Source organism: Oncorhynchus tshawytscha, linkage group LG05 (genome assembly GCF_018296145.1).
Source record: "Oncorhynchus tshawytscha isolate Ot180627B linkage group LG05, Otsh_v2.0, whole genome shotgun sequence".
Classification (NCBI taxonomy): domain Eukaryota; kingdom Metazoa; phylum Chordata; class Actinopteri; order Salmoniformes; family Salmonidae; genus Oncorhynchus; species Oncorhynchus tshawytscha.
Window position 1 is genome coordinate 25,184,964 of NC_056433.1, and position 144,179 is coordinate 25,329,142.

At 42.3% G+C, this 144,179-nt stretch overlaps 2 protein-coding genes across 7 annotated transcripts; one reads left to right on the forward strand and one right to left on the reverse strand.

The window, feature by feature from the left end:
- Window positions 1-3,115: 3,115 nt before the first annotated feature.
- On the reverse strand, window positions 3,116-48,611 carry LOC112250364 (protein cornichon homolog 3-like). 2 transcript variants are annotated; one of them, XM_042321742.1, is made up of 7 exons: window positions 48,045-48,611; window positions 42,955-43,023; window positions 35,333-35,380; window positions 14,094-14,206; window positions 7,626-7,769; window positions 7,024-7,052; window positions 3,116-4,619 (listed from the first exon to the last, which is right to left on the reverse strand). In XM_042321742.1, exons 1-7 carry the CDS (start codon window positions 48,120-48,122, stop codon window positions 4,600-4,602), a joined length of 501 nt encoding a protein of 166 aa, XP_042177676.1. In that variant the 5' UTR covers window positions 48,123-48,611; the 3' UTR covers window positions 3,116-4,599. The 2 variants fall into 2 exon arrangements, with proteins under 2 accessions (XP_042177676.1, XP_024276216.2); XM_024420448.2 differs by lacking the exon at window positions 7,024-7,052.
- A 2,618-nt stretch (window positions 48,612-51,229) lies between these two features.
- LOC112250365 (spermatogenesis-associated serine-rich protein 1) lies at window positions 51,230-66,054 on the forward strand. 5 transcript variants are annotated; one of them, XR_006083397.1, is made up of 7 exons: window positions 51,230-51,684; window positions 51,874-51,959; window positions 52,430-52,554; window positions 61,721-61,888; window positions 62,679-62,784; window positions 63,266-63,325; window positions 63,524-66,051. XR_006083397.1 is itself a non-coding variant. In XM_024420450.2 (6 exons), the coding sequence occupies exons 1-6, from the start codon at window positions 51,572-51,574 to the stop codon at window positions 63,639-63,641; spliced, it is 690 nt and encodes a 229-aa protein (XP_024276218.1). In that variant the 5' UTR covers window positions 51,246-51,571; the 3' UTR covers window positions 63,642-66,049. The 5 variants fall into 5 exon arrangements, 2 of the variants coding, with proteins under 2 accessions (XP_024276218.1, XP_024276217.1); XM_024420450.2 differs by lacking the exon at window positions 51,874-51,959 and having other exon boundaries at window positions 51,246-51,684; window positions 63,524-66,049; XR_006083398.1 differs by lacking the exons at window positions 51,230-51,684; window positions 51,874-51,959 and adding an exon at window positions 52,194-52,217.
- The last annotated feature ends 78,125 nt before the right edge of the window (window positions 66,055-144,179 follow it).

The following is a 144,179-nucleotide window of genomic DNA, read 5'->3' on the forward strand; positions in this document are numbered from 1 at the left end:
ATACTGTATACTGTATGTCTGGTTACTGCTGATTTACAGTGCATTCAGAAAGCATTCAGACCCCTTGACTTTTTCCACATTTTGTTACTTTACAGCCTTATTCTAAAATTGATTAAATAATTATTTTTCCTCATCAATCTACACACAATACCCCACAATGACAAGGCAAATCAGGTTTAGACATGTTTGAAAATGTATAAAACAGAAAAAAACAGAAATACCTTATTTACATAAGTATTCAGACCCTTTGCTTTGAGACTCGAAATTGAGTTCAGGTGCATCCTGTTTCCATTGATCATCCTTGAGATGTTTCTACAACTTGATTGTAGTCCACCTGTGGTAAATTCAATTGATTGGACATGATTTGGAAAGGCACACACCTGTCTATATAAGGTCCCATGTCAGAGCAAAAACCAAGCCATGAGGTCGAAGGAACTGTCCGTAGAGCTCCAAGACAGGATTGTGTTGAGGCACAGATCTGGGGAAGGGTTCCAAAAAATGTCTGCACCATTGAAGGTCCCCAAGAACACTTTGTCTTTGATCAATCTTGGCCTCAATCATTCTTAAAAGTTTGGAACCACCAAGACTCTTCCTAGAGCTGGCCGCCCGGCCAAACTGAGCAATCGGGGGAGATGGGTCTTGGTCAGGGAGGTGACCAAGAACCAGATGGTCACTCTGACCTAGCTCCAGAGTTCCTCTGTGGAGATGGGAGAATCTTCCAGAAAGACAACCATCTCTGCAGCACTCCACCAATCAGGCCTTTATGGTAGAGTGGCCAGACAGAAGCCACTCCTCAGTGAAAGGCACATGACATCCTGCTTGGAGTTTGCCAAAAGGCACCTAAAGACTTTCAGACCATGAAAAACAAGATTCTCTGGTCTGATGAAACCAAGATTGAACTCTTTGAACTGAATGCCAAGTGTCAAGTCTGGAGGAAACCTGACACCATCCCTAGGGTGAAGCATGGTGGTGTCATCATCATGCTGTGGGGATGTTTTTCAGCGGCAGGGACTGGGAGACAAGTTAGGATCGAGGCAAAGATGAACTGAGCAAAGTACAGAGAGATCCTTGATGAAAACCTTCTTCAGCACGCTCAGGACCTCAGACTGGGGTGAAGGTTTACCTTCCAACAGGACAACGACCCAAAGCACACAACGAAGACAACGCAGGAGTGGCTTCTGGACAAGTCTCGGAATGTCCTTGAGTGGCCCAGCCAGAGCCTGGACTTGAACCCGATCTAACATCTTGGGAGTGACCTGAAAATAGCTGTGCAGCAATGCTCCCCATCCAACCTGACAGAGCTTGAGAGAATCTACAGAAAATAATTGGAGAAACTCCCCAAATACATGTGTGCCAAGCTTGTAGTGTCATACCCAAGAAGACTTGAGGCTGTAATCACTGCCAAAGGTTCTTCAACAAAGTACTGAGTAAAGGTGAAAACCTGCTCCAGAGCTCTCAGGACCTCAGACTGGGGTGAAGGTTCACCTTCCAACAGGACAACGACCCGAAGCAAACAACCAACACAAAGCAAGAGACCTGAAAATAGCTGTGCAGCGACGCTCCCCATCCAACCTGACAGAGGTGTGCCAAGTTTGTAGCGTCATACCCAAGAAGACTCAAGGCTGTAATAGATGCTAAAGGTGCTTCAACAAAGTACCGAGTAAAGGGTCTGAATATTTTTGTGATATTTCAGTTTTTTTTGTTGTAATAAACCTGGAACATTTAAAAAAAATCTGTTTTTGCTTCGTCATTCATGCTTCGTCATTATGGGTTATTGTGTGTAGATTGATGAGGAAAAAAGGGTCTGTAATGAGGCTGTAATGTAACAAAATGGAAAAAGTCAAGGGTCTGAATACTTTCCGAATGCACTCTATATGCCCTTTTAATGTCACATTTTGATTTGCGTTTTGATCTACAGCTGAGGCCAAGAGTTATTTTAGCATTTCAATTATTTATCTATTTAAACTCCTTCTGAAAAATACATAGTGTTAACACTGTTTCAGACTCCCATCTACTGTGTCTGGTATCCCATGTAAACCAAAGCCAGTGGAGTGGACAGTACGAGACAGACTCTGATCTGGACCGGGGGTGAGTTATGATGGGAGATACAGCACAGGGTGTCATATGTGTTCAGATCCAGGGTTAGAGGGAGTGGAAGGAACATGCAGGAACAGGCAGGTGGCTTTAGACGTAGGGGGTATTTTCAGGTCAGACTGGCTCTGTAGGTAGAAAGCTGAGATCGGGAATCTGTCACTCACTTTTAGGGAGGAGGTGAGACGTTACAGCATAGCAAGACATGACATATTAACATCTCAGTCACCTGATTACTCTCTAAAATGAAAAGATCAAAAAGAGATGTCCTGTACAGAGCCTCTTAGCACATGCAGTACAGCACATCTACTGTACAACACAGCCGTCTGTAGTTGGGTAAGGGGCGTCTTTGGAGTGGGAGCACAGAATCAGTTAAGTGAGTTTGAGATTGAGTGCCAGAGGCGTTCAACATGAGCTGAATGCCATTTCACGGCTATAAGTGAGGAGCGTCAGATGCTGCCAAGGGGAGCAGAGAGGAAACGAGGGGGGAATGCAGGGGGAGGGAGAGGAGAGGAACGTCGAGGGTAACGGCAGTCTGAGTGCAGTTTAATTATAAGGCATGTGGTAGTGATCTGGAGAGTGCCCAGGTGTATTGTGGGAGGACAGGCTGTCACCGATCTGTTGCCGCCCTCACGTCGCATTGGCGACATGGGCACAGTTCAGAAAGCATGCATGAAAACACACGCACACACGCGCACAAATCAGAAGAACAAAGAATCCTACCTTTTCGTAACCACAGTAAGGAACTGATACAGATGCCAGACAGGAGGACAGGATACAGCAGGAGATGACAAGAGATGTGGGACTGTAGGACCCTGACAGTGTCACTGCATCAAATATTGTTATCAGGAAACAACTAGTCTCTGGTGATATATTTAGTTCTAGGTGCTGAGATTAGGAAACAACAAATGCATGTGTGCAGATATAGGTTATAGTCCTTTATCCATTTCAAAAACCTACACCATGACAGGATTTTTTTTTTTTTTTTTAAACATTAAATGTCAAAAAGAGAAAGCCTCTGATGTCACAATTTAAAATAGTCATACTTTATTTCATAAACAATTATTTAAATTCATCTTAGGTTGACACATACACAGCAAACATACAAAATGCTCTTAAATAAGAAAACAACAATATGGGCATTCCTGTCTTGTCCTTGAGTAAAGGTTAATGCAAAACTTCTGCGCAAAGATGCATGATTACGAACTATGCGACAAACCGACAGCATTGAATTCTCAATGAATTCTCTGAAAGACAATCAAATGAAACAGCATTGCCAAAAGCTCTGAAGTCCATAGCTGTTTTCAGACACCGTTTCATTATTGGCAGCATCTGCTAGCTAATGGTAATGACAGAGGGGGTAGTTAGAACATTAACAGTATCGTTCAGTTGATATATTAGTCATCTTACAGTGGAGGCTGATATGCCATTCACTTATATTTGCTGAAAAGTATTTTGGACAAAGTGTGAAGGGAAACAATTCATTTTAAATGACTATGAATAATTTAAGTGAATGAATAAGGACCACATTCGGTCCATTATGGAAACAGTGATACCTTTGCTCATTTGGGGAGTCTATAGAGTATTGAAACACAACCAAACATCGCAAATATTTGGAGAGAAAATGATATAGGCCTACACCACTGTGCAAAGAATTACTGCTTTTCTAGTTCTAAAAAACAAGCTTTAATTTCTCTACCAAATAACAACACTACAACCACAGAGAATCACACAATATTCCATTTGTATATGATTCTTCGTAGATCATATTTCCATTAGAAATGATTTTGTTAAGAATACACAAAATGCACACATCACAAAAGCCATTCACATACAGGTATGTAATGTATATAAACACACAGGCCATGTATTGTATTGCAGCAGGTAAAAATGCAACATTCGCGGACCCGGTTTCCTTGTCCCTGAACAGAAGGTTCACCATGTCTCTGTACAGGATGTGTCATCTCCCCTTCCCACCAGTGAAGAAGAAGCTACTATCGGTGAGACTCTAAGGGCAGATGGGTGAAGAAGAAGACCTGTTTGTCCCAATGACAAACACGAATGTGCTGTGCTGTGTTTCTATGTGCTGTGCCTGAGACAAACTGTGCAAACACTACTGTGTAACCTACTACGGTAGTGGTGATGCTACTGTACTTCTCCAGGACAGGACAGGCTGTAAGTACAGACATTAGCCGGGCAGTGACGGACAAAAGTAGATATGGTGGTCACTGTGACTCATAAAGGACTTTTGACCTATAGAGAACTGTAAACAGTAATGTCCCTTTACATACATTGAGGAGACAATGAGGACTGGAGCTGAAATTCTTCCCTTCCCTTCCCCCCAGACCAGACCCACCGACTGTCCTTCTGACGAAACAGAAAAGTTGTGACCCAAAGTGCTATTTTTTGCTGCAAAGTTGGTTTTTGTGCTAGCTAGTTTGAATTCCAGAAAACAGTCTCTGATATCCGGAGGATGGCTCAAATACTGAGAGTTCTGCTGTTATGAGGTTACCAAGGAGTAGACCATACTGGAAGACAAGAGAGGAGGAAAAACACAAGATAACAAATCAATGACTGAGACAACAGTACATGATTGGACCAAACCGTAAAAACAAAAAACAGTAACTATCAACAGTACCAAAAATGATCCCATTTAAAACTGATCCACTGGAATTAATAAGCATTCAAGAAAGGAGCATTCAAGTGTATGTTAAAAGTGTTTCAGAAACAACTGATTAATCCATGTGTGGTATAGTAGTGTGTTCAGTCTTTTTTATGACCCATGCCTGGGTGCCTGCCAGATTCACTGATATGTGTTTGTGTTTCTTTATTTGAAGTTGCAATTAAAAGAGCCCTTTAATGTTCTGCATATAGCCTTCTCAACTACAAAGGATAAACATTTTGCCTATTCAAAACACGAGCAAATAAATAAGCGCAAGAAATTGATGTGAGGCCGCTGCAGTTATGCTTGATTAAGCTTGTCGATAAACCAAATTTAAATATTTAATATTAATTTGGAGAACTGGGCTCGAACTAAGAGGTATGTCTATGTCTTAGCGGGGACAACACTGCTCATGAAATATACGATTTGATGGTTTAATAAAGTAAGGACAGTCCTAGAGCTTTGTTCTTTACAAACTATTAGTCATGTTAGCCTAATAACATTTTGTGAGCTGCTCAGACAAGCCTAGATATCCCAGATGCCAATACTTAACATTTGTTCTTAGCCTTAGGTAAATAAACATCTTCTAAAATAATTCAGCTTCCTAGCTAACTGTACCATAATAGCTTATTTACTGCTTTAACTAATCATGATCACTTAGCTTCTCCCAAATTGAGAAATTTGCATTCATTCTGGTATCCTCTGGCCAGTGAGACACTAATCCCTGCTGCTGTGGTGAAGCCTGAGTTCACCTGTCTGTCTGGGTTATCAATATCCATGTTTCCTAATATAATGGACGCACAATACGTATGGTGGCCTGGAGGTGTCATACGCAGGGGACCCAGAGGCAGCTTAGACAGATCATGACCTCCATCATGCCCAGGCTCCATCACCCCTCAGAGCTGTAGCTAGATTAATTAGTAGCCTGTATCTACAAATTGTAGCTCATCACATGATCACTGGGCCTATTCTACCGTACAAACATTTCCATTATTACTCAGCTGTTAGGTGAAAAAAGACTGGTTTAATCACCTGGTCACTTGATGAAGACCAAGTCTGGTCTTCAACACTGCACCAAACAGTAAGACAATAAACTGAACAACAGCTGAGGAGATGTGTGGAACAGACACTCTCTAGCTACTGGATCTCCCACTTACTGGTACTGTAAAAAAAAACTTCAAGCCCTGTACTTGGAATCTACATTCAGTTTGACACTGCATTAACATAACATTATATCATTACATCACATTACGGCATACGATGTGAATGACATCACATTTCGTCTTTAGACTGCTATTCATGGTAGACAGAGATGCTACATATGTCCTTGCTGTCAGCTTGTCATCTCTCTGTCATTGAGGTTGTTTCAATTCACCCAGTAGCTTGGCTTCCACAGGCAAATATAACATATTCCTCACTGAGGGCTTGTCATAAACATTTATATGGAGCTCTGCTTCCTTATCAGAGCCACGTAGTAATTTCCTGTTCCATTATATTTAAACGGCTTTTGGGCTAATGAACCGAAGCAAACCTGGCCATTGTAATTGGGAGGATTAGGCCTCCAGAGTCAATCTTTGATTTCCCATCAATCTGTGAGTGGGAGAGCATTATTCAGCTGATGCTCAATAGCTTCAATAGTGTGTGTGTGTGTGTGTGTGTGTGTGTGTGTGTGTGTGTGTGTGTGTGTGTGTGTGTGTGTGTGTGTGTGTGTGTGTGTGTGTACGTGCAAGGAAGGGTTAGAGATCATGCCAAAGACAAGTGGAGAAGTGGGTGAGAACAAGTTAGGAGTGGTACTTATTAGACAAAGAGGGAAGCATTCATATACAGTTACGTTACATAACATCCATTGCAGGGGTTAAACATCAGGAGAAAATGCACATCTCATCAAGGTTAAACAATGGAGGTCAGTTGTTATATTGGACTCCATATTGGACTACACCAGAGTGACCACCTCCACTCTAACAAACACCAGTAGGTCAGGGGGGACTGAAGTAATGGAGGTCAGAGGTTAGGGGTTAAAGGTTATCTCCCTGAGGAGGCCCATTCTCCAGAAAAGGCTGTGTCCATTAGTGTTACAGTATCGCTGAGTGAGGAGAAACAGAGAATGAGAGGGAGAAAGGAGGGGGGAGAGAGAGAGAGAGAGAGAGAGAGAGAGAGAGAGAGAGGGAAAGATACACAGGGTGGTATGCTGGTGTATGCAAAGGGCATGGCACTGTGGGGCAGTGAGGGGGTCAGTATCACGAGGTGACAAACCCACTGAAGAGACTCACTACTAGGGGAAGGTCCGGTCCAGTACACGCTACAGGCGAGAGGAGGAGAGTCACATTCAACACTTCTGATTGGTCAATTGAAAAAAAAACCTGTGCTTCTGGGTGAGAGGTCACGAGTACTCCAGGGACTGTGGGGTCCATTCCATTTCAACTTAGTCAATGAAATTAATGGGTTTATGAAAACGTTTTATTAAAGCGTTTTAGTTTGGGAATTGAAAATGATCCAATCACTACCTGAATTGGCTAAACCGAAATGGAATTGACCCCATCCCTGGTCAAATCAAATCAAATAAATGTTTATTGGTTGCGTACACAGATTTGCAGATGTTATCGCAGGTGCAGCGAAATACTTGTGCTTCTAGCTCCAACAGTGCAGTGATAATACCTAGCAATACAAAACAATATGCACATAACATGCTTGTAAAAGCATGTAAAAGCCTGTACTAAACATCGGAAAAATGTACAAGAGGAATAACAACTATACTCTACTTAGGCTAGATGTACTGTGTATAGTTGATAGTCACTGAGGTGGACAATGATCATTGTCTGAAATCCTAACACATTACCAAACAACACAGTGGAAAGTGCCCTTCGTCACTCACCAGTAGAGATAGTAGAAGAAAGACAGGACAAAGAAGGACATCTTGCACCAGGCCTCTTTTTGGCAGAACTTGAGTGTGTCCCCGTTCATGACCGAGGCTGGGTCGTAGAGGAGCTCCTTAGTGTCTGTGGGGCTGTGGAAGTACCTACCGAATAGGGACACGACACACGAGGGGTAGTTGACCCGTAGAGACGGAGGGACGGAGGGGAAGATGAAAGGAAGAATGGAGAGATGGAGGATGAGTAGGGGGACACATGAAACATCTGACTGTTCATGATTCGTATGATTACGTTGTACATGATTAAAGGTTGTAGGAATTGTAATGCATGGTTATGCATATATGTAGGTACAGTGGCTTGCGAAAGTATTCACCCCACTTGGCATTTTTCCTATTTTGTTACCTTACAAACTCGGAAAAAAAGGGATTTTGGGGAGGGGTTGTATCATTTGATTTATACATCATGCGTTGTATGTTGTATGTAAGAAAGATCCTAAATATTTTCTATTGTGAAACAAACAACAAATAAGACAAAAAAACTGAAAACTTGAGCGTAACTATTCACCCCCCCCAAAGTCAATACTTTGTAGAGCCACCTTTTGCAGCTGCAAGTATCTTGGGGTATGGCTCTATAAGCTTGGCACAGTAGCCACTGGGATTTTGGCCCATTCTCCAAGGCAAAACTGCTCCAGCTCCTTCAAGTTGGATGGGTTCCACTGGTGTACAGCAATCAAGTCATACCACAGATTCTCAATTGGATTGAGGTCTGGGCTTTGACTAGAACATTTCAAGACATTTAACTGTTTCCCCTTAAACCACTCAACTGTTGCTTTAGTAGTATGCTTAGGGTCATTGTCCTGCTGGAAGGTGATCCTCCGTCCCAGTCTCAAATCTCTGGAAGACTGAAACAGGTTTCCCTCAAGAATTTCCCTGTATTTAGCGCCATCCATCATTCCTTCAATCCTGACAAGTTTCCCAGTCCTTGCTGATGAAAAACATCCCCACAGCATGATGCTGGCATCACCATGCTTCACTGTGGGGATGTTGTTCACGGGGTGATGAGAGGTATTGGGTTTGTGCCAGACATAGTGTTTTCCTTGATGGCCAAAAAGCTCAATTTTAGTCTCATCTGACCAGAGTACCTTCTTCCATATGTTTGGGGAGTCTCCCACATGCCTTTGGGCAAACACCAAACATGTTTGCTTATTTATTTTCTGGCCACTCTTCTGTAAAGCCCAGCTCTGTGGAGTGTGTGGCTTAAAGTGGTCCTATGGACATATACTCCAATCTCTGCTGTGGAGCTGTGCAGTTCCTTCAGGGTTATCTTTGGTCTCTTTGTTGCCTCTCTGATTAATGCCCTCCTTGCCTGGTTCGTGAGTTTTGGTGGGCGGCCCTCCCGTGGCAGGTTTGTTGTGGTGCCATATTCTTTCCATTTAAAAAAATGGATTTAATGGTTCTCGGTGAGATGTTAAAAGTTTCTGATCCGTACTTCTCCACAACTTTGTCCCTGACCTGTTTGGAGAGCGCCTTGGTCTTCATGGTGCCACTTGCTTGGTGGTGCCCCTTGCTTAGTGGCGTTGCAGACTCTGGGGCCTTTCAGAACAGATGTATATATGCTGAGATCATGTGACAGATCATGTGACACTTAGATTGCACACAGGTGGACTTTATTTAACTAATTATGTTTCTTCTAGGTAATTGGTTGCACCAGATCTTATTTAGGGGCTTTATAGCAAAGGGGGTGAATACATACCCACCCACCACTTTTCCCTTTTTTTTAAACAAGTAATTTTTTACATTTCACTTCACCAATTTGGACTATTTTGTGTATGTCCAGTACATGAAATTCAAATAAAAATCTATTTCAATTACAGATTGTAATGCAAAAAAATAGGAAAAACACCAAGGGGGTGAATACTTTTGCAAGGCACTGTACATGTATTTAATTATGTTAATAGATACATGAACACATGGTTTATAATGATTTACCAATAGTTTGCTAATGACTAACAAACTATTCAGTAATGATTTATAAGTCGTGTGACCTAGACAGACTATTAAATAAATTGTGATAGGGCTTTTGAAATTCATATAGAACAAGATTGCTGTAAATGAGAATGTGTGAGAGAATGTCTTGCCAGACAGTTTAATGTACCTGATAAAATAAAGGTTAGTCAAAAATAAATAATACAAAATCAGAACCATTCTGCCCATTCCATTTCTACTCATGCACCTTGTAACACCTGAAAAACCCAGCTGAACCTGAATCTCAACCCACTACTACTACTCTTACTACTACCACCTGGTAAGTCACTCCACTAACACATTTGCGTCATATAGTACCTCTACTGTTAGGACAAGCACCACCTGAGACAGTAGTGCCCTATTTCACAGCACACCATAACTCATTGCTGTGGGGTGGCCTATATTTCTACAACACACTGACTGACTCTACCTGATTGTGGAGCTCCACAGCACCTGCGGTAGCGTGAGCTACAGGCACAGAGAGAGGGACCCACATGGAGGTTTGTAGAGAAAGACATCCCTCTCTGTGACAGTGAGGGGGCCATGGTGGGGGATAGGGAGCAGCTGTCTGTACCGTATGTGTGCTAAAAGATGTGTTCAGCTCAAAACACAGAGAGAGCGGGATCCCTTCTACTGTACACACACACAAAAAGAAGATTCCTCAAGGTTCTTTTGGAAGGGTGATAGTTCTATGGGGATCCATAATAACCCAAAGAAACCTTTGAGCTCTTCAATGGTTCTTTACAGTTCACAAAATGTTTATTTGCTCTTTTAAAATGTAGGGGAGGCAGCTCATTACAATATTTTGGGGTGTGGTTTGCATACAGCTCTTTTTGCGCAAAATTGAGTGAATGTGTCATTCCACTAATGTGTTGTGTTATCCTGTTACTTATTATACTATATTACTTGTCAGGCTCCTCAGAGGAGAAAAGTGAGGACCATCCTACTCAGTGAATTTAATAAAATAAAAATTGTGAAACATTAGAAAGTTATCCTTCTTAGATAGAACTATACCAAATATATTTGCATCACCAAATAAATTATTGAAACACTGTTTTGCACTAAATATCTACAGTAGTCTCAAGAGCACTCTGTAGGGTAGCACCATGGTGTACCCCGGAGGACAACTAGCTTTTGTCCTCATCTGGGTACATTGACTTCAATACAAAACCTATACAAAACCATGGTTCTCACCTCCCTTCCTTAGACTTACACAGTAATTATGATGACTTCCGGGGGACATCTTCCTTGCAGCATGAACGGACATGCTGTCCATCCAATCAAAGGATTAGAAAATCAATCTAGTACTGAAATCATAAACTACAGCTAGCTATTACTGCCGTGAATAAAATATGGTGAGTAGCTGACTCAAAAAAGTTTTTTCAAAAAGTTTTTTTTTTAAACTTTCTCTTATGCTAGCTAATTTTGCCTGGTCAACATCCTGACTCAAAAAGATATGTATGTTAGCTAGCTGGCTAAGGCTATCCAACACCTCCAATTCAAGGTAAGATTTCGGTTTTAGAAATGTATTGCCACCGGGGGCCTCGGGTGTAACTGCTAAACTGCTTGCTGTACACTACTGTGTGATTGTACACATGGGTTGGATTGTGGGTGTACTAACGCGTTAGTTCTTGTAGCTATGTTGACTATGATGTTAGCTAATATGGTGACAATGATGTAGGTTGTGTGTAGCGGTTATGGGATGAAGTTGTTTTTTTTTCACCTGGTCACAGACAGTTGTTGTGTTGTGCACCGAAGTCTACAAGTGATAATGATATATGACTATGGCCAGTGACGGTGTCTTGTGAAAGACTCATGTATGGCCTTGTGTCAATTGAGAACAGTTGACTAAATCCGTCTGTGGTTCTCTTCTCTCCTCAGGGACCTCTCCTCTGTTCCAGAGATAGCTCACTTGATTCAACTTGTCAGTGAACACAATAATACGAATTTAATGTTAACAATATAATATGGCTGACCAGAATTTTAAAAAACCTGTGTGGTTCTTCAAAATAATCTACAAAGAACCTTTAAGATTTTGAAAGGTTATTTATTGAACCCTTCTCCATAAAGGTTATATAAAGAACCATAAATAATTGTTCTATATAGCCCCAAATAGGGTTGTAAACATAGCGGAAATGTTTTTGGTGCTATATAGAAAATAAATGGTATGGTATAGAACCTTAAGAAAGGGTTCTTTATAGCAACATACAGGTTCCATTTAGAACCTTATGAGCGTGGTTTTTTATTGAACCTTCAATAGCACCAAAAAAGGGTTACGCTATGGTTACAAGCTTAATAACCCCTATCTGGTACCATTTAGAACAGTGGGGGTCAGTGCCGTTTCAGATTAGGGATGACAAAATTTTTATTTATGAGCATGGCCTTATTTCTATTACATCATATTGGATGACTGTCATTCATATTCCAATGACCCAGCTAAATGTAACAGTTATAGGTTTAGGCTACTACATGATACTCAAATTTTGCCTATACCCATCATGCCTATGAATGAAAGCTTACAACGTAGGTGCACACAGGTCGAGAGACACATTTGATGTGACAGTGACACATGGATAGACAGTGAAATCAATACCACCTTGCACATTGTTGCCTGCATCTAGCTGATAGTGGGTGTAATCATTAGTCCAACAGTTGCAAACGAGAGTTTCTATTGGATAAATTCAGGTATGTTTATCCCCGTTTTGTTCCGTTTGCGTTTTTCAACAGAATCGGAAAGATTGAATACACCCCGTTGAATTCCTTCACAGCCATGTTGTATTCCTTCTTGCATCTACGTTATGCGCTCTACTTCTTTCACTTCTTCCCTTCACTTGTGGACTTCAATGCACAACACATCAGCTGTATGTGACCAGGTGACAAAACCATTCCAAGCCAAACCGCTACACACAGCCTACATCGTTGTCACCATATTAGCTAAAGTAACGTAATAGTCAGCATAGCTAAGAGAACTAACGCGTTAGTAAACCCACTACAATTGTGCAGTAACGTTACTGTGTACTGTAAGCAGTTACACCGGTGGGCCCCGGTGGCAATAAATTAGTCAAACCAAACGCTTGCCTTGACTTGGAAGAGTTCCAGTGTTGTGTTGGATAGTCATAGCTGTTTGAGCAGGGTGTTTCAGTAGGCTAAACTAGCTAGCTGCATTTGCTAGCTAAGTACTGTAAGTGAAACTGAAAAAAAAAAATACAAAATCTCTCTGTATTTCTCTCTGTACTTCTCTCCCTTCATTTAGGAATAAATTAATTCGTACAAAACTGTTTAACAATTTTCTCTCTTTTCTCTCTCTTGAGTCAGCTACTCACCACATTTTATGCACTGCAGTGCTAGCTAGCTGTTGGTTATGCTTTCGGTACAAGATACATTCTCTGATTGGGTGGACAACATGTCAGTTCATGCTGCAAGAGCTCTGATAGGTTGGAGTACGTCCTCCGGAAGTGTTCATAATTACTGTGTAAGTCTATGGAAGTGGGTGAGAACCACGAGCCTCCTCTTTTGATGAAGCTTTGGAATTGGCCTTAAACTGAGACGTCTTTCTCAGAAATGTAGCCACTGCTTTACATCGGCATGTACAGTATGTACATTATCTCCGCTACTCAGGTAGTGGTGCTCCATTCCACTGTGTTGCTGCTGCTAAACATACATCTAAACCTCTCTACTATCCTGTGTGTCACTGAGCCCCTGCTGCATGTGGAAGTGGGGAGGAGAGGCTGGCAGAGAGGCAGAGCCAGTGGGGGCTGATGGTGAGGAGAGGAGGGGGATGCGCTGAAGACATCAGGCATCAGCTGTGCTCACTGGGAAGGAAAACAGAAATGGACAGATCTGTAGCTGCTGTGGGTCACCCTCCCCCATATCTCTGTATCACTCTCTTTATTTCTTCATCCCTCTATCTTTGTCTCTGTGCCCCTTTTTCTCCCCCCCCCTCTCCCTGTCTCCCCTCAGATGTGTAGAGAAAACAGCATCTGTAGCCACTGGGCATCTGGCAGAGTCTGCAATTAATGAAACAGTGAGTGCTGCTGCGTAACTTTAACTGGCTGAGCAAAACAATCACAGAGTTCTGCAAGTGATTCACATCAAATAACGAAACAACAACAAGCCCAAAGAAGGGAGAAAACAACACATTCATGGGAGGAAGCCTTGACAAGTAACCAATTTTCAAGGTGAGATTTCAGTGCATCATAACCAAAGTCACTAACAGCCTGTCTGTCAAATGACAAATGCTCAAGTTGTTAAATACATACATCATATAATATAATACATACATAATATAATACATGCATAATATAATACATACATAATATAATGCATACATAATAAAATACCTACATACATAAATAAGTGCTTATCTTCTGGGAACCATACTGAATTAATGACATCATACAAAATGAAAGAAAGACAAGAAAAGACTAGTCTAGCTTCGATAGTTACCTCCATGTGTTGTAGAAGAACAGAGGAATGTTGAGGCCTACTGTCAGCCACTCCTGGGCACACAGGAACATGATACAGAACAGCCCATGGATAGAATACTCTGGAAGCACCAACTGGCAGGGAGAGAAGGAGGGAGGGAAGGAGAGAGAACGGAAGAGGGGGGAGGGGGGAAGGGGGAGGGTAAGAGGGAAAGTGAAATGCTCTTGAGAGAGGTAATTTCACATCAAATCTTCTCATTCACAGATTATTCATCACCATTTGACATAACGTTAAGGCCGTGCTTGTGTCTAACACAGTTTGTCATGCAAAAACTGGCGCACTTGCATTTTCCAGCCCTAACGCCAGGTTCGGCTATTTTACCTGTCTTAAAAACATGACCTGAAGTGCTAAAAGCTGGTTTTAGCGGTAACGCAGTTGGTTATGGCATGAATTTTGACAGCGGAAACACAGCCTATGGAACAAGAGTAGCCTAATGTCCCCATGTACTTTTTGTATTGATTTGTTGTTAATAAAAATTAAATGAAAATAGAAATAAAAAGACAAAGAAATAAAACAAAAAGAGTAGCCTAATGTGACTTGAAGCCTGCATACTTCGTATTTAGAAACATACAACCAAGCATAGCCTCCCCTCATCTCAATGGCGGCTTTTTTGTTGACCCAATGCAATCTGGAAGTAATCAAAAAGACTGTCAATAAAGAGTTTGGCTCCAGAGGCTTCTTGGAAATAAATCTTAATCCCCAAAACTTTATTAAAATATCAAGTTTGAGAGGAGTGAAACAGTGAGCTAACATTCCCTTTTTATCTATGAATTGTAGGCAGGCCCACATTATTTTAGCCATGCAGGTACCGTTTTGGATGTTCATTAAATCCTCCATAGTCTGAGTTGTTTTAATATTATATGCCCACGGGGAGAAAATAATATGCCTGTAAGTGTGGCATAGCCTATTTAAAACAAGTTGTTGTTTAGTTTTATTTAAAATTTTATTAGAATTATTTATTCTCCTTTTAGGCCTTATCAATAATGAATTTAATCTTGCTTATTGACAATGTTTGGCATGTCCATGCTCAACCATAATGCAATTTACAGTAGGCCTAGCCCCTGTATCAGTGTGAATGCTATTGAAGTCATGCAATTACTTAGAACAATGTGAACTGCAAATTTAGCAAAGATAGGATAGGTCTAAACTTTGTTATTTTGTTTCTGTAAGCCATTTGATAAACTATTACGGACTAACATTGAAATTGGAATTGAATCAAAGGCCATGCATAAAAGACAGTAAATATACAACCTAAAGCAACCATATATTTCGCCATGGACCAAGCCTCGACACACCCACAACTTGTTAATTCATCAAAACCCAGCCCTTTCACGCCAACACCAGCAAGTGTGCGGATAATTGTAATAGTGAAAATATTACAAATATTTCTGACACACCCCTGAACCTATAGTGCTACCGCCTGCGTTTAGATTTACCATTGTGTTAGGTTAGTTAAAATAGAGCTCTAAATATACACTGAACAAAAATACAAATGCAATATGTAAAATGTTGGTCCCATGTTTCATGAGCTGAAATTAAAGATCCCAGAAATGTTCCATACACACAAAAAGCTTATTTCTCGCAAGTGTTGTGCATACATTTATTTACATCTCTGTTAGTGAGCATTTCTTCTTTGCCAAGATAATCCATCCACCTGACAGGTGTGGCATATCAAGAAGCTGATTAAACATGATCATTACACAGGTGCACCTTGTGCTGGGTACAATAAAAGGCCATACTGAAATGTGCAGTTTTGTCACACAACACAATGCCAAAGATCTCTCAAGTTTTGAGGGAGCATGCAATTGGCATGCTGACTGCAGGAATGTCCACCAGAGCTGTTGCCAGATAATTGAATGTTAATCTCTCTACCATAAGCCACCTCTACGCCAGCCCAGGACCTGCACATCTGGCTTCTTCACCTGTGGAATTGTCTGAGACCAGCCACCCGGATAGCTGATGAAACTGTGGGTTTGCACAACCAAACAATTTCTGCACAAACTGTCAGAAACCATCTCAGGGAAGCTCATCTGCATGCTCGTCTTCCTCACTAGGGTCTTGACCTGACTGTAGTTTGGCATCATAGCCGATTTCAGTGGGCAAATGCTCCCTTTTGTTGGCCACTGGCACTCTGGAGAAGTGTGCACTTCACAGATGAATCCTGGCTTCAACTGTACCGGGCAGATGGCAGACAGCGTGTATGGCTTTGTGTGGGCGAATGGTTTGCTGATGTCAATGTTGTGAACAGAGTGCCCCATGGTGGCGGTGGTGTTATGGTATGGGCAGGCATAAGCTATGGAAAACGAACACAATTCCATTTTATCAATGGCAATTTGAATGCACAGAGATACTGTGATGAGATCCTGAGGCCCATTGTCATGCCATTCATCTGCCGCCATCACCTCATGTTTCAGCATGATAATGCAAAGCCCCATGTTTCAAGGATCTGTACACAATTCCTGGAAGCTGAAAATGTCCCCAGTTCGTCCATGACCTGCATACTCACCAGACATGTCACTCATTGAAGAATTTTGGAATGCTCTGGATCGACGTGTACGACAGTGTGTTCCAGTTCCCGCCAATATCCAACTACTTCGCACAGTCATTGAAGATGAGTGGGACAACATTCCACAGGCCACAATAAATAGCCTGATCAAATCTTTGCGAAATAAATGTGTTGCGCTGCTTGAGGCAAATGGTGTTCACATCAGATACTGACTGGTTTTCCACACCCCTACTTTTATAGGTATCTGTGACCAACATATGCATATCTGTATTCACAGTCATATGATATCCTTATATGAACTGTAACTCAGTAAAATATGGCAATCATAGACAGCTCCAAACAATTACCCACAGGGCTTCACAATGTCATTGAGCAACTGGCTAGCCTGTAAATGTTTTAGTTTTTTTTAACCTTTATTTAACTAGGAACAAATTCTTATTTACAATGATGGCCTACCCCGGCCAACCCCTTAACCGCTGGGCCAATTGTGTGCTGCCCTATGGGACTCCCAATCACATCCGGTTGTGATACAGTCTTGAATCAAACCAGGGTATGTAGTGATGCCTCTATCCCTGAGATGCAGTGCCTTAGACTGCTGCGCCACCAGGGAGCAAATATACATGGGCAATTATCATAAACGTTACTCACTGATCTTGTGCCATGTCATGTGTTTGATAGCATTACTGTACAGAAGCTTTCCATATTGAGTGAGTGGTGTCAAACACATGGTGGCAAACTGCCATTGGTCACTTTAATGAATCCAGCTTCAGCAGCTATTAGTCATCAGAGCGGAGCTCCAAACATGGTTAGAGTCTGACAAAGAGTGAGTACCGAGATTACAGAGTAGTCATTAGCACTAGCTGGGCCACATACAGTGTCTCTCCCCCCAAAAAGTCAGCGCCATCTTTCATCTGGTGAAATGAACGCTGTGTGAAATAAAACATTTGGAGGACGCTAGGAGCCTACCCAATAAACGTTAATGCGTCAAGTCAAAAATGAAAGCCTTAGTTTAAATTGCGTCTGCTCTGAATAGTTTTTATAGAACTTTGTGGATATGATTATGGTACGAGTCAGGTGTGTTAGTCATAAGCGTATCCCATTGATTATTTTGGCACATAGTGGTGGAAGACTAAGGATATCAATACGGTAATACAACAGGATTAGTAGTTGTATTCATGTGCGTAGTCAACCTGAAATTCAATGCGATTGCCACCACAGTGCAGATAAATACAATGTCTTGAGTCCTGAATGTTCACGGTGTAAGCCCTGTTTCCAGCTCTGTGTTTGTGTAAACACACGGAAAGGGGTTTAAGGTTATTATGTTTGACTCATACAGAAGGTTTTATCCTAGGCAATACCAACAATACCAGGATTTGTGCTCCTTAGCGCCACAGATGTGCACTGTTGAAAACTCTAAAATATGTAACGATTTAAAAATAAAAAAAAGCTTTCAGAGAAGCAGAAGGAGAGAAGCACCGGCCGAGAGCTACTGTACGTAGGCTTAATGCTATTTTACTGCTGCTCTTTAATTATATAGACCACTCTTTTATTCCTTATTCTTATTTAGTTTTATAGGTATTCTTTTATTTTTTTAAACTGCATTGTTGGTCTACACCTGTTGTATTCTGTGCATGTGACAAATAAAATTTGATTTGATTTGATGTGAAGCCCTCCACACGTTCATGTATATTTAACAAGCTAAAGGTACAACTGGAGCCTTGTCTGAAACACCTGGACTTGTACATGATGTGCATTGGCTCTATTATACATTATTCACAGTGCTGCATACTCCCTAATAACATAAAAACACATTGGAGCACAGTGGAGAAGCTCCTTAACAGCAGGTGATGGAGAAACTGCTGCTCAAACAGATCTATATATAAACACGACACTTCGCCATGCTCATTAAAATACAAATAGTCACGCTAAACTTTTTATTACCCCCACTTATTCTCAGCCCCCATCCATCAAGTCCAAATCCTACCCTCGCTGTCGCTTGCTAAACTCCTGCTGAATGCAGACAAACATTATGAACAACTCCCATGCTAATGTACAGGGCTTCTGCGTAACTAAATTCAACCTACAACCTAAAATACACTGAGCACATACATCAGTAGCAGTCATCACACCAACCGTGACTAAAACAGTGACATGATGGAAGACAAAGGGTTTGGTTGCGAGGCACACGGAGCAACACAGCTACATGATACTGTAAGTCTAACGACGAGGGGAGAGTAACAGCCCTGATGCTCTGTGTTGATTTTTTAAAATTAAATTTGAACCTTTAACAAATTCTTATTTTCAATGACAGTCTAGGAACAGTGGGTTAACTGCCTGTTCAGGGGAAGAATGAGAGATTTGTACCTTGTCAGCTCGGGGGTTTGAACTTGCAACCTTCCGGTTACTAGTCCAACGCTCTAACCACTAGGCTACCCTGCCACCCCATTTGAAGGTTTAGGATTGATCCAGCTGTGTGGAGCTTGGGGCTCATCTGGGCCGGGCGAGGCTAGGATCAGCGATCTGTCTCTGGGCTCTGAGCCCTGAGCCCTGAAGGGTTCCTCCCTCTCTGTCTTCCACATCTGACCACCCCAGGGCACACATACACACACACTAGCCAGTGGCGAGGCAGGGCTCAACCTGTCGGCCAATTAGAGCGGACTCCTGTGAGGGCCCAACCCAGCCACAGTTCAAGAGGCCGGAGTGCCAAAGTGCTTTTCAAGTGTGATTTGAGGCAGCTCCCTGGGAGGGAGAGCAGAGCAACACTTGGAGGCAGGCTCTCTACAGCACACAGAGCTAATGACAGAGGGCTGCTGCTGCAGAGCGACTGCCACTACTCTACTCCACACTGGTGATCTACAGAGCTATAGCCCACTCTCCTCTACTCCACTGTGGTGATCTACAGAACTATAGCCCACTCTCCTCTACTCCACTCTGGTGATATACAGAGCTATAGCCCACTCTCCTCTACTCCACTCTGGTGATCTACAGAGCTATAACCCACTCTCCTCTACTCCACTCTGGTGATCTACAGAGCTATAGCCCACTCTCCTCTACTCCACTCTGGTGATCTACAGAGCTATAGCCCACTCTCCTCTACTCCACTCTGGTGATCTACAGAGCTATAGTGCACTCTCCTCTACTCCACTCTGATGATATACAGAGCTATAGCCCACTCTCCTCTACTCCACTCTGGTGATATACAGAGCTATAGCCCACTCTCCTCTACTCCACTCTGGTGATCTACAGAGCTATAGCCCACTCTCCTCTACTCCACTCTGGTGATATACAGAGCTATAACCCACTCTCCTCTACTCCACTCTGGTGATCTACAGAGCTATAGCCCACTCTCCTCTACTCCACTCCCTCCATTCTTCCCCTCTCTCTATCTGATCGACAGTCCTTCACTCCTCCTCTCCTGCTCGATGTCGGGTTGCTTGCAACGGCCAATTAACACCACTTAACAGTGATTATACAGCCCTCAACACTACAAAGGCTCCTTATGACATGCACTCCCCTCCATATGGAAATGGACAGTGAAGCTAAAATTTATACTCCAGCATTTTGGTTTGGAGATCAAATGTTTCATATGAGGCAACAGTACAGAAGGTTGTTTTCATACATATATGTTCTACCGTTTAGAAATGAAGGCACTTTATGTATCTAGTCGGCCCATTTTAGAAAGTCAGAAGTATTTGGAAAAATTCAGTTACAGTCTATTAAAGTAGTTTAGTATTTGTTCCCATATTCCTTAGCACTCAATGACAAAATCAAACTTGTGACTCTACAAAGTAGTATATTCTGGTGTGCCTTCTTGGTGACCAATGTGATGTTGTCCTCCCACTTGATACTGTGGGAAATGATGGTCCCCAGGAATTTGAATGATTCAGCCGTGCCAACAGCAGAGCCATCAATCTCAAGGGGGAGAGATGGTGCAGGGTGTTTCCGGAAGTCAACCTCCATATCCATGATTTTTTCTGTGTTGAGTTTCAGGTTATCGTGACTGCACTAGGCCACCAGCCGGTCGACCTCTCCACGGTACATGGACTCATCGATGAGATGAGTGGAAATTTACAGAGGCACAAAGATCATACCCTCCCAAAAATGCTAACCTCCCCTGTTATTGGTAATGGTGAGAGGTTAGCATGTTATGTTGTAGACTTTCTCACTCATCATTATTCATGATTCATTCATGATTTGTCTTAATCATGGTATAATCAGGATTCATTTAGATGGGTTCAGAAACATCACAAAAAACCTGTAAATCCATCCAATGAGTGTGTAGAGTCACAAGCTTGATGTAATCATTGCATGCTATGAATATGGGAACCAAATACAACACTTTTTGACAACTTTAATAAACTATAAGTGCATTTGTCCAAATATCTATTGACTTCTTCAAATGGGGGGACTAGATACATAAAATGCTTTCATTTATAAATGGTAAAACAGATATGTATGTGAAAATACCCTCAAATAAAAGGTGACATTCTGTACTGTCGGCTCATATGACACATTGTATTCCAAATCCAAATTGCTGGAGTAGAGCCAAATGTAAAATAATTGCTTCACTGTCCAAATACATGGAGGGGAGTGCATGTAGCCTTCAGTACACTCACAATACAATGGAACCAGAGGATCAAATGTTATAAGAAGTTAACAAGGTTTACTAATTGTCTGAAACCATAGCACCAACCCAGAAAATCCGTCTTTCTACAAGTCCCATGACAGTGCCAAGTGTTGCTGCCATCAATAGCTATGGTACAGTACGTTCATAATTATACAGTAGCAGTTTGTCCATTATAAAAAGGAACACATTCAATTACTTGAATTAACTTGAAGCAGAAAAGGGGTTTATCTGGTCGAGCAAACCCAGTGGCCTCTCCAGGCATCCATCATATGAAACGCCTGTAACATATCCACAATCATGTATGCAATATTGTTCTCCGCCTCAATCAATTGTGTTTGTGACTAATCTGGATATCACTCTCATTTTAGCAGCAGCAAATTTCCTCTGCTGATCAAAAGAGCTCCTACTCTCCAATTACTCTCTCTCTCTCGTTACAACAGCAACAATAATTAAATGTAGCAAATAATTATACATATTTTCTCTTTAAAATAGACTTGTTCCTCTGAGACCCAATAGCACATGAGTCCAAAGTACATTTAGTTTGTCAAACTTTGTGGATAGATGAAAAGTCCCCAAAGGCTGGACTGGAAGGCCTCTGTAGAATATTAGGTGACACGTGTACACAGTGTACACAGGATCTATTTCTTTACGCACTCCGCATACATTGATTTCCAACGGACTTCACCGAACGGTATAATTGCATTACAAGCATACAGAGTTGCTACTGCTTTGATAGTCATACAGTAGCTCCAAAACATTTCTACCGACAATTTCCCACTCAGCACCTCTGATATTTGACATGCTTGAAGATAGAGTTTGAGCAGGAAAACCTATTACTAATCATGTGAAACATGGTTCATGTTCTGAACACAAAAATCTGCGGACAATTCTTGTTTTTTACACATGAAAGGAACAAATGGTTTGAATTCCACTCCAATCCATTCCAGTGAAAGCCAGGGTCACTACCCCATGGTTACAGGAATAAAACAATCCACAAGTCTCCATATAAAAAGGAGCTAGAGTGACTTCAGATGACACTTGACAATAAAGTAGGCGACTGGTATCTCTGCAGTATTTTGCTACTAGACCTTTGATCCTCAGTCTCCAGGGACACATCACACCCTTGTTAATGAAGTGCAGGTATCTAGGCAGTGTGCTGCTGCAGAGTGCAGCTGCTAGCCCCCTTTGATCTAGTGTCCAGTGACATAGCAGAAATCTGCAGGGAGCTCTCCTCTGCTCCACACACCCCGTTTGGAAGAGTCATGGCATCATGAACACAGAGCTCAGACATGCCTTACTCACCCTTACAGCCTACTAAGAGAGGTAGAACAAGATACAATGACAGAGAAAGGAGGGGCAAAGTGAGGAGATAATGGGTAGACTACTGTATACTAGAGGATCGTATTGATCAAGACACAGGCTAGATGTAGAACAGTGTGTTTCAGTGTGTTTCAACTAATGATAACATGCAGTAGTTCTGCGAGGCGATCTCACACCTCCACTGGCTGCGCATCTCAACGCGTGACACACTAATGGCTCCGTCCAGCCCCCAGCCCCCGCCACGCACCCAACAGTAACTCAGCCGCATCAGGCCTCAGCAAGACACATTAGCTGATTACATCCTGCATGCAGTACTATTCAATTTTTTAAATCGTAGAAATTTGAAAATGTATTTTTCAATAAAAGAGAGCTAGAAGGGGACTTTAAACATCAAGGCATAAGAGTTTATTTATTTTTTCTGTCTCATATTTTGGTAAAGCCAGTTTAGCATTTACTTGTACAGCTTAAAAGCCACTAATGTTGGACTACCAAACTGTTTCTCATTGATTGACAGAGAGAGAGATATAGTGCCTTGGAAAAGTATTCAGCCCCCTTGGCGTTTTTCCTATTTTTTTTGCATTACATCCTGTAATTAAAATTGATTTTTATTTGGATGTCATGTAATGGACATACACAAAATAGTCCAAATTGGTGAAGTGAAATGAAAAAAATAACTTGTTTAAAAAAATTCTAAAAAATAAAAACCTGAAAAGTGGTATGTGCATATGTATTCACCCCTTTGCTATGAAGCCCCTAAATAAGATATGGTGCAACCAATTACCTTCAGAAGTGTCACATGATCTGTCACATGATCTCAGTATATATACACCTGTTCTGAAAGGCCTCAGAGTCTGCAACACCACTAAGCAAGGGGTACCACCAAGCAAGCGGCACTATGAAGACCAAGGAGCTCTCCAAACAGGTCAGGGACAAAGTTGTGGAGAGGTACAGATCAGGGTTGGGTTATAAAAAATATCAGAGACTTTGAACATCCCACGGAGAACCATTATATCCATTATTAAAAAATGGAAAGAATATGGCACCACAACAAACCTGCCACGGGAGGGCCGCCCACCAAAACTCCCAAACCAGGCAAGGAGGGCACTAATCAGAGAGGCAACAAAAAGACCAAAGATAACACTGAAGGAGCTGCAAAGCTCCACAGCTGTCACGCCCTGACCTTAGTTATCTTTGTTTTCTTTATTATTTTGGTTAGGTCAGGGTGTGACGAGGGTGGTTTGTTTAGTTTTTGTATGTCTAGGGTGGTTTTGTAGTCTAGGTGTTTATGTGTCTATGGTTGCCGAGATTAGTTCTCAATCAGAGGCAGCTGTTTATCGTTGTCTCTGATTGGGGACCATGTTTAGGTAGCCATATTCCTTGGGTATTTAGTGGGTTGTTATTCTATGTTTAGTTGCCATATAGCTTCACGGTTCGTTTTGTTGTTTTGTATAGTTTTGTTCAGTGTTCGTTCTTTCATTAAAAGAGTTATGTACGCTTTCCACGCTGCACCTTGGTCTCCTCTTTATGACGTCCGTGACAGAATAACCCACCATAAAAGGACCAAGCAGCGTGAAAAGGAGGAGCAACGTTTGATGGACAGCATGGACATGGGACGAAATACTGGACAGTAAAGGATCCTGGATGTGGGAGGAAATACTGTCAGGAGAGGATCGCCTACCATGGAGGCAGGTGGAGATAGCATGGGAGGAACAGCGACGATATGAGAGTACACGGCTAGCACGGAAGCCCGAGAGGCAGCCCCAAGAAATGTTTTGGGGTGGTCACACGAGGAGATTGCACTGAGCCAACTCCTCGTGCTTAGTGTGGGGAGCGTGTTACTGGTCAGGCACCATGTAATGCGGTGGAACGCACAGTGTCTCCAGTACGCTATTCTTGCGTTCTATTCCAGCTCCTCACATTGGCTGGGCTAAAATGGGCATCCAGCCAGGAAGGAGGGTGCCGGCTCAGCGCTCCTGGTCTCCAGTATACCTCTTTGGACCAAGATATCCTGCTCCGGCTCTGTGTACTGTGTCTCCAGTGAGTCTGCACAGCCCAGTGCGTCCTGTGCCAGCACCCTGCATTTGCAGGCCAAGAATAAACATCCATCCAGGTCGGGTTGTGTCAGCTCTACACTCCAGACCTCCAGTGCGCCTCCACAGTCCAGTACGTCCTGTTCCTCCTCCCCGCACTCGCCCTGAGGTGCGTGTCACCAGCCCAGTACCACCAGTGCCGGCACCACGCACCAGGCCTCCAGTGCGCCTCCAGGGTCCAGTACGCCCTATTCCTCCTCCCCGCACTCGTCCTGAGGTGTGTGTCCCCAGCCCGGTACCATCAGTACCGGCACCATGCACCAGGGGTCCAGTACGCCCTGTTTCGGCTCCTCGCACTGGCCCTGAGGTGCGTGTCCCCAGTCCGGTACCACCAGTGCCGGCACCACGCACCAGTTCTACAGTGCACCTCGGCAGTGCAGTACTCTCTGTTCCTCCTCCCCGCACTCACCCTGAGGTGCGTGTCCCCAGCCCGGTACTACCAGTGTAGGCACCACGCACCAGGCCTACAGTGCGCCTCGGCAGTCCAGTGTGCCCTGTTCCTGCTCCTCGCACTCGCCCTGAGGTGCATGTCCCCAGCCCGGTACCACCAGTGCCGGCACCACGCACCAGGCCTACAGTGCGCCTCGGCAGTCCCGAGAGTCCGGCGACAGTACCCAGTCCAGAGCGTCTGGCGACAGTTCACAGACCGGAACCTCCAACGACGGGCCACAGTCTGGAATCTCCAACGACGGGCCACAGTTCGGAACCTCCAACGACAGTCCCCAGCCCGGGGTCTCCAGCGACGGTCCCCAGGCCGGGGTCCCCAGCCCGGGGTCTCCACCGACGGTCCCCAGCCCGGGGTCTCCGCATGTTGTGTTAATCAAATGATACAAAGCCCCCCAAAATCAATTTTAATTCTAGGGTGTAAGGCAACAAAATAGGAAAAATGCCAAGGAGTGAATACTTTCGCAAGCCACTGCAGACATAGAGAGAGATAGACATAGAGAGAGATAGACATAGAGAGAGATAGACATAGAGAGAGATAGACATAGAGAGAGATAGACATAGAGAGAGAGAGACATAGAGAGAGAGAGACATAGAGAGAGAGAGAGTGTTTCCCCTGTGGATCCTCTCCTCTCTTCCACTTTTCCCTGGCCACAGCACATTAAAGGCAAAAGGCTGCAGGCAGTACTGGTTGTTTCTTCAGAGTGCATTACAGCACAGAGGGTGTAGATCAGGTTTGTCTGAGACAACACAAGCAGCTCACTGCTGCTGTGACACAGTGTCTGAGGAAAGGCCTCTCTGTGGCCTTGTAGTACGGTAGTAAGGCAATACAGGTACTTTGTATTGTGCAAACAAACTCAACTTGATCCACTCATCTCTCTACAGTACATCAGTGCCTGCACAGCACCATTACAACTGGACTGAATTGCAACATATTCCTCAACGTCAGCAAGACTAAGGAGCTGATCATGGACTACAGGAAACAGGGAGCAGGGGAGGACTTTTACAGCTGCACCTTTGAGAGCATCCTGAGGGATTGTATCACCCTCTGGTATAGCAACTGCACCGCCCTCGACCGGAAGGCCCTACAGAGGCTGGTACAGACGGCCCAGCGCATCAAAGGGGATGAGTACCATCCGGCAGGCGGTCCCGGTGCATCAAGGCTCAGACCAACGGACTCCTAAACAGCTTCTATCCCCTGGTCATAAGACTGTTAAATGGCTAACAACTACTGCTCTCCCTCTCTCACAGACTATTTAGCCACAATGACTCAATGCCCATCCACAGGTCTCTAAACACTCAGACATACACACCTTCACTGTCACTCTTACTCACACGCACACACTCACACACACCCTCACTCACACAGTCATTACTGAAGCCACATACTTAGACCCACAGGCACAGACTCCCTCACACCTACACTGCTACTAAAATGATTATTGACTAGATTTATTACTATCATTAAGCTGCTGTTCATTTATTATTGATTGCATTTACCATTAGTATCCATTTATTTATCCTGCTACTGGTCAATATTACTTGTTTGCATGTATATATTATAATTTCTATTACCATAAATATGTACATATTCCTGCTACCAGTCACTTTTCAGTCCTGTTTACCCAGTTATATTGTTTACTATTAATATTATTATTAATATTATTATTATTTATCCTGCTACCAGTCTCTTTATCCTAATCCCTTCCTATATGTACATATCTACTATCTACCTACCTCAACTACTCCAATATTCCCGCACACTGTACATTTGGTACTGGCACTGACCCTGCTTACACTCCTGTTATTTTTATTCTTTCATTATTATTTCCGATATATTGTGTTTTTTGTTATAATATTTTGATATTGAATAGTGCATTGTTGGGTAGGGCTTGCAAGTTAAGCATTTCACTGTACTTGTGCATGTGAAAAATCAAATGGGAAACTTTAATGAATCACTGCAGGATTTCAAACAAACAAATCTCGTTCCAGTCTTGAAGGGAATTCATTCATTATACTGTACTGATGTTGAGAGAGAGATGAACATTGATTTTATGCAGAGTTCACAATATCCACCAAAGTAAGTTAACGGGCTCAACAGTCTGAACCAATGATTTGGGGGATTTCCAGAAAGACTATCTCGCTCTGTCTAACGATAGTATGTCTTTTTTTTATAGTAACTAAATCGGGCAAATATCTTAATGTATATGCATTACTGTGAGAGTGAAAGTGTATCTCACTATCCAACCATAAAATCAAAGCAGCAACAGTTCGGACATCATACACTTGAAATAACCCACACATCAACATAACGACAAACAAACCCATAACCACAGTATAATATAGCCCCAGGTCTTCAGTGCAGTGTACCTAGCATTGTCGTACTTCCTGGTCCACATCAACAGTCCTTACAAGAGCTTCCTCAAACCACCAAGTCATCTATGGCCCACATTTGACACTGTAGCTACATCATTTGACTACATCACCAGTCGCTTGTGTCTGTACCCTGGTAACATCTACTTTCTCCACGTGAAGCACACATGTTATCTGTCAAGCCCAACCCACCCTACCTCCCTCCCCGCTTCTCTGCAAACTGACAATCCTATGCAAATGGGTTTTTGGAGAGATGAATGTGACGGAGAGGAATGAAACTCTGTACTGAAACATCAAAAGTAGCTCCTCGTTTGAAGAATAAACATGAGGCTCTACGGAAACCACCGGGGACTGTTCTGTGCTCAACCGCTCGCTGAGCACTGATTGGATGTGAGGGAGATTCACCTTGACACTCACATTGGAGAAGAAGAAAAAAAAAACAAGGCTTCTTCATCCAGGAGGTTTTCTGCAACCGGGACATTTGACCCTACTCGATTAGGGAGGAAAGGGATGAACAAGGGATGAAAAGTAGATGCAGATGGATGTGTTAAGCGCTGGGGAGGTCAAGGCTGGTATCCAAGTCTTCCTGCTGGGGACATTTTTATTTTTCGACAGCCCGAGTATCAAAGCAGAGGAGTAGAGTAGCTCTAAAGCAGCGCTCTAATCAAAATACTGGAGGCTACAGGGGCAACTCCTGCATGAGTTACCCAAATCAATGGATGACTTAGAGAAATAATAAATGCAAACGTGAATGAATCGATCCGAGATTAAATTTACAAAATGAGTTTAAATTAATTATTAGATGAATGGAAATCTACTGTTATAATGTACAATCCCTTCATTGCAAGCATACAACACCAACAACAGTCAAATAACACTATGTTCCCCACTACTCATGTACCAGTTCCATTTCCAATGCCAAACACAGTGCACTGACATTATTAATATTAATTCCAATTGCTTAGCGGAGGCTGTCAATCACCAGTTGGGTGTTATTTCCCTCTCTCCCACTGCCTGGGATCAGAGCTCCAGTTCTTTTGCATAAACTCAAAATATTCTGGAGAGAGAAGTTGGCAATTTCACGCACCTGGGCGAGGGATGGTGTTGAGGAAACACTCAGTCCTATTCCTTATCACTGTTGAGCTCACAAGGATTTGTTGTTTTTCGGTCAGGATGATGCAAAGCCACATGCAGGATTTGAGGAAGAGTTTTTTTTTATTGACTTATTTTTATATCTCCTTCTGTAGTGTAATAATGTGGGGCTGGGAACTGGGATGAGCTGTTAGAAAGACAAGAGGATAGTACAGTCAAGTATGAGAGATCTAAGAATATCAGGTAAAAATGTATCTTCAATATCCTGTGAAGACACACACATCTACTAAGACTCTCTAACGTTAATAATCCATGGTAATCCTCTCTTCCTTGGTTGTGTCATCATTTACATTCATATTTCATCATCATTTCTGTGTGCGACATACAGTATAACTGTATGTCGCTGCAGGGTAGCCTAGTGGTTAGAGCGTTGGCCTAGTAACCGGAAGGTTGCAAGATTGAATCCCCTGAGCTGACAATGTAAAAATGTGTTGCTCTGCCTCTGAACAAGGCAGTTAACCCACTGTTCCTGTTCCTGAAAATAAGAATTTGTTCTTAACTGACTTGCCTAGTAAATAAAGGTAAAAAAAAAAAAAAACTGTGCTCCATTAATAGTGCACACTGAAAGAGGATGTATGCTTTGACTTTGATTGGGAAACAGCATAACAGGAGGAGTGCAAATGACACAGTGTTCAAAACATTAAGAACACCTTCCTAATATTGAGTTGCACCCCCTTTTGCCCTCAGAACAGCCTCAATTCGTCGGGGTATGGACTCTACAAGGTGTCGAAAGCATTCCACAGGGATGCTGGCCCATGTTGACTCCAATGCTTCCCACAGTTGTGTCAAGTTGGCTGGATGTCCTTTGAGTGGTGGGCCATTTTTGATACCACAGGAAACTGTTGTGTGTGAAAAACACTGCGTTGCAGTTCTTGACACAATCCGATATTCCTGGCACCTACTACCCTGTTCAAAGGCACAAATATTTTGTCTTGCCTATTCACCCTCTGAATGGCACACATGTCTCAAGCCACGTCTCAATTGTCTCAAGGCTTAAAAATCGTTTTTTAACCTGTTTCCTCCCCCTCATCTACAGCGATTCACTTTAACAGGTGACATCAATAAGGAACCATAGCTTGCACCTGGATTCACCTAGTCAGTCTATGTCATGGAAAGAGCAGGTGTTCCTAATGTTTTGTACACTCAGTGTATAGCTTGATGAGCTAAACTGTGCCTGGTGGTAATACAGTAGGACAGAAGGTCAGAAGGTGTACACTCCTTATGGCTTCATAACCCCACACATTGGGAAACAGCATACAAGGTGTTCTGTTAACTCTCCATGAGCTGAACTGTGCCTGAGTGTAATACAGTAGGTCAGGATGACACTCCCTATCCATTGCCAAACAACATGCTCAAGTGTTGTGAGAAGTCTAGTTTGCTGAGCTAAAAACTATGCGTGGTAGTACAGCCTGGAGAGTCGGGACTGGAGGCTGTCTGTTCAGTCTGTGGTAGTGCAGCCTGAATGACTGGAGGTTGTCTGTAAATCCAGACATGGTGGCATGGCGTGGGTCCAGCCAGGCACCATGGGGGGAGAGTGGAATCCTCCATGACTCAACAGCAGACAGAAATGCTCTGATTGGCTTGGAATCACCGGAGCACAGCAGCAGCCCTCCCTCATCTCTATCGCTCTCCATCTCTTCCTATCTTTCCCCCTCTCTATCGCTCTCCATCTCTTCCTATCTTTCCCCCTCTCTATTGCTCTCCATCTCTTCCTATCTTTCCCCCTCTCTATCGCTCTCCATCTCTTCCTATCTTTCCCCCTCTCTATCGCTCTCCATCTCTTCCTATCTTTCCCCATCTCTATCGCTCTCCATCTCTTCCTATCTTTCCCCCTCTCCATCTCTTCCTATCTTTCCCCCTCTCCATCTCTTCCTATCTTTCCCCCTCTCCATCTCTTCCTATCTTTCCCCCTCTCTATCTTCCTCTCATCTACTGTACCGACATTTCATCTCCCTTCAAATGATAGGGGAGGGAGAAAATGGAACTCATATGTATTTTAGGAGCAGGAATCGAGCATGGTTGCAGCCTCCTTGCAAATGAACACGCTGGCCTAACCACCTCTGTGCTTCTGCTTCGGTACTCACAGAGGTGTGTGGGGAATGGGGTGGGAGAATGAGACAAAAAAAGAAAGAAAGATAGATGAGCAGCACTCTATGGTTGGTTCTGTTGCTGTGACAACACCGCTGTTTTACAGTCACAAACCGAACGGGGCGGGAGAAATAAAACCACCAGCTAGTGCTCCTCTGTGACTGGCTTGCAAAGTACAGCACCTGCTGCCATAAGACAAACCCCACAATCTATCCAAGATCATTTTCTATGTAATATTGTGTGGGGTGACTCATATCCACAAATGCTGAGAGAATGCACTTGTAACAGACAAGGAACAAACAATAAACATGTCTACAGTAATATACACATAGTCCATGTAGTGCTGAAGATCCTCTAGGAACGATGAAATCTAATGAATAAGCTTTATGACTCCAGGCAGAGTAGGAAATGAACTTCTGATGTGGTGTTGAACTTCTGAACTTCTGATGATGGTGCAGCTCAACACTCTCACTGGGTCAGTACTGCAACAGTCCCCAGGAGTGACAGATGAGCCTAAGGCAGTGTTGACAACAGAGATAAAGAACAAAAACGGCCTCCATTCCAGCAGCCCCAGTATGAAGGAAGTTAGAGGTAGTTTCGCGAGCCAATGCTAACTGGCGTTAGCATGACTGGAAGTGCAATGAGGGGACGCAGTGGCTCGTGGGTCTGCGTACACACATCTATACCCACATATGCAGTCAGAGCCCCCCCGCACTACATCGGATGTAGTGATCACAATATAATAGCCATATCTAGAAAAAACTACATTGTGTATAAGCGAATATACAACATACAAGAGGTTTTGCAATGATTCCGATGTCAAATATGTGAAAAATATTTGTTGGTCTGATGTATGTAATGAGGAACAGCAGCACTTGCAGCATTTATGAAATGGCTTCTTCCGGTTACTGATAGGCATGCGCCCATCAAGAACTGACTGTTAGAACTGCCAAATCCCCATGGTTAGTTGATGAATTGAAAAACTGTATGGCTGAGAAGGATGAGGCAAAGGAAGAAAGAATCGCAAATAAGTCTGACAACACAGCAGATTGGCCAACAAAATCACGTAACTAAACTAAACAAAAAGAAGAAGAAACTATACTATGGAACAAAGATAAATTATATAATGAATGATAGTAAAAAAGCTCTGGGGTACCTTAAAAGAAATTCTAGGCAAAAAAGCAAACTCAGCTCCCTCTTTCATTGAGGCAGATGGCTTGTTCTTATCAAAACCCTTTGATATTGCCAACCACTTTAATAACTTTTTTGTTGATAAGATTAGCAAACTTGTAAGCATTACATGCAAACAACAAATGCTGAGCCTTCATATTCATGCATATGGAACCAAATAATGAAAGACAAACGCTGTAGTTTTGAGTTCCGCAAAAATGGTGAGAAAGATGATTTTTTAAAATAAGGACAAGCCACCTGGTACCGACAGTCTGGGTGGTAAATTGCTGAGGTTGGAAGCAGAATACATTGTGACTCCTGTTTGCCACAGCTTCAATTTAATCCTAGAAGTTGGTGTGTGCCCTCAGGCCAGGAGGGAGACAAAGGTCATTCCGCTGCCCAAGAATAGCAAAGCACCCTTTAATGGTATAAACAGGCAACCAATCAGCCTGTTACCTGCGCTTAGCAAACTTTCGGAAAAAACAGTGTTTGACCAAATATAATGTTATTTTACAGAAAATAAATTGGCAATGGACTTTCAACATACTTATAGGGAAGAACACGCAACACGCTCAGCACTGACACAAATGACTGATGATTGGCTCTCGCTCATTTTTTAAGTGCCGGAGAGCAATCAAAATGTAAATGACGTCATAATAAATAAAAAAATGTACTGACAGATGTACACTATTGAATATCATGATAGAATATGCATAAAATGCATCTTCCAATTGCAACATCTGCCCATGCCCACACATATTGTCTCAAAATAAATATTTTTAATACCCTCAAACATTTGAAAATAGGCCATGGCATCATCACTGTTAATTATGAATGATAATTCTGCACGTTTTACCAGTGAAAATGTCCAAACTGCGTCTGCCTGCCAATCATTTGATCTCAATCAGTTTCATGGGAATGTGCATTTCGATCTTCTTTAAGTGTTTTGTGAGCCAACTAGAGCAGTTGGTGTTAAACTACAGAGCCCTCCTGTGTTTTGTTTCAGTCGGAGCACATTCAACCTAGTGGTGCACTGTTTTGAGTTTTGGTGGTGTGAGATTTGTTTGGGACTATTCAGCTAACCATCCTAAAATCTCATGAAATGAGATGGTGTTTTTGATTGATGCAACATTATACTATGCTATTATACTTGGTTATGTTATGTGGAATACTAATGAATCATTATGTGATCTTCCAAGACATTGGTTCAGCTTTGATTTAATTTTACTGAATGAGCACCATTGTGAGAAGTGCAGCACTACACAGCACTCGGCGCAACTAGCAAACTAATGGTTGCCTACCGCAAAATTTGGTGATGCAGAAACGAGAGACCAGGTATGGCCGTTTAATGAAAATCTGGGAATGTTTGGCCAATATTTGGTTTTAGGGAATTTAAAACAGCTAGGAAGGGAGCCTTTTCAAGCGGGATTGAGACTGAGTGAAGCAGCAGCAAATGATGTTGAATGAGAAACTAATGAGCATGGAGAGCCTCACAAGTTTGACGAAATGACCTCGTCTAAAGGTATGTGGACACCTGCTTGTCGAACATCTCATTCCAAAATCAGGGCAGTCGGCTTGGGCCATTATTGTTTTCTGTTTTTACCAATGACCTTCCACTGACCTTGAATAAAGCCTGTGTGTCTGACGAGTCAACAGTATACACGTCGGCTATGACAGTAAAATGAACAACTGGCACCCTTAACATAGAGCTACAGTCACTTTTAGAATGGGTAACTAGCAATAGGCTGCTGCTAAATATTGCAAAAACTAAAAGCATCGTTTTTGGGACATATCACTCGCTCAACCCTAAACCTCTGATCTATTATTGAATAATGTGGCGTTTAAGCAAGTTGAGGAGACTGAACTGCTAGGTGTAACCCTAGATAGCAAGCTGTGATGGTCAAAACATATAGACTTAATGGTTGCTAACATGGGGAAGAGGTCAGTTCAAGATAAGGTGCTGTGCTGCTTTCTTGACATCTCAATCAACTAGACAGGTCCTAGAGGCCCTAGTTTTGTCGCACCTGGACTACTGCCCAGTTGTGTGGTCATGTGCAAATAAGGACATAGGCATAGTTGTAGTTGGTCCAAAACAGGGCAGCACATATTGCAACTAGATATACATGGAGGGCAAATGTCAATGGCATTCATGTCAATCTCTCCTGGCTCAAGGTTGAGGTGAGATTGACTGCATCACTATTGGTCTTTGTGCAAGGTGTTGAAGGTACCGAACAGTCTGTTCAAGCAGTTGGCCCACAGTTCGGACACTCATCGGTACCACACAAGACATGCAACCAGAGGTCTCTTCGCAGTCCCCTGTTCCAGAACAGAGGCTGGGAAATTCACAGTAGTAAATAGAGCCATGACTACGTGGAACTCCGTGCCACCCCAGCTAACTCAAGCTAGCAATAAAACCATATATATATTTTTTAGGATAAAAGAACACCTTACGGCACGACGGGGACTGTGAAGAGACACAGACCTTTTCATATATTATGTATTGTATTTTGCATTGTATTATGTATTGTATTTTGCATTGTATTATGTATTGTATTTTGCATTGTATTATGTATTGTATTATGTGTTGTATTATGCATTGTATTATGTATTGTATTTTGCATTGTATTATGTATTGTATTTTGCATTGTATTATGTATTGTATTTTGCATTGTATTATGTATTGTATTATGTGTTGTATTATGCATTGTATTATATATGGTATATGTATATTATGTATTCTATTTGTTGTGTTTTGTTTCCTGTTTGCACCCCATTAAGAGTATCTGCTGCCCTGGCAGCGGATCCTAATAAAATACTAATATTAAATATAGCTTGCTAGCAAAACATTTTAGTGGCCCCCCTCTTTTGTTATGGGGCATAGATCAAATATTGCAGTTTTGAAGCTTATTTGCAGTAATTTTACACATTTTGGCATGGGCAGAGATTTTTTTTTGCAATGTATAACACATGTAATTCATTCTACTAATTTTGCCATGTGGCGGAGAGAAAATGTTGTAGTTTTACAGCTAATTTCCTTCAATTCTACACATTTTGCCATGGGGCGGAGAGACGTGTTTTTTATATGATATCTGAGTTAGAGTAACAAAATCAATGGGGGCCCCCTGGTCGGTAATTCAGCCATGATAACTACAGGTTTAAATAGCTAGCTAGAGTAATGTTAACTGACATGGGCTAATTGAGTGACTGTCAGTGACTGACATAACAAGAGAAAAACTGCTGATACACAACCAAATTTAGAAATTGCACCTTGTGTATTCTACTATTTTAACTCTCACAAACTAGCGGGCCACCAGTCTAGATATAGAAGACCGTGATCATTTGCTGGTGTTAAAATGTAGGCTAAATGACATATGCACATGAAGTAATAAAGGAAATGTTTTAAATAGGACAGTGTTCAGTGGCTATTTACCTTTCTCAGCAGGCAGCAAATCCTCTCAATGTTCCGGAGTCGCTCTCTCTGTTGGAGCCAAACAGGAAACAGTTACATCACCTGCATTAAATATACATATGGAAACACAACAGTTGTTCTGATGAGGTTCAGCAGTCCAAAAATAGGGGTATTTTACAGACCTTAGTGACTAGATAATGTAGTAAGTCCAACTGTCTAGTCACTAAGGCCTTTAGCATACTTGTTACAAGCTGGGGAGAATCAGGAATATTTCAGGAGCGTGTTAGGTATACAGGAGTGTTTTGGGTAGCATGATGCCGCTGGCCTGTGAAGCTGGATTTGCATTGTGTAGGCCCACAGTGAGACATGGATGATGCTGGTTCCTACCTTCCCACTTCTGCTGAGCTATAAGCAGACTCTGCATCTTCCTCTGCCTGTGTCTGTCTGTGTGTGGTGCTGGGGCTTTGTGGAGTCAACCCAGCACTGCCTAAAGCACTTGTCTACCCCCCACTTCTTGGCCAAGCGCTCCTCTCTCTGCAGAACTACAGTGCAACCAGAAACTGGCGAGGACATCAAGGGCCATATTTAGAAAAACCAATGCCAGGCGACACCATTTCTTGAATGGCGCATGTGAGCAGCATGGCATATGGCGATTACATAGAAACGTTCCCTATTTTGGGCTGTGCTTGTTCCTATGCCTGTTGTGGATGGATACCTCACCCTGAGAGTCCCAGTCTCTACATGTGTCTCTATCAGACCAAATTGACTTGGTTGATGTGCAAAATTGTCATACTTGGGATGATGTGTTATCTTGAGGAGAAATTATATATGAATGACACCCAAACAGACTTATCTTCCTCCGCAGAGTGCTGGTGAAAGGGGGGGGTTGACTGTTATTTCCCAAAAGCTACATTAATCAAGACTAAACATACATATTTGATTAGTATTTTGGAGAGAAAAAAACACTACAGAAGAACTTCCTCTGATGGGATGTATAATTCATCATGGAGTCGCCTGTACGCCTCTAAATAATGTAATCTGAGGTAACACTACTGTAGAAAGCCAGTCTAGCGTACATTGGAACTAAGACCATTGCAACGGTTCTACAGGCTCTGTGGGGAAAATGTGCAGTCTGGTGGCTAATCTCCATTTGAGCATCAGCCATTTTTTTATCTCTCATCTCAAAATCTGATACGACACATAATCTACACGTCAGTCCTCTTGGAATTGTTCTGGGTTAAGACGGTGGAAAATGTCTTCAATTGCCTCCTTTTACTGTACTGTTTTTCTATTTTAAAAGTGCCAAGTGTATTGAGATGTTTTAAATGCACTTTAAAGTTTGACTTTAAGGAAGTCCCCTTCCACGGAGAGAAATGTGCTATTATATTAAGAGTAGAGGTAGGAAAGAGGATGGGGTTGAGGAGACGTCAAATTGAGCTGCGGGTAGTCTCATATGCATACGTGAAGTCAAATCTGCAGAATACTTTGAGGTTCTCCAAGCACATTTTGCATTGCTTCCTCCTCCCCATGTCCTCTCACCACCCACTGCAGTAGTTCAGCATATGAAACCACAACATCTATGAGAAGTTACCGTAAATTAGCCCTATTTTGGGACTGCAGCACCTCACTTGGGCGAACCTGAATTTGCCTCAACACATGTTTTCCTCTCCTCTCCCATCTCGAGGAGTATGAACGAGGCCATGGTAATATATTCCAGTGGTAGCCATGGAGACGCCAGATAACTGCCGAGGTATCAACACTTCTCATTAGCAAGCAATTAGACAGGGCTCGCTTTGAAATGCTACTCAGCGAGAATTTGCTTGACAAGCAAGTGTGCTATGGTACTGTAAATAAGACGCACAAAAGTCAACTGAGGCTCAGGGTGAGAATAGTGAGGAGAGCTAGAGAGGTCAAGGAGCTGTTGAGAGAAGAAGAGGAGTGTTTGACAGTTGAGAAATCCGTCTCTGGAGTGTGTACCTTCACTGTCTAGAGTACACAGTACACACAGTGCTCTGTCGGAGGAGTGAATGAATATGGGCTAATTACTGGTTCACTTTCTGGAGATGAGCATTTCATATTTTATTTGGATCCCCATTAGCTACAGCCAAAGCTGCAGCGACTCTTCCTGGAGGTCCACACAAAACATGACACAATACAAAAACATGAATAGACAAACAATTCTTCAAGCTCTGTCAAGTTGGTTGCTGATCATTGCTAAACAGACATTTTCATGTCTTGCTATAGATTTCCAAGCCGATTTAAGTCAAAACTGTAAGTAGGCCACTCAGGAACATTCAATGTCAATATAATATCTCAATATAATACATTTTAAATGATGGCTTTAACACAACAAAATGTGGGAAAAGTCAAGGGGTGTGAATACTTTCTGAAGGCACTGACATTCCAACACACACATAGATTACCTACGCTCACACGCACACAAATCACACACATACATGCATAGACGCCAAATCCCCCCCCAACACCCCCCTCACACACACACACACACACGCACACACAGACACACACAGACACACTTTCACACTCCTCATGTACGCTGTTGAATACTCTATTTATTATCTATCCCGATTGCCCAGTCACAGTTACCCCTACCTACATGTACATAATTATCTCAACTACCTCATACCCCTGCACATTGATTCGGTTCCGGTACTCCTTGTATATAGTCTCGTTATTGTTATTTTAATGTGTTACTATTTCCTTCTTTTTATTGCACATTTTTCTTAATTTTTAACTGTTTTGTTGAGAAAGGGCCTGTAAGTAAGCATTTTATGGTAAAGTTTACGCCTGTGGAATTCGTTGCATGTGACAAATAACATGTGATTTGATTTGGAACATGTACTCATAATAACGGCCACACTGCAGTCATCCATTTTTGTTACAGCTGCTTACTGTTACAATTGCAAGTCCGGATCCTAATCTCTCAGAACCAGTTGTTCTGTAAACACTAACCAGAATCTTACAACATTAGGAACTACCCGTGTCCTTGGCTCTCCCGTTTGACGTCAATAATATTCATAAGGAGAGGAGAAATGTGACGATCCAGTAGTGGAGGCTGATGTACTGTCAGTATAGTGCAGTTGGTTCTCCAAGCTGGCTTTATATTATGACTTACCTTGCCTGAGATCTCAGGACTTGTGTCGGCTCCCAGAGCTAACACCTAGAGTTTACCCAGTGAGCCGTCATCCCAGGTTTGATATCTGGCCGATTACACGGGCCTACTGTAAAGCTTTTCTTGTAACAACAACAACAATGTTTTTAGACAGGACCCAGTATTATGCCAATCCACCCTTCACCCTTTGGAGTCACACTGACATATAACTTATAGTACTAATTTACTAGAGATCTAATTCAAACGTAACCTATAGGTTACACATGAGTAGTACGCAATTCTATGATCAGTCTTGGGAAATAAAATCAGAACATAAGTAATACTCCTCTCTCTGCGTGATAATGCAACTATGGTAACTGCTTCCCTTTCCTTGCATTAATTTATTCACCGTTTTATCAGTCTGATTTTTAATGCAAGACTTAGATTATATTATTTGCTTCAGGCTAATCCCTGGCTGATAGAACGTGAGTTCAGAGTCGGAGAAGCAACAGATGCCATCAGCATCACAAAGCAGGGCCCCATCACAAGAAGGGCCCTGAGCGCTGTGGGGAATAAAGTATTAAAGCATAATGTATTCTCATCAGGCTCTGCACTGGTGTGTCATCTGAGAGTCTCAGAAGAGATAGGCAGATAGGCACTGGCCTCCTCAAAGTAAACAACATAGGCAGTGCTGAAATACATCTGGGCTTGAATGTACGTCCCCATAGACCCAGAGGACTTATACACTACACACGAGGGCTCGCACACACACACACAGACACACACACGTCCACCTCCTTCTCGAACACAAACTCTCTAGGAATAAACCTACTTTTTTTCAGCCCACTGTTCTCTGTGTTGGCACTCCTCCCTGTGATAATAGGCCCTGTCTTTATATATGTGCCTGAAGCCCCAGAACCAGAGTCTCACAGCTGTGTGTGTATGTTTGTGTGTGAGGTTTGATTCTATATGTGTGTGTGTTTGTGTGTCTGTGGATCCCTACTATGGTTGCTCTAGGTCTAGTGTGAGCCCTGACTCCCAGAAAGCCCCCTGGGGGAAGGGCAGATGACAGTCAGCCACTAATTAGCCTGCTGCCTGGGTGTGAGGCTGATGTAGCAGACAGGGGCATCATGCACCCCAACAATCTGAGGGGGCACAAAGTATATAAGAATGGCTGGTGGTGGAGAATTGTGCATATTTCAAACACCTGAAACAGCTTGTTCCTGCAATCTATAGCCATAATCATTAGGCTTAATTCTATGTAAAAAAAAATGTATTCAAGCATACCTCTTGAGCTGTCTGTATCCTCCTGACTGGTGGTTCTTTATTAAATAAACTATATATTTTTCTCTGTATCTCTACTAAAATATGGGTAAAAGATTGAGAGGAATGGGAGTCTTATTCAGTACATTTAGTTATTGCTTGCTTTTCAAAATTCTACCAACCTTGGCAGCAGGCATGCTAACTATGATAGCTACTCTAACTTGATTGATAGCCTGGAATGGCTTCTTGGTGGCTAGTTATGAGGTTGGGAGATTGGGAATCTACAGTAGCTGGGCTAGCTAAAGCCAACTTCATAAAATTGCTAGACGGCAAGTCGTTTTAAAGAGAAACAATTATCTTTAAAACCTGTTAAGGAGGCTGCGAATTTTTGCAGCTTTTTGTTAAAAATCGCGCAACATTTCAGCGTCCTGCTACTCATGCCAGGAATATAGTATATGCATATGATAAGTGTGTGTGTATAGAAAACACTCTGAAGTCTCTAAAACTGGTTAAATCGTTTCTGTGGCTATAACAGAACGTGTTTAGGAGTCAAAATCCTTCTAAAAACTGTTCACCAAAAACACAAAAATAATATTCATCCGCCAGTCAATGTATTGTCTAAGGCTGAGGAAAATACATGGGGATCCCCTGTAAACGCCTACAGCTTCCACACGATGTCGCCAGTGCTGGCATTTTGGGGCTGCTTTATCCTTGGTTTTGTGACGTATAGGCACTTCCTTTCTTGGGGCTCACCACAGGATGTAATGAAAGTGAAAACATGGAGTATGATTTCAAGACTCGCTGCTATCGAATACAGATCGCCCCGTGATCAATTTGATAGATTATTAACGTTTATTAATACCTAAAGTTGGTTTAGATAAGTAGTTTGAAGTGATTTGTAAAGTTTATAGGCAACTTTTGTAATTTTAAAAAGTTACGTTGCGTCTTGTAAAGGGGCATTTTTCTGGATCAGACCGGTCTTCAGCAAATCACATTTTGGGTATACAATGACGGATTTAATCAGGAAAAAGACCCAATTGTGATGTTTATGTGACATATAGGAGTGCCAAGAAAGAAGCTCGTCAAAGGTAATGAATGTTTTATATTTTATTTCTGCGTTTTGGGTAGCGCCGGCTACCGCAAAATCTGTTGTTTTGTTGACGGTCTGGTATTCTGGGGGTGCATGCTATCAGATAATAGCTTCTCATGCTTTCGCCGAAAAGCATTTTACAAATCTGACTTGGTGGCTTGATTCACAACGAGTGTAGCTTTAATTCAGTACCTTGTATGTGTGTTTTAATGAAAGTTTGAGTTTTATCAAAAACTATAGGTTGCGCTCTAAAATTTCCGCTGATTTGATCCCGCCACAGGGACCTAGTCCATAACAAGTTTTAAAAACAAATCTGAGGGGGCACATGCCCCTGTGCTCCCTATGGGAATGACACCGCTGGTGGCAGAGGTGGTAAGGGTGGCAGGGGAGCAGGGTGGTGCCCAGGGCCATCAATTTCCAATCAGGACTCATGAGGTGGTCGAGGGAGGTAGGAGAGGGAGGGAGAAATGGTGTGGAAGAAGAGAGATGGAGGGAGAGAAAAAGGGAAGGTGGTATCCATGTCACAGTGGAAGGAAGGAGCATGGAGGCCATGGGGAGTGAGAGACTATGAAGTTGTGCAATGGATTTGACTAAATACATTTTTATGTCAAAGTATTTAAAGGTTGAGTAAGTCATATCAGAAGCTAGCAGTTTCACTTCTTACCAACAACAGCTGCAAATCTCAATAAAACTACACCACGTTTTGAAGTTCACTTTCATTGCTTGAATAAAAACACGATGAACTAATCTAGCAAATACGTTTTGTGGTCAGAGTGCAGTACTTATTTAGTTCCATAGCACAAATGTTTGCTAGCAAGTCTTTTAAACTGGCTTGAGCCAGAGCCTGTCTGGGCAGGTCCAAGGGGTTGCCTAGCAATGTGTGCCTCAGTGGGAGGCAACTTCTGCATAGCCTGACAAATTTTCATTTGGGAATCTGTTTTGACCAAACAGCTAGTGCGACAGCTAAAATGGCTTTGAAAAAAAATCTGCACAGTGATAAACGACACAATTTCTTTAAGTGGCAAAGACTGAACCCTCAGGCTCTTTCTTTCTCTCTCTCTCTCTCTGAGATCACAAGTATTAGCATCAAGTTAAGTATCCTGGTGCTGTTCATAATTACATGCAAAGCAAATGCTACAAAAAATAAGTGTCGCTGTACTTTGAGATAATTTTCAAAGCTACAATGACTTTGAAAAAAGTAACTCATACATTTGCATTTGATACTGCTCAGCAATCCTGTTCCTCGAATACGCTGTCTCTCCATCCACCTTTTCTCTCTAGTTATCCCAAAGGACACACAGCTGTCAACGTTCAAGTGCTGCGGCAGTACAGTCAAAGTCACCTCTAAACTGTGTTGTCCCAGGGACATCATACCTAAACTGCTCAAGTCATTCTCCTCTATTAAGGAGCCAGAGGGAATAATAACCCAGAAACCCCAGAGGGGATTCATGGAGCGGAACCTGTCCTTTATCAACCTCAGTGTCCCATCTCTTCTCTGATGAAGGGGATATAATTTATACAGAGCGTGCACCTGAAATGGCACTACATGGTACGTGGGCCCAGGTCAAAAGTATTGCACAATATTTCAGACACAGCCAGGGTGTTGTGGCCTTTAAACCTGTGATGTGAGGTGCCTGTCAGCCACTCAGTCCCAGTCCAGAGGAGGAGGAATTGAACAGCATGCAGCCATCTGGGTCCTGTTGTATTAATGCAGAGCTGCAGATGACGGAGGGAGATCTTCTGGAGCAGCAGGGTGGCACTACACCTGGCCGCGGCCCCTGGTGCTGATTCCACACCTCTTCCAAGTCCCCCCCTCCACACACACACACACACACACAGATACACACACACAAAGACACGCACGCAAGCATCAGGCACGCAGACACACACGCACGCATACACTAACACACGCACCACATATTTGCCCAAAACAATCTGCAGACGCACTCACATGCTCTAAACACGCTGGTTACACATGCATATTCCAGATACCACACTCATGACACATCATACACTAATTCACCACGAGCACATCCTACAGTCACCACACTTTACACACGCTCACATATTCCAGCCACGTTTGCCAAAATAAACTCACTCCTGGAGTCAGAGAGCATGTTTGACAGTAGTACATGAGTAACATGTAAGTGTACTAGCACAGCAGAGAAACACACATACCGCATGGAGTGGATTGCCCTGATCGATGGGGACCTTAAAGTCTGCCTGCAGTTCATCAAAGGCTGTTATCTGAGAAAGAGTGAGAGAGAGAGAGTGACAAAGTGAGGAAAAAGAACAATGTGTTTTAGTTCTCTGCTGCATCAGTGTTAATAACTCACAGTGGCTGTGTCAGTGGCTGTAGCTGTGTCAGTGGTTCTATAGGCTGTCTGGGAGCTAGCACAGCGATTACAACACTGCATGACAAACAGGATCAATCAGACAGACAGAGCTGCATTAGGAATAGGACTAGAAGCAGTGCTAGTAATTGCATAGGGGGGTATCGTCTTTTATAGAGACAGCTGACATTGCATGTCTATTCCCTGTGGCCATTCAGCGGCACAGCAGAGGCAGAGAGTGGATGTGTTTGCATGTATGTAAGTCCTTAGGGTCATGTGTGTGCGTGTGTGTATTTTATTAATTTGTTCTGTGTTACACACACACACACACACACACGCACACACGCGCACACACACACACACACACAGCCAGCCAGCCAGCCAGCCAGCCATATTTCCCTGTGGTGTGATTCTGGCGGCTGGCTGGCGGGCTCTCTGTGTTGATGCTCCCTTAATTCATCACGGGCCAATGGCAAACAACATGGATGGACTGTTTGTAAACACCTGGGGCAGTGGGGTGTGATGAGGAGATGGAATGTTCAGCAAATACACGCTATATATTCATGCTTATCATCCTCACCATATGACGTGACATCTTGTATGCACACAGCAGACATGCCATCTTTGGGTGGTTTCAATAGAAGTCTTTGAATTCAATGTTGCCTAAACTGACACAGTGACACCTCCTGCTCACCAGGTGAAAACATACACTACCGTTCAAAAGTTTGGGGTCACTTAGAAATGTCCTTGTTTTTTAAATACAATTTTAAAAAATTGTCCATTAAAATAACATGAAATTGATCAGAAAAACAGTGTAGACATGGTTAATGTTGTAAATGACTAATTGTAGCTGGAAACAGCTGATTTTTAATGGAATATCTACATAGGCGTACAGAGGCCCATTATCAGCAACCATCACTCCTGTGTATCAATGACACGTTGTGTTAACTAATCCAAGTTTATCATTTTAAAAGGCTAATTGATCATTAGAAAAACATTTTGCAATTATGTTAGCAAAGCTGAAAACTGTTGTTCTGATTAAATAAGCAATAGTCAATTAGAACATTAACAATGTCTACACCATATTTCTGATCAATTTGATGTTATTTTAAATGTGCTTTTCTTTCAAAAACAAGGAAATATCTAAGTGACCCCAAACTTTTGAATGGTTGTGTACATCCATACATGGGGATGGCTGGCCGCCCTTGGTCCACAAACTCTATGGTCGACTGGCAACTCAACTGTTATCTTTGTTTGTGAAAGACCCTGACTCTCTTTGAACACATTCCCTACCATACGTCACTGCCATTCTACTTTAGGCATTCATATAGAAATAATTACATAAAAAATAACAGTACAACCGCGATGCGGAGAACATAAATTCTGATGAAAAAGACGACAAGTTCAATGTTAATAATTGACCAGCTATGGTTAATTATTCAGGAGTATTTTAAAACGCCTGAAATGGGTTAATTTTGTCATCATTGGGTGCAGGACTTCTCTATGACTGGAAAGGCAATCATGGACTGACAGGTCTGGTCTGCTCACAGTCACAGTCATTGCAGGATGACGCCCCAAATCAACTCACTAAACTGAATACCAATAAAATGTCTGATGCGCCCAGTGCAACCGCTTGGAAGCTTCAGAAATGGTTCCTCGGTGAGTGGAGACTGCCCATTTGGGGATTGCTGCTCTTTTTGATGTGGCTGCAGGCAGCAGAGCTACATGAAGGGAATGGACTTTATACTGTGTGTTTTATTTATTTTATTACATTTCCTGAAGCTTTCGATCAATACTTTTTTTTAATGGCATTGGTTCCATATCTGGGACTGGGCGTTTCTGCTTCGTCATGGTTGACTGGCCTTAAAAACATGCTCACATCTGTATAGGCCTACAGTATATCTCCAAAGACCAGCATGGCAAGTAACATTTTTGTTTCCCCCCCTGGCTCAGAATAATAAAATTCCTATCTTCTCTTGCCAGGAAAATACAATTTCATTTATACAAGGCAATATAACATACAGTGAGAAACAATGTAACTTAATGTAATTGATGTCACATTGATGGATGAACAACCTATGAGGAATTAATGAATGTGTGGGACTACGTGCAAAACCAACCACAAAGGCTGTGTTTACACAGGCAGCCCCAAATCTGATCTTTTTTTCCACTAATTGGTCTTTTGACCAATCACATCACACATTTTTCAGAGCTCACCTGATTAGTCAAGACTAGTTCGTGAAAAAAATATCAGAATTGGGCTTCCTTTATAAGCAGCAGGACAGAAACCAAGTATACAAATGACTCCTTCATAGTTTCCTCCTTCGATTATGGTAATTTAACCGGCATCCACTAAAAACGTCAGAAAAACTAAAACAACAATAGGGGGAATTTTATGGCCACAATGAAAGTGAATGATGTTAACTTAACATATGCCCTCTTAGCCAATGGACTTTCTCTACACATCATATGGGCACAGGGGTTTACCCATAAGTCACTGGATCCAGAGGAGCAGTTCACATGGTGATAATGACACTCATAATACATTAGGGGCTTTGCTACATGGAGGGAAATCACTCAACCATTTTCTGTCGGCGAGTGTGGAGCTGAGCGGAGTGCAAGAGAACACAGTTCATTGGGTATGTTAATTAAGATTCCCCCTAATCTGTTACAAGCAGTCCCAGGAGTGATGGTGTAACCGGGATTACATTATTGATTACTGATCATTCAATCTGGACAGAAGCTAGATAGCTAACCAGCGAGGTGTGATTTTCCTTCCACAGACTGAATGACTTTTAAGGGTATTGAATGAGATTATCTTGTTATTGATCAACCTTGAACATGTGTTAAGCTAGATAGAGTCGAGGGTTTCAGCTTAGTCAATGAACTTGACGACTGAACGTCAGCTTGTCTTTGTCACTACCATAAAAAATAAATTTCACTGCTATAGATAGAACATTTCAGAGTCCCCCGAAGCCCAGAATGGGGAGTGCTGTGGACATGGAAGCTCAACAAATCATATCCGTCAGTCAACGTAGTGTCTGATAAGGTTCTCATCAGTCAGCCTCAGTGCAGTACAGTACATGCCCTGTGAGAGATGAGACCGCCTGTTAACAGGCAGTGATTCATGACAAGACATGTCCTGATATTCTAAACGTGTCAGGAGAGTAAAGAGGAGGAGACGTAGGTCATGCTACACCTGACAGGTCCACTGAAAAACAGGCAGAACTGTAATAAACCTGTCAAGTAGAGGGATGCAATATTTGGCAGGACAATTAGATGAAAGAGAATGAATAGTCCCACTGGGCACAGACATCAGTTCAACATAGTTTTGATTTACATTTGGTTGAGTTGTCAACTAACTGTGAATTCAATGTGAAATCAATATCAAATGTCACCAAGTCATTGGATTTAGGTTAAAAGCTGGGTGAAGAAAATACATTGATTACTGATTACTTTTTGCAAATCCAATGAGCTTTTCTATGTTGATTCAACATCATCAGATTTATATTTTTGGTTGAAATGACTTTGCTGTTGATTTAACCAGTTTTTGCCCAGTGGGATGGATATTTACTGTAGGATGTATGGGTACATTGCACTGTCAGAGTGTATGGGATCATGTATTACAATTACTCAGATTATGTCTGGATGACAGGCATGCTGTAATGTGAAAAAGGGCTGGTAATTAAAACCCATTTATTTGACTATGCATGTGACATTGCACCATGTAGCCTGCATAACATACTATTCTGATTTGTCTGTAGCTTATGCCTGTGTTTGTGAATTGAAATTGCCACCCTGCCATCAGAAGCATTGTGTTTCCCATAAGTCTCAGTTAGTTGGAATATGGTGCTTTACAAGACCACAGTTGGGCCAGATATATTGAATATACCGTATGTATGAGCTGTTAGTTGTTTTGGATAACCGGGTGTGTGAGTTTGTGTCTGTCTGTGTGTGTGTGTGTGTGTGAAATGACCACTTTACAGTATATTACAGTAATATAAACAGAATGAAAATATCCATGTTGATAATTCTGCTCTTGGCATAAGCTGTATGTTCTTAAGTAGCAGGTAGACTAGATAAGATCTGTCCACTTGCTTTGAACACCATATGGGCCTGACACATGTCATGCATCCAGTAATTGCCTGGGCTCAGAAGTAAACCTGAAGCTCTCCTTCATTCTCAGGTCTATTGCTATGCAAAGGTACGCCGGTCGATGGGGGCCAAGGACTGTGTGGACCGAAATCTGTCTTTATATAAAGTTCCGCAGGAGGGCGCAAGGGCTTTCAGAGTAAATAATTATATTATCCAAATATTGTAATACGTTCTTATTGGCATTTCTGTGTTGCAGGGTCTCCCGGCTAGTTTGAACAAAGACAATAACACACAGATAAAACTGTGTGCGGAGGAGAATTCGTCTCAGTCTGTCCAGCGTCTCTAACAGATTTCCTAATCGATTACAGAGGTGCATGATGACTGAGTCAAGTGAATTGTAAAACCCTTTGATGAAACCATAGCTAAAAAATCTGCAAAAATAAAATAAAACTGATATGACATTTAGTCAATTAAGTGGAAATGAGTGGTGTTTTATGCTAAACGTCTGAGATACAGGTTCGCACATGTCAATTTGGGGATGTATTGCATTTTCCTACCCATTAGAGAGCGTGGCATCAGCAAATGGGGATCTTAATAAAATTATAATTCAAGTTAAAGGTTGGGCATTGAAACAGCACCTTTGCATACATCGAATAATGTATTAATTATCTTGCGCAAAAGGCCAAGAGGTTGTGAGCAGGTATAAATACACTAGGCTATCACGCACCATTATGGAATATTGTCCATAGCCAAAATCATTCATAATCATATTAAAATGTATTTTCACATCTTAAAAAACGTATAACAGCAACAAAAACAAGTAATAAATCACCCACTTACATGCCATATCGCAAAGAAGATCAGGGAAGCACAGAGGACCAGTGACAGCATATAGCAAAAGGCAGCGAAAGTGAACATAATTGAATAACACGAAAAGAGGACTCAGATGAATCACATTAAAAAAATGAAATGATTAAAGTGCCATGGCAAACCGAGGGGATAACGACTCCATCCATCACTTTGCTTTTAATGTTTGCAACAAATTGTTGCAGAACGTCTCCAACGAAACGCGCATCCAAGGTCTCACTTTGAAGTCGAAACGTTTTGCGGCGCAATTTCTTAATTGGAAATTAGACCAGTGGCCTAGACTTGATGAAAACGACAGACATTTCAATGCAGAGATTACACAACAAGAATATAAATCATATAAATCCAAGCGATGTCTTGAAATGGATATCAAGAGATTCAAATTATGCTCAAAAACATCCCGGATAGGAAGAATGCTTTGGACAGGCAAATTACTAAAGATAATCTGGTTGGCTACAATGTGGCGGTATTAAAATAGGAGCTCCGCAACACTCCTGGCACTCGTAATAAACGGTGTCTTCAAACCACAGTTAACCTATAGCTCCACGATTCCGAAGGCGCAGTCTTGCGCCCCAACAGGTGGATTTAAAGGGCCAGTGTTCAGGCAGTAGTGTTTATCTAATTTATCTTCCCATTTCCCATTCAAAAGCATATGCTTTTTAGGATTTTGAAGTTTTAGCAAATATAAATTACTGTAATCTATTGTTTTAAAGCAAGTGAAGAGTCGACAGATTATCTCAAATAATAAGACACATCCAACATTTAGGCTACATAGATAGGGTTTAAAAATCTAAGTACAGCAAAGTAAAAAGATGCCACAGATTATTTACATTTTGAGTGTGGCTCCGAGAAATTTATTGGGATAGCAATACGAATTGCAATTTACTCTGCCAAAACCTTTGACATATGTATCTAGACTAGGGCACACCAGGGCACCATTATGGGACAGTCAAGTTTATGTCTTGACTAGGTAGTAGCCAGGCAAATGCTTAGTAAATTATCTGTTGGCGCCATCTAGTGACTATGGTTACATAGTATAGCCTACTTGTCGGAACATACAAAAAAACATGACACTGATAAATTGTTGTGACAGATAATGACACCATAATCAGAGGCGCCTCTGGCGGTTAATTTTTTTTTTTTTAATTTAGGAACTCAGTCGGGGACTCAATTTACTGTTGAGAGTTAGTAAATTAGAATACACAAGGTGCAATTTCTAAATTTGGTAGTGCATCAGTTTTCCACTTGTTATTTCAGTCACTGTTAGTCACTCAATTAACCCCATGTCACCTAACATTTGTAGCCCATGTCAGCTAACAACCATATCTCGTTTCTGACCATAATGATGACAAAAAAGCAAACGATGCTGTTTTTAAATAGTAGCCTACAAGAAAAGGTCTACATTTGTAAACAGCACTTGGTCAACAGTACTATTGGATGGCTGGCTAGACTACCTTACTTTGCAACATGTGTTTTTAGCTGACATGGGCTAATTGAGTGACTGTCAGTGACTGACATAATAAGTAGAAAACTGCTGATGCACTACCAAATTTCGAAATTTGCCTTCATAAAACCTTTACAATGCCTATATAGATCCTTCACAAATGATCTATAAGCAAATTCATACTAAAATGTGTTGTTATAACAGGTCATGCATCTGACACTTTGTCAATGTGGTATAGGCCTGAACCTTCCATGCTTTGCACAAGTAACCCTCCCATCATCTCTGGGGTTAGAGCTCTGGTACCAGACCCTAGCCAGACAGGTCTGACCTTATACATTGGTTTAGGGCCGGGTCGGGGCTGTTTTTCATCAATAACTAGGGGTACGGGCAAGGCTTGGGTTTCACTACTGTAAATTGAACACTAACATTTTGAAGCTGAGCCATTTGCACTATTTGCTTCCACGTTGTTAAATATAAGACAGGATACATTTTTTTCAAAGAAAATAATAATGTTCCTTGAACCCCCCTGGTTTAATAAGATGGGGTTTTGTAAATTATGTAATTAGATTGACGCACTGAAAACTCAACCAATCTGATTTTTAAAACAAATAGAGACTTCCCAAGTGTCCAAAATTATGTGTGTTCCTCGTGTATCCTCTGTGACTTCAAGCAAGATTTTAACCCACTTAACACCAACATTTCTCCAAGCTTTCACCATCATTGTAAAGCCCTAATTTCTCAAGATTATTCTTCATTTCATGTGATTAGTGATTCATATTAAGGTACAAAACAACAATTTATTCCCTTATTTTAAGGTAATCCCTGTTGCGTGAACTGAATGTTTTAATATAGTGAAACTATTCCTTTAAAAGAAACATTGAATAGTCAAATCATAGTGTAATGTGGGTGAGCTGGTTCTACTCTTCACACACCAACACTCGTTACCCATACTGTAGATAGACAGACTCTATTTTTCTATTTATTTAAGATGAAATCGTCAACACTGTAAAGCTTACCGAATGCTTGTAAAACTGCACATATATTGCGAAGAAGTTCTATGATGTTTTTGTTGGTTTTGGTATTCGGCACGTTTGTTTTCGGCTGTTTGAGCACACATTTTCTTCTTAAAGCAAGTCAAAGTTCGTAGCCGAAGTCTACGCCTCTTTTGTCGGTGACTGGTCAAAAACACTAGTAGTGTAGGAGTGGGAACACGAAGTGTTTGTTGTCATTCAATGAGAGATTAGTTTTCATGCAAATGTTTTCACTTGAGAAATACTGCACCAAACATCGTAGTTAGATTTAAAATTGTGACTAAGTCTTCCTTGGCAAAAACGTTGAAATGAATGACAGATTTATTGATTTATTTTAGGTTAATTCTGACTATTTTGAGGAAGTGTTTCTCACAATGTTGTTGCTACAGTGGCTCAAGAGCGACAAACAACAGCAATATTGACTGTCTTTAGGGAGTATGCAAGCACAGATGTTTGTTTCGCCTAGCGGTGTTCCGCTAGAAGCAAACCAACCCTATGTATGTGGGCACCTTCACGTTCAAACCTGTTATCTGTCGATGAGCCCTTGAGCACGGCACTTATCCAGAACGATTTACAGGAGCAATTAGGGTTACGAGCATCTGCTAAATGACTCAAATGTAAATGTAATAGTAGATATTTTATTTGACCTCTTGAGATGGGGAAACATGTTTTTATTAAGTTGAACATTTGCTCTTTATGACAGAATGTTACAATTGGGATAAATAACACGTTCTCTTCTCTCACGAAGTTACACTCCTCAAAAGGCACCTAATTGGTGGAACGACCCACCCCTCTCAGAGAAGTTTGTCATTCTCTCCTAGCAACAGCTTGGGTCGTTCTATAGGCTACAAACGTGTCATACAGGCCTATTGTTTCCAACAACCTTTTTGGGCGAGACGCATTAAACTTAATCTAGATAACATGAATGCCCGCTGCAAAACACGGTCAAAGTAAAATAGCTATCAGGATACGCTTCCTTGAAATATAAAGTAATAAACTCGTGCAAAAGGTGGTTCCCATTCAGCATGTGTTCCTTTGGCGCGTTGGACAAGCTCGGACCCCACGGCAGACACTACTCACATGGAGGAGAGATAAATTACAGACCGCACATTCGGCACATAGAGCCCAACCTAACAGAGTAAGTGATCGTCTCTAGACTATTGTATACACTGTATGAACATAAACAAAGTTGTTAAAAGGGATTCAATGTACAGGGATAAAGGGTTACGTTACAAACAACAATCTATAGTCTAGAGGTTAAAGTTTTGTAACCTACCAATCACATTATTTTGTGTGCTTTCTCTTTTTCTACACGGTTTGTTTGTAGGGTAGCTAAGATACAGAACAGGCACAGTGACCTTTGCAAGCCAAATACAAGTCCAGCGCGTTGAGAGGATCTAAGAACACCAGACTGTAGGCAATAGCATTCCTTTATAATTTCACTTCATTCATTGACATACCAAGATACGTCATTGGCAGAGTTAATGTAAGATGAACACAAAATACTAACTGAGAAAGTGTTTACTCACACCACTCCCATGTCTCTGGAACTGGCTTGACACAATGGCATTCTGACAGGGCTGTCTGTCTCATCATTAGCTATGTCACAATGTCAGAGCAGAGGAAGCTGCAGCAAGCCAGCAACCAGTAATCCTGCAGTGCTTCTAGAAGGTAGCTCAGCCTACCTCTCTCCTTATCTGCAATATATATAAATATATATCATTATGGCACCTTACCCTTAACTTAAGACAGCTAATCAAGCTATTAATTGTTAGTTGATGATTAGCTCTGTCAGGTGTGTAAGTGCTGGGCTGGAATAAAAGCCTGCACACCAAGTAGCTGTCCAGCACACGGATTGGTGACTGGGTACTGTACTTCTCCAGGTGTGACCTTGACTGGGGCTCTGGTCTGCGGTGGCTGCCTGCACCTCGCTACAGTGATGCTCCACTCCCTCACATCAAATTGATCAAGTTCCCTGAAGAGACCAGACTGCTCAGGTCCTTCCCACGTGAGTCACTGGGCTTAGATCATGTCTACAAATGATTGATTGTTTGTTTGACAATACCCCCCTCCCCATTTAATTTACCAATATATAAGAGGCCATGATTTCACAATGTACAAAACATTAAGAACTCTCTCTTTTTCCATGACATAGACTGACCAGGTGAATTGAGGTGAAAGCTAAGATCCCTTATTGATGTCACTTGTTAAATCCACTTCAATCAGTGTAAATGAAGGGGAGGAGACAGGTTAAAGAAGGATTTAGCCTTGAGACAATTGAGACATGGATTGTGTATGTGTGCCTTTCAAAGGGTGATTGGGCAAGACAAAACATGTAAGTGCCTTTGAACGTGGTATGGTAGTAGTTGCCAGGGGCACTGGTATTTCGCTGTTGGGTATTTCACGCTCATCAGTTTCCCGTGGGTATCAAGAATGGTCCACCGAACGCGATGGTAGGGGACGCCATGTGCGACTGACGTGTTTTCCGTTAGCTCCCGTGGTATTCTTAAAGTTTATGTGAATTCTGCAGCAGAACCGTATTTATTTTCAAATATTAATTTGGTGATCCCTTTCTGTAAAAACCAAGACTACTTTGCTTCCGAATGTCAGCATGTCGACCAAACATAAGGATGACTTTGAGAAAACCCGGCCTACAAGACCCGCTCTCATCACCGCCCTCTCCTGAGTCTGAGGGCCCGGGGACACACACTTTACCCGGGGGCGCGGCTTGGCCTGGCGGCACTGAAATGAACATTCTCGAGGCCATCAAACTACTACGCTCTGAGATAGTTGAAATGAAAACACAGGTGGTTGCTACGATTGAGGCCAGAATACAGGAGGTTTCTGATACTTTAAAAGCAGATTTAACCATCCTGCGGAACAAGACTGTGCCAGCAATCACAATACTCAAAACAACAACTGCGTCACACACTACAACGATTGCAGCACTGGAGACCTCCGCTACTAATGTCTCCGATATAACTACATCCCTGGAGGCTGAAGTTAAACGCCTAGCTGCGGATTTGAAAAAGGTGAAGGAGAGCTGTGTGAGTCTAGAGGGATTCTCTCGCCGCAATAATCTGAGACTTGTATTGGTCCCAGAGTCTGCGGAAATGCATCGCGCCACGGATTTCGTTTCAGGGCTGCTGAAGGATGTTCTTGCCTTAGATGAAAAGCCCCTGATTGATCGAGCCCACCGGTCGCTGCGCCCAAAGCCCCGGGATGGGGAGAGGCCCCGTGACATAATTCTTCGAGTGCACTTTTTTCATGAGAAGATGGAGATCCTCCGACGAGCCCGCAATACCACTCTGAGCTTTCAAGGACAGAGCTTTTCCATATACCAGGACTACTCCCCCACTGTTTCCAGGCAGCGCGCAGCTTTCGGACAGGCCAAACGAGTACTTCGGGACCATCCAAGTGTGAAGTATGGACTGCGATTCCCGGCCCGTTTATGGATATCTCATGAGGGTAAAGACTACACATTTGAATCTCCAGATGAGGCTATGGCTCACATTCAACGTCACATCAAGAAGTCTTGAATATGCTCACAGTTCAGCAACTGTTGCTTGCGAACTGTGGATAGTAAGTAACCCACTTGTGGTACAATTATGTTTAGATATAACAGGCTAGTCTTGTATAGTTGGTGGAACTATTCAGGCTTATTTGATGTGATCTAATGTTTTGATCATCTAGTGTGCGTGCCTTATCTCGCTCACCTATTTAGTTTGTTTACACATTGTCTCAGTGACTATAAATATTTTTGGTTATTTGTTTACTGCATCCGTTTGCATTGACCCAGTAAACAGTAAATGTCTCCCGAGGCTACACGGTTTTTGGGACCTCACTTTAATTTTAAAAGTTTTGAGCGTCATTTATGCCCAGCAAACGTTCAACGTTGCGCACACATAGTTTTTTGGTATTGGGTGTAAGCTGTCTCAGCTTCAACTAGACTACTATTATAATTACTATTATTTTTGATTGTCTTACTACGATTTCCTTACTTCAAATTAGATTTTTGGCTGAGAGCCTTTATACATTTTATTTATTCTCTCTCAATGCCTGTTATGAGATTGGGAATACAATTATATACATCTACAAGTGGTGCTTTTGTCATTCCGTTTGCACAGGGGATTCGCCTTTTTTTTATTTGAAAAAATACATACAAATCTTTCTTTCTGCTGCTTGATCCACTAACAAAACGTGACTTTAAAGAGCGGGACTGTGGGTTTAGGTTTAAGACCGCACTCTCACAGACATACTGTGCAAAGAGAACATGCTCTATTTAGGCTTGTACCTCGTTTGGGGAGGTATTGTCTGGGATGGGGGGAGGGGGTGGGGGGGCAGGTTGAATTGTTCAGTTCTAATGTTGTCATTCTGTCTTCTTAGTTTTTTTTCTGTACTTTTTCCAAACATTTACCACTGTACATTATTACTCTGAGATGTTATTCTGGGGGTTTTGGGCGCTCATTGCTTTTCCATTCTATGCTCTAATGAGAGGGTTGAATAACGGGAATGCCCAGAGGGGCCGAAATAATACGATCAAGTACATTTCTTGGAATACCAAAGGGGTTAACAACCCGGTGAAGCGTAAGAGGGTGTTGACACACTTAAAGGGTTTGAATGCAAATATTGCATTTCTACAAGAGACTCACTTGAGGACTGGTGAGCATTTTAGGATGCGTAAGGACAGGGTTGGTCAAGTGTTCCACTCAAACTTTCATAGTAAATCGAGAGGTGCTGCTATTCTGGTTGATAAAGCTACTCCCTTTGTAGCTTCTGAGGTTATTGCTGATCCTAAGGGACGATACGTCATAGTAACCGGTGAACTGTTTTCTACCCCTCTTGTTTTGGCTAGTGTTTATGCTCCCAATTGGGATGACACAAGTTTAATTTCTTCCTTTCTGTCTGCTATTCCCAATTTTAGATTCTCATTTGTTGATTTTAGGGGGATTTCAACTGTAAATGTCCCCAGTTCTTAACAAGTCCTCACAAACAAATACAGGCCCATCTAAATGTGCCCTACTTATTCAAACCTTTCTTCAGAAATATGCTATGTTTGAGGCCTGGCGTTTCCTACATCCTACAGATAGACAGTATTCCTTTTATTCTCATGTTCATCAAACATACTCCCGGATTGATTACTTCTTTTTGGACAAAAACTTCTGCCTAACCTTCGGCAGTGTACTTACGAGAGTATTGTTATCTCTGACCATTCACCATTAGTGCTTGAACTAGAGTTTCCCCAGCGACCTCCTATGTGTTATCAATGGCGTCTCAACCCCATTTTACTCTCAGATAAGGAGTTTGTCAATTTCATTTCTTCTGAAATCACCTTATTCCTAGAAACTAATTCAACACCAGGTATGTCCTGCTCTACCATATGGGAGTCTCTCAAAGCATACCTACGTGGCCAAATTATTTCTTATACAGCCAACCAAAACAGAGTTCGCTCCCAGCGACTTTGGGACCTGAGCGAGTCCATAGCCACATTGGATGAGAAGTATGCTACGGATCCTTCCTCTGATCTGCATAATGAGCGCCAACTACTCCAATCTGAATTTGATGAGCTTTCTACCAGGCAAGCTGAACAGTTACTCTTGCGAGCTCGATACAAAGTCTATGAACAAGGCGACAAGGCCAGTAAATTCCTTGCGCATCAGATCCGTAAATCTGAGGCCTCACGTTTAATCCCACAAATAAGGACCCCGTCTGGTGCCACCACAGTTATACATAAAGAGATCAATGATCAATTTAAACAATTTTACTCTGCGCTATACACCTCTGAATTCCTTCAAGACCCCTTGCTGATTGACTCCTTCTTTAATGGCTTGAATATGCCTTCAATTGATACAGACTCCCATGACTGTCTAGAAGAAGAATTTACGCTTGAGGAGATTGCAACAGCAGTGTCCGCAATGAAAAGTGGTAAATCATCGGGTCCGGACGGTTATCCAACCGAATTTTACAGGACGTTTTCCGGTCTGCTTTGCCCATTCTTGTCTCGACTATTTCCAGAGTTCCTCAATACTTCAAAGCTACCGCCTAGTCTTTATCAGGCTTCAATTTCATTACTACTAAAGAAAAACAAAGACCCCCTGGAATGTGGATCCTATCGCCCAATCTCACTTTTAAACTGTGATTACAAAATCCTAGCTAAGCTTTTAGCCATCCGTATGGAAGGCTTGCTGCACCAAGTAATACACTCTGACCAGACTGGCTTTGTGAGAAATAGGCATTTATTTTTCAATATTAGGCGCCTTATAAATATACTGTACTCCCCAGCGTCGGAGGACCCGGAGGTGGTGGTCTCGCTTGATGCCGAAAAAGCGTTTGACCGCGTTGAGTGGGATTACCTAACAGCTGCCCTTTATAGATTTGGCTTTGGCCCCAAGTTCATTGCGTGGATAAAGATTCTTTATTTTTCCCCCATGGCTTCGGTACGAACTAATAACTTGTCCTCTGACTATTTTCCCTTGCACCGCGGATCCAGACAGGGTTGCCCACTCTCCCCTTGTTGTTTGCTTTGGCAATCGAATCTCTCGCCATTGCACTACGCTCTAATGATGCCATTCAAGGCATAATCAGGGCGGGCTGGGTGCAGAAAGTCTCGCTATATGCTGACGACCTCCTTTTGTTTATCTCCAACCCCGATACCTCATTGCCACGTGCCCTATCTGTTCTTAAAAAGTTTGGATCAATCTTAGGGTACAAGCTGAATCTAGGCAAGAGTGAGCTTTTTCCGGTAAACAAGGCTGCTTTAAAGTGCTCTTTTACAAGTTCTCAGTTTAGGATTGTCCGGGATCAATTCACTTACTTGGGAGTAAAAGTGACAAGGAAATATTCAAATTTGTTTCAGGAAAACTTTGATGCTCTAGCAGACAGATTGTTTCAATCTTTAACTTTTTGGAATTCGCTACCCCTTTCTCTTATCGGAAGGATTAATGTCATTAAAATGAATGTGTTTGCCCAAATTTTTATATTTATTTCAATGTTTACCCATTTTTATTCCAAAATCTTTTTTTATTTCACTGGATCAAACATTCATGCATTTTATTTGGGATGGCAAGGTACCACAGATTGGTAGAAAACATTTACAGAAGCCTAGGTCATTGGGGGGTTTAGCTCTACCAAATTTTCAGACATACTACTGGGCTGCAAATTTCAGAGCCATTCTGTACTGGCTGCAGACTGATCCTACTGGCCCTAGACCACTCTGGGTCCAGATGGAGTCTGAATCGTGTAAACCTGCAGCACTTTCCTCTGTGCTGTGCTCGTCTCTCCCAGTGTCCCTAGGCAAAAGGTGTGCCAACCCAATTGTAAAGCAGTCTCTTACAATTTGGAATCAGTTCCGTTTAGCCTTTAGCCTCCGAGGCTTTTCTCTATCAGGCCCAATCAATCAGAACATTTTATTTCCTCCATCTTTGAATGATGGGGCTTTTGGCATTTGGCACTCACTAGGCCTTTCCTCGCTAGCCCAATTATTCTTTGATACATTTGCCTCTTTTTCTCAGCTGCAAGAAAAGTTCAATCTCCCCCAATCCCACTTTTTCCGCTATCTCCAGACTAGAAACTTTGTCAGGGCTAACACACCCGGATTTCCCAATAGGCCTGCGAATACAGCTATAGAGAGCATCTTGGAGCTGAACAAGCTTCCTAGGGGTGCAATTTCAGATGTATATGCAATCATTCATGACTTACAGAACCCTTCTTTGGTGCCTTTAAAGACTCGATGGGAAAAGGATTTGGGGGAGGAACTTGGGGAAGACGCCTGGGAATCTGTGCTGCACAGGGTGCACTCGTCCTCTTTTAGCACTAGACACAGCCTCATTCAATTCAAGGTGGTTCACCGTATCCACTGGTCGGGGGCCAAACTTGGAAGAATATTCTCTGATTTTGATCCTACCTGTGTCAGATGTAAAGTGGAACCAGCCACACTGTTGCATATGTTTTGGGGCTGTCATAAACTGTCAGGTTTCTGGGAATTCATATTTAAATGTTTCTCTGATATATATGACACTGTTATAGATCCGTCTCCCCTTACAGCCCTTTTTGGAGTACTGCCCATGGGTACCCCCTATCAAGAATCCAGTCGGACACTGTTGCTTATACAACTCTTTTAGCTAGACGGCTAATACTACAGAACTGGAAGATGGCAGCTCCCCCATCTTATAAATATTGGGTGAGGGATGTGTTATGCTCTCTGAAACTAGAAAAAAATTAATTCAGGTGGGAACCCCAAACTGTTTGAGGCTTGGGCTCCATTCCGGTCTTACTTTAAACAGTCCATCCTCTGATGGCATTCCAATTAATACTAAAATAAGTCTGTGACTTAAGGATTGGAGGAGCTTCTCTCTGTGTTTTTGCTGGGGGGGGCATTAAGGTGCATGTGCTTATTGATGTGATCCGCAGATGCCTTGTTCATCTTGCCCAGGCAGAGACTGAAGTGTGAGCTTGTTTTTCCCAGTTATTTTTACATTTTGTTCACGCCTACATGAATAATCATTTTATTTTTTTATTTTAAAGCATTGTAAACTTTTTTTTTGTCCAGTGGATGGTCGGTCTGTGGCCATGACTCTCTGTGAGTGGTTGCATTTCTCCACCCTTATCCCTTGACTGTTTACAGGAACAATTGTGAGGTGTTTGCTCTGTCCCTGTACTATAGATGGCCCTTTAACCTCTGTAGCCTTCTGCCTGGTGTGTTTAACTTGTCTAAAGTATGGTATCTTTAAAGCTATTTTTTTTTTGTTTTTTTATTTGTATTTTTTTCTAGTTGAGTATATTATTTATATTGCTTTGTCGTGTGTGTGTGTGTGTGTGTGTGTGTGTGTATGTTCAAAACTTAATAAACAGAGTGAAAAAAAAGAATGGTCCACCACCCAAAGGACATCCAGCCAACTTGACACAACTGTGGGAAGCATTGGAGTCAACATGGGCCAGCATCCATGTGGAATGCTCCCTGTGGAATTCTGTAAAGTGAGTGTGGAAGAGGTGAAAAAACTGTCTATCAACAATGACAAGCCATCAGGGTCTGACAACTTGGATGGAAAGTTACTGAGGATAATAGTGGACGATATTGCCACTCCCATTTGCCATATCTTTAATCTTGGCCTACTAGAAAGTGTGTAACCTCATTCTTGGAGGAAAGCAAAAGTTATTCCGCTACCTAAGAATAGTAAAGCCCCCCTTTACTGGTTCAAATAGCCGACCAATCAGCCTGTTACCAACACTTAGTAAACTTTTGGGAAAAAAATGTTTTTGTCCAGATACAATGCAATTTTACAGACTTTCAGCACACTTATAGGGAAAGATATTCAACAAGCACGGCACTTACACAAATGACTGATGATTGGCTGAGAGAAATTGATGATAAAACAATTGTGGGAGCTGTTTTGTTAGACTTAAGAGCGGCTTTTGGCATTATCGATCATAGTCTGCTAATAGAAAACTTGTGTTATGGCTTTACACCCCCTTCTATATTGTGGATAAAGAGTTACCTATCTAACAGAACACAGAGGGTGTTCTTTAATGGAAGCCTCTCCAATACAATCCAGGTAGAATCAGGAATTCCCCAGGGCAGCTGTCTAGGCCCCTTACTATTTTCAATCTTTACTAATGACATGCCACTGGCCTTGAGTAAAGCCAGTGTGTCATGTATGCGGATGAATCAACACTATTTACGTCAGCTACTACAGCGAGTGAAATCACTACAGGACTTAACAAAGGGCAGTTAGTTTCAGAGTGAGTGGAAAGTAATCAGTTAGTCCAAAATATTAAAACAACTAAAAGCATTGTATTTGGGACAAATCATTCACTAAACCCTAAACCTCAACTAAATACTGTAATGAAAAATGTGGAAATTGAGCAAGTTGAGATGACTAAACTGTTTGGAGTAACCCTGGATTGTAAACGGTCATGGTCAACACATGTTGATACAACAGTAGCTGAGATGGGGAGAAGTCTGTTCATAATAAAGCACTGCTCTGCATTTTTAACAACACTATCAAAAAGGCAGGTCCTACAGGCTCTAGTTTTGTCATGCCTGGACTACAGTTGTGTGGTCAGGTGCCACAAAGGGACCTTGGAAATTTACAATTGGCTCAGAACAGGGCAGCACAGCTGGGCCTTAAATGTACACAGAAAGCTAATGTTAATAATATGCAGTAAATCTCTCATGGTTCAAAATGGAGGAGTGATAGACTTCATCCTTACTTGTTTTTGTATGAAGCGTTGACATGCTGAATGCACCGAGTTGTCTGTTTAAACTACTACCACACAGCTCGGACACCCATGCATACCCCACAAGATATGAGGTGCTCCCGAGTGCTGCAGCGGTCTAAGGCACTACATCTCAGCCCTAGAAGCATCACTACAGAACCTGGTTCGATTCCAGGCTGTATCCAGCCGTGATTGTCCCATAGGGCGGCTCACAATTGGCCCGGGTTTGGCCGAGGTAGGCCGTCATTGTAAATAAGAATTTGTTCTTTACTGACTTGCCTAGTTAAATAAAAATAAAATGCCAACAAAAGTCTCTTCACAACCCCCAAGTCCAGAACAGACTATGGGAGGGGCATAGTACAACATAGAGCCATGGCTACATGGAACACTTCCACATCAGGTAACTGATGCAAGCAGTAGAATCAGATTAAAAAATATATAAAAATACACCTTCTAGAACAGCGGGGACTGTGAAGAGGCACACACAGGCACAGACGCACATGATAAGACACGCACTCTACACAGATGTACACATGGATTTTGTATTGTAGATATGTAATAGTAGAGTAGGTTCCTGAGGGAACACACTTAATGTGTTGTGTTAAGAAATGTAATATTTTAACTTGTATATAACTGCCTTAATGTTGCTGGACCCCAGGAAGAGGCAGCAGTTAATGGGAATCCTTAATAAATACAAACACCTTGTAGAGTCCATGCCCTGACAAATCGAGGCTGTTCTGAGGGCAAAAAATGTGTTCTTAATGTTTTGTACACTGTGTATAAAGTGCCAATAATCTGACAAACAGTACCTCGTCAGTAACCCCTATTGAATGTACAGTACTACATCATAAATAGAACTGTGTGACGTCATTCTTTATTCGATCACTAACGCTGATGTTTTGCATACTATTTATCAAACCTCTATTTACGTCTATTACTCTCTTTATTTATTTCTGTAGAGGCCAACATGGTGTCCCAGACTGAGTGGACGTTTTATCCCAACTTTGGTCAGCCCAGAACCTTCCATGTTGGCAAACGCTGTTTGCTGGAGGGAGGTCACCAGTATAGGACCATACGGTGTTCTTCAGAGAGAACTCTGGAGGTCACCATCGGGAGGAAAAAACAAGGTATGTATTGCAAATATTCAGTAGCAGTGAAAACGCATACGTTTTGCAGAATGTTCAAAGTATTATTTCAACAAAATTATCCGATGAAGGCTATTGTGTTAAGTAGTTTAAGTAGTTTAGGATTATCTGCGTTTATGGTTAGGCTTTCTGATGGTACATTGGAATGCATGACTTAGGCTAATAGAAGAATACATTCTAGATTGGCTATGCTCTTGTAACGGCTGTTTGAAGAAGGTGAGGACCAAAGCGCAGCGTGGTACGTGTTCATGTTTGTTTATTGACACTGAACACTAAATACAAAAATAACAAAAGGGAATAAACAAAACAGTCCTGAAAGGTGAAAAACACTAAACAGAAATCAACTACCCACAAAACCCATATGGGAAAAAGCTACCTAAGTATGGTTCTCAATCAGAGACAACGATAGACAGCTGCCTCTGATTGAGAACCACACCTGGCCAAAACAACAAAGAAAAACAAAACATAGAAACTGAACATAGAATGCCCACCCTAGTCACACCCTGGCCTAACCAAAATCGAGAATAAAAGCCTCTCTATGGCCGGGGCGTGACAGCTCTGTGTAATTTCTCCTGGACAGACTAAGTAAACATACAATTACATTTTATTTCTGGGTTAAACAAGGTTATGCTCAGTGTTAGATGTATTATAATCTCAGTTAACCCAGAACTAAAATCTTGCATTATTTGGTCAGATGCTCGATTATGTTTACGTAGTCTGTAGACAAGAGAATATATGTATCATAATGTAGCCGCTTGTTCCTCCATTCCAGCCAGGTTTACCTGCCATTCTGCACCTGGTTCTAGAGCCTATCTAACACCTGAGTACAGTCCTGACTTTCACAAGTTTGGATCAACATTACCAACAACACATTTTGGGTAAGGTTTTTGTTTTCCTTCAGTTGTGTTGATAGTATATTTGATTGAAATAGGATACAGTAGGCTACGAGGCTGTAGATATATTGTAGCTCTGTCTTGTTTTCATACATGAATTACTACAGATGGCTGAAAGATGGTGCTATTGGTCTTTATATTGCCCAGTTTCAAGGGACAAACAGCAAGTGTACAACAATTTAGCACACAGGGAGCGTCCCAATAATCTCTCCTTTCACCTGAAGTGTACACTTGTTCACTACTTCCAACCAATCTAAAGGTAGATTGCTGGAGTCATAGGGCAGTGGGAGCGTCCACCATATTTCCTTTCAAATCAGTGAAGGGGAGTGGACAAATGCACCATTTGGAAGGAAAGAGAGATAATTGAGACATAACCACAGTTTCACATTTGTGAAAAGATGGGTATCAGCATGCTCAGTGACGTGTGATGGTGGTTTCATACTCACAGTGGAATTGTCCTCTGTAGGTCACTGACCTTCAGTGCAGATACATTCGTTCCTCTTCAGCCACCTCCAAAAAAGACATGGTGAGACATATAACCAATTAAGATAACGTTTAAACTTGTGCACTTCTGGAGACCTGGGGAAGAAGAATTGTATTTAACAAGTGATATTATTTATGCAAATGTACATGATTGATGCAAGGTTTACATGAAGAGGCATTCCAGATGTATAGTATGTTTTGCCATTTATTTGTGGCTGGTGTTTGTGATGTCTTTCTGCAGTATTCCATATGTAGCGAGGAAGAGGATGGAGGACAGGGAGGCAGACATACTGGAAGTGAAGAAGCTGAGTAAATGGAGGCCTGCACCAGTCATATTCAAAACTGTGCTGGACAACTGACATGTCAAAATGTTTTTTGGATGAATGAGGAGAAATGGATAACGATTCCAAACTGTATATTATGATCATTCGGCATGATTACAGCCACGTGGTTTTGATTCTACTGTAGTTTGATAAGGAAGTTTGGTGGGAGGGGGGGATCAATGATGTAATAAAGTGTGACTAATTGTCATGACATAATTTGGAGCTTTTGCCATCACTATTCACTTTTGAACAATTGGGTTATGCAATTTGCTGAGGGGAGATAAGCAACAATAAGCCAAGCAGGGAAAAAAAGTTCCCAGGTGGCCTGACTTTGCTGAGTTCCAAAAGCAATTAGGTCAGCAACAGTTGATAACCTGACCTCTGTTTTGCCTTATAGTCTGGCAGAGGTGCTTCGCATAGATTTCCTTAATTCCCAGGGGAAGATAAGTGGTGGTCTCAATCCCTCCTTCAGCAAAACAACACTGCTGATCCCGTTCAGGATAGACAGGGACAACTAGGGCTGCCACTATTAGCTGCTTAGTCACTTCAGCATGCCTCAAGGTTAGGGAGGGGGTGTGTACAGGTTTTTAATAATGGTCCCATGTATCTCTGCATTCATGACATGTCGGATCAAGGAAACTCTGAATTTTTACAACATTGTAGAAAGATGATAGGCGGTAGGCCGTTCAGAGTTTTCCAATTGGAAAGTATCAGAATCAACCAATAGAAAGCTACACGCAAATAACTTATTTCGGAGGTTTGGAGGTTCCGACATGTGATGAATGCAGCATCTGTGTTATGGTACGTTTTCATTTGCGGAGGCTTTCCAGACCGACAAGCAAAGGGTAGAGCAGGAATCGTATAGGTCAGTGGGTTAGCCTGGGCATGTTCAGTACAAAAACGTTTTTGAATGTTTCCTTTAAGTGTACTTTTTTGAGATTACTAATGTCACTGTCCCACTACAAAAAAACAAAATTGAATTGAAATGAAATACTGTAGAATTCCATTCATTCCTATGGAGGACTGCTCCTACTGGGGAGTGCCAATACGGCCAACCAGTGCCTTCAAAGCCTCTCAATGGCCAATAAATAACATCAGCAATCCAGAGTTTATATACATCGTTGTTACCCACTTCTCTCTACGTATGTGACACTAGCCACAATAGTGGAATTTGTGTTTCGTCTGCAAAATCGAAGTCCCTCATTGAAAGTGCTGCAAACGGATACAAATAGTGGATTCATGCCATATTTGGACTAGATAATACTAAACAAGGTTGGAATGTTATTACATATTTGTTGACACGATGGGTTCACAATCCATAGCTAAGGCTGTTCAGTGCATATAAGTATGCCCCAATGCAATTATGCAGTCTAATACATCCACAATGGGATTTCAACAGTTTGTTTCTCTCTGTTGTCAAACTAATTAATTATTTTATTTCATTTAAAATTAGGCAACAACATTCCAACCTTTAGCATTATCTAGTCCAAATATGTCATGATTCCACTATTGGTAACCATTGCATCCTTTTCAACGAGGGACTTTAATTTTGAAAGCAAACCGCAAATTCCACACATTGTAGCCCTGCACGGGCATTCATTTTAAGTCCGAGCCCTAGCCATGCCGTTCAGACCCTAGCCTACCACAGGCCTGATTTGCTTCTGCCAAATGTAAGGGCCGAGCTTGGGCTCCATTAGTTGCTGCTCTCTGTCTGTCACTCACTCCTTGCACGCGTTTACATTTTTACATTTGAGTAATTTATCAGACCCTCTTATCCAGAGCGAGTTCATACATTTTCATACTGGTCCCCTGTGGGAATCAAAGCCACAACCCTGGCATTGCAAGTGCCATGCTCTACCAAGTGAGCCACACAGGACTAGCAAAACCATTGCCTCATAGCGGCTCTGATCAATTTAGTGATACCCGAGCCCTGCCTGTACCCTGGTTATTGATGAAAAAACAGGCCCTACGTGGCCCTAACCCGATGTACAGTATAATGTCGGGGCCGTCAGGCTCGGGTCAGGTAGCAGAGCTCTAAATCAAATCAAATATATTGGTCACATACACATATTTAGCAGATGTTATTGCGGGTGTAGCGAAATGCTTGTGTTCCTAGCTCCAACTGTGCAGTAGTACCTAACAATTTACATCACTACACAAATCTAAAAGTAAAAGAATGGAATTAAGAAATATATAAATATTAGGACAAGCAATGTCGGAGTGGCATTGACTAAATACAGTAGAATGGAATACAGTATATACATTTGAGATCAGTAAAGCAGAATGTGAACATAATTAAAGTGACTACTGTTTCATTATTAAAGTGTCCAGTGATTCTATGTCTATGTATATAGGGCAGCAGCCTCTAAGATGCAGGGTTGAGTAGCCGGCTGGTGATTGCTATTTAACAGTCTGATGGCCTTGAGATAGAAGCTGTTTTCAGCTCGGTCCCAGCTTTGATGTACATGTACTGACTTTGCGGGGTGAACAGGCCATGGCTCGGTTGGTTGATGTCCTTGATGATCTTTTTGGCCTTCCTGTGACATCGGGTGCTGTAGGTGTCCTGGAGGGCAGGCAGTGTGCCCCCGGTGATGCGTTGGGCAGAACGTATCACCCTCTGGAGTGCCCTGGGTTGCGGGGAGTGCAGTTGCCGTACCAGGCGGTGATACAGCCCGACACAATTCTCTCAATTGTGCATCTGTAAATGTTTTTGAGGGTCTTAGGGGCCAAGCCAAATTTCTTCACCCTCCTGTGGTTGAAGAGGCGCTGTTGCACCGCCTTCACCACACTCTGTGTGGGTGGACCAATTCAGATTGTCAGTAATATGTACGCCGAGGAAGTTAAAGCTTTCCACCTTCACCACTGCAGTCCGTCGATGTGGATAGGGGTGTGCTCCCTCTGCTCTTTCCTGAAGTCCACGATCAGCTCTTTCATTTTGTTGACGTTGAGTAAGAGGTTATTTTCCTGGCACCACTCCGCCAGGGCCGTTACCTCCTCCGTGTAGGCTATCTTGTCATTGTTATAATCAGGCCCACAACTGTTGTGTTGTCTGCAAACTTGATGATTGCGTTGGAGGCGTGCGTGGCCACACAGTCATGGGTGAACAGGGAGTACAGGAGGGGACTGAGCATGCACCCTTGTGGGGCCCCAGGGTTAAGGATCAGTGAAGTGGAGGTGTTGTTTCCTACCTTCACCACCTGGGGGCGTCAGGAAGTCCAGGATCCAGTTGCACAGGGCGGGGTTCAGACCCAAGTCCCCAAGCTTAATGCTGAGCTTGGAGGGTCCTATGGTGTTGAAATACTGTAGGTATTCCACTTGTCCAGAAGGGATAGGGCAGTGTGCCGTGCGAAGGCGAATTCATCGTCTGTGGATCTATTGGAGCAGTAGTCTAGGGTGTCGGGTAAGGTAGAGGTGATATGATCCTTAACTAGCTTCTCAAAGCACTTCATTATGACAGAAGTGAGTGCTATGGGGAGATAGTTATTTAGTTCAGTTATCTTTGCTTTCTTCTTGGGTACAGGAACAATGGTGGACATCTTGAAGCAAGTGGGGACAGCAGACTGGGATAGGGAGATACTGAATATGTCCGTAAACACTCTAGCCAGTTGATCTGCGCATGCTCTGAGGACGCGGCTAGGGATGACATATGGGTCGGCAGCCTTGCGAGGGCTAACACGCTTAAATGTCTAATTCACGTAAGCCACAGAGAACGAGAGCCCACAGTACTTGGGAGCAGGCTGCGTCGGTGGCACTGTGTTATCCTTAAAGTGGGCGAGGAAAGTGTTTAGCTTGTCTGGGAGCAAGACCTCGGTGTCCGCGACGTGGTTGGCTTTCCCTTTGTAATCCGTGATTGTCTGTAGACCCTGCCAGATACGTCTTGTGTCTGAGCCGTAGAATTGCGACTTCACTTTGTCCCTGTACTGACGTTTTGCCTGTTTGATTGCCTTAGAGGGAATAACTACACTGTTTGTATTCAACCATATTCCCAGTCACCTTGTCATGGTTAAATGTGGTGGTTTTGCACAAATGCTGCCATCTGTCCATGGTTTCTGGGTTGGGTCATTTTAAATAGTCAACTTGGTATCAACATCCCCTATACACTTCCTGATGAACTCAGTCATTGTGTCAGTGTAAGCGTCAATTTTATTCTAAGAGGCTACCCGGAACATATCCCAGCCCGCGTGATCAAAACAATGTTGAAACATGGATTCCGATTGGTCAGACCAGCGTTGAATAGACCTTATTACGGGTACTTCCTGTTTGAGTTTCTGCCTATAGGAAGGGAGGAGCAGAATGGAGTCGTAATCTGATTTGCTGAAGGGAGTGCAGGGGAGGATATTGTAGGCATTTCGAAAAGGTGAGTAGCAGTGATCCAGTGTTTTTTTAAGTGAGTACTACAGTCAATGTGTTGATAGAACTCCGGTAGAGTTTTCCTCAAATTTGCTTTGTTAAAATCCCCAGCTACAATAAATGCATCCCCAGGATATGTGGTTTCCAGTTTGCATAAAGTGTGGTGTAGTTCCTTGAGGGCCGTCGTGGCATCGGCTTGAGGGGAATATATATACGGCTGTGACTATAACCGAAGAGAATTCTCCCCCGAGGTAATACGGTCGGCATTTCATTGAGGTATTTTTTTAAATTTCACCTTTATTTAAGCAGGTAGGCTAGTTGAGAACAAGTTCTCATTTGCAACTGCGACCTGGCCAAAATTAAGCATAGCAGTGTGAACAGACAAAAACACAGTTACACATGGAGTAAACAATAAACAAGTCAATAACATAGTAGAAAAAAAATCTATATACATTATGTGCAAAAGGCATGAGGAGGTAGGCAATAAATAGGCCATAGGAGTGAATAATTATAATTTAGCAGATTAACACTGGAGTGTTAAATGATCGGATGAACATGTGCAGGTAGAGATAAAAGAGCAGAAAAGTAAATAAAATAAAAGCAGTATGGGTAAATTGGGTGGGCTATATACCGATGGACTATGTACAGCTGCAGCGATCGGTTAGCTGCTCAGATAGCAGATGTTTAAAGTTGGTGAGGGAGATAAAAGTCTCCAACTTCAGAGATTTTTGCAATTCGTTCCAGTCGCAGGCAGCAGAGAACTGGAAGGAAAGGCGGCCAAATTAGGTTTTGACTTTAGGGATGACCAGTGAGATACACCTGCTGGAGCGCGTGCTACGGGTGGGTGTTGCCATCGTGACCAGTGAACTGAGATAAGGCGGAGCTTTACCTAGCATAGACTTGTAGATGACCTGGAGCCAGTGGGTCTGGCGACGAACATGTAGCGAGGGCCAGCCGACTAGAGCATACAGGTCGCAGTGGTGGGTGGTATAAGGTGCTTTAGTAACAAAACAGATGGCACTGTGATAAACTGCATCCAGTTTGCTGAGTAGAGTATTGGAAGCTATTTTGTAGATGACATCGCAAAAGTCGAGGATCGGTAGAATAGTCAGTTTTACTAGGGTAAGTTTTGCGGCGTGAGTGAAGGAGGCTTTGTTGCGAAATAGAAAGCCGACTTGATTTTGGATTGGAGATGTTTCATATGAGTCTGGAAGGAGAGTTTACAGTCTAGCCAGACACCTAGGTACTTATAGATGTCCACATATTCTAGGTCGGAAGCATCCAGGGTGGTGATGCTAGTCGGGGGTGTGGGTGCAGGCAGCGAACAGTTGAAAATAATGCATTTGGTTTTACTAGTGTTTAAGAGCAGTTGTTGAGCGTGGTAGAATTAACCAATGAAAACGTCACTGAGGCCCTCTTCTCAGTGAGGAGTACTTGGCTTTTCAAGGCTCTGCTTATGCAGTTCTGCACGCTACACACTGTACCTAGTGTGCCTTTACACCATCGGATGTTCGAGAGGTACAGACTCCTGTTTTCCCGTGGGATTCTGTCATTTTGTCAATTTATTTTGTTTACTAAGATCTCTCGTATTAAGTGGACATAATCCGTATGTGGTTAAGAGCTTACTGAACACTGGCAAAGCTAGGTACCTATACCTTGCCACTACCTGGGCAAAACCATTGCCTCAACAAGCAGGGGTGCACACACCTGCTTGAAACCTCCTTTAGGACTTGGGGACCTCCAGCTGTTCCATGTATTTTAACTATCCCAGAGCTAGCATACATGATTGAACTTGGTTGGGGGTTCGATTCCCATGGGGGACCAGTACAAAAAAAGTATGAAAATGTACAACTGTAGGTTTCTTTGGATAAGAGCATCGACTAAAATAGCAACGGAATAAACAGGCAATTTCAGTTTCACATAGAAATAAGTTGCATTTGCAAAGTATTAAAAAAACTGGAAAATGTACAGTACCAGTCAAAAGTTTGGACAGCTACTCATTCCAGGGTTTTTCTTTATTTGTACATTTTTTTACATTGTAGAATAATAGTGATGACAACAAATAACACATGGAATCATGTAGTAAACAAATCTAAATATATTTGAGATTCTTCAAAGTAGCCACCTTTTGCCTTGATGACAGCTTTGCACACTCTTGGCATTTTCTCAACCAGCTTAATGAGTTAGTCACCTGGAATGCATTTCAATTAATAAACTGGTGTGCATTATTAAGTTCATTTGTGAAATTCCTTTCCTTCCTAATGCATTTGAGACAATCTGTTGTGTTGTAACAAGGTAGGGGTGGTATACAGAAGATAGCCCTATTTGGTAAAAGACCAAGTCCAAATTATGGCAAGAACAGCTCAAATAAGCAAACAGAAACGACAGTCCATCATTACTTTAAGACATGAAGGTCAGTCAATACGGAACATTTCAAGAACTTTGAAAGTTTCTTCAAGTGCAGTCGCAAAACCATCAAGTGCTATGATGAAACTAGCTCTCTCCGCCACAGGACACGAAGACCCAGAGTTACCTCTGCTGCAGAGGACAAGTTCATTAGAGTTACCAGACCAAATGAATTCTTCACAGAGTTCAAGTAACAGACACATCTCAACATCAACTATTCAGATGAGACTATGTGAATCAGGGCTTCATGTTCGAATTGCTGCAAAGAAACCACTACTAAAGTACACGAATAAGAAACGAGCAATAGGCATTTGACCGGTGGAAATCTGTCCTTTGGTCTGATGAGTCCAAATTTGAGATTTTGGTTCCAACCGCCGTGTCTTTGTGAGACGCAGAGTAGGTGAACGGATGATCTACACATGTTTGGTTCCCACTGTGAAGCATGGAGGAGAAGGTGTGATGGTGTGGGGGTGCTTTGCTGGTGACACTGTCAGAGATTTAGTTAGAAATCAAGGCACACTTAACCAGCATGGCTACCACAGCATTCTGCTGCGATACGCCATCCCATCTAGTTTGCATTTAGTGGGACTATCATTTGTTTATCAACAGGACACCTCAATGCTGTGTAAGGGCTATTTGATCAAAAAGGAGAGTGATGGAGTGCTGCATCAGATGACCTGGCCTCCACAATCACCGGACCTCAACCCAATTGAGATGGTTTGGGATGAGTTGAACAGAATGCCAAGAGTATGCAAAGCTGTCATCAAGGCAAAGGGTGGCTACTTTGAAGACTCTTAAATATATTATATTTGTTTATCACTTTTTTGGTTACTACAATGTAAAAAATTGTAAAAATACAAAATTACACAAGTATTATCAGATTTAACTGTTTTGTACAGATAATTATCAGACTCAAGTTACACTTAAATACAGCACATTTAGTTGACATTTTTTCACAAATGTAGTGCACTGGGCCTAATATACAACCCATATTTATGTTTAGTTATTTTCCCTTTTGTACTTGAACTATTTGCACATCATTACAACACTGTATACAGACATATGACATTTGAAATGTCTTTATTCTTTTGGAGCTTTTGTTAACGTTTAATTTTTGTTCATTTATTTATCTATTTCACTTGCTTTGGCAATGTAAACATATGTTTCCTATGCCAATAAAGCCCCTTGAATTGAATTGAATATAGATGTCTTCAGCGCAGGCAAAGTATTTTTCTTCTGCAGCACCCCTACCCCCAAACTACTTCCTGTGGCTATGCATGGTACTCAGAGATGGCCAAAAGGCCAATGCAGCAGTAGGTCTACATTGTCTACATTGTCAACTAAGTAAAATACATAGGCCTAAAGCCGACAAATAAAAACAATCGAAAATATGCGGATGAAAATGCAGGTTCTTTCAATCATGTATTTAAGGAAAGTTAATGTAACCAAATTACGGGGATTAACAGTACATTTACTAGGCCTACTGGTTACGTATGTAACAAGGAACTGATAAATTAAACAATCAAAGGGCAAACAATTCACACAATTATACAATGAATGTGCAAGAATTGATGGGAGACAGCAGAGCACATTCTGGAGAGCTGAGTGCATGCATTATGAAGAGAGACGCTCATATTCTCCACATTCCCCTCCCTTCTTCATGTCTCAGTATTTTAAATTATACTCGAGACACATTATCTTCACACATTTAAGATGGTTTTCACAGACAACCGCAACTCAATAATCAGCTAGGCCAATTGCCACGTGCGCTGCCCAAATTGTTGGCTTCTCAAATATGCATAGGCCTACGCACTTGTGATTAGAAACAATCAACAGCTACTGTATTTACATTATTTTATATATATTATATTATTTTAAATAACCTAATGATCCTCTGTGGCTAAGCCAAGCTCTCTGGTAAAATATTTTGAATGATTTAAATTTAGACAGGAGTAATTATATAATTTTGTCAAAACATCAATTTACTTTAGCAGGAAGCAAGCATCCAAACTGTGCACCCGCCAATGTTCCTTTAATTTGCAAGTGGCTGAAATTAGAGATTTGTATATAATGACAAGATGCTCATGTCTCCACCCTAACAATGCGAGTCATTGTCCCAAAGGCGGGAATGCAGGCGACAAGCTTAGGTCTGCATATTATGCCCATAGAAACACATTGGGCTTATTCAGGACAGATTTTGGTGAGAGTGAGCCCTCGCGCATTGCCACGTCCTCTCTGCTGAAACTAGCAAGCGACCATGTTTTTGATGCCATCTCGCCAGAAAAAGTATGACATGCCATACTTTTAGGCTCGCTCGGATGCTTTATTTGAGATTGATGTGTCTTTATGTCGGCGCGCGTCTCGGTCGGTCAACAAAATTATTAATATTTCAATATTTTTTTGGGGGACTGGCAAGGAGGTAAGGTAGGGCCCGCCCATAACGCTAGCCCTGCTACCTACAGTTATTTTTTTTAGAAAACCAAAAATGCCCATAAGACGAAGACAGTAGGGCACGTTGACCTTTTCACAAACGACAACACCTCTGGAAATCGGTTTGCCAGACAGTTTCTTTTAGAGAATTTGCTAATAAGTACCCTACACAACTACTGTATATAAAAGAAGGCAAGAAAGTCATGTAACAACAACGTAGGCCTAATTCCCAAGGTTTCTCTCTAGAGTTTGTTGTTGTATTGATTTGGATTTAATCACAGAAAGAAAGGCTGCCATTCATGGCTCCTAAAAACAGATCCATCTTTGACTGTTTTCAATGGGCTGAATGCAAAAGCCTCCCATTTCGGGTAACTGACTGAAACTCTGGGTTGTCAGCACATCATTTGTAATGTGGATACAAATGGCTGCTTTACAACTGCATTGTTATGTAAACTGCAGGTCATTTTCTGATATTTGTTCTGTCTTGGTAGTGTAGATATGACAAGGTAGATACAATTTGTATTTGTGGTAATGACTTTGGGTTGAACAATGGCCCTGGGCATGTTGGATAAATTGCCATTTGAATACCCCTGCAGCATACACACTAACCCTTTATGCATTTATTATTTAGGTAGTTATGCAACATAATGGCTAATAGGTCAAGGGGTATGAATACTTTCTGAAGGCACGGTACAAGGAGTACCAGTACAGAGTCAATGTGCAGGTGTATGAGGAAATTGAGGAAATACAGTATGTACATGTAGGTAAGGGTAAAAGTAACTAGGCAATCAGGATAGATAATAAACAGAGTAGCAGCAGCATGTGAAAACTGTGAAAGAGTGAGCAAGAATGTGAAGAGCGTGAAAGTCTGTCTGTGTGAGTGTGTACATGTTAGCTTATTTAGCTAAGCTTGACTGTTTTTCTTTATTTACTGTATCTGACATATAAACTTACATGCAGATGCCTCCCTATGCAGTAGACTGTATCATTACTGTTATGATTATTTGTTACTTTCTTTGCACTGACTCTCTTGTACTTGCTCTATACATACTCACTAGACTCTACCCACACACGCACACATACTAAACTGACACTCCAACACACAATCACACGCTCACACACACAACATGCATATTGACGACGCACACACACACACACACACTCACATATAGACACACTCTTCACACTCTTTCACAGTCTTCACAAGCGACTGTTACTCTGTTTATTATCTATCCTGATTGCCTAGTCACTTTTACCCTTATCTACGAGTACATACGGTATTACCGCATTTACCTCAACTACCTCTTACACCTGCACATTGACTCAGTACTGGTACTACTTGTACAGTACCTTCAGAAAGTATTCATACCCCTTGACTTATTCCACATTTTGTTGTGTTACAGCTGAAATTAAAAATGTATTAAATATATTATTTGTGTCACCCATCTACACACAATGACTGAATGAAAATTGTTTGCTAATTTATTGAAAGTGAAATACAGAAATATCTCATTTACATAAGTATTCACACCCCTGAATCAATGTGTTGGAATCCCCTTTGCCAGCGATTACAGCTGTGAGTCTTTCCTTCTCTAGGTTCTTTGCATACCTGGATTGTACAATATTTACACATTATTCGTTAAAAAAATCTTCAAGCTCCGTCAAGTTGTTTGGTTGATCATTGCTAAACAGCCATTTTCAAGTTGTGCCATAGATTTTCAAGATGATTTAAGTCAAAACTGTAACTAGGCCACCCAGAAACATTCAATGTTGTCTTGGTCTTGGCCTTTTGTTTCAGGGTATTGTCCTGCTAAAAGGTGAATTTGTCTTCCAGTGTCTTTTGGAAAGCAGACTGAACCAGGTCTCCCTCTAGGATTTTGCCTGCGCTTAGCTCTATTCCATTTATTTTTATCCTAAACAAACTCACTAGTCCTTGCCAATGACAGACATACAGCCATCACCATGCTTGAAAATATGAAGAGTGGCACTCAGTGATGTGTTGCGTTGGATTTTCCCCAAACATAACGCTTTGCTTTCAGGACATAAAGTCAATTTCATTGCCACATTTTTTGCAGTTTTACTTTAGTGCCTTATTCCAAACAGGATGCATCTTTTCACTCTGTCATTTAGGTTTGTATTGTAAAGTAACTACAATGTTTTTGACAATCTAAATTGTCTCATCACAGCCAATGAACTCTTCAACTGCTTTAATGTAACCATTGGTCTAATGATGAAATCTCTGAGCAGTTTCCTTCTCCGGCAACTGAGTTACAGTAGGAAGGACGCCTGTATTTTTGAAGGGACTGGGTGTATTGATACCATATTCACACCATGCTCAAAAAGATATTTAATGTCTACTTTTTTAAAATGTTTACCCATCTACCAATAGGTGCTCTTCATTGCGAGGCATTGGAAAACCTCCCTGGTTTTTGTGGTTGGATCTGTGTTTGAAATTCACTGCTTGATTGAGGGACCTTACAGCTAATTGTATGTGCTGGGTACAGAGATGAGGTAGTCATACAACATTTTGGTTAAACACTATTGTTGCACATAGAGTAAGTCCATGCAATTTATTATGTGATTTGTTTACTCCTGAAGTTATTTAGTCTTGCCATGACAGAGGGGTTGAATAGTTATTGAATCAAGACATTTCAGATGTTCATTTTTTTTGGTAATTTGTAAAATAAAATCTAAAAACATAATTTCATTTTGAAATGATGGGGTCTGTGTGTAGGCCAGTAACACATCTTAATTTAATCCATTTTAAATTCAGGCTGTAAAAAAACTAAATGTGTAATAAGTCCAGGGGTGTGTACTTTCTGAAGGTACTGTATATACTTTTTGCAAATATCTTAATTACTTTTTAACTCTACATTGTTCGGAACGGTCTCGTAAGTAAGCGTTTCATGGTAAAGTCTACACCTGTTGTATTTGGTGCATGTGACCATTAACATTTGAAATGTAAACTTACAGTACATGTAAAAACATACACCTGCCATATCTTCCCTGTGTGTGCCTCCAGTGTATTAGGGACTGTCCGGTCCTCCCTCGTTCCAGGAGAGTAGAGGAGAGTCACTTACGGTTCTATCGACTCTCCCCAGCTTGTATTTTGTCATTGTCATGTACCTGCAGCCTTGCTTGACCACCCACAGCTCACAGAGCATGCCTGTTGTCCCTGATGAGGGGGAGATTAGAAGCACTGGCTGACAGACTCTCCCTGCTGCGCAATAGGCTGAGCATCTGTTTACAACATTAACCACTGTTTTTCTAACTCGTGGTTCCCCCATGCTTAATAGTACCTTATCTGGGTGGAACAGACCCTGCTCTTGACCGCTGACCTTTCACACTGACTCAAAATGCATGGAAATCTGCAGTTGTTTTGGGTGAACTGAACACAAGAATATTTCTTGTGTTGCTTTTTTATTTTATAATTGGAGAACAATTAACTTTCTGAGAACAATAGCAATATTGTCATGTTTCGTTTAAAAAGAGCTTTACTCAGTAAATCAGGGTTTGAAAGATTCTGGAAATTTAAATTCTAAAGCTTTTGTTTCCTACTGTATGATATTCTGGCTAATGGCAAATTGTTAAGGTTTTCTTCTTCCTCCTCCTCTGAAGAGGAGGTGTAGCAGGGATCGGACCAAAATGCAGCGTGATTATTTCGATACATCTTTAATAAAGATGATAACAAACCATACAAAAACAATAAACGTAACGTGAAAACCTAAACAGCCTTATCTGGTGCAAACAAACACAGAGACAGGAACAATCACCCACGAAACACTCAAAGAATATGGCTGCCCAAATATGGGTCCCAATCAGAGGCAACGATAAACACCTGCCTCTGATTGAGAACCACTCTAGGCAACCATAGACTTACCTAGACAACTCTACTATACCACAATCCAATAACCTAAAAAAAAACAAGACAAAACACACCACATAAATAACCCATGTAACACCCTGGCCTGACTAAATAATAAAGAAAACACAAAATACTAAGACCAGGGCGTGACACAAATATTGTAATATGGGCGTATAATGCGAAGGCCTAGCAACCCAAAAGTTGCGAGTTCAAATCTCATCACAAACAGCTTTAGCATTTTAGCAAAATTAGCAACTCTTGAACTAACCTTAACCCTTTTAGCTAACTCTTCCCCTAACCCTAACCCTCTTAGCTAACCCTACACCTTCCCTAACTCTAAACTTAACCCTTTAACCTAACTCCTAAACTAGTTAGTTAGCTTAACGGTATCTGTCATTGCAGCTTTTGAGTCAACATGTTGAAATGTATGTGGATTACTGTGAGGCCAATAACTCTAAATAACCTCATCATGGGCTAACCAAATGTTCTATAGCAATAGCAAGCTAACAAAGTTTTCTTCTTCTTACGTTTGCGCTCTCTCCCTCGGAGAATGAACAAGCGCGCCAAAATAAAATTGTTTTGGATTAATCAAAAATGACTTTGGGAAACCACTTTGACCCCGCCTCCTAAAGTGCCACTGTACACAGAAATGCTGTTTTTCGGCAGCACTAAAAAGGCAGGACAGGACAGGGCTCATGTTTGGAGTATCCATTGCAGTGTGTAATGCAGTGTAGCCTAGCTTGTTTTACACCATCCCAGCAGGGCAAAGACTCGGGGCTGAAGCCCCAAAAGCCTGGGTCTGGTGACGTCAATGATCACAACATTGAAGTGTAAGAGGCCTCGAATGTTTTAAATGGATTGTATCTTTATGTTTCAGTAATAATGAAATCAGACCTTCTTGTTGAGTATCTGATAGTCAACCATTTATACAGGAGTGGTTCAAACATTATTATAACTGTCCTCTGAGTACATCAAACAAGGTTTGGTATACCTCAACTGGTATGCCATCCAGCCCTGGAGTTTTTCCAGACTTAAAAGCTTTAATTGCATCAAGAAGTTCCTCTGTCATTTATTCTTCACTTTAGTCTTTCTGTAGGTCTGATGAATCATGGGAGACTCTGTCATTTGTATCAAGGTTCAATAAATATATTTGGTAGCATTTCTAAAAGTATGGATTTCTGCATAAATTGCTAACACAATTTTATCTGATCTTCATTTAGGTCACAACAATAGACAAACACAGTCTGCTTAAACTAATAACACACAAACAATTCTACCTTTTCATGTCTCTGAACACACCGTGTAAACATTCACAGTGCAGGGAGGGAACTATGTGAACCCTTGGATTTAATAACTGGTTGACCCTCCTTTGGCAGCAATAACCTCAAACAAAGTTTTCTGTAGTTGCGGATCAGACCTGCACAATGGTCAGGAGGAATTTTGGACCATTCTTTCTTACAAAACTGTTTCAGTACAGCAATATTCTTGGGATGTCTGGTGTGAAATGTTCTCTTGAGGTCATGCCACATCATCTCAATCGGGTTGAGGTCAGGACTCACACCAGAAGGTGTATTTTCTTCTATTGAAGCCATCCTGTTGTTGATTTACTTTGTTTTGGGCCGTTGCCCTGTTGCATCACCCAACTTCTGTTGAGCTTCATTTGGCAGACAGATAGCTTTACATTCTCCTACAAAATGTCTTGATAAACTTGGGAATTCATTTTACCGTCGATGATAGCAAGTGGTCCAGGCCCTGAGGCAGCAAAGCAGCCCCAAACCATGATGCTCCCTCCACCATACTTTACAGTTGGGATGAGGTTTTGATGTTGGTGTGCTGTGCCTTGTCTTCTCCACACATAATGTTGTGTGTTCCTTCCAAACAACTCAACTGTAGTTTCATCTGTCCACAGAATATTTTGCCAGTACCGGTGTGGAACATCCAGGTGCACTTTTGCAAACTTCAGACATGCAGCAATGTTTTCTTTGGACAGCAGTGGTTTCTTCCGTGGTGTCCTCCCATGAACACTATTCTTGTTTAGTGTTTTACATATCGTAGACTCATCAACAGAGATGTTAGCATGTTCCAGAGATTTTTGTAAGTTTTCAGCTGACACTCACTTGTTCTTAACCTCATTGAGCATTCTGAGCTGTGCTCTTGCAGTCGTCATCTTTGCAGATGGCCACTCCTAGGGAGAGTAGCAATAGTGTTGAACTTTCTCCATTCATAGACAATTTGTCTTACCGTGGACTGATGAATATCAAGGCTTTTAGAGATACTTTTGTAACCCTTTCCAGCTTTATGCAAGTCAACTATTCTTAATCTTAGGTCTTCTGAGATCTCTTTTGTTCGAGGCATGGTTCACATCAGGCAATGCTTCTTGTGAAGAGCAAACCCAAACTTTGTCAGTGTTTTTTTATAGGGCAAGGCAGCTCTAACCAACATTGCCAATTCCATCTCATTGATTGGACTCCAGGTTAGCTGACTCCTGACTCCAATTAGCTTTTGGATAAGTCATTAGCCTAGGGGTTCACATACTTTTTCCAACCTACTGTTAGTCTCTATTTCCTTTGTTAATATTAATTATTTTGACCTGTATTGCATGTTGCCTGTGTAGTCTCTGTATGGAGGTGTATCCTACAACTGAAGAAACACCGGGTATTCTTTGATAGGGAAAGAGCCTGTTGAAATGTAAAGCAGCGGCCTTGTTCATGATGGAACATTTAACACCCCTGACATTCATTAAGAAGAATGCCATGCTCAGTCAAGAATTACAAAGCTTTGAGGATTACCTTTAAAACATTTGTGTCACTGCTGCAATGACAAATCCTTGGCACGCAATAGGCTGGAGAAAAGCAGATCACCAAAGGTATCTTTCCATTGACCTCTCATGGCAAGAAATGGCAAGTGGGCAATTGGCTGATATACTGTAGGACACAGCTTTGTTCTTAACAGAAGATAAAATGTACAGCTCCCCTTTCAAATGGTGGGTGATTGTGATACATTAATGGAATGCACTACAACCCACATTTAGTGTACAGTACATCTTATTTTATTAGGCAAGTCGGCCTACCCCAGCCAAACCCTTCCCTAACCCAGACGACACTGGGCCAATTGTGCACCGCCCTATGGGACTCCCAATCACAGCCGTTTACGATACAGGGATTGAACCATGGTCTGTAGGGACACCTCTAGCACTGAGATGCAATGCCTTAGACCACTGCGCCACTCAGGAGTCCAAGTGAAGTTGTTGTTTTTTGCTCTCATTAACATTCCTTGAGATACAGAATGTCCCTTATAGTATGCACATTTTAGCAAGGCCTGATTTCTACTGACACAGTGATGTGACTGGTACAGTACAATTCCAGTTCTCAGGCTTGGTTTTACTTTTATTGCACTGGTACGCTTGGCCTCAGGGCATATTGACTAACACATTATCACAAATTGATCAGAGAAACACCCTACACAGCACTCTGTATGGATTTGTTTCAGACTGCATGGGGGACGGCTGTACCCTCACATTATTCATTGGACTGCCTTTTTCTTCAACTGGCCTTTAGTCTTGCGGTATACACCCCATCACAGACAAATAGAAGGGGACCTTTCTGTACCGTATGTATCCACTGACACTGACATACAGGGCTCATGTACAAGTTTAAGTGCAGAGAGTTATACATCTTCTTCAGGATTGGTGTCCCATCCACGGGACGGTTGAGCTAACGTAGGCTAATGCGATTAGCATGGGGTTGTAAGTAACAAGAACATTTCCCAGGACATAGACACATCTGATATTGGCAAAAAGCTTAAATTCTTGTTAATCTAACTACACTGTCCAATTTACAGTAGCTATTACAGTGAAAGAATACCATACTATTGTTTGAGGAGAGTGCACAATTTTGAACAAGTTATTAATAAACAAATCAGGCACATTTGGGCAGTCTTGATATAACATTTTGAACAGAAATACAATGGTTCATTGGATCAGTCTAACACTTTGCACATACTCTGCTGCCATCTAGTGGCCAAAATCAAATTTTCACCTGGGCTGGAATAATAGATTATGGCCTTTCTCTTACATTTCAACGATGATGGTACACAAAAAAAAATACAAAAGAACGGTTGTTTTTTTCTTCGTAGTATCTTTTACCAGATCTAATTAGTTATTCTCCTACATTCCTTTTACATTTCCACAAACTTCAAAGTGTTTCCTTTCAAATGGTACCAAGAATATGCATATCCTTGCTTCAGGGCCTGAGCTACAGGCAGTTAGATTTGGGTATGTCATTTTAGGCGAAAATTGAACAAAAGGGGCGGATCCTTAAGAGGCATGCTTTTACCAGATGACTTCTTGACCGTATCCATTATGTCCCCTCTCAGCCCTCAACTCCAATTTTGTTTGCAATCCATTTTACGGCTCGTGTCAATATGCCACAAAGATAAACTAGGCCTTAAAGTTCCAACACAGCCATTTCTCAATATCAAATAATTTATGGGTAACAATTAGGTACCTTAGTATGATTGTTTTCAATTAAAATGGTCAAAAATAAACAAAAATGGCTTCTTAGCAATTTCTCAAGCAAAATGTTTGCTAGGACTGTCTTGGAGTGATCTGAGTGGGAAGGGGAAAACTAGCTGTTATTGGCTGAGAGGTTTTGAACTCTCTTTCTTATTGGTCTATTAGCTAAATACTTTTAATCCCAACTAATTTTCATCCCACCAAAACAGGCTGAAATTTCAGGCGGTGTTTTCAAACAGCTCTTACACTAAAAGGGCATTATCGTAATTTTCCCAAATTCAAAGTATAATTCCAATTTCATAGCGTAGAAATGCATATAAAACACAGGAAAATCACATTTTTGAGTTAATTTTTTATTTTTACAGGGACAGTACACATCATTCAACGTTTCAGTAAAAGTGAGGTTTTTTAGCCAACCAGCTAATTTTTAACCACAGTCCCTGGGCAGGTTATTAAGAACAATTACAATAACAATACAGACAAATAATGAGCAGTGAGCACATGCAGAGCAACTTAGAACAAGCAACACGTAGCAGGCAGACAGAGCAATACCACAAAAAGCAACAAAACAAAATGCATAAAAGCAACAGTGTTTCCACACCTCACAAGCTACAGACAACATTAAAAGCAGCAATACACAGCTAGGGATTATGTTCACAAGTCTGATTGGCCTTTAGCAATGTCTTTATGTTTTTTGTGAAAGTGTGATAGGTCATGCAGTTATGTGTTTCTGATGGCAGTTTGTTCCAGACATGGTAATCTCTCACAGAGAAAGCAGATTGACTAAAGGTGCTTTTTCTTAAGGGAACTATACAGTCACCTCTCATGGCAGACCTTGTGGATCTGCTGCCATGGGTTTGGGTTTTCTGTTTAACAAAAAGTAATTGGTGGGGGAGCCAGGCCATTTAGGATCTTGAATACAAGATTTTCCCAACTCAGGAGCTCATGCTTTCTGAGGATGTAACAGTGATGATGGCTATTGGGCTTTCTATCAAGCACTTAGAGAGCCTGTTTGTAGACACACTGCATGGGATTTAATGTTGTACAGCAAGCTTGGGCCCAACTAGTCAAGCAGTATGTTATGTGGGAGAGTATCATAGATTTGAATGACAGTTTTGCTACCTCTGTAGTCAAACAATTGCGTATGAATCGGAAATTTGCTAGGTTGAATTTGGCTATTTGAGTTACCATTTTCACATACTTTTTAAAAGAGAGGTTGGAAGTATGATGCCAAGGTACTTCAAATCAGATACCACCTGGAGCTTCTCCCCTGACACGTACTGTAGACATCTGGCTCAGTAGCATCAGCTGCCCTCTTTGTGAAGAACATGTAGACTGTTTTTTTTTCACATTGAGATGTAAACATGAGTCACTTAGACACTTTGTAACCTGGGCCATTACAGTAGTGAGTTCTTGTGCATCTTGTTGTTTACTCTTTTCATGCACATATATCACTGTATCATCTGCGTACATTTGAACTTCAGACCCAGTACAGACAGAAGGCAGATCATTAATGTACAGGCTGAACAGGAGGGGGTCCAGTACTGACCTTTGGGGCACGCCCACATCATAGCTGAGAGTGGGCAACAGCTCATTGCTCTCTTTGACACACTGGGTTCTGCCTTCAAGGTATGATTTCTTCCATCTCAAAGCATCGGGGGAAAAGTTGAACTTGGACAGTTTTGTGATGAGAACGGCATGGTTAACAGTATTAAAAGTGTTACAATGATGCTTGTACAAACGTGAACTCAGTCGCCGAGAAACACAGCAAGCAGAGCTAAAGGTAAATTCAGCTCTTTACTTAAAGTCTTGACAAAAACAAGGCAACAGCGCAAGAGTGCACTAAAACAAAACATAATACCTAAGCACAGATACAAGCAACAGAGGAACCTAAATAGCAAGGCAACCAGGTGAACAGCGATGGTCATCAAAACCAGGTGAAACCAATAAGTAATAATTAGGGCAACCTGGAAACTAGAACACAATGCAAGGGTGCCCTCCAGGGAACAACAATAAAATAAATGGAACCTGTGACAAAAAGCTTTCATTAGGTCTAGAAATACAGCCCCAACAATGCCCAGTTTGTCAATCTTGGACTTCACATTTTCTAGAAGAAAGCAGTTGGCCGTTTCTGTGGAGTGTTTTGCTCTGAAACTAAACTGCATGGAGTGTAATGTAAAGGGGCTGTTGTTAAGGTGGGCAATCAGTTGCTCTGCTACACACTTTTCAGCAACCCTCGAAACCCCAGGTAGTATACTGATGGGCCTGTAGTTACTCACGTCAGCAGGGTCACCTGATTTAAAGATGGCCGTTATTATGGCCGACTTCCAGAATGTTGGAAAGGCCCCCTGACTAATAGATGTGTTGGTGACCTTAGTAATGTGGCCAATGAGTGACTCTTTGTAGTTTTTAAGAAAGGTAGAGTCCAGCCCAAACACATCTTTGGCTTTAGAGTTCTTTAGTGAGCTAATTACCTTTTTTACCTCTGACTCAGAAACCTCGCTTATGATGAAGTCAGGTTGAGTGTCATTCACTAGCACTGAGCCCAAGAAACCTGTGGAGGGGTTCTGTGTCAGTATCTTGACAGAGTTAACAAAGTAGGAATTGAATGCTGTTCCTATTTCGACTGTATCCTCTGTTAGACTGTCATTGACAATGATTTCTAGTATTTTTGCAGTGTTACTATGGTCTTTCCCTGTTAACTTTTTTAGATTCTCCAAGATCAATTTAGAATTTCCCTTTGCTTCAGCAATTATGTTGATAAAAAAGTTATCCTTGGCCTGTCTGATTTCTTTCATCACATTATGTCTCACCATGGTAAACCTACGTCTGTCATGCTCTAATTTGGACTTCAGGGCTGTTTTTAGAGCATGATCTCGTTCTTTCATCAGTTTCCAGATTTCTCAATTTAGCTAAGGAAGAGTATTCTTTTGGCCAGGTTTGGATTTGATTTTCTTTAGGAAGCCATTTATTGTAGTCTGGATTGTGGATAGAAACACCTGACTGTCAGCTACCCTCTCCGTATAGGACAAAAGATCATTCCAGTTAATTCCCTCAATTGCGTTTTCTTAATAATTTAATTCTTAGGTATTCTGAGCAGAACAGGCTTTCTAACAGTAGAGAGGTTAAACCTGTTCTTTGGAAAGATTTCTGGCTTTAACTGTCAGATTATGATCAGACAGCCCAGTAACCATATTGAATGATTTAGTCACTCTCTCTGGTTTATTACTGAACACCAGATCAATCTGTGTTTTAGAGCAACAAGTCACCCTGGTTGTGTAAGGTCAAAGGTATTAGTGATCCATTTGATGGTTTTTCTACAAGACTTGTCTTCATAATTAATGTTAAAATCTCCCATTAAGATGACCTCTTTCCCAAAATCACATTCCCTAAGCATGTTATTAAACTGATCAAAAAACACACTTTTGGTGGAAGGTGGTTTATACATTCCAATAAGAGTAAAATACATTTGGGGGACAGTGTCGCTGAACTGGGCCTTTAAGTATTTTGATGTAATTTTCTTGGGCAACCTCCAAGTATTTGTATAGGGTTCTTGAGCAAAGAGAGTCTCCATACACAACCATCCTTTTAAGATGCTTCTTTACTCACGACTGTGTTCTCAAGCAATATCCAAGGGCAGTTTTGTACACAGCCAGGGAGGCATGGTTTAAAGATTAGATCTATTCTGCACACTCACCATCCATGGTAATCTCTTGCCATTTTCCATTTCAGAGGAGAGTCTGCCCTGTGGTGAGGCCTCATCTCTAGGTGTTATCTACATGACCCAACACACTCTGATGTATTTTGTATGGACGAGATTGATGCATTCCAGACATTTACCCACAGGTACTGGAATTGTTACTGTTTATTATCTGTCACTTTATACCTAGTTACACGGTAATAGTACCTTGTGTTTATAGCCAAGTTATCTTTACTCATTGTGTATTTATTATTACTTTTATTATTACGTGTTATTACTTTTCTATTACTTCTCTATTTTCTTTCTCTCTCCATTGTTGGGAAGGGCCCGTAAGTAAGCATTTCACTGTTACTCCACACCTGTTGTCTACGAAGCATGTGATGAATACCATTTTGATTGATAGTGAGATATCACCCCAATACGACATGATATATGATTCAATAGGTTATCATTCTCTGAGCTTCTTCAAGTCTTGTGAATACGCAATACTGAGCATTTTACGCATAGGTAACTACGCATAGGAACCAGAGCAGATTATGTACAGGAAGTTTTACTGCAAAACGAGTCAATGTGTGGGCACCATTTTATATGTGCTATAGCACACAACATATTTCAGTCTAGCCAGTTGGGTGATAGAGAGTTACTGTAAAACCTCAGCGACCTTGGGACGTGAACGTCCCTGACAAGTTGCTGATTAGTCATCCCTGTTGCACCAAGTTGTGCTTTGTCCCTCCATCCACACAAAAACGGATTAGATTTTTACAGTCTATAAGGAATGAATAAACCACCGTACAAACCTGTGTGAAAATGTACTGTAGCCTACTGGTAATGTACAGTACGTTATTGGCACTGTGTTATAGAGACAAACACCTAGAGGACAGTGTTTCATTGCTTTCCTCTTTCCTCTCCATCTGCCTTTATGGAATGTTATCTTATCATGCCTCCAGTCCAATATAAATTATAGGCTTTTTGAAACTTGAATAAATGTAATTATTTTACACAAAAAATTGACCACTTTACAGGGCCTCCCGGGTGGCGCAGTGGTCCCGGGTGGCACGACCGGGAGGTCCGTGGGGCGACGCACAATTGGCCTAGCGTCATCTGGGTTAGAGAGGGTTTGGCCGGTAGGGATATCCTTGTCTCATCGAGCACCAGCGACACCTGTGGCGGGCCGGGCGCAGTGCACCCTAACCAAGGTTGCCAGGTGCACAGTGTTTCCTCTGACACATTGGTGCGGCTGGCTTCTGGGTTGGATGCGTGCTGTGTTAAGAAGCAGTGCGGCTTGGTAGGGTTGTGTATCGGAGGACGCATGACTTTCAACCTTCGTCTCTCCTGAGCCCGTACGGGAGTTGTAGCGATGAGACAAGATAGTAGCTACTAACAATTGGATACCACGAAATTGGGGAGAAAAAGGGGTAAAAATTCAACAACAACAAAAACATTTTCAAAGTAATATACAGCGCATGAGTTCTTGCTGCAACGGACATAGTGTTTCTTCTGAACGACATACAGTACAGATGATTCTCAATGTTCCTCAGTAAAGGTTCAACTTCCTCTCTTTTTCTCCGTGATGTTGATTGTGAATAGCCACCGTGTGTCAATCTAGGGAACTCTATCAGGCTTAACTGATGAAGAGATGAAAGAGATAGAGAGAGCTGCCCGTCATGCTGCACTGACTCAATGTGCAAAATACTGCAAAGTCAAAGCGGTCTGACTGAGAGTGATTCTGCACACTGAGGACTGAGTAACAATGCCTGCCTGCATGCCTTTCTAAATTTGCCAGGGAGCATCAGCCTATTTGTGTAGGACACGGTGTGCTGGATCAGCGCTTTGTTCTAACCCAGTCTATTCTCTGTGCCTAGCATCTCCTCTTTTCTCCTCTCCTCTCCTCTCTTATTCTCTCTTCCACTGTCTATCTCTTTTATCATTTCAGTAAGAGTTTTGCCTGCCATTCAATCAGAAGGGCCCTGCTTTTTAATTGAACTTTAGTAGGCAGTGAAGTCAGCATCCTTTAAATCAGCCTGGAAAATATCTCCAGGAAGGATGTGATTGTTAGCCAGCCAGACAAACTAAACTGGTGTCCACATAGCAATGTCCCTAGAGTTCACCTTGATGTAAATGCACAGCTAATCAATACTGTACATTATACACACAACAATAGGATCCAAAAGATTGCCGCTTTAGATGCAGGCCAGGGATTGAGTTTATTAAGGGTCCCATTGTTGCCAGTTCCTCAACCCCGTTCTCATTACAGAGTGTGCTCTGTGGCGCAATTGGATTGATTTTTTGGGGCCTTGGCTTTCTTCACTGCCACAGAGGTTGTTATAGGCTGGTTTTAAAAGACATTGAGTTACCTTTTTTTTATATTCTATTTCACTCTTAAACTGGACTCAAAGGAGTGTTTCATTTTAGAGACTGTGAAGCCTTATTAGTGAAGTAGAATTGAGGTTGTCAGTGTTCAGACCTCTATTTCTGAATACACACTCTTAGGCCATATCTTGAACAGAACACAATGTGAAAATGTTTCAAATAATTTGTGAGATCATATTGACAAGATCAACATGCCCTGCGGTGGCTCCCAGATCCCTCCCTCTTTTCTCCAGGACCCACATTGAGCTGGGTCATCAATTCTGACCTTCATGTGTTACTCACTGAATGCTCTGGGTACCTCTGGGCCACTCAATAAACACTGCAGTTAAATCCACTGCCGTTACACCCTGCCAGGTGTGTGGCGAGTCTGTGGGCACTGACGGGGACACAATCAGACTGCTATGGGGACGTGGTCAGATACACAGAACCTGGTGGGTTATTGTAGGGGCATGAGTTCCTTTGATCAGATTACACAGTCAGGATCAGGAAGAAATTAGGGCCCCTAGCTATGTCATCAAGGTTAACCCCAATCATGGGTACCAGACACTAATGCCGTGCAGGTATCTTCCTCTACACCTCTAACTGTAGTTTTGCCACACAACAAATATCATGATATCTGCTCAGATTTAGGGTTGCAAAATTCTGGTAACTTTGCCCAAATTCCAGAATTCCCAGTTGAAACCCTACTCAGGTTTGAATCAATGTGCTTGAATCGGAGGTGTTTCTCCTGGACGATTAACTATTAACCTCTATGATGTCATAAGTGATGCCAACACTGTCCAGATGGCCAGCCCTCACTGGTGGCTAATCGTTATGGGTCATTATCAAACCTCAGCTCTCCTGTACAAGTTCAAATAGAAAAAGGCACTTTATGAAATGACTACCAACCAAACCTTCCCCTGAAAAATGACTCAGTGACACAGTTTCTGTGATTCTAATTCCCTAAATAATTCTGCCTTGTTGGAAAAGCGAGATAATGAAAGAGTACCCAACTGTTGAGTGTCTTTTATCACAGTGTTGTTGTGGCATTATACAAACCAGATCCCTCTCTTCCACTCCCTTTTTTCACTGACCTCATTATCAGGCAACCATCTAACGCTATGAAACATGTGTTAATCCAAAAAATAGACTTCTTTCTAACCAGGTTATACAGAAACATCCAGGGATGCTAGATAGCAGCAGAACCAGGAAATGAGAGCTGGATTTAAATGAAGAGAGCCATGCACATTTCTAATGCTTTGTTGAAACATACATTAGAACACCTACCCACTCAAGGGTGTTTCTTTATTTTGACTATTTTCTACATTGTAGAATACTAGTAAAGACATCAAAACTATGAAAATACACATATGGAGTCATGTAGTAACCAAAAGCGTTAAAACAAATCAAAATATATTTTATTCTTCAAATTCTATTCTTCAGATTCTTCAAATAGCCACTATTTGCCTTGATGACAGCTTTGCACACTCTTGGCATTCTCTCAACCATATTTACCTGGAATGCTTTTCCAACAATCTTGATGGAGTTTCCACATATCCTGAGTACTTGTTGGCTACTTTTCCTTCACTCTGTGGTCCGACTCATCCCAAACCATCTCAATTTGTTTGAGGTCGGGTGATTGTGGAGGCCAGGTCATCTGATGCAGCCCTTCATCACTCTCCTTCTTTGTAAAATAGCCGTTACACAGCCTGGAAATGTGTTGGGTCATTGTCCTGTTGAAAAACAAATGATAGTCCCACTTAGCACAAACCAGATGGGATGGCTAATCGTTGCACAATGCTGTGGTAGCCATGCTGGTTGAGTGTGCCTTTAATTCTAAATAAATCACAGTCAGTGTCACCAGCAAAGCACCCCCACACTATCACACCTCCTCCTCCATGCTTTACAGTGGGAAATACACATACGGAGATCATCCATTCACCCACACCGCATCTCACAAAGACACGGCGATTGGAAATAAAAATGTCAAATTTGGATTCCAGACCAAAGGACACATTTCCACTGGTCTAATGTTCATTGCTCTTGTTTCTTGGCCCCAGCAAGTCTCTTATTATTATTGGTGTCCTTTAGTAGTGGTTTCTTTGCAGCAATTCGACCATGAAGGCCTGATTCACACAGTCTCATTTGAAAGGTTGATGTTCAAGTAACAGACACTCCTCAACTCTTTGAAGCATTTATTTGAGCTGCTATTTCTGAGGCTGGTAACTCTTGTGAACTTATCCTCTGCAGCGGAGGTAACTCTGGGTCTCCCATTCTTGTGGCGGTCCTCATGAGAGACAGTTTCATCATAGCGCTTGATAGTTTTTGCGACTGCACTTGAAGAAACTTTCAGTTCTTGACATTTTCAGCATTGACTGACCTTCATGTCGTACAGTAATGATGGACTGTAATTTTTCTTTGCTTATTTGAGTTGTTCTTGCCTTAATATGGACTTGGTCTTTTACCAAATAGGGCTATCTTCTGTATACCCCCTCCCCCTATCTTGTCACAACACAACTGATTGGCTCAAACACATTAGGAAGGAAAGAAATTCCACAAATTAACTTTTAAGAAGGCACACCTGTTAATTGAAATCCATTCCAGGTGACTACCTCATGAAGCTGGTTGAGAGAATGCCAAGAGTGTGCAAAGCTGTTATCAAGGCAAAGGGTGGCTATTTGAAGAATCTCAAATATGTTTTATATTTTGATTTAACACTTTTTTGCTTACTAGATGAATCCATATGTGTTATTTCATAGTTTTGATGTCTTCACTATTATTCTACAATGTAGAACATAGTAAAAATAAAGAAAAACCCTTGAATGAGTAGGTGTGTCCAAACTTTTGACCGGTAGCTTCAAACAAAACAAGCATAAACAGACTCTTTCTTTCAACTCTATATCTTATAGCATAAACATCATCATGTACTGTACAGTAGCTATGTGCAGAGAGATGGGTACAATTACAATACGAAATGAATCCCTGAATCTTAGCTTACCTCAGTTTCTTCACTACTGTATATCTCAGCTGTCACCTGTTCAACTGAGAGGAAAGGCATAGATTTTGAGGAGGTGTAAACAGGTCGTGACACAGGGCGCCCAGGGACCCAACTTCGTCAACGTAGCATGACACCCATGCCTCGTTGAACACTGGCCACTCTGCCATACTGCACACTGCACACCTTTCATTTATGATTCACAACACATCCACCCCTAAACCCACCACAGTTTACCATCTATTCAACTCTACACAATGTTATTCTCACCACCATCAACATTGAATCTCACTTTTTTCCTCTCTTTGGTTCATTCACACTGCTAGGCAGGCAGGCCCCTCCAGCCATGCAGGCAGCAGATGGATCCATGGTGATGTGATGTATATGACTAGATGTGACTGGAGGAGAATGGGCTGAGATGGAGGAATGGAGGAATACTATTACCACCAGGGAATTACTCATTCCTGATAGCAACACTGGCTGTCTGCTGCAGTCTGCATAGACTTTCACTGGGCCGTGAGAGACTCTCCTATCCGGAAAGCCAATCCATACATGCTAAGTGTAATTTATTATGTATGACATGCTTGGCTGACAAATGGATGCAGACGAGTAATTTTTAGTAACTCTGTCCTCTCCTTATGGAACATTCTGGTGAAACGTCTAGGCAGTTAGGAGACAGAGAAAATGAGAGCAACAGCTCTGGTAGGACAGACAAGTTAGAAAGAAAGAGGTCAAGTATTTGGAATAGATTGTATTGGCAATATTAATTAATGGAAGTTGCAAATACACAGTACCATTAGGAAAATAGAGCAGAAACCAATAGGCCCTCTGGTGTTGTCACTGGTGGGTAGAATTTGGGCTGCACTGTATATCCGTACTTAAAGTTTACCCATATCATTCTGCTCCCTCATTAGTGCTCCTAATTAAAACATCTTTGAGACTTAACCTTTTTGTAGGTTCCTGCTCTCTGGCAGCAGCAGAAACATTTCCTCAGATTTAATGTGTAATTCCTTTCTGGGGACCCATGGCAACAAAATCGACATCATGTTTATCATTAAACAACAAAAAACTGACAAAGTTGTGTCTTCATGATGGACCTTACAAATGGCTATGCAGCAAATGTTAATGAAGTTTTGATAGAAAGAAATAGTGCTTCAAGGTACCCAAACCACTTCGCATCTCACTGCTCGCTCCTGTAAATACCCCCCACCTTATACAGTGCCTTGCGAAAGTATTCGGCCCCCTTGAACTTTGCGACCTTTTGCCACATTTCAGGCTTCAAACATAAAGATATAAAAATGTATTTTTTTGTGAAGAATCAACAACAATTGGGACACAATCATGAAGTGGAACGACATTTATTGGATATTTCAAACTTTTTTAACAAATCAAAAACTGAAAAATTGGGCGTGCAAAATTATTCAGCCTCCTTAAGTTAATACTTTGTAGCGCCACCTTTTGCTGCGATTACAGCTGTAAGTCGCTTTTGGTATGCCTCTATCAGTTTTGCACATCGAGAGACTGAAATTTTTTCCCATTCCTCCTTGCAAAACAGCTCGAGCTCAGTGAGGTTGGATGGAGAGCATTTGTGAACAGCAGTTTTCAGTTCTTTCCACAGATTCTCGATTGGATTCAGGTCTGGACTTTGACTTGGCCATTCTAACACCTGGATATGTTTATTTTTGAACCATTCCATTGTAGATTTTGCTTTATGTTTTGGATCATTGTCTTGTTGGAAGACAAATCTCCGTCCCAGTCTCAGGTCTTTTGCAGACTCCATCAGGTTTTCTTCCAGAATGGTCCTGTATTTGGCTCCATCCATCTTCCCATCAATTTGAACCATCTTCCCTGTCCCTGCTGAAGAAAAGCAGGCCCAAACCATAATGCTGCCACCACCATGTTTGACAGTGGGGATGGTGTGTTCAGGGTGATGAGCTGTGTTGCTTTTACGCCAAACATAACGTTTTGCATTGTTGCCAAAAAGTTCAATTTTGGTTTCATCTGACCAGAGCACCTTCTTCCACATGTTTGGTGTGTCTCCCAGGTGGCTTGTGGCAAACTTTAAACAACACTTTTTATGGATATCATTAAGAAATGGCTTTCTTCTTGCCACTCTTCCATAAAGGCCAGATTTGTGCAATATACGACTGATTGTTGTCCTATGGACAGAGTCTCCCACCTCAGCTGTAGATCTCTGCAGTTCATCCAGAGTGATCATGGGCCTCTTGGCTGCATCTCTGATCAGTCTTCTCCTTGTATGAGCTGAAAGTTTAGAGGGACGGCCAGGTCTTGGTAGATTTGCAGTGGTCTGATACTCCTTCCATTTCAATATTATTGCTTGCACAGTGCTCCTTGGGATGTTTAAAGCTTGGGAAATCTTTTTGTATCCAAATCCGGCTTTAAACTTCTTCACAACAGTATCTCGGACCTGCCTGGTGTGTTCCTTGTTCTTCACGATGCTCTCTGCGCTTTTAACGGACCTCTGAGACTATCACAGTGCAGGTGCATTTATACGGAGACTTGATTACACACAGGTGGATTGTATTTATCATCATTAGTCATTTAGGTCAACATTGGATCATTCAGAGATCCTCACTGAACTTCTGGAGAGAGTTTGCTGCACTGAAAGTAAAGGGGCTGAATAATTTTGCACGCCCAATTTTTCAGTTTTTGATTTGTTAAAAAGTTTGAAATATCCAATAAATGTCGTTCCACTTCATGATTGTGTCCCACTTGTTGTTGATTCTTCACAAAAAAATACAGTTTTATATCTTTATGTTTGAAGCCTGAAATGTGGCAAAAGGTCGCAAAGTTCAAGGGGGCCGAATACTTTCGCAAGGCACTGTATTCACGAAGTCCCATTCCCTTTGAGATATTCAGAACACCAGTGCGGGTTGGAGCTTGGATATCCTCCCATAACCAAATTTCCCAAAGTTAATATATTGACTTAATCATGACAATTTCTCTAAATCGTCTCTCTTCAGATTGTGTGATGAAATGGGCCATAGGGAAGTTAGAAACAGCTCCAGAACTGATGGGAGTCTCCAGAGGAGTGTTCTGTCCGGCAGTTGCTATGGGGGCTACTTCTGTTTGACCACAACGTGACCTGAGGAAAGATCACAGGATGTGGATTGGCTGAAAAAAACATATCAATGTAATTAAACCAAGAAACATACAATTTTGACCTGGATCATAATATTAAATCAGGTATATGCTCTGGTTTGTTTATGATACAGTCCAGTATGTAATAGGAACAACCTACCGTTGTTGTGTAGGTGTTACTAGGGTCCTTAACCATCCCATCACCACAGACAGCAAAGTCTCTGGTATTCTCTTATGTAAGAAGTTACCAGAATAACAAATGATTCTTCAGGGGAGATTTATTATATCTTGTGTTTTTTAAACAACAACGTCCATTACTTTCTGCCCCCTGTACCTCCTCATTTCCCTTTCCTCACACCTCATTTAATCCTCTCTATTTATTTGTCTTATATTTGATGTACTATAATAGCGTATCCCCTCCCTCAGTAGTCCTTATTAGTTTGTTAACCTGCAGCTGTCCAAGATTGCTCTACCGTTAATTTCCTTTCAATTTTAGGATATTATTTTGTCAAATTCAATTCAAATATGATTGATATGTTGGCCACGTAGCATCACAGATAGTTGGAGCCAGTGTTTTGGTTGAATAGATCAGGGTATCTGCATCTTGATGATGTTCTGTTTCTTCATGTTGTAAGTTGGCTCAAGCACTCATGAAGCTGGTAACTGTTTCTCAGTTCGACATAGCTGTTGTTTGCAGCACAAGGAAACATTTACATTTGACATTTTAGTCAATCAGTAGATGCTCTTATCTACAACATTTCCTCTTAATAAAGTGTATGTGTATGTGTGTGTGTGTGGGGGGGGGGTCAGAACTTTTTGGATGATGGGCAGGGACTCTGCTGTCCTAGCTTTAGAGGGAAACTGATTCCACCATTGGGTCGGGGTGAAAGGGCCAAGAGACCAGAGGTGGCAGATCGGAGAACTCAGGTTGGGATGTAGGGTTTGAGCATAACCTGAATATAGGGAGGGGCAGTTCCTCTTACTGCTCTGTAGGCAAGTACCATGGTCTTGTAGTGGATGGGAGCTTCGACTTGAAGCCAGTGGAGTGTACAGAGGAGCGGGATGACATGGAAGAACATGGGAAGGTTGAACACCAGGTTGGCTGCAACGTTCTGGATAAGTTGTAGGGGTTTGGGAAACCCAGCCAACAGCGAATTGTAGTAGTCCAGACGGGAGATGACAAGATCACTGCTTCACACACAGGGTGTTGTCCAGGGTCACGTAAAGGTTCTTTGCATTCTGGGAGGGGGACACCATGGAGTTGTCAACTGTGACGGAGAGGTCTTGTAGCGGGCAATCCTTCCCCGGGAGGAAAAGCAGCTCCATCTTGTTGAGGTTGAGCTTGAGGTGGTGGGCCAACATCGAAGCTGAGATACCTGCCAGGCACGCAGAGATGTGTCAGAAGGAGAGAAGGAAAAAAGTAGTTGAGTGTCAACCGCGTAGCAGTGATAGGAGAGACCGAGCGGACTGACTTGCTGTATAGAGAGAATAGGTTTAGAACTTAGCCCTGAGGGACACCAGTAGTGAGTGTACATGGTGCAGACACAGATCCTCTCCACATCACCTGGTAGCCGCGCGGGTGCAATCCAAGAATGTGCAGTCTGAGACGGCCAGCCCTGAGAGGGTGGAGAGGAGGATCTGATGGTTCACGGTGTCGAAGGCAGAGGATAGATCTAGGAGGATGAGAACAGAGGAGAGACAGTATGCTTTGGCAGTGTGGAGAGCCTCCGTGACACAGAGAAGAGCAGTCTTGGTTGAGTGACCCGTCTGTCTGATAGTTAGGGTCAAGAACATTGTTCTGAGAGAGAGAGCGAAAGAGTTGGTCAGAGACAGCACGCTCAAGTGTTTTGGAAAGAAAAGAAAGAAGGTATATCGGTCTGTAGTTTTTGACATCAGAGGGGTCGAGTGTTGGTTTCTTGAGGAGGGGAGCGTCATTTTGAAGTCAGAGGGGATGCAGTCAGTGGTCAGGATGAGTTGATGAGGGAAGTGAGGAATGGGAGAAGGTCTACAGAGATGGTCTGGAGAAGGGAGGAGAGGATGGGGTTGAGCGAGCAGGTTGTCCTGGCAGCTGGACCTCACTAGTCACAGGATTTCATCTGGAGAGAGAGTGCAGAAAGATGTCAAAGCATAGGGTAGTTCTGTGTGAGTGGACCAGCGGACTCAATAGGCTGAGTGAATGAGGAGCGGATGTCATCAACCTTCTATTCAAAGTGGTTGACAAAGTCTACTGGAGAAGATCGTCAAATTAAACGTCATTCTTTCATGTTCAATATTATGGTCATGCCACCGTAGCGTCACTATATGTCAGCTCTTCTGCTTTTGAGCCATTGTAGGGTCCTTAGATATGCAATTAGAGAAATGTGACCATGCATGGTTTAAAACGTGAGTGTAAAATGTTTGATAATTAGTATATAATCGTTTTTGTGACAACTAACCAGAGCTATTGTTGCAGTAGCTCTTGCAGGAACGGTAATTTAGGTAATATACTGTTATCTACAGACAGCCTGTAAACAGGCAATAAACAGGCCCAGAATAACTTCCATCCTACAAAGAAACCTTATATAGTGCCATTGGGAAATTTTCCTGACAGAATGCTGTAGTTACTGTCTTCCTGGTGTGTTTGGAATGGCTGATAATTCAATATCCGGATGGGGGATGCAGGGTCTGATAGGATGATAGGAACAGACTTAAGATGTTTATCACAGTAACACGTCTGTAAAGCAGCCTTGCAGTGGGTCTAAGCTGCAGATTCATATTCACAATAGATGTTTTCTAGTTCAGGAGCTCTCTGTGTGAACTACTGTGTGGCCTGCTGTGGAATGACACTATTAGCGTTGCAGACACATCACTCTCCACGCGGAAAACACACGCACGCACCGACGCAGACAAACAAACCCAAGAATACATGACATATCCTGAGGCCAAATTCAAGGAAGAGGTTTGGCAAGTAATAAGATTACTACACTGTAGGAGGGAGTAGGCTGCTTCTTTTACCTCTACTGTGAAGATATCCATCCCACCATACACAATACGTGCTATATTGGGATCTGCCTCTGTCAAATATCAATTCCACTGACTGGATGTAAATGGTCTTTCCAGGGCCTGAAATATGAAATCACAATAACACAGGATGTGATGCACAGGTACAGCACATCCCACAGTCTTTTCCTACCCCTTACCATTTTGGAGCAGAGCACTGTCATAAAATCTATCATGAGATTGCTTCAGATGGAAGAGATGACATGCCATTGCTCATATAGGCCCACCACGGTGGTGCTGCATCGCTGGGTTGTAAACAAACCTTTCATTTGACCTTGTTGCAGGTTGATGCTTTGGGCACACTTCCCCTCACTGAATGTTGCCCTTCACCATCAAGTCAACCTTTAACCTGACCGGTTCGCTTTCATTTGGCATAGAATGGGAGAAAGCATTTTGAAACCTCTAGCAACAGTAATTTGTCCATAGAATCCAGAGAGCTGTCATCAAGACCTTCATTGTATTGAAGGGATACTTCAGGATCTTGGCAAAGAAGCCCTTTATCTACTTACCCAGAGTCAGATGAACTCATGGATACCATTTTTATGTCTTTGTGTCCAGTATGAAGGAAGTTTGAGGTAGTTTAGCAAGGCAATGCTGTCTAGAGTTAGCGAAATTAATGGAAGTCTATGGCTATCTAATAGAATGCTAAAATCCAGTACTATCCTTTAAAATAGAACTGGCACATTTTGTCTGGTACATTCAGGATTGACCCCCAATCAAATATTGAAGTACCAAGCACGATGATGCTGAATTCAGTCAGTGACTGAGTAGCCATGAAGATATTTGTATCCATAAAATAATTACTTTTAACAGAGAGAGTGGTGCTCTAATGCTCTTTGCATTTTGACTAGATTGAGTCTTACAGTGCCTTGTAAAAGTATTCACCCCCTTGGTGTTTTTCCTATTTTGTTGCATTACAACCTGTAATTTAAATGTATTTTTATTTGGATTTCATGTAATGGACACACAAAATAGTCCAAATTGGTGAAGCGAAATTTAAAAAATTACTTGTTTCAAAAAATTTGAACAAATAAAAAGGGAAAAGTGGTGCGTGCATATGTATTTACCCCTTTTGCTATGAAGCCCCTAAATAAGATCTGGTGCAACCAATTACCTTCAGAAGTCACATAATTAGTTAAATAAAGTCCACCTGTGTGCAATCTAAGTGTCACATGATCTGTCACATGATCTCAGTATATATACACCTGTTCTGAAAGACCTCAGAGTCTGTAACACCACTAAGCAGGTGGCACCACCAAGCAAGCAGCATTATTAAGACCAAGGATCTAACCAAACAGATAAATTGAAAAAGTTGTGGAGAAGTACAGATCAGGGTTGGGTTATAAAAAAATATCGGAAACTTTGAACATCCCACGGAGCACCATTAAATACATTATTTAAAAACGGAAAGAATATGGCACTACAACAAACCAGCCGAGAGGGCTGCCCACCAAAACTCACGGACCAGGCAAGGAGGGCATTAATCAGAGAGGCAACAAAGAGACCAAAGATAACCCTGAAGGAGCTGCAAAGCTCCACAGCGGAGATTGGAGTATCTGTCCATAGGACCACTTTAAGCTGTACACTCCATAGAGCGGGGCTTTACGGAAGAGTGTTCAGAAAAAAAATAAGCAAACATGTTTGGTGTTTGCAAAAGGCATGTGGGAGACTCCCCAAACATATGGAAGAAGGTACTCTGGTCAGATGAGACCAAAACGTAGCTTTTTGGCCATCAATGAAAACATAATGTCTGGCACAAACCCAACACCTCTCATCACCATGAGAACACCATCCCCACAGTGAAGCATGGTGGTGGCAGCATCATGCTGTGGGGATGTTTTCATCCACAGGGACTGGGAAACTGGTCAGAATTGAAGGAATGATGGATGGCGCTAAATACAGGGAAATTCTTGAGGGAAACCTGTTTCAGTCTTCCAGAGATTTGAGACTGGGACGGAGGTTTGCCTTCCAGCAGGACAATGACCCTAAACATACTGCTAAGTCAACACTTGAGTGGTTTAAGAGGAAACATGTAAATGTATTGGAATGGCCTGGTCAAAGCCCAGACCTCAATCCAATTGAGAATCTGTGGTATGACTTGATTACTGTACACCAGCGGAACCCATCCAACTTGAAGGAGCTGGAGTGGTGTTGCCTTGAAGAATGGGCAAAAATCCTAGTGGCTAGATGTGCCAAGCTTATAGAGACATACCCCAAGAGACTTGCAGATGTAATTGCTGCGAAAGGTGGCTCTACAAAGTATTGACTTTAGGTGAGTGGATAGTTATGCATGCTCAAGTTTTCAGTTTTTTTGGTCTTATTTCTTGTTTGTTTCACTAAAGAAAAGATTTTGCATCTTCAAAGTGGTAGGCATGTTGTGTAAATCAAATGAAACAACCCCCCCAAAATAAATTTTATTTCCAGGTTGTAAGGCAACAAAATAGTAAAATACCAAGGAGGGTGAATCCTTTCGCAAGCTACTGTATCCTACTTGTACATATCTACCTCAATTACAATACCTTGTACCCCTGCACATCGACTCGATACTGGTACCCTGTGTATAAAGTCAAGTTATCATTACTCATTGTGTATTTATTCCTTGTGTCATTATTATTATTATTTTATTTTTTTCTCTCTGCATTGTTGGGAAGGGCCCTGTTTCAAATATTTTTTATTAAACACACACAAGAATGGTGTATAGGTATACAAGACAGGTATACAATTCTTATCTAAACATAAAAGAGCATTCAGGAACAACAAGACCCAGAGCCCTGGGTGCAAAACAGATAATACAAAACACGACATACAAAACAAGGACACATAGAAAGAAAGAGGGAAGATGTCCCCCTATCCCCCCCACTTATCCCCCCCTCCCCAACTGCTCGGGTGGCAGGGCCAGCACATGCTGCCCAAAGGTAGATTAAAATATTACAATTGAGAGTGCGTTAATAAGTACAAATTCACAGCGCCGACTCGTCCAGGTAGGAGAGGAAAGGCTGCCAGATTTGATCAAATGTTGATCATTTATTGTTCAGAATATATCTAATTCTTTCTAAGTGTACAGTGTTTGCCAATTCACTGAGCCATAATTTGGTAGAGGGCGCTTCCCTCCTTTTCCAAAACAACAAGATGAGTTTTTTTGCCGAAATGAGACCGTACGAGATTAGTTGTTTTTGGGGGTTGGTTAATCTGTTTAGGGACTCAGATACTCCCAGGATTATCAGAAGCGGGTCTGGATCTATTGAAGTCTCCAAAACTTCAGAGAGGATCCCAAAAATTCCACACCAATAACCATGCAAGCTAGAGCATAGGGCAAAGCAGTGGAGTAGTGTACCTTGCGCAGCCTGACATTTATCACATGTAGGGGATGTATCAGGAAATATCCTATGCAGTTTAGTTTTGTAATAGTGTAATCTGTGTAATACCTTGAATTGTATGAGACGATGTCTGGAATTAATGGAGCATGTGTGGATATACTCCAAGCTCTCTTCCCAGTCTGCCACTGAGATGTCAGTCCCTAGTTCTTCCTCCCATTTTGCCTTGATGGCATCTGTAGAAGGTGTGCTAACAAATTGAAAAGCATCATATAGACGCGATATCAGTTTATCTGAGGTGGGGCATATTTGTATGCATCCGTCAAACATGGAAGGTTTAGCATTCCCAAATGTTGGGAGGTGTTTTCTAACGTAGTCTCTAATTTGTAGGTATCTGAAAAAATGACTTCTGGGAAGATTATAAATTTCCCTCAGCAACTCAAAGGAAGCAAATCTCCCTTCTATGTATAAATCCCCTATGGTACTTATCCCCAGCTCTCCCCATCGCTCAAAGGTGTTATCAAGGTTAGAGAGGGCAAAGGAGGGATTCCTGGCGACAGGAAGCATGAATGATATTGGTCTAAGCTCAAAGTGGACTTTAATTTGCTTCCAGATTCGGACTGTGCTATGTATAATAGGATTGTTACAATAAAGTGACATCTCCAGATTGACAGGCGACAAAATCACAGCTCCAATAGAGAAGGGGTGACACTCCTCACGCTCCATAGTAAGCCAGCTGGATGCCGGAAGTGCGTCATCCAGCAGAAACGTAACAACGCGGAGGTTAGCGGCCCAGTAATAAAATATACAATTTGGGAGAGACAATCCTCCTTCCATCTTGGATTTACAGAGGTGTTTTTTTACCTATCCTGTGTGTTTTATAATCCCAGATGAAAGGATTGATAATTGAGTCCAGTTGTTTATGAAAGGATTTAGGTATGATTACTGGGATGTTCTGATATAGGTAGAGCAGTTGTGGGAGGAAGACCATTTTAATGGCATTAATTCTTCCGAGCAGAGAAATTGGGAGAGTTCTCCAAAATAGTATGTTTGCTTTGAGTTTTTGTATCAGAGAGGGGAAATTCTCTTTAAATAGTAAGGAGTATTGTTTGGTAACTACAATTCCTAGATGGGTAAATTTTTCTGAAGATAACTTAAATGGGAGATGTTCTAGCCAGGAGGTGTTTTGCGACCGTATAGGCATTAATTCACTCTTGTTCCAATTTATTCTATATCCCGAGAAGGTACCAAACAAATTGATCACATCAAGAATAGCTGGGATACTAGCCTGGGGTTCTGTTACATAGAGGAGGATGTAATCTGCGTATAGGGAAATCTTATTTAGAGTATCTTTAGTATTATAGCCGTGTATTGCTGCATGCGATCTAATCGCCTGAGCGAGGGGTTCGATAATTAGGGCGAAGAGCATAGGCGACAGCGCACAACCCTGCCTTGTCCCCCTGTTAAGGTTAAATCGGGGCGACAATGATTGGTTAGTGAGTATTCTGGCACAGGGGTTCCTATATAAAAGCTGGATCCAATTTATGAACTCATCTCCAATATTAAATTTCTGTAGGACCTTGAATAGATAGGGCCACTCAAATTGGTCAAAGGCCTTTTCGGCGTCAAGAGATATGACGGCAAGGTCCACGTTGGGTAACCTCTGAGAATACATAATATTGAAGAGGCGCCTGAGATTGAAGAATGAGTTTCTGTTAGGGATAAAGCCGGTCTGATCCGAATGGACCAATTTGCCAATTAAAGTGCTAAGCCTGTTAGCCAGAGTTTTTGCTAAAATCATTTGGTCTGTATTAAGGAGAGATATTGGTCTGTATGACCCTACCTCTTCTGGATCTTTACCCTTCTTATGTATTACTGTAATGAACGCTTCGTCCAAAGTAGAAGAGAGAGCTCCATCCTCATTGGCCTGAACCAACATGTTGTGCAGGTAGGGAGAGAGCATGTTGCTGAATGTTTTATAGAATTCACCAGGGTATCCATCTGGGCCCGGGGTCTTGCCACTCTTTAGAGATTTAATTGTTTCTCGAATTTCATCAAGAGATATTTCCTTATTCAGGAAGTTAGAATCTTCCTGGTTCAGGGCAGGAAGATTACAGTCCTCCAAAAATGTTTGCATAATTAAGGGGTTAGGATCCGCTTTAGATGTATATAGAGTCTCATAAAACTGCCGGAATCTGTCATTGATGTCTTTGGGGGAAGAGAGTAATTCCCCAGATGCAGATTTAACTTTGTGAATCATTCGGTCACTCACATTTTTTCGAAGTTGTCTGGCGAGTAATTTGTGTGGTTTGTCACCAAACTCAAAATATTTTTGCTTGGCATAGAGAAAAGATTTTACAATTTTAGCTGAGAGAGTCTGATTATATTCCAATTTTAAAGAGGTAATTTTTTTATGTTTCTCCATAGATGGGTGGCTAGCATTCTCCCTATCCAGTAAGTGAATTTGTCCCTCCAGTTCTTCCAGTTTTCCTCTGTTTTGCCTACTCCTGGCAGCCTGAAAGGAGATGATACAGCATCTCAGATAAGCCTTCAGTGTTTCCCACAATAATGCTGGGGAGGTCTCTGTGTTGTCGTTGGTATCAAAGAAAAATGTAATTTGGTCTTTAAGATATTCACAGAATGCTGGTTCTGTGAGGAGCTGAGGATTCAACCTCCAGACCATCTCGTTTGGTACAATGTCACCCAATCTCAGGGAGAAGGTGAGTGGACTGTGGTCCGAGATTATAATATCATGATACCTCACATTACAGGTATAGGGGAGTAGTCTAGCATCCAACAAAAAGTAGTCAATTCGAGTGTAAACATTGTGAACATGAGAGTAAAAGGAGTATTCCCTACCCGTAGGGTTAGCGATCCTCCATATATCAAATAAGTTCAAATTTTTTATGTAGGTATTCAAGAATTCGCTTGAATAGGAGGTAGGGGTTCGCCGGGTAGAGGATCTATCCAAATACTGGTCTAGCACACAGTTAAGGTCCCCTCCAATGACCAGGTTAGTATGGGAGATATCTGGAATCAAGGCAAGGACTCTTTTGAAAAAAGAGGGGTTATCAATGTTTGGCCCATAGATATTTAGTAGAGTTACTGAAGTAGAGTGGATTTCTCCTATTACGATCACATACCGACCCTCTTTATCCGCAAGGGTGGTTTTATGTAGAAAGGGAATTCCTTTCCATACCAGAATTGCTGTGCCTCTCGTTTTGGCAGAGAAGTTAGAGTGATACATTTGCCCCACCCACCTACACTTAAGTCTGCTATGAGAGTTATTCTTCAGATGGGTTTCTTACAAAAACATAATATCAGACGAGAGTGCTTTCAGGTGGGCTAGGACCTTGCCCCTCTTAATTGGTTCGTTTAAACCCTTGACATTCCAGGAAGTGAATGTAAGCCCCACCCTCCTCTCGTTTGTAGTTCCTATGGTGGCCTGCATACCATGTAACTTGATAAAAAGTTAAGAAAGCGCACCAAACCATCACGATCAGCATATGTAGCACCTACACCCGAGCAGTATCCAACCCACCCCTCCCACCCTGCAAGCACCTTTACTTTCCACCCTGTTCCCTAATTTCCCCAACACCAACACCCCCCCATCAACCCATATTTATCAGGCATGCACAAACAGGAGAAAAAAAAAAGGAAAAATAAAAATAATAAACACATTGTCTGGCCGATGCCAAAAAAGCACGGCGCGACCTTGAACAAGAGGTAAAACAAAAATAAAATCCCAACTATACGTTCACCTCTCACTATCCTAGAACTTACTAACATATGAACTGAGGAGGCTCCCGCGAATAAAGTGTTCAGTTGGCATCTAATAAACCTAAACAGAATAAGTTGCAACTTAAACATATTGCACATTTAAGTGTCATCCTGGGTCAATCCCAGAGATAAGCAAGATATAGCCTCAAGATTATATTGCTAAGCACTGCCGGTCAAAAAATAAACCATCCGCAACCGACATAGTCAGCCGTACCTTTACATACTGTGGGTCAGGAGATCGGAACAAGGATTTGCTAAATTAAACGTTCCTCCCATTAAAATTTTATTTTTTAAATTAAATTTAAAAAAATATATATATACATACACATACACACATGCATACACACATACACATACATACATATATATACACACATACATATACATACACACACACACATACATACATACATACATACATACATACATACATACATACATACATACATACATACATACATACATATATACCTACATACATACCTACATACATACCTACATACCCACACAAAAAAATCGTATCTATATTTAAAGAATATGTATATACATCCATATGCACATATACACATACAAACATTCATACCCCAGTATAACAATCTACACTGATTTAAAATATACACATACATGATACTAAAATGCTAAGAGAAAATAGTAATAAAGTACAAATAGTAATTATATGTACGTACACCTACACAGCCATATAAGCACTAAAGAGGGCTGGTGGGACTCTAGTCGGAAGAGCGGCCCACGGCTAGCCAAAGGCAGAACGGCACAAAACATCAACTTGCTAACCAGGTGTCTGCCCCCTCCCAACCATCACCCCCAGTCCCCTGCAAGCAATAAATAAATGGTATGGTAGTAAGAATAATGTAAGGATTGTAAAATAAATAACGAAACAAAACAAAACAAAAGTGGGGGAATATAAGTATATCCATCCGAAGGTGTCAGTGATCAAACCTGGAAGTAAAAATATGCATCGCTCTGAGCACAGCCGGGATGAAAGTGAATTTAACGTTAAATGAGAGCTCTGACTGCCATCCATTGGTCGGCTCAGCGTCTTACATGTTCGGTAGCCCTTGTTGAGCCCGTTTAATACGGTTTCACCCATTATGGTATAGTATGGATTCGAGTCCATGAGCAGGCCCTAACACGCAATAACAAGGCACTCTAACCTGTACGGGGGATTGGTGTATATCCCCGGATAAACTTCTCTGCGTCCAAAACCGAGGAGAGCCAAATCTTCTCACCGGAAGGCGGGGTAATTCTTAGTCTTGCAGGGAAGAGTAAGGCTGGGCGAAGATGGAGTTGGTAGAGTTTGGTCATGACATCTCTTTAGTCGGCGCGATGCTTTGCCACATCAGGCGCATAATCCTCATAGACATGGAATGGATGCCCTTTATGTGACAGGTTGCCCCTCATTCGAGCTTCACGCAGGATAAGATCCTTGGTCTTGAAACTGTGACAACAGATGATTACTGGCGAGGATGTTGGCCCGGTCCAGGCACTGGGACAAGGGAGCGATGTGCACGGTCCAGCTGGGGATCTGAATCCAAAACATCCGAACCCATTGCATCCTTCAATAGCTTGGCGAAGAAGTCGGTGGGGCGAGAGCCCGCCTCTACCCCCTCTGCCAGACCAACAACGCGAAGGTTATTACGTCTGGATCGGCCCTCCAGGTCCACCACTTTCACAGAAAGCCTCTGCACAGTATCCTGCAATGACGTGCATAGCTTCTCTAACTCGTCGATCCTACCAGCGTTGAATTCAGAAGCTTTCTCAAGGTCCACAATACTCTGGCCATGCGAAGCGACCGTTCGAATGATGCTCTCGATTTTGGTGTCCAGTTCAGCAATAGTGGCCTTAAGATCCTCAGCTATAGCAACACGTAGCTCCCCCAAAGCCCGAGTAAGTTCTGTAAGTGTCACGTTGTTGCAGGTGCCTCCCGCCATGTCTGTCTCGTTGTTTAGTGGGGAGTAGGCCTCCGCTGTGGATTTATTGTCCTTTGGTCGCTTATTACTCTGCATTTTCATATAAAAAGTTACAATCTTGTATTAGAAAGAAATGTTTGTTGTAAAAAGTGCCATAAAGTAGGTTAAATTAGATTATTTCGCAAAAAAGTTGCAGGAGCCTCTCACACACAGCCGTTCACTCCAACATGCTAGCTCCGCCCCGTTGGGAAGGGCCCTTACTAAGCATTTCACTGTTACTCTACACTTGTTGTTTTTGAAGCAAGTGACAAATAAAATGTGATTTGATTTGGGAAGGAGACTCACTTTTCCCAAATCCAATGTCCAACACCTTAAGTCCTCAATACACCCACCCACACAAAGCCTGGGGGCAGGAGGAAGAAAATCTGCGGGGGAGTTTTGAGACTAGTAGACATGGTCATCATGAGCTGAATGCAGTGTACTGGTACTACTGGTGCTGCTGCTGCTGTAAAGTTCTACAGCAGGCATTAGGCTGAATAACCAGTGACTAATGGGGGGGGGGGGGGGGGGTGTGCTCCCTGTTTTACCCATGGGACCTCTTGTGGTTAAACCTCTCACCAGCCACCCTTCTTCCTGCTTGCCTGCCACAAACCAACTAGCCCTAATGGCCGTAATATATGGCAGAGACTTGTTTTATGTGTACACTCAATCGATGAGTGTAGTTTTATGTTAACACTCAATCGATGAGTGTAGTTTTATGTGACATTTCCTTTATCACACACAAATGGAAGCTTTCAAGGAAATTAAACTCTGATTGTTTGGCTCTGCTACGATGGTGGTCTGAAAAGACTGATTGTGAAAACAACATGCATGCGCTGCCATTTAGTTCAACTGGCTGGCAAGCTTTATGGTATTAACCATTCAGATTTACTCTGGGGTTTGTATTTTGTATTTGTGCAATATTATACAATAGCATGGTGTTGTTCCTATAAGATTTCTCATTTGAGATGATGGATTACCCCTGACGTTATCTGCTTGTGGGGCTATACCCTGGCACGGAATACATACAAAATACATAACAAATAGTCCTCAGAGGAATTGTTGACATTTTTATTTCCACAAATGCACTCAGGTAAATGTGCAGATACACAAACACATCCCATCCCATTCTTTGACACAAAAACAAATGAGGTAAAATGTTTGTCTCCATACTGTTCTCTGTGTGTAATGGCCTCCCAGTCTCCACTGGGTTCACCTGAATCTCACTGCATCCAGATCCCAATTTGAGAAAACATATTTCATAATTTATGTAGAATGCAATGCCGAGGTTCTCTGCACAATCTGTGGCGCATTAACAAAGTCCCTCGAGAAATCTGATGGATCTCACATGAAACTATTCTGCCACAGCCAATACATTTTTTTACATTCACAATTATTGCCGACTGACAGTGTTATAAAAAGATCAGGAAGCCTCAGTCACTCTTAGACATTTTGTATATTAGGAAAAAAAACAGCAAGTGAATCCAGGAGTCATGGCACAGCGGAGATAATTGTGGGTTTATTTATGGGGGGGCCTCTGCCTCTTTCCGAGCCTCTCTCCCCCTCCATTGCTTCATGTACATTATCAATTATTTACCATGCATTTTTCACAAGCTGTACCTCCTGCCATACAGATGCAAGGGGTTGTCCAACTCAGGGATGTACTGTAGCCCACAGTCACTACCCACCACCCTACCCTGCTGGGGACCCGATGGAAAATTCCACTCTGACTCTATGGTTTTCAAACATTCCACAGTGTTCCATCTGGGGCATCTTGGAATCACTAGGAAGGAATACACTTAATGGAATCTTCTCAGGCTGAGAGGACAATATACTGCCTCCCCCATGCAGTACAGTATACCCAGGGATTCTGCCCAGATGACATAGTGTCATAGGGTTCTGATTGAGAACACAACTGACAGTGATGTATGATAGAACGGAATAGGAAAACACAGGAATTTATAAACCCCGTGGATGAATGGAACTATATTTCAATATATAATACTGGGCTGTCAAAGAGCCTTACTGTATTAGGCAAGCATCCAACTGGTTAACTTAGATGTGCATTGATCAAGGCTCTCCATATTAGAGCCTTGATCATAATTGTTATAGGCTATATGGCAGGGTAGCCTAGTGGTTAGAGCGTTGGACTAGTAACCGGAAGGTTGCAAGTTCAAATCCCTGAGCTGACAAGGTACAAATCTCTCGTTCTGCCCCTGAACAGGCAGTTAACCCACTGTTCCTAGGCCGTCATTGAAAATAAGAATTTGTTCTTAACTGACTTGCCTAGTTAAATAAAGGTAAAATAAATCAAAAATACAGCCAGAATGGATTTTCATTTGGACTTATGGTCAAAGATTCAGAAAAATAACAGTGTTTCCTCTTTACCCATGAAAATGTAATGACACTGTCACTAACATACAATATCATACAAACTAATCCCACCAATGTACTGTATGTCATTACCAAATAGGGACTAAGATCCTCTCTGTCAGTGTTCCATCCTACCCTCCTGTTATGTTTGCGGCATCCCATAATTCCCCACCGTTGTTAGGAGCTGGTTAGGAGGGGGATGTAAAAATAGTAGCATGAAGATGAGAGGAGTGGATGTCAGGACAAAATGAAGAGCAAGAATCCTGCAGCTCCTGGAATAGAAGAAAGGGAATAACGATCAGAGGCTTATTTTGACATGTTACTCACTCAGCCAGTCATCTGCTGTGGTGGCTCAGTGGCTGCTAACATCAACCGCCCCGCACAGCATTCGAAAATTAGGGCTTATTGCTTTGAGGAGCAACTTGGGCCTCTTGTATGAGGTTTTAAAATAGAAGGGTTCTGAGCTTTAGCTAAATTTAGTGTGCTGTCAATCCACAATGATGATAATATGACAACGTTGCATAACCGTAAGTCATTTCAGCAGGCCTAAACACTCTAATCCATGTTTGTTATGATGTTGCTCATGACTTTTCTTCTAAAAGGCATTGCAGCCAAAATATTGACAGTAAATAGTATCCATCCTATCCGTTTGCATCTGTACTTTATAGCCTACACAAACACGGCATAGAGTAACTCAGAATCTAAGGCATATATAGCTAAGCATTCCACAGGAGGCAGCTCTCCACTAATACCTCTCACAAGCATTTCGCTACACAACAAGCATTCGCTTCACCCCTAGCATTTTGCTAAACCCCTAGCATTTTCTAAATGTGTATGCGACCAATAAAATGTCATTTGATTTATTTCTCCAGGCACCGTTAAAGCATGTCCCCCTATGGTGTGATACACCTACCCACTGTTTACTGAAAAGTTGTCCAGTACATAGCAGCACCCCAGTGTCTTTGACCTGAAATTAGCCTGTAATTATCTCCTGACAGGTGGTAGTTGTTCCGTAATGGTCATGGTCATCTTTGTTTTAGTATCTTATGAAGTCTGTTTGCTATCAGCTATGTACTATAGCTATAGTACAACATCCAACACATTACAATGCAGTAATGAGAAAGTACTCCATGTGAAGCAATAGCTAATAAGGACATAGTGTCCATAATCTTACAGAATGGCATTCTTTGCTCACTGAAATCTTCCAACAAAAGAATATACATTTAATTGAAAAGGAACACTATATACTATGAAATCTCCCTCTGTAAAAGGGTTTTCCCAGTGTAGGCAACCCCCTTATCAGTCTCTGTCTCTCTCTCTCTCGTCCGAGTGGAGGTGAGATCACAGGGATTAAGCGTTTAGCCAATCCAAGAAGGCCGCCACTGCCGCACTGTCATTCCATCAGCGTGAAACCTCTAAAAAAAACATGACCCTGAAGATCTGCCCGGCGACACCCCAGTCCGCGATTTCAGCCACATGCTTCAGAGATTTCCTGCCTTCCCACATGACACTGGAACATGCTAACGTGGGTAGGGGAGATTCACTGCCACTCATTAAATAGTCTTTTTTTTTTACAGCTCTTCTTGCTGATAAGAACATCTTGCATATGTGTTTTGACATGTGGGCATGAAGTGCGCTGGTGTTGGAGGTAGAATGTTACCAATGCATTTCATGCATCTTTTTTTGATGGAAGGACCAACAGATGTAGAGCACAAGCCATGATAATTAGCTACAGCTAACTGGAGAAATTTTGAAATCCAGTAATGACCAAAAAAGTAACAGGCCATAATGGGCTATAACTGAACGCTCCATTCCTCCTAATTATTAGGAAGAGTAATGACATTTAAAGTGACCTTATATTCCCAGCTGTCTCCACAGACACTGCCAGACTCATGCTGGAGGCATCTGTCAAACAATGTCACAGTGTGTTTTTTCCCTCTGCTTTCCCCCCCTCTTCTGTTATTAATGTTGTTCTCCCCTCCATGCCCAAGAGGCCCTTACTGTATCAGCCTTCTTCAGCATAATCACAGACTTGCACCATGTGTTTTGAGGAGGTTTCTGTTTCTGCTGCTATCAGACATCACTTACTCAATGTCTATGCGTTTTCATTTAGCATTTTTTTGACGTAGCTATGCATTTCACTAGTGATGCGTCACCGACACTTGTCTCTGACAGGGTTATTGTGGTGGTGAGACCAGAGACCAAGAGTGATATTTAGAAATTGGAAAAAGTATTGACCTGGAAAAAAGAGAAAATGCATCCCTAAGTTGCAGACAGTTTGTGTTTGTCAAGGCTGATCAAAGTGTGTGAGAGAGGCTAACTAACAGTCAAGTTATGGTATTAAGGAGAGGAGCAGGCTTTCTGCTGCCGAGTCTGAAACACACTCAACTTAATTATCCCAGTTCCCATACATGAGCCGATCCTGTTCTCACAGACCATAGTGGGCATCCACTTCAAGACATCACCATCCACTGAGAGGTGTTGCAGTTTCTACTTAATGAGAGAATAACTTCCAAAGCAACGTATACATCTGTAAGAATAGCAATGTTATTGCTGTAATAACAGTGTTACTACACAGCTATGAGAGTAGTTTCTTTCGGTCAAAGCCACTTTTGTGTCATTAGGCACTCTCAATTAGCAGTACACTTAATTGTGAACCGATACTTATAAAGTGTTAATAAAAAGCCAGAATCATGCCAAATAGCAAACCAAAAGTTGAACATACAGCACATTTGTGAGTTACAAATGTCTACACTACTTAATGTAGCCTATTTAGAACAATATGTTAACGTGCTGCTATAGTGCCTAAGTGATTAGGCACTATAGCAGCACTATAGTGCCACTATAGTGCCTAAGTGCATCAATGGAGTTCTCTTTCTCATAAAACAAAGTTTTGGCTGCGTTTGAACAAGAGTAGCCATATCCATTTATTTGAAATTCTAATCTTAATGGGTTTAGTTTATTTATTTATCTATACAATATAATAACTACAGTCGGGCTTCTGTGATGAATTACTTACATTTAAGTGTAGAGCTGAAATCCATTAACATATCGACCCGTCCTGCAACTCTTTTCTCTCCACATGATTTTTCTTAGCTCAGTCTCTTCTTGGTTTAGTGCAGTATAACTCAGATCCATATTGCTAACGGGTCAACAGTGTAGATAGGAACAAGAACACACAGAAAGAATCAGAAATATCAATAATGGATAGACAGACTGAAAGGAAGGTAATACAAATACTAGCCCTTGAACTCTGACGTTCTCCCATATGGGAGAACTCAGGAAGGTCGAACCTCAGGTGTGCTGCAGTGTTCTGGATAAGTTGCAGGGGTTTGATCGCACAAGCAGAGAGCCCAGCCAACAGCGAGTTGCTGTAGTCCAGACGGGAGATGACAAGTGCCTGGAATAGGATCTGTGCCGCTTCCGGTGTGAGGTAGCGTCATACTCTACAGATGTTGTAGAGCATCAAACTGCTGGAGCGTGTCTGCTTTGATGTTTGCAGTCTGGGAGGTGGACACCATGGAGTTGCCAACAGTGATGGAGAGGTCTTGGAGCGGGCAGGGCTTACCCAGGACGAAGATCTGCCCCGTCTTCTTGTGGTGGTGGATCGACATCCAAGCTGAGATATCTGCAAGGCACGCAGAGATGTGTGTTGCCACCTGGGTGTCAGAAGGGTGGAAGGAGAAAAGTAGTTGAGTGTCAAATCAAATTTAATTTGTCACTTGCGCCGAATACCTTGAAATGCTTACTTACAAGCCCTTAACCAACAATGCGAAAGTATTCACCACCCCTGGGATTTTTCCTATATTGTTGCCTTTCAACCTGGAATAAAAAATTATTTTTGGGGGGTTGTTTCATTTGATTTACACAACATGCCTACCACTTGATGCAAAATCTTTTCTTTAGTGAAACAAACAAGAAATAAGACAAAAAACGGAAAACTTGAGCATGCATAGCTATTCACCCACCCAAAGTCAATACTTTGTAGAGCCACCTTTTGTAGCAATTACAGCTGCAAGTCTCTTGGCGTATGTCTCTATAAGCTTGGCACATCTAGCCACTGGGATTTTTGCAGATTCTTCAAGGCAAAACTGCTCCAGCTCCTTCAAGTTGGATGGGTTACGCTGGTGTACAGTAATCAAGTCATACCACAGATTCTCAATTTAAATAAGGTCTGGGCTTTGACTAGGCCATTCCAATACATTTAAATGTTTCCCGTTAAACCACTCGTGTTGCTTTAGCAGTATGCTTAGGGTCATTGTCCTGCTGGTAGGTGAACCGCCATCCCAGTCTCAAATCTCTGGAAGACTGAAACAGGTTTCCCTCAAGAATTTCCCTGTATTTAGTGCCATCCATCTTTCCTTCGATTCTGACCAGTTTCCCAGTCCTTGCCGATGAAAACATCCCCACAGCATGATGCTGCCAGCACCATGATTCACTGTGGGGATGGGATGGTGTTCTCAGGCTGATGAGAGGTGTTGGGTTTGCACCAGACATAGCATTTTCCTTGATGGTCAAAAAGCTCAATTTTTTATCTCATCTATCCAAAGTACCTTCTTCTACATGTTTGGGGAGTCTCCCACATGCCTTTTGGCAAACACCAAATGTGTTTGCTTATTTTTTTCTATAAGCAATGTCTTTTTTCTGGTCACTCTTCCATAAAGCCCAGCTTTGTGGAGTGTACGACTTAAAGTTGTCCTATGGACCGATACTCCAATCTCCGCTGTGGAGCTTTGCAGCTCCTTCAGGGTTATCTTTGGTGTCTTTATTTCCCTCCTTGCCTGGTCCGTGCGTTTTGGTGGGCGGCCATCTCTTGGCAGTTTTGTTGTAGTGCCATATTCTTTCCATTTTTTATCAATGGATTTAATGGTGCTCCGTGGGATGTTCAAAGTTTCTGATGTTTTTTATAACCCAACCCTGATCTGTACTTCTCCACAATTGTCCCTGACCTGTTTGGAGAGCTCCTTGGTCTTCACAGCGCCGCTTGCTTGGTGGTGCCCCTTGGTTAGTGTTGTTGCAGACTCTGGGGCCTTTAAGAACAGGTGTATATATACTGAGATCATGAGACACTTAGACTGCACACAGGTGGACTTATTTAACTCATGTGACTTCTGAAGGTAATTGGTTGCACTAGATATTCTTTAGGGGCTTCACAGCAAAGAGGGTGAATACATATGCACGCACCACATTTCCATAAAAATAAAACAAAACAAGTAATTTTTTAAATTTCACTTCACCAATTTGGACTATTTTGTGTATGTCCATTACATGAAATCGAGATAAAATCCATTTAAATTACAGGTTGTGTCACGACTTCCGCCGAAGTTGGTTCCTCTCATTTTTCGGGTGACGTTCGGCGGTCTTCTAGCCATCATTGATCCACTTGTCTTGTCTTCCCACACACCTGGTTTCAATTCCATCATTACATGTTGTGTATTTAACCCTCTGTTCCCCCCATGTCCTTGTCCAGAATTGTTTATTGTAAGTGCTTGTGCACGTTATGTCTGGTGTGCGACTGGTTTTGTACCCATTGTATGTGATTGTTTACGGTGATTTTTATTATTAAACTGCGCCTTTGTAACACAGTTTTTGCTCTCCTGCGCCTGACTTCTCTGCCGCCAGCACGCACCCCTTACAGGTTGTAATGCAACAAAATAGGAAAAACACCAAGGGGTGAATACTTTTGAAAGGAACTGTACTAAATAAACTTAAGTAAAAAAATAAATAAAGTGTTATCCGCATAGCAATGATAAGAGAGATCATATGAGGATATTGGTGACTGTGAATAGAGAGAAGAGAAGGGACTAGAACCAGGCCCTAGGGGACACCAGTAGTGAGAGTACATGGTGCAGACACAGATCCTCTCCAAGTCACTTGGTAGGAGCAGCCTGCCAGGTAGGATGCATTTCAAGAGTGTGCAGAGTCTGAGTCTGCCCAGCCCTGAGAGGGTGGAGAGGAGGATCTGATGGTTCACGGTGTCAAATGCAACAGATAGATCTAGGAGGGTGAGAACAGAGGAGAGGGGGAGAGAGAGCAGAGAGCCTCCGTGACACATAAGGCGCATGACCATTTGTGTAGGGGTTGAGGGACTAGGATTGGAGGAGAGGAAGACAAAAAAAGAAACAAGGTAGTGATCAGAGAGCTGGAGGGGGGTTGCAGGGAGATTAGTAGGTGAGCAGACTCGTAAATATGAGGTCAAGCAGCTGAAGTAGTGTTTTCTGGGGTGATCCATGTCCCCGTCAGGGCCAAAAGGTCTGGGGACTGAAGGGCAGCATACACTCTAAAAGAAAAAGGTTCCTGGATTATCCTTTAGGGGTTCTTCAAATTGAAACAATGAGGGAACCCCTATAAGTTCTTTGAAGAACCCTTTTAAAGTGTAAAGTATCTTCTGGCATGTTGATGTTAATGTGTAGATGTTCTCCGTATCTAGAGCCAGAATGAGTTTGCACAGCATGGTGATAGAACAGTTTTCCTGTTATATTCAGAGGTGTAGGAAGGGTGATGTCTGTGAATCCTAAAAAAAATTGAGTTATACAGATGATCAACAAAACATGCAGTTGACAGTATTCATACCTTGGTTTGTGTTAAATGTGAATGAAAAAAATATTATTATGGACATACCATTTCCATAATGTAGAGACCTATAGGATATTCATTGAAGAGGTAAGGGAGGAGGATGGTAAGTCTGATCTGCATAACATACCAAATGACATACCTTTGTATGCCTCCTCGTCTGTATAACTGTAGACAGACACAAAAGTGAGTAGTTCAGTCATCTGCACCCAATACAGCCAGCCTTCAACATATTATTATAGCCAACAGTACATATTCTTACCTCTTTGTTGATTGATATCCATTGTATTGTGTCCATTTTCTGTTTTAGAAAGATTTGCACAAATATGAAAAGAGATGTGTCATCAGAAAACAATATCAATTTAAATCATACAAGGGACAAACCTTACCTTAAATTGAGGAAATCTTTACATGTTTTAGTTAAGTGCCTTTACCTGCTGTCCTTCCAAATTCAAAGCCAAATGTTTCAGTTTGGAAGTTAGGTTTCTGCAAGAACCCCCACCAACTGAGGTGGTTCCTCAATGAACCCTACCTACTATGGGGTTCTTGGAAGAACCTTTTGAGGGCCATTTTCAGTGCCAAGAATCTTAAGGTTATTCAAAGAACTATGAGGATCTTAGAAGAACCGTTGAGCCCTTAATTTTTAGAGTGTAGGCTGAGATGAACTAGCGTTCTTGATCACAGATCGAAAGTTTCAAATGGTGTCGGAGACCATGAATTCCACAGGGTACACTAAATTAGAACGGTTGCAGCCAAATTGTCAGGATCTCTAAAACATACAGGTATAGAAAACACACACATAGTTGCCAAAGCTACAAAAGAGCAAAATGAGATCGGAAAATAACTAGGTAAGATACTCAAATGAGAGAGTAAATTTGGAGCCTTGATCTCATAATGCCACAAAACAACTTGGGAGTGTTGTACTTGCTTCGTCTACGAGACCGCCACTGACACGGCCACAGGTTACAGCTGCTGCTGAGAAAACAGGGGAGACTGAAGTATTAACACTAATAGCTAATTGCCTTGCAGAGGTGAAGCCAACACCACCCGGTACTAATTACTGATTGCCTAGGAGAGGAGAAACCACTGCCTTTCCAATATAGCCTCTGATTACCAAAACAACAACAGTCACCGATTGCCCTGCTCCTTAATCCTGGTTGATGTGTCAACAATCATCTGCAAGTTATGAGCAGTCAGCAGCTCACACACCAAGTATGCTACTGGGAAGAAAATATCCAAAACTTTGAAATGGAGCACCATTAAATCCATTATTTAAAAAATTAAATAATATGGCACCACAACAAATTTGGCATTTGGAAATTGCTCCCAAGGATGAACCAGACTTGTGGAGGTGTACAATTTTTTTCTGAGGTCTTGGCTGATTTCTTTTGATTTTGCCATGATGACAAGCAAAGAAGCACTGAGTTTGAAGGTAGGCCTTGAAATACATCCACAGGTACACCTCCAATTGACTCAAATTATGTCAATTAGCCTATCAGAAGCTTCTAAAGCCATGACATCATTTTAGGGAATATTCCAAGCTGTTTAACCTTAACCGCTAGCGGAACCCCTCGACAACATTCTGCTGAAAAGGCAGCACGCGAAATTCAAAAATATTTTTTAGAAATATGTAACTTTCACACATTAACAAGTCCAATACAGCAAATGAAAGATAAACATCTTGTTAATCTACCCATCGTGTCCGATTTCAAAAATGCTTTACAGCTAAAGCACAACATATGATTATGTTAGGTCATAGCCAAGACGAAAAAACACACAGACATTTTTCCAGCCAAAGATAGGAGGCACAAAAAGCAGAATATTAGATAAAATTAATCACTAACCTTTGATGATCTTCATCAAATCAAATCAAATCAAATCAAATTTTATTTGTCACATACACATGGTTAGCAGATGTTAATGCGAGTGTAGCGAAATGCTTGTGCTTCTAGTTCCGACAATGCAGTAATAACCAACAAGTAATCTAACTAACAATTCCAAAACTACTGTCTTATACACAGTGTAAGGGGATAAAGAATATGTACATAAGGATATATGAATGAGTGATGGTACAGAGCAGCATAGGCAAGATACAGTAGCTGATATCGAGTACAGTATATACATATGAGATGAATATGTAAACAAAGTGGCATAGTTAAAGTGGCTAGTGATACATGTATTACATAAGGATGCAGTCGATGATATAGAGTACAGTATATACGTATGCATATGAGATGAATAATGTAGGGTAAGTAACATTATATAAGGTAGCATTGTTTATATATTTACATCATTTCCCATCAATTCCCATTATTAAAGTGGCTGGAGTTGAGTCAGTGTCATTGTCAGTGTGTTGGCAGCAGCCACTCAATGTTAGTGGTGGCTGTTTAAAAGTCTGATGGCCTTGAGATAGAAGCTGTTTTTCAGTCTCTCGGTCCCAGCTTTGATGCACCTGTACTGACCTGGCCTTCTGGATGATAGCGGGGTGAACAGGCAGTGGCTCGGGTGGTTGATGTCCTTGATGATCTTTATGGCCTTCCTGTAACATCGGGTGGTGTAGGTGTCCTGGAGGGCAGGTAGTTTGCCCCCGGTGATGCGTTGTGCAGACCTCACTACCCTCTGGAGAGCCTTACGGTTGAGGGCGGAGCAGTTGCCGTACCAGGCGGTGATACAGCCCGCCAGGATGCTCTCGATTGTGCATCTGTAGAAGTTTGTGAGTGCTTTTGGTGACAAGCCAAATTTCTTCAGCCTCCTGAGGTTGAAGAGGCGCTGCTGCGCCTTCTTCACGATGCTGTCTGTGTGAGTGGACCAATTCAGTTTGTCTGTGATGTGTATGCCGAGGAACTTAAAACTTGCTACCCTCTCCACTACTGTTCCATCGATGTGGATAGGGGGTGTTCCCTCTGCTGTTTCCTGAAGTCCACAATCATCTCCTTAGTTTTGTTGACGTTGAGTGTGAGGTTATTTTCCTGACACCACACTCCGAGGGCCCTCACCTCCTCCCTGTAGGCCGTCTCGTCGTTGTTGGTAATCAAGCCTACCACTGTTGTGTCGTCCGCAAACTTGATGATTGAGTTGGAGCGTGCGTGGCCACGCAGTCGTGGGTGAACAGGGAGTACAGGAGAGGGCTCAGAACGCACCCTTGTGGGGCCCCAGTGTTGAGGATCAGCGGGGAGGAGATGTTGTTGCCTACCCTCACCACCTGGGGGCGGCCCGTCAGGAAGTCCAGTACCCAGTTGCACAGGGCGGGGTCGAGACCCAGGGTCTCGAGCTTGATGACGAGCTTGGAGGGTACTATGGTGTTGAATGCCGAGCTGTAGTCGATGAACAGCATTCTCACATAGGTATTCCTCTTGTCCAGATGGGTTAGGGCAGTGTGCAGTGTGGTTGAGATTGCATCGTCTGTGGACCTATTTGGGCGGTAAGCAAATTGGAGTGGGTCTAGGGTGTCAGGTAGGGTGGAGGTGATATGGTCCTTGACTAGTCTCTCAAAGCACTTCATGATGACGGATGTGAGTGCTACGGGCGGTAGTCGTTTAGCTCAGTTACCTTAGCTTTCTTGGGAACAGGAACAATGGTGGCCCTCTTGAAGCATGTGGGAACAGCAGACTGGTATAGGGATTGATTGAATATGTCCGTAAACACACCGGCCAGCTGGTCTGCGCATGCTCTGAGGGCGCGGCTGGGGATGCCGTCTGGGCCTGCAGCCTTGCGAGGGTTAACACATTTAAATGTCTTACTCACCTCGGCTGCAGTGAAGGAGAGACGTTTCATGTTTTCATTGCAGGCCGTGTCAGTGGCACTGTATTGTCCTCAAAGCGGGCAAAAAAGTTATTTAGTCTGCCTGGGAGCAAGACATCCTGGTCCGTGACTGGGCTGGATTTCTTCCTGTAGTCCGTGATTGACTGTAGACCCTGCCACATGCCTCTTGTGTCTGAGCCGTTGAATTGAGATTCTACTTTGTCTCTGTACTGACGCTTAGCTTGTTTAATAGCCTTGCGGAGGGAATAGCTGCACTGTTTGTATTCAGTCATGTTACCAGACACCTTGCCCTGATTAAAAGCAGTGGTTCGCGCTTTCAGTTTCACACGAATGCTGCCATCAATCCACGGTTTCTGGTTAGGGAATGTTTTAATCGTTGCTATGGGAATGACATCTTCAACGCATGTTCTAATGAACTCGCACACCGAATCAGCGTATTCGTCAATGTTGTTATTTGACGCAATGTCTGAAACATCTCCCAGTCCACGTGATGGAAGCAGTCTTGGAGTGTGGAGTCAGCTTGGTCAGACCAGCGTTGAACAGACCTCAGCGTGGGAGCCTCTTGTTTTAGTTTCTGTCTGTAGGCAGGGATCAACAAAATGGAGTCGTGGTCAGCTTTTCCGAAAGGGGGCGGGGCAGGGCCTTATATGCGTCGCGGAAGTTAGAGTAACAATGATCCAAGGTCTTTCCACCCCTGGTTGCGCAATCGATATGCTGATAAAATTTAGGGAGTCTTGTTTTCAGATTAGCCTTGTTAAAATCCCCAGCTACAATGAATGCAGCCTCCGGATAAATCGTTTCCAGTTTGCAGAGAGTTAAATAAAGTTCGTTCAGAGCCATCGATGTGTCTGCTTGGGGGATATATACGGCTGTGATTATAATCGAAGAGAATTCTCTTGGTAGATAATGCGGTCTACATTTGATTGTGAGGAATTCTAAATCAGGTGAACAGAAGGATTTGAGTTCCTGTATGTTTCTTTCATCACACCATGTCACGTTAGTCATAAGGCATACGCCCCCGCCCCTCTTCTTACCAGAAAGATGTTTGTTTCTGTCGGCGCGATGCGTGGAGAAACCCGCTGGCTGCACCGCCTCGGATAGCGTCTCTCCAGTGAGCCATGTTTCCGTGAAGCAAAGAACGTTACAGTCTCTGATGTCCCTCTGGAATGCTACCCTTGCTCGGATTTCATCAACCTTGTTGTCAAGAGACTGGACATTGGCAAGAAGAATGCTAGGGAGTGGTGCACGGTGTGCCAGTCTCCGGAGTCTGACCAGAAGACCGCCTCGTTTCCCTCTTTTTCTGAGTCGTTTTTGTTACATTAGTACCCCAGGTCATCTTAGGTTTCATTACATACAGTCGAGAAGAACTACTGAATATAAGATCAGCGTCAACTCACCATCAGTACGACCAAGAATATCTTTTTCGCGACGTGGATCCTGTGTTCTGCCTTACAAACAGGACAACGGAGTGGATTCCATGCAGCGACCCAATCAATCTTTAGGATGTTCTTAACATAAAACATCAATAATGTTCCAACCGGAGAATTCCTTTGTCTTCAGAAAAGCACTGGAACGAGAAGTAACTCTGTTGGGAGCGCGCGTCATGAGACCAAGGCTCTCTGCTAGACCACTGACTCAAAGAGGTCTCATGAGCCCCTCCTTTATAGTAGAATCCTCAAACCAGTTTCTAAAGACAGTTGACATCTAGTGGAAGCCCTAGGAAGTGCAACCTCATGTATATCTCAATGTGTATTCGGTAGGCCAAGCTTTGAAAAACTACAAACCTCAGATGTCCCACTTCCTGGTTGGATTTTTCTCAGGTTTTCGCCTGCCATATGAGTTCTGTTATACTCACAGACATCATTCAAACAGTTTTAGAAACTTCAGAGTGTTTCCTATCCAATACTAATAATAATATGCATATATTAGCATCTGGGACAGAGTAGGAGGCAGTTCACTCTGGGCACGCTATTCATCCAAAAGTGAAAATGCTGCCCCCTATCCCAAAAAGGTTAATTCCAGGTTGCAAGGCAACAAAATAGGAAAAATGTCAAGGGGTTGAATACTTTCGCAAGCCACTGTAATACCAACTGGGTCTATATTTATACAGTGCTGTGAAAAAGTATTTGCCCCCTTCCTGATTTCTTATTTTTTTGCACATTTGTCACACTTAAATGTTTCCCTCCAATGTGGCTGAATTAAAACAATTCTGCAAAGAAGAGTGAGCCAAAATTCCTCCACAGCGATGTGAAAGACTCATTGCCAGTTATCGCAAACGCTTGATTGCAGTTGTTGCTGCTGAGGGTGGAACAACCAGTTATTAGGTTTAGGGGGCAATTACTTTGTCACATAGGGCCATGAAGGTTCGGATAGTTTTTTCCCTTAATAAATACAATTATCACTTAAAAACTGCATTTTGTGTTTAGTTGGGTTATCTTTGTGTAATAATAAATGTGTTTGATCTGAAACATTTAAGTGTGACAAATGTGCAAAAAAAAAAGAAATCAGGAAGGGGGCAAATACTTTTTCACAGCACTGTAATTATTATGGATCCCCATTACCTGCTGCCAAGGCAGGAGCTACTCTTCCTGGGGTCAAGCAAAATTAAGGCAGTTATACAATTTTTAAAACATTACAATACACTCATAACAGATTACACAACACAGTAAGTGTTTGCCCTCAGGCCACTATTCTACTCCCACATATCTACAACACAAAATCCATGTGTAGGTGTGTGTATAGTGTGTATGTTATTGTGTGTGTCTGTGCCTGGGTATGTGTCTCTTCACAGTCCCCGCTGTTCCATGAGATGCATTTGTATCTGTTTAAAAAAAATCTAATTCTACTGCTTGCATCAGTTACTTGATGTGGAATAGGGTTCCATGTAGTCAAGGCTCTATGTAGTACTGTGTGCCTCCCATAGTCTGTTCTGGACTTGGGGACTGTGAAGACACCTCTGGTGGAATGTCTTGTGGGGTATGTATTGGTGTCAGAGCTGAGTGCCAGTAGTTCAAACAGACAGCTCGGTGCATTAAACATGTCAATACCTCTCACAAATGCAAGTAGTGATTAAGTCAATCTCTCCTCCACTTTGAGCCAGGAGAGATTGACATGTATATTATTATTAATGTTAGCTCTGTGTACATTCAAGGGCCATCCGTGCTGCCCTTTTCTGAGCCAATTGCAATTTTCTTTGTGGCACCTGACCATTAGTCCAGGAGCGACAAAACTAGGGCCTGTAGGACCTGACTTGTTGATAGTGCTATTAAGAAGACAGAGCTGTTTATTATGAACAGACTTCTCCCAATCATATCAATATGTTTTGATCGTGATAGTTTACAATCTAGGGTTACTCCATGCAGTTTAGTCACCTCTTGCTCAATTTCCACATTATTCATTGCAAGATTTAGTTAAGGTTTAGGGTTTAGTGAATGATTTGTCCCAAATACAATGCTTTTAGTTTTTGAAAGATTTATTGCTCACATTAATTCTGAAGCTAACTACATCTCTTTGTTAAGTGTTACTGTAATTTCAGTTGCTGTAGTAGCTGATGTGTATAGTGTTGAGTCATCCACCTACATAGACACACTGGCTTTACTCATTGTCGTTAGTAAAGATTGAAAAAGGTAAGGAGCCTAGACAGCTGCCCTGGATAATTCCTGATTTCTACCTATATTATTTTGGAGAAGCTTCCGTTAAAGAACACCCTCTGTGTTCTGTTAGACAGGTAAATCTTAATCCACAATATTTCAGGGGGTGTAAAGCAATAACACATACGTTTTTCCAGCAGGAGACATTTGATTGACAACATCAAAAGCCGCACTGAAGTCTAACAAAACACCCTCCACAATCTTTTTATCATATATTTTTCTCAGCCAATAATCAGTCATTTGTGTAAGGGCAGTGTTTGTTTAATGTCCTTCCCTATAAGTGTGCTGAAAGTCTGTTGTCAATTTGTTTACTGTAAAATTGCATTGTACCTGGTTAGACACCATTTTTTCCAAAAGTCTACTAAGGGTTGGTAACAGACTGATTGGTCAGATATTTGAGCCATTAAAGGTGGCTTTACTATTGTTAGGTAGCGGAATGACTTTTGCTTCCTTCCAGGCCTGAGGGCACACACTTTCTAGTCCGCTATTATCCTCAGTAATTTTCCATCCAAGTTGTCATACCCTGGTGGCTCATCATTGTTGACAGACAACAATAATTTGTTCACCTCTTCCACACTTACTGTATGGAATTCAAAATTACAGGGCTTGTCTTTCATAATTTGATCAGATATACTTGGCTGTGTAGTGCCAGCATTTGTTGCTGGCACGTCATGCCTAAGTTTTCCGATAAAAAAAATATTAAAGTCGTTGGCAATATCAGTGGGTTTTGTGATGGAGCTGAGTTTGCCTTTTTGCCCAAAATGTAATTTAAGGTGATTCTTTATATAATTTATCTTGAACATGATTTCTCAATTTGCAGTACGTTTGCCAATCGGTTGTGCTGCCAGACTTATTTACCATACCTTTTGCCTCATCCCTCTCAACCGTAACATTTTTCAATTCCTCATCAATCCAAGGGGATTTAAGTTTTTACGGTCATTTTCTTAATGGGTGCATGCTTATTTGTAACTGGAATAAGCAATTTCATAAATGTGTCAGGTGCATCGTCTGCCTGCTCCTCATTACACATCACAGACCAGCAAATATTATTTACATCAACATAAGAATCACTACAAAACTTATTATCCTAGAAATGGCTACTATATTGTGATCACTACATTCGATGGATTTGGATATTGCTTTGAAGCATTAGAAAAGATGTGATCCATACATGTTGATGATTTAATTCATGTGCTGTTTTTAAATACTCTGGTAGGTTAACTGATAACCTGCTAGAAGAAAAAGAAACGCACACCTATTAAGACGAGGTGCTGGCTAGCGGAGTAGAAACTTGAAAATAAAAGAGAGCCGCACACTCTAGGAGCTCAGATGCAAAAATGTAATACCAACGTTTCTACAGCCAAGCTGTCTTCATCAGGGTATAATCACAAACACTGCGGGATGACTCGTTTATATAGTGTCAAAAGACACAGGTGTCTGTAATCATGGCCAAGAGTGGCCTAATATCATTGGTTAATAATCAGATATTAAAATGTCATACAAAGAACAGCATACAAACAAAAATGGATAGCATACGATCATAGATTAATTTGACTACACAAGTTTACAAACAATTACAATGGCAAAGTCACAATAATCACAAGAATGGCTTGAGATCAAAGTCTACGTCGAGACCGATTATTGTGACTTTGCCATTGTAATTGTTTGTAAACTTGTGTAGTCAAATTAATCTATGATCGTATGCTATCCATTTGTTGTTTGTATGCTGTTCTTTGTATGACATTTTAATATCTGATTATTAACCAATGATATTAGGCCACTCTTGGCCATGATTACAGACACCTGTAACTGATAACCTGCACCAAGTTGTAGACACTGGTTACAGTTTGAAGCTTTTTCTTGAGAGGGCAGCTTGATGAAAGCATGTCAATATTTAGGTGAACCAGAAAATATACCTCTCTGTTTATATCACATACATTATCAAGGATTTCACACATATTATCCAGATACTGGCTGTTAGCACTTGGTGGTTTATAGCAGCTTCCCATAAGAATGGGCTTTAGGTGAGGCAGATTAACCTGTAACTGTCACGATCGTCGTAAGGAGCGGACCGAAATGCAGCGTGGTATGTGTTCATGATGATTTTTTTATTAAAGAAAGTACTGAACAACTGAATACAAACTATCCAAAACATAAATACGAATAACGACCATGAAGCTATCACAAGAACTGTGCTGACACAAGCAACTAACATAGACAATAACCCACAAACAAACAGTGAAACCCAGGCTACCTAAGTATGATTCTCAATCAGAGACAACTAATGACACCTGCCTCTGATTGAGAACCATACTAAGCCGAAACATAGAAATCCCAAAATCATAGAAAAACAAACATAGACTGCCCACCCCAACTCACGCCCTGACCATACTAAATAACGACAAAACAAAGGAAATAAAGGTCAGAACGTGACAGTAACCATATTACTTCAACAGTATTTAACATGAGATCCTCTCTAAGCTTTACAGGAATGTGGTTCTAGACTGCAACACCGCCCCCATTGGCATTTCTGTATTTTCTGTAAATGTTATAACCATAGAAGCTGCTCCTCCCAAGTATAATTCTGTAGACCTAATTCAAATAAAGTATGTCATAACAAGATGCCCAGCACTTCAAGCCTCCTCCTCAACCCTATTTGTTGCATCTTGCCCCATAGGCTACATTTGTCTGTCCATCACACATGTAAACAACTGCTCTATCTGCACATTGGTGAAGTATTTTGATGAGCAAATATAAAAATATTGTTGATTTCACGGGTTAAAACGGGAACAGAAAGAACGATACAAACCGGTACTTTTTTGGGGTTCGAACCGGTGTCGTGGAAATTTCCTCTATTTACCAAATCATGAGAGCAAACCACAACACATGTCAGAGTTAGTTATCAAAGTCCATCTTTAATTATATGAGCTCTATCACAACCCTGTGACTCTCAGATCAATTCAGTGTCTATCAATGAATTCTCTGAGAGCCCCTTCTACCTTGCAACTGAGATCCTTTAATAGCAAAGAACACACATAGTCAGACAGCATTGACATAATAAATTGTTCAGCTTTGTCTCCTTACTCAAAACCCAGAACCATAAACCAATCCTCCATATCAACAGGCATATATCAAATTGTCATTTAGATACAACCAATTCTAAATACAACCAATCCTGGACAAACTCACAGAGAGCATAGAATGATTCCAGACGCTGCCATCCTCCTCTCCCCGATGGGAAAAGTAGGGAGTGACTGGCACACAGACACAGTGGAGCAAAAGATATGTTTACACATGATGACACCTTGACCTCTCCCCTCTCTGTGGCCCATGCAACTTAGTCTTGACATAGAACAGATAACTGCCAATGGCCACCACTATAGTACAACAAAATACATTCTTATGAGAAATAACTCATAAGCATATGATGAATATAAAACATCTTACCTATGTTACCAACCAATTCTGATTATTCCCCAACACCGGTTCAGAACTTTAATTTGCTGTTCGGAACAGTGGAACGTAACAAAAGAAATGTGTGGTTCTGTTCACAACGAAACGATTGGAAAATAATTTTGGTTCCAACCCCTGGCTTGATTTAATAACTTGTGTTCATGGTGAACTTGGCAAACACTGCCTAAAGTGGTATGTAATTCTGCCTCAATGAGTTGTGTGTAACTTTAAAAACTGGATCAATGTTTCTTTCGGAGACAGGCTTAACTTAGTTTGGTGCCATAGGGGTCTCTGGACTGAGTTTCCTAAAATGAATGATGCCTTACATGGACCCCTTTGGAAATAATATCAGAAGCTGGATCCGAAATGGCCACAGGGGCCCCAGTGCAATAAGATGGAACTGTGGTTTGTTCCATTTCATTAGCTAGCCTAAAGCCTATTGGTTTACAAAACCCAATAGCTTTTCCATTAATATTTTCCCTCCCATTGGAAATTCATTTGATATTACTCTACTAAATCAAGCTATCAATGTTAAATGACTAACTCTTGATAAAACCAATTAATTTTCAAACACTTTAGATTGCTAATTGCTTTTCTACACGAGGCCTACATTGGTCTCATCCTCAATGTGGATGATACACCAATTGTTTATCATTCAATAAAATCTCTCATACAGCATTTCCCTTTTAAAATCCACCTTTGACTGTCTTTTATTACCCCCCTCTCTCTCTCTCTCTCGTGGGAGAGCGATTAATACAAGTCCCAAAATAACCTTTATTGTGTGGGGATGGCAGTAGGTAATGCTTCCACAATGCAGGGCCAGCTCAATCCTTTTGGGGGCCCTAAGGAAAAGGATTTTATCTGGGGGTGGAGGGCAATTATTTTTTAACTTTATGGCTAATTATATTTTGAATTGACTTATGCCATTTTATTGATATGTTAGTGAGAGTGGGTAACAAAATCAATGGGCCCTATGTGACGGGTCTGTACTTGGACATAATTACTACAATTTGAAATAGCTGGCTAGACTATTTTACCAATCAACATTTGTTTAGGTCACATGGCTAATTGAGTGACTGTCAGTGACTGATATAAGATAAAATTGCTGATCACACCAAATGTCGAACTTGCACCCTGTATATTCAACTATTCTAATTCTCAACAGTAAGCTGAAACCCTGATTGAAGGGGAGGGTGGGGGGGGCAAGCGGCCTGGGGCCCTAAACGACCACTTACGTTGCTTATGCCTGGAGCCCGGCCCTGCCACCACATAATGTGGGACAATTAGAACTAGTCCTCCTGGTCATTAATAAAGTCTTTCTCTTTCTCTCTCTCTCTCTCTCTCTGAAACATCATCAGTCCACCTCTGTGTCTCAATGGTGAGAGAGAAATATGATTCAAAAAACAGGAGAAGACAATTGTTTTATTTGAGTGTTATCAGTGGGCACGTCATCCAAACTGACCTAGGGTGCAGGCTGTCCAAAACAAATATTTCCCCATTTCATGCTTCATGGATCGTCCATAGTGGTTATTACCAACAAGGAACTACTGTCTTAGTCTGACTGGATAAAAATAGTAATTACGTTTGAATAGTGGGTAATATTCATCACTCTCCTCACTGTCACTTGATCAACTAGTCTGCCCACAGCTAAACTGCACAATGATAACACTCTATGAGAGGAATTCAAAGTGTGACAAATTAGGTTGAACTAACTGGAAATAAATGCTCCAATAGTTTCGTTATGATATTTCCCTGTGGAATTAGGGAAGTTCAGCAGCATGTCCAGCTTTGAGTCTACAAGATAAATGACAAGAACCATCCAGGGAGTCTCTGCATTGATCCAACAAAGAAACCAAATGCATCGTGCTTTGAGTCTACATCAGGAAATAGGTCACTTAAGCGGAAGCCTGTCTGTCATTCTCTGTCTGTGAGAAAGTTGTGATGCTCCAACTGTCTGTCTGTCTCCCCATAAGGTTGAATGTAATTTGGCAGACAAGGAATATGCACCAGAGAGGCATTAACTCCTCCTCCTACTCGGAACACCAGGATGGGGAGAGTGATGCGCACAGATTTTTCCAAATGACATTTCAGTCTTTTTGAAGCATTGCCTGGACATGTCGATAAATCAGTGGAAAGGTCCTGAAGGAGGTGTGTGCACGCGTGAGGGATGTGGCCCCGGGCTAACAGCTGGAAGCAGGCAGGGGGAGGGTAGAGGCGAGGGGAGGCTGGAGGGGGGAGGGGGGGGCACTTGAGAGGAGTTTGATGACAGAGCTAATGGATGAAGTAGTACTCAGAGTCAGGCTGGTTGAGAGACTCACAACTCAGAGCTCTGTCTCAGTCTATAAGTGAGTGCCACCAGACTCCAGCCTCTTCAACTACTTTTCTTAGACTACACTTCCCATTTTCATAATGATAGCAATGAAAATGATTCATTACCATGGTAAAGACACTTTCAAGATCCCAAAGACATTTGACTAATACTGAACATTACACGGTAGGTCTACCTTGATATGTAAAATAAATAGTTGACATAAAATCTAGTATCTTGAGTAACATGTTATTGCATACTTATTATTGCACTTTTACTGTGGTGGTTGAAAGCTCATACTTGTGATTATCACAAGAATATGAATATCAAACATTCTACACACTCCGGGGTTAAAACGGACAAACAAGACAATTTATTTTGATTTGATTTACCATAGCTGGAACAATACAGAGTGTAGCCTAATCGATTATTTTTTTTAAGGCTAAATGATGCATGGCGTGGTGATGAAAAAGTATATATCAGGCCTCAGTTTCATTGCAGTTTCAGTAGATTTTGCTGGAAGTAGACAAAGTGTTTGGTAACACATTAATGATGACAACATATACCGTGGCTTGCGAAAGTATTCACCCTCCTTGGCATTTTTACTATTTTGTTGCCTTACAACTTGGAATTAACATAGATTTTGGGGGGTTTGTATAATTTGATTTACACAACATGCCTACCACTTCGAAGATGCAAAATATTTTTTATTGTGAAACAAACAAGAAATAAGACAAAAAAAACTATTCAACCCCCCCAAAGTCAATACTTTGTAGAGCCACCTTTTGCAGTCTCTTGGCGTATGTCTCTATAAGCTTGGCACATCTAGCCACTGGGATTTTTGCCCATTCTTCAAGGCAAAACTGCTCTGGCTCCTTCAAGTTGGATGGTATACAACAATCTTTAAGTCATACCACAGATTCTCAATTGGATTGAGGCCTGGGTTTTGACTAGGCCATGGTGTTGGGATGGGATTGTGTTCTCGGGCTGATGAGAGGTGTTGGGTTTGCACCAGACATAGCGTTTTCCTTGATGGCCAAAAAGCAAAATTTTTGTCTCATCCGACCAGAGTACCTTCTTCTATATGTTTGGGGAGTCTCCCACATGCCTTTTGGCAAACACCAAATGTGTTTGCTTATTTTTTTCTTTAAGCAATGTTTTTTTTCTGGCCAGTCTCCTGTAAAGCCCAGCTCTGTGGAGTGTACTTGTCACGCCCTGGTCAAAGTATTTTGTGTTTATCTTTATGTATTTGGTCAGGCCAGGGTGTGGCATGGGGTTTTTGTAATTGTGGTGTGTTTGTCTTGGGGTTTTGGTGGTGGTATTGGGATTGTAGCTTAGTGGGTTGTCTAGCAAGGTCTATGGCTGTCTGGAGTGGTTCTCAATCAGAGGCAGGTGCTTATCGTTGTCTCTGATTGGGAACCATATTTAGGCAGCCATATTCTTTGAGTTTGTCGTGGGTGATTGTCCTTAGTGTCCTATGTGTACTCGTTGTTAGTTTGCACCAGATAGGCTGTTTCGGTTTCGTTTATTGTTTTTGTAAGTTCGTGTTTCTTGGTTATATTAAACATGGATCGCAATCGACACGCTGCAGTTTGGTCCGACTCTCTTTCATCACCACTAGAAAACCGTTACAGAATCACCCACCACCAACGGACCAAGCGGCGTGTCAACAGGCAGGAGCAGCTGAAAAAGGAGATGCTCACCAAGGATTTCTGGTCATGGGAGGAGATCTTCGACGGGAGAGGACCCTGGGCTAAACCAGGGAGTGTAGCCGCCCAAAGGAGCAACAGGAGAAGAGGCAACAGAGGCAGCAGCAGCAGGAGCAGCAGCAGCTACAGTGGGAGAGGTTGCACCACCTGGAGTTATGGACATGGGAGGAGGAATTGGACGGTAAAGGACCCTGGAATGAGCCTGGAGATTATTGTCGCCCCAAAGCCGAGCTGGAGGCAGCAAAAGCAGAGAGGCGGCATTATGAGGAGCTAGCACGGCAGAGCGGATGGAAGCCCGAGAGTCAGCCCCAAAAATTTCTTGGGGGGCTTACAGGGAGTATGGCTATGCCAGGTAGGAGACCTGCGCAAACTCCCTGTGCTTACCGGGGGCTGGAGAGACCGGGCAGGCACCGTGTTATGCTGTGGAGCGCACGGTGTCTCCAGTGCGGGTGCACAGCCCGGTTCGGTATATTCCAGCTCCTCGTATCGGCCGGGCTAGAGTGGGCATCGAGCCAGGTAAGGTTGGGCAGGCTCGGTGCTCAAGAGCTCCAGTGCGCCTGCACGGTCCGGTCTATCCAGTACCACCTCCACACCCCAGCCCTCCGGTAGCAGCTCCCCGCACCAGGCTTCCTGTGCGTGTCCTCGATCCAGTACCACCAGTTCCAGCACCACGCACCAGGCCTTCAGTGTGCCTCGCCTGTTCAGCGCAGCCAGCGCTTTTCTCCTCTCCTGCGCTGCTGGAGTCTCCCGCCTGTTTAACGCAGCCAGAGCCTTACTCCTCTACAGCGCTGCCGGAGCCTCCCGCCTGTTTAGCGCAGCCAGAGCCTTTCTCCTCTCCTGCGCTGCCGGAGTCTCACGCCTATCTAGCGCTGTTAGAGCTTTCCTCATCTCCAGCGCTGCCGGAGTCTTCCGCCTGTTTAGCGCAGCCAGAGCCTTCCTCCGACACAGCGCTGCAGGAGTCTCCCGCCTGTTCAGCGCAGCCAGAGCTGCCAGTCTGCATGAAGCAGCCAGAGCTGTCAGTCTGCATGGAGCAGTCAGAGCTGTCAGTCTGCATGGAGCAGTCAGAGCTGTCAGTCTGCATGGAGCAGTCAGAGCTGTCAGTCTGCATGGAGCAGCCAGAGCTGTCAGTCTACATGAAGCAGCCCGAGCTGCCAGTCTGCATGAAGCAGCCAGTCTACATGGAGCAGCCAGAGCTGTCAGTCTTGAAGCAGCCCGAGCTGCCAGTCTGCATGAAGCAGCCAGTCTACATGGAGCAGCCAGAGCTGTCAGTCCGCATGGAGCAGCCAGAGCTGTCAGTCCGCATGGAGCAGCCAGAGCTGTCAGTCTGCATGGAGCAGCCAGAGCTGTCAGTCCGCATGGAGCAGCCAGAGCTGTCAGTCTACATGAAGCAGCCCGAGCTGCCAGTCTGCATGAAGCAGCCAGTCTACATAGAGCAGCCAGAGCTGCCAGTCTGCATGAAGCAGCCAGAGCTGTCAGTCTGCATGGAGCAGTCAGAGCTGTCAGTCTGCATGGAGGAGCCAGAGCTGTCAGTCTACATGAAGCAGCCCGAGCTGCCAGTCTGCATGAAGCAGCCAGAGCTGTCAGTCCGCATGGAGCAGCCAGAGCTGTCAGTCTACATGAAGCAGCCCGAGCTGCCAGTCTGCATGAAGCAGCCAGTCTACATGGAGCAGCCAGAGCTGTCAGTCTGCATGAAGCAGCCAGAGCTGTCAGTCTGCATGGAGCAGCCAGTCTGCATGGAGCAGCCAGTCTGCACGGAGCTGTCAGTCTGCACGGAGCTGTCAGTCTGCACGGAGCTGTCAGTCTGTAAGGAGCTGCCAGTCTGCAAGGAGCTGCCAGTCTGCAAGGAGCTGCCAGTCAGCACGGAGCCGCCAGAGCGGTCAGTCTGTAAGAAGCCGCCAGAGCTGTCAGCCTATATGGAGCAGCTAGTGCCGCCAGTCTGCCCAGCGCCGCCAGTGCCCCCAGTCTGCCCAGCATCGCCAGTCTGCCCAGCATCGCCAGTCTGCCCAGCATCGCCAGTCTGCCCAGCATCGCCAGTCTGCCCAGCGCCGCCAGTCTGCCCAGCGTCGTCAGTCTGCCCAGCGTCGTGTCTGCCCAGCACCGCCAGTCTGCCCAGCGTCGCCAGTCTGCCCAGCGTCGCCAGTCTGCCCGGCGCCGCCAGTCTGCCCGGCGCCGCCAGTCTGCCCGGCGCCGCCGGTCTGCCCAGCATCGCCAGTCTGCCAGACTCTTCCAGATCTGCCAGTCAGCCAGACTCTTCCAGATCTGCCAGTCAACCAGACTCTTCCAGATCTGCCAGTCAACCAGACTCTTCCAGATCTGCCAGTCAACCAGACTCTTCCAGATCTGCCAGTCAACCAGACTCTTCCAGATCTGCCAGTCAACCAGACTCTTCCAGATCTGCCAGTCAACCAGACTCTTCCAGATCTGCCAGTCAGCCAGGATCTGCCAGTCAGCCAGGATCTGCTGAAACCACCAGCCAGCCAGGAGCTGGTAGATCTATCTACCTGCCTGAGCTTCCTCTCACTCCTGAGCTTCCTCTCACTCCTGAGCTTCCTCTCACTCCTGAGCTTCCTCTCACTCCTGAGCTTCCTCTCACTCCTGAGCTTTCTCTCACTCCTGAGCTTTCTCTCACTCCTGAGCTTTCTACTCCTGAGCTTTCTCTCACTCCCGAATTTCCCCTCAGTCCCGAGCTGCCTCGGTCCCGAGCTGTCCTTCAGTCCCGATCTGTTCCTCAGTCCAGTGGGGTTCTGGGTGAGGACTACTAGGCCATGGTCGGCGGCGAGGGTGGACTATCCAGGGACGAAGGGAGAGGGGACTAAGACATTAAAGGAGTGGGGTCCACGTCCCGCGCCGGAGCCGCCACCATGGACAGACGCCCACCCGGACCCTCCCTATTGTTTTGAGGTGCGTTCGGGAGTCCGCACCTTAGGGGGGTTCTGTCACGCCCTGGTCAAAGTATTTTGTGTTTATCTTTATGTATTTGGTCAGGCCAGGGTGTGGCATGGGGTTTTTGTAATTGTGGTGTGTTTGTCTTGGGGTTTTGGTGGTGGTATTGGGATTGTAGCTTAGTGGGTTGTCTAGCAAGGTCTATGGCTGTCTGGAGTGGTTCTCAATCAGAGGCAGGTGCTTATCGTTGTCTCTGATTGGGAACCATATTTAGGCAGCCATATTCTTTGAGTTTGTCGTGGGTGATTGTCCTTAGTGTCCTATGTGTACTCGTTGTTAGTTTGCACCAGATAGGCTGTTTCGGTTTCGTTTATTGTTTTTGTAAGTTCGTGTTTCTTGGTTATATTAAACATGGATCGCAATCGACACGCTGCAGTTTGGTCCGACTCTCTTTCATCACCACTAGAAAACCGCTACAGTACTGCTTAAAGTGGTCCTATGGACAGATACTCCAATCTCCGCTGTGGAGCTTTGCAGCTCCTTCAGGGTTATCTTTGGTCTCTTTGTTGCCTCTCTGATTAATGCCCTCCTTGCCTGGTCCGTGTGTTTTGGTGGGCAGCCCTCTCGGCTGGTTTGTTGTAGTGCCATATTCTTTCCATGTTTAAATAATGTATTTAATGGTGCTCCGTGGGATGTTAAAAGTTTAGGATACTTTTTTGTAACCCAAACATGATCTGTACTTCTCCACAATTGTCCCTGACCTGTTTGGAGAGCTCCTTGGTCTTCATGGTGCAGCTTGCTTGGTTGTGCCCCTTACTTAGTAGCGTTGCAGACTCTGGGGCCTTTCGGAACAGGTGTATATATACTGAGATCATGTGTCACTTAGATTGCACCCATGTGCACCCAAATTTAACTTATTATGTGACTTCTGAAGGTAATTGGTTGCACCAAATCTTATTTAGGGGCTTCATAGCAAAGGGAGTGAATACATATACACGCATCACATTATTTGAAACAATTTTTTTTTTCACTTCACCAATTTGGCTATTTTGTGTATGTCCATTACATGAAATCCAAATAAAAATCTATTTAAATGACAGGTTGTAATGCAACAAAATAGGAAAAATGCCCAAGGGGATGAATACCTTTGCAAGGCACTGTATCATGTGGTTAATGCTCAAGGCATGCATTTAAATGGCCTTCATTAGTCCGCATGCAGATTACACCTCTTGGCTCTTTTGTTTTTGTGGGAAAGACATGTTTCAGTGTCATTGGTAGTGATGTGACCATTTTCTCATTTTCAGGCTGCTACCATAGGCACAGCCCAACGAAAGCACCACTTTTAAACCTGCGTCCATTGTTTACAAGAAGTGAGGCTTGAGAAAGGACACTTTTGCAAAGCCATACTTGTGCTGCTGCGTTATAGGCATGCCCTCTCTGAGGACACATAAACATTCAAGAGCTGAATACCAGAGTGAGTCTGGCCATGAGGAATTCATTTATCTAGCTTCCTCAAACCTTTTGATCTGCGCACAGTCACACATCCACTGGTAGTGGAGCTAACTGGATTGGTTCTGCTGCAGCCTCGACACTCCACTTTATGTAGTATCTACATCTAGCAGATGTGTCTGTCTGGAGTGGAGGAGGGAGAGTCAAAATACTACAACTACACATAGTTTCCATGGCGATTTCACAGAGACCATTAGCGGCATCATTGGGATATTAGTAAATTGCTTTTTGAAATTTCTCCCATGTCCTACCATTACTTCTCCTGCAAATGAGTTGTGTGATGCGGAAACCATTAGGTGTTATATTTCATGCATATAGTAATTGCGTGATTTATACCCAAACAGGGAGGCAATGTGTGTGTGTGTGTGTGTGAGTTACGTGTATAATGGACTGCTTATGGTGTCATGCATGCTATAATGCAGAAAATGAATTGGCCCACGCAAACTGAGCATGAGACCATCAGATTTATCCTCACCTTTTCTCGGAGTATCGCCCATGAATATCTTCTGAAAATCATGCAAAATAAAGATGTGTGAATCTTAGCTGCTTATTGCTCTATTAAAAGGTCAAAAACATCCTTAGCTTTTTTTTTACAATCTTCACATTAGCATTACGTTATGGAGGAAAGTGCTTATGTCACATCAAATTTGGTTGAAACAACATAATAAGAGATGTTTAGTTTTGGTAACCTTGACAGCATCTGTAGCAGTCTGGTTTCTGTGTCCGCAGTGGCCTTAGATTAAAGAAGTTTGTGCAGCATAACAGCTCTGGCCCACAGTACCCCACTTGGGTATTGTTTGTAGAGGGCAAAAGAAATCCATCCATTTGAAACGAAGCACTCGTCTTTGAGCTGGGAGTTCACCATTAATTAGGCTATCCTTGAAGAGAGACAACCCACGAGGCGGATCGCTAACTCCGGACCATCGGCTGCCAAACACTAAAGCCTAGTGCTGAAAAGGTGCTATGATAGGCACTTTATCATGTAAGGATGCTACTCCCCGTTAGACACTAGAGAAATGAAGGGAAAAACAGCAAGGTTTTATTGACAACCTCACACGTCAGGGTCACCCTGGAATGGGTTTTTGCCACTGTTAATTAAAATCCTGGACTCCTGAATAAGTGACAATATCTGGCCAAAAGTCAAAGTTTCCTGATATTTATGTGAGGAGTTTCAACAGGATAACCATCCTCAAAGGCATCACTATTCACTACCTGGCAACTGAGCCCTGAGAGATGCAAACATCTACATTTATCTATTTATATGGCAAACACAGGGGGTGGAAGTAACTTCATAAACTCACAGGCACATACTATATATACATACACACGTGTGGGCACAGACATAAACGCATACACCCACATGCGGGCGGGCAGGCACACAGACAGACAGACAGACAGACTGACAGACAGACAGACAGACAGACAGACAGACAGACAGACAGACAGACAGACAGACAGACAGACAGACAGACAGACAGACAGACAGACAGACAGACAATCTATCTATCTGCTGGCGTAATTCCGTTACCATGGAATTGCCCACAAGTGCCTGGGGGTTAGTAGCCAGATTGATTTGGAATTCTGCAGTAGTAAATACTTTAGGGGACTGCTTTGACAACAAAAAGACTTGAGGCTTTTTGAGGGAGAGACATTTGGCCTGAGAGGAAGGTAGACCTAGACAAAATGAAAGTTGATGGCAAGACAGCAAATTGGCTAGTGTTACCTACTGTAGATATTTCAGTGTTACATTGTGTAACATTGTAACATCATTCACGGAAGGTGATTTTGAGCCCCACCTGTTTAGCAAAAAACAAAAAAATGGTCCCTGTTTGGCATGTTATAGCATTAATTTGTGTCGCATATCAGTTTGCCAACAATGTGAGAAAAAAATGTCCTTGAGTTAATAAGGCTGCGTACAAACAGGGTCTCTTTCTTGAGTAAGTCAGCTCAAGAAAGAGGTATTTCAGCCTAGCTGAAACAAGCAGTCATCATCATGAATCACATCAACAATCTGCTGGCAAATCGTTTTCAATCCTTGTCATTCGAAGAGAAATATAGATAAAATGTATCGGTGCTCATCTATTATTGGACATAAACTTTACACAACAAGTTGAAAATCGCAAATTCAACAATAGGTGGTTTGAATGGAATCAATGGCTAACAGCAAGCCTGGCAAAGCAATCACTATTTTGCCTGCCATTCGGTGGTTTGGGAGTGTGGTCCAGGTTTGGGTTTAAGGATATAAAACATCTGTCTGAAAGGGTTTCTATTCCAAGCTTAAAAGGATGCACATTCACATGCAACACAATGGGCCAGATAAGGTTGAATACATTGGGCCTGCTGTCAATCCAGCAAATGTTGTGTAGTGGCTTTGCTGGCATGCAACTAATAATTGGTTGAGTTTGCCCCACCAAGATGTACATTGCATTCAGACCCCTTCCCTTTTTACACATTTTGTTACATTGTTAAATGGATTAAATACAAAATGTTCCTCATCAATCTACACACAATACACCGCGTTTGTGCACATTTATAAAAAATAAAAAAACTGAAATACCTTATTTACATAATTATTCAGACCCTTTACTATGAGACTCGAAATTGAACTCAGGGGCATCCTGTTTCCATGTATCATCCTAGAGACGTTTCTACAACTTGATTGAAGTCCACCTGTGGTAAATTCAATTGATTGGACATGATTTTAAAATGCAAAAGCCTGTCTAGGTCCCACAGTTGACAGTGCATGTCAGAGCAAAAACCAAGACATGAGGTTGAAGCAATTGTCCATAGAACTATGAGGCAGGATTGTGTCGAGGCACAGACCTGGGGAAGGGTACCAAAAATTGTCTGCAGCATTGAAGGTCCCCAAGAACACAGTGACCTCCATCATTCTTAAATGGAAGAAGTTAGGAACCGTCAAGACTCTAGCTAGAGCTGTTTGCCTGGCCAAACTGAGCAAATGGGGGAGAAGGGCCTTTGTCAGGAAGTGACCAAGAACCCAATGGTCACTGACAGAGCTCCAGAGTTCCTCTTTGGAGATGGGAGAATTTTCCGGAAGGACATCTCTGCAGCACTCCACCAATCAGGCCTTTATGGTAGGGTGGACAGACAGAAGCCACTACTTAGTAAAAGGCACAAGACAGCCCACTTGGAGTTTGCCAAAAGGCACCTAAAGGATGCTCAGATCATGGGAAACATCATTCTTTGGTCTAATGAAAACAAGATTAAACTCTTTGGCCTGAATGCCAAGTGTCACATCTGGAGGAAACCGGGCACCATCCCTAGGGTGAAGCATGGTGGTGGCAGCATCATATTGTGGGGATGTTTTTCAGTGGCAGGTACTGGGAGACTAGTTAGGATCGAGGGACTAGTCAGGATCCTTGATGAAAACCTGCTCCAGAGCGCTCAGGACCTCAGACTGCGGTGAAGGTTCACCTTCCAACAGGACAATGATCCTAAGTACACAGCCAAGACAATGCAGGAGTGACAAGTCTCTGAATGTCCTGGAGTGGCCCAGCTAGAGCCCGGACTAGAACACGATCGAACATCTCTCGAAACACCTGAAAATAGCTGTCCAGCGATGCTGCCCATACAAACTGACAGAGCTTGAGAGGGTCTGCAAAGAAGAATGGGAGAAACTCCCCAATTACTGGTGTACCGAGCTTGTAGCGTCATACCCAAGAAGACTCAAGGCTGTAATCGCTGCCAAAGGTGTTTCAACAAAGTACTGAGTAAAGGGTCTGAATACTTTTGTAAATGTGATATTTTCCTTTGTCATTATGTGTTATTGTGAGTAGATTGATGAGGAAAAACAGCAATTTAATACATGTTTTAATAAGTCTGTAACGTAACAAAATGTGGAAAAAGTCAAGGGCACTGAATACTAAAATCGCCACTGTGAATGTCACAGGACTGAAAATGGATGAATGCAACAACTGTCTCTGTCACTAACAAATACAGTAATTTATGACAGCTCTACAATTCACTCAAAAGACAAAGGCACTCTGGGGTATACGTAAATAAGACTTCGCACTTAGAAGTGTGTTAACACTGAAAAGTGTTGACTCATAGACACCAGAGCAGTGTTAAATTGAACAGTGTCAGTGCTGACTTAACACTGGACAATTTGCTGCGTAGGAATAATTTATCTCAACATTATGAAAGATTTATCATTCACGCATTGCACACAGGTGGACTGTCTCTGGAACATAATTGCTTCATCCCCTTTTTGTTGACAGAGGGAAATAAGTGTTTCAGACACAGAAAACAAATGACCTACAATGTACAATAAACATACTGCTGGAAACAGTCCAAATGTAAAACAACCACTTCACAACCAAATATATATCTGGTTAAAACCTTTATTGCACTTCACTGAATATTATTAGGCCACAACTAATTCACAGGCAAGAAATCTTAGTACTTTTTGGTAGAACATTAGCAGTCAATAAACCTACCACAGACATATGGTCTTACTTTGAGACAGTTTGCTTCAGCAGGAAAATAATCCTGCAGCAACAGGAAATGTGAATTATTCTGTGGATTATAATTAATGGCCATTTTCTTGTAGGTGTTCGTAAGGAAATATCAAGTCTGAAATCTCACAGTGTAAACTACAAACTTCAGAAGCCTTTTTAAACCTCAAATACACTGCAAGTTTTAAATGTCCTGGATTGCAGGAAAGTTCTCCTCAACAGGGTGATCAAATGAAGATCCCACATCTGTGTATTCAATACAACATGCTATGTAACTAACATCTGTCATAATGAGCTATGTAGAGACAGTTGCAAAGTCCACAGCATCTCCAAGCATGGGTCATTTTGACAATTCTTATCATTTCGGAGTTTCTGAGTTATGAAAAATACTAAGTATTAAAGGTCATAAAATATGCAGGAAGAATTCCAATGATTATGTGGATCTCCCCAAAGACCTCTACTCTTCATGGAAAAACAAGAGAGGGGAGCGAGGGAACGTTTTAATCAGCAAGACAGCAAAATGCCAAGTCATATGGGGAACAATCTCGGACGCAATATAATTTTGTCCTTGACATAGCCCAGGCACTTTTAGACAGCAGAGATGCATTAACATTTGCTCTACTTTACCGAGAAGGCGACAGATGGCAGCCCATCATTGTGTTACTCAATAGAGAGTTTTCACAGACAGTTCATCTCTAGTGGGAAGGACCCCCTCCTCAGGGACACCATCACAGGGAAGCAAGGATGTGGAGCGGGAACATTTTGGAATTCTGGAGGGGATAAATGGGGGTAATAGAGTGGTTGATGAGGGCGGCTAAGATACTAATACATATTGGTGAGGTAGTGGAAATTAGCTATGCATCAAATTCTATTATGCACTGCATTGGGGGTGCATTACTTTAGGTGTGCGGTCTAAACTTGGTGTGCTGAATTTTTGTTTTTCAAACTATGTTATGAAGTATCTGAAAACAAGTCTTAATTAGTGCTGAGAAATGACTTATTTTTGAGGTCGGCATATCGACAGATTTTTCCTCTAGTCGGCTCAGGGATTTGAACCAGAGACCTTTCGGTTACTGGCCAAACGCTCTTAACTGCTAGGGTACCTGCCGCATATTAACAATAATTTACTCACATTACTTTACCTCAATAAAATATTTCAGTTGTTGGGAATATTACATATGTTGTATTTGATGATATTTTGATGACTTTTTTCCCTCCAAGTCATCTCATCTATAGAGCCGTTGCCTATGCTGTATGACAAACCACTATTTTAGTAGTTCTTCTTTATAAATAAGGCATACTTTTATGACTGCTGAATACCAACTATCAATCACTTAGATCACTTATAGAATCCTTGAGGCAACTTCTCTCTATCCCTCTCTATCGCTCATTCTTCAGTCTCTTCTTTTCTTGTCTGCTCCACAGTAACCTAATGCGTGCGTTAAAAAAACACATACAGACCGGACAAGTGGTCCCGCAGTGGATTATGGTCATTGTAGTTAATTACCACGTTTTCTGTAGTTGGAAAACACAACTCCCTACTACATCGCACAGTTCAGGCTTGATCTGATTTAGCTCCTGAGAAACTGTGCAATGTGCACATTGAGGTCACAAAAAAGAACAAACTTAATGGAATTCAAATGACTCAACCTCGACTCAGTGGTAGATGTAACATAGTAAACGTAAATCTGGGTTATTCCAATTAGTATGATATGTTAAGTTTTGTATATGTATTAATTTGTGGTTGGCCATCATCCATTTCGTATGATATGTTACGAATTACAATTTGTGTCATATGTTTCGAATTGCAATTCCTACAATATGTTATGAATTGCAATTAATACAATATGTTACAAATTTGCTAAACTGATGATATGCTACGAATTCCAGTGGCTAATGTTAGCTAGGTAGCTAAGTGGCTACTGCTAACATTAGCTAGGTGGCTAATGTTAGCTAGGCTAGGGGTTAGTGGTCAGGGGTTAAGGTTAGGTGTTAGGTTAAAGGCATAGGGTTAGGGACTAGCTAACATGCTAAGTAGTTGCAAAGTAGCTAATACATAAAAAGTCATTGCAAATGAGCAAATTAGCTAAAATACTAATTGTCCGTGATGAGATTCAAACAAGGAACCTTTGGGTTGCTATACGTTCGTCTTATGCGTCCACCCATCCACCCCGTCCAACCAACCTACTTTTGTTTTTGCGTTACATAACCTTCTGTTTTATGTAACCTTACCAAACGTAAAATATCATACTAATTTCAGTGTCCCAGATTTAAATTTACTATGTTACATGTAGTCTATGAGACCAGGCTGAATAATTGAACCGACATCGGTCAATTGGTTGTTTAAAAGCTGAAAAATAACCAACATTTTGGTTGATAGCTTAGTACTAGTCTAGGTAGAATGGCCAAAAATGGTATTGCTCAATAAACTACTGTTGATGGTTTATAAATGTTGTAACAATTCAACAGTATTACAAGGGCAACAACAAAACAAGAGCAACATTTGGCATTTATAGATGTGACTTAGTGTGTATTGTTTAGTCCTTGAGTCAGTGCTATATGGTTACAAATAGAAAAGCCATGAAGGCAGAGTGAAGAGCTTTTACACTATCCATCTCCACAATAAGCATCCTATTTACTAGGACTCATCGGTGGACTAAATCCAGAGCGTTCAGCATTTCCAGCACTTGAATCACATCACAAATGGACACTTAAAAAAGGTTTGGAGGACAACTTCAGGGGCCTGAAGGCTCAAGTACTTATAAATCATTGGAAATCCTTGGCTGAAGGTTATATACGGTAGCTAAATCAAATAGGAACTGTACTGTACAATGCTTTGCAATTTTTACAGTGTCATACTACAGAACTACAACCATAACACTTATTATGATTGTCCTTGACAACCAGTACAGCTCCACATTCAACAACACAACACATTACAAATGACACCCAGGCACAATGGGTTTTATGCTGCAGGCCCAATCAGAGTGAACACAGCCGCATATTGCCTTCTCCCCTGATGTACTCCTAATTCGTTTACAGTGACTTGTGTGCAATGAGTGATCACATAAAAGCAACCCAATTGCAGTATTTACATGTTTATTTTTAAAGATTACATTTCATTAGACTTTCTCTGAGCCGGGGCAATCTAAACCTGGGACGATGGCTGAATTAGCTAAACTGCAGTTTTGTTCTGATAAATTAAACACATCAATATTTCAACATTTCCTCCAGCGAGGAATGTATCAATCAAATGTCATTGTTTATGAATAACATGGACTAAGTCAGACTCCGCTATGAAATAATATTCTATGTGACAACTCTTACACAATACACTCAAGAATACAATATCCATGTGTTATGAACTTTGAGAATAACATTTTCTATCAGCAATTGCATTTTGTTCAGTGTCAGGATCATTTGTTTATTCACAAACTTTTAAGATAGACATAAATATAATGATACAATGTGATTACATCTACAATTACTGCCTCTATGAGTTCCTGGGTCTCCTGGATGATGACATTCCTCTCTGTTCCTCTGGGCAGCTAGTAACAATACATGGTGGACCAGGTACTGCAAATCTGCTGGATCTAGCTCCAGCAGAACTCCTGCAAGGTCAGCACACAAAAGATTACCCACGAGGAGCGCTCCCTGCTCCCATATCACAGAGTCTCAAAGCCTTGAGAAAATACAATCCTTACTGCCGTATGCACAGACTAGCCCTGTAACTTCAGCAGACAGTCCAAAATGTCTAACTGTCATGGAAATGAGGTGGGTGGGGGGTCTTTGATGTATGTCTGAGAGAGATTCCTCTCAGCAAGCCAGCATTACTGCTGTATACCATGTTAATTTAAGCAGTATGCTGAAGAAGAGCATACTTGATAACAATGATACATGGAAAATCGTCTGATATTGAAATGTCACAGATAGTGGTGATAGTGCTTTCAGTTCTGTGAAAGGGAGGGATTTTGTAAATCTCCACCCCCCCCCTCCCTCTTTCTCTCTGGGCCCGTTTATTACCAGATCACATTGGCAGCTTTGCAGAGTAATGGCCAGTGTGAGCCACTGAAGAAGACTGCCTCTACTTGATGAATGCAGTTGACTCTGGTGATATGGTTTTTCTTAAAGGCTATTGATTTGTCAATGCAGGGTCTCAGCACGGCAGTAAAACCACATCACAAACTCAAGCTTTCAACTCTGAGGAAAACTAAATAAAAAGGAAACTAAACAAATCATGGTAGCTAGTCCTCAAAGACAAGGTCACAGTGATAAATTACTTATATCACAGTACAGTATATTGAAATTATATTTAGTGGTTTGGCAAATAGCTGTCTGTGAATTCCCCAGTCACATTATGACAGTGCACTTTCCATTTACAAAAGTAATTATTTTAAAAAGCCCACATAATGCTAGAGCAGAGTGGAGAAGGAGACCCCAAGGTGAGCAGGGATTGCCCCATGTATCATAACATAACCCTATCTAATTCCCATTCACAAGCCATAAATACACAATGAAAATAAATTGCTGCACTTCACAGTTCAATGGAGAGAAACAGCCCTTTGGTGCGAGGGAAACTTCTTGCGGCTTTTGTTGTGACTCTCGCTGTCAATACACACACACAGACACACAGACACACAGACACACACACACACACACACACACACACACACACACACACACACACACACACACACACACACACACACACACACACACACACACACACACACACACACACACACACACACACACACACACACACACAGTGGCCAGAAGATGCTCTGGTCACGAGCCGGTTGATAAATCACGTTCAACTGGGATGGACAAATCCATTCTGGCTGTCACTGTGATTGGCTGCAACAACACAGGCCCCAGAAAACAGGAAGGCCAACTGATGGACAGATCCTGTAATTGAGCTTACTCTCCCCCAAAATGAGGATTGTCTGCAAAAAAATATCTGACAGAGTTCAATCGATCAATCAAATGTATTTATAAAGCCCTTCTTACACCAGCTGATGTCACAAAGTGCTGTACATAAACCCAGCCTAAAACCTCAAACAGCAAGCAATGCAGGTGTAGAAGCATGGTGGTTTGGAAAAACTCCCTAGAAAGGCCAGAACCTAGGAAGAAACCTAGAGAGGAACCCGGCTATGAGGGGTGGCCAGTCCTCTTCTGGCTGTGCCGGGTGGAGATTATAACAGAACATGGCCAAGATGTTCAAATGTTCATAGATGACCAGCAAGGTCAAATAATAATAATCACAGTGGTTGTCGAGGGTGCAACAGGTCAGCACCTCAGGAGTAAATGTCAGTTGGCTTTTCATAGCCGATCATTCAGAGTATCTCTACCGCTCCTGCTGTCTCTAGAGAGTTGAAAACAGCGGCTCTGGGACAGGAGCACATCCGGTGAACAGGTCAGGGTTCCATAGCCGCAGGCAGAATAGTTGAAACTGGAGCAGCAGCACGACCAGGTGGACTGGGGACAGCAAGGAGTCATCAGGCCAGGTAGTCCTGAGGCATGGCCCTAGGGCCCAGGTCCTCCGAAAGAAAGAAAGAAAGAAAGAAAGAAAGAAAGAAAGAAAGAAAGAAAGAAAGAAAAAGAGAGAGAGAATTAGTTAATTAATTAACTTACCATTCTGAGACAAGGCCGAGTATAGCCCACAAAGATCTCCCCCACAGCACAACCCAAGGGGGGTGGGGGGGTGCCAACCCGGATAGGAAGATCACGTCAGTGACTGAACCCACTCAAGTGACGCACCCCTCATAGGGATGGCAGGGAAGAGCACCAGTAAGCTAGTGACTCAGCCCCTGTAATAGGGTTTGAGGCAGAGAATCCTAGTGGAGAAAGGGGAACCGGCCAGGCAGAGACAGCAAGGGCGATTCTTTGCTCCAGTGCCTTTCCGTTCATCTACACACTCCTGGGCCAGACTACACTCAATCATAGGACCTACTGAAGAGATGAGTCTTCAATAAAGACTTAAAGGTTGAGACCGAGTCTGCGTCTCTCACATGGATAGGCAGACCATTCCATAAAAATGGAGCTCTATAGGGGAAACCCCTGCATCCA

Coding starts and splice junctions, on each gene's coding strand:
- LOC112250364 (XM_042321742.1), bottom strand. CDS start 48,122: ATGTTCACTTTCGCTGCCTTTTGCTATATGCTGTCACTGGTCCTCTGT. Junction 43,024..48,044: donor TCTTCTTTGCGATATGGCAT/GTAAGTGGGTGA, acceptor ACTCTTTCTCAG/ATAACAGCCTTTGATGAACT. Junction 14,207..35,332: donor TTTGCTGCCTGCTGAGAAAG/GTAAATAGCCAC, acceptor TCTCCCTGCCAG/TTGGTGCTTCCAGAGTATTC.
- LOC112250365 (XM_024420449.2), top strand. CDS start 53,150: ATGTCAGCATGTCGACCAAACATAAGGATGACTTTGAGAAAACCCGGC. Junction 54,015..61,720: donor TTTATGGATATCTCATGAGG/GTAAAGACTACA, acceptor TTATTTCTGTAG/AGGCCAACATGGTGTCCCAG. Junction 62,785..63,265: donor TTACCAACAACACATTTTGG/GTAAGGTTTTTG, acceptor TGTCCTCTGTAG/GTCACTGACCTTCAGTGCAG.